This window comes from Sus scrofa, chromosome 2 (assembly GCF_000003025.6).
Source record: "Sus scrofa isolate TJ Tabasco breed Duroc chromosome 2, Sscrofa11.1, whole genome shotgun sequence".
NCBI classification, from domain to species: Eukaryota; Metazoa; Chordata; class Mammalia; order Artiodactyla; family Suidae; genus Sus; species Sus scrofa.
Window position 1 is genome coordinate 150,803,616 of NC_010444.4, and position 121,896 is coordinate 150,925,511.

Genomic DNA, 121,896 nt, shown 5'->3' on the forward strand with positions numbered 1-121,896 from the left:
AAAAGCAGTTCACGCCTCCCAACCAACACACAAACACATCCATGTGTATTTCAAATATCGGCTTGACTAAAGTACAATTTACATACAACAGAATGTACCAACTTAAGTATAGCGGTCGTGTAGTTTGACAAACAGAGCTGTGGAACCACCGCTACACCAGAGATGAAAACCCTTCCATCAGGCTCAAAAGTCTGCTTCTCCTGGGAGTTCCCGTTGCGGCTCAGCAGAAACGAATCTGACTGAGATCCATGAGGACGCAGGTTCAATCCCTGGCCTCGCTCGGTGGGCTAAGGATCCAGCGTTGACTTACCTGTGCTGTAGGTCATAGATGTGGCTCGGACCTGGTGCTGCTGTGGCTGTGGTGTCCGCCGGCAGCTGTAGCCTCGATTCACCTCCGAGCCTGGGAACCTCTACACGCTGCCAGTGCTGCACTAAAAAAGCAAACAAAACAAAACAAACCAAAAGGATTGCTCTCTGTCTTTTGCAGTCTGCGGGCTCTCCCCCTCTAGCCTCGACTTCCTGTCACTCTAATTTTGCCTTTTCTAGAAGTTCATTTAAATGCAGTTTTACACTCCTCAGTCTTTTGAGTCTGACGTCTTTCACTTAGCACATAACGCAGTTGAGAGCCGTCCACGGTACGGCAGCCATCAGGAATTTCTTCTTTCCATTGCTGAGCAGTGTTCCATTGGACGGCTAGTACCACGATTTGTTCGGTCCTTCAGTTTATTTAGTCAGCCTGCCCTTTGGATGTTTTCCTGGTTTTGGCTTTCGTCAGCAAATTGCTGAAAATCCACCTGTGCCTCCTGGGCGGACGTGGTTTAAAAAAATGTGTTTGTCTGGATACCTAGAAAGAGATTTCTAGGTCCTATGGAAGGTATATGTTTGACTTAAATAAAAACGAACCCACCAAACCCTGGCAAATCTCTTCCAAAGCGTTCTCTGTCTGTCTGTCTCTGTTTTATTCTGCATTCCTGTCAGCGCTGCAGGAGCGTTGCAGTTGCTCGGCATCGTCAGAAATGCTTGGTATGGCCAGTGGTTAAAATCTTAGTCTTCGAGGGGACGGAGTAGTGGTATTGCCTCGTGCTTGTCACCTGTGTCCCCTAATGCCCGGCAATGACCTGGAGTGCCTCTCCATGTGCTTATTTGCTCTTCAGAAAGATAGATTTTTTTTTTTCTTTTTAGGCCTGCCCTTACATCATATGGAGGTTTCCAGGCTAGGGGTTGAATTGGGGCTACAGCTGCCGGCCCACAGCCACAGCCACAGCCACATGGGATCTGAGCTGCGTCTGAGACCTACACCACAGGTCACGGCAATGCCGGATTCTTAACCCACTGATTGAGGCCAGGGATCGAACCTGCGTCCTCATGGATGCTAGTGAGATTCAAATCTGCTGAGCCACAATGGGAACTCCCAAAACAGATATAATTTTAAAGCGATACTTTCTGCGGTTAGAAATCTTTAAGCTCTCTGTGTTCAGGTCAGTTTAAGAAATATTTATTTACCCATTCTGTGTCATTTACTGTAAGGGCTGATGTATCTAAGATTAAGACTCAGTCCCTAAGGGAAAAAAAAAAACAAAAACGGAGTTCCCATGGTGGCTCAGTGGAAATGAATCTGACTAGTATCCATGAGGACACAGGTTGGATCCCTGGCCTCAGCGGGTTGAGGATCTGGTGTCGCCATGAGCTGTGGTGCAGGCTGCAGACTCGGCTCGGATCTAGTGTTGCTGTGGCTGGCGTAGGCTGGCAGCTGTAGCTCCGATTTGACCCCTAGCTTGGGAACCTCCATATGCCACAGGTGTGGCCCTAAAAAGCAAACAAACAAAACAGACTCAGTCCCTAGTCTTGATTTGCTCACGGTCTCCCGGGGGAAAATGGATGCTTAAAAGAGAAAAAAGTTCTCACTCAAGGGGTTGAGGCATTAACAGAGGGAAGCCCAGGCCAGGACATAGGGAGGCGAGCTCCCCAGCCTGCGTGATGGCGGAAGGGGTTGAGGGCACTGGGTGGGGCTGGGCGGCTCTTCCCCCTGGCTCAGAATTCCGTCATCAAGGAGATCCAGCCCGGAGTTCCCATCACGGCACAGTGGTTAACGAATCCGACTAGGAACCATGAGGTTGCAAGTTCAATCCCTGGTGTGCTCAGTGGGTTAAGGATCCGGTGTTGCCGTGAGCTGGGGTGTAGGTCACAGACACGGCTCGGATCCCGAGTTGCTGTGGCTGTGGTGTAGGCCGTTGGCTACAGCTCCTATCAGACCCCTAGCCTGGGAACCTCCATATGCCTCGGGAGTGGCCCTAGAAAAGGCAAAAAGACAAAAAAAAAGAGGAGATCCAGGTAGCTGTTCTGCATGTTATTTGATGTCTATGTCACATATACATGACATACGGATTCAAAATGTCTATGTACATATCAAAGAGCTGATAGGCGGTCAGAAAATTCAAAACAGATTTATGCTCATTTTGCGTTGCTGTCTGGTGCAGGTAGCTTTGGTTGAAGATCGATGTCACGCACATTACGGATAAGCTGACAGGATTTTATTCACTGAGCGCTTGGTTCCTCCACATCGGCCACCTGCCTGGGTCCCCGTGACCAGTGAGAGAGGGTGGGTTGCTGCTGTCCTTGAAACTGAGCTTCGGAGAGCTAGCACCCTGAGCCAGAGTCGCTCAAAAGTGGAGCCCGTCTTTGAAGCCAGATCTCGAGACCTTAAGTCCAAATACTGCTTAGAATAGTACCCGAGTACCAGGGGCATATTTTTAGCACCATGTAGGCCGAGTGTCCTAACGATAATCAGTTAAATCCAAGCGATTGCGGTTTGGATTATTGTCCAGTGTTTCCCCGCATCCCTCAGTTACCCTCGAGGCCGCCAGGGTCCAGAGGGAAGATTCCCGTCGTGAGTCAGAATCCGAGTCCAGGTCTCCTGGCTCCGGACCGCTACTCTGCGGGCGCCCAGGCGGCCTCATTTATCAGTCCCACCAACATTCGGAGCAGCTGCCCTGCTGTGGGCAGAGGAGCAGCGACGATGGCAAGATGCAGTCAAGGGCCGTGACCTGGAATCTCAGCTCTGCCCTTCCAGGCGGCAGGACTCTGGCAAGTAACTTAACCGAGCCTCAGTTTCCTCATCTGCGAAATGGGGGTAAGAACACCCCGGACCGCAGAGAGTGGCTGGAGGCTGGAAAGCCCTCCCCTGGGCTCTGGATTTCCCTGTTTGTTGAATAAACGAAGGAGTGTGAGCACTTAGCTCCCTGCTGGGCTCATGATAGTGCCGGATAAATTACACAGCCACCGGTTTTTCTATTTAATAATTGCACTAGAATTATTTTTTTATGCAGACTGAATCACAGGAAATTCAAGCAGAGAACATTTTCACTGCAGTCAAAACTCAGATTTGCAGTTTCCGTTTCTGCATGTTTTCTCCAAAACCTCTTCCCCATTCGGAAATTGCCTTCAAATGATTTATGATTAAGAAGCTGACAATCACACTAAAGAAATCTTTTTTTTCCTTTGCTTTTTTAGGGCTTCACCTGCGGCACATGGAGGTGCCCAGGCTAGAGGTCGAATCAGAGCTGTAGCTGCCAGCCTACACCACAGCCACAGTGATGCAGGATCCAAGCCGTGTCTGCCAGCTGCACTACAGCTCATGGCAATGCCGCATCCTTAACCACTGAGTGAGGCCAGGGATCGAACCCGCAACCACATGGTTCCTAGTTGGATTTGTTTCTGCTGCGCCACAATGCGAACTCCTAAAGAAATCTTAAAGGTACACTTTAAAACAAAATCGGAGTTCCCTTCGTGGCTCAGTGCTTAACGAACCCGACAAGGATCCATGAAGATGCAGGTTTGATCCCTGGCCTTGATCAGTGGGTTAAGGATCCAGTGTTGCCGTGAGCTGTGGTGTAGGTCATAGACTCGGCTCAGATCCTGAGTTGCTGTGGCTGTGGTGTAGGCTGGCAGCTGCAGCTCCGATTCTGCCCTTAGCCTGGGAACCTCCAAGTGCCACAGGTGTGGCCTGAAAAAGCAAAACCAAACAAACAAAACCAAACAGACAAATAAACCCGCCACCCAAATACACCACCAGCTTTCATGTCTTTGCTTTGACTTCCGACTTTTAATTCAGAAATTTTTTCTTCTTTGGAATCCGACAGGCTCTCTTTGTTTGCAAACTGGTACATTTAGAATACGGATAGACAGCAGAGCCCTACTGTGCAGCACAGGGAACTAGATCCAGTCTCCTGGGAGAGGCCCTGATGGAAAAGAATAGAAAAAAGGACGTGTGTGGGAGTTCCCATCATGCCTCAGAGGGTTAAGAACTCGACTAGGAGCCGTGAGGATGCAGGTGGGATCCCTGGCCTCGCTCAGTGGGTTAAGGATCCGGCGTTGCCAAGAGCCGTGGTGTAGGCTGTAGGCGTGGCTCAGATCTGGTGTTGCGGTGGCTGTGGTGTAGGCCGGCGGCTACAGCACCGATTTGACCCCTAGTCTGGGAACCTCCATATGCTGCACATATGGCCCTAAAAAAAAAAAGAAAATTCTAGTGGAGAATGTGTGTATGTGTTTGTGTGTGTATCTATATATAACTGAATCACTTTGCTATACAGCAGGAATTGGCATAACATTGTGAGTCAACTATCTCTAATTTAAAAAATGGCTCTCTGTGTCACTCTTTTTTTGCATTTCATTATTCAATTTCCATTCAGATTATTTAATAAATACATTTATTTATGAACTTAATGCTTATGATTTCTTTCTTTTTTTTAGGGCGGCACCCGTGGCGTATGGAGGTTCCCAGGCTAGGGGTCGAACTGGAGCTGCAGCTGCCGGCCTACGCCACAGCCACAGCAATGCAGGATCTGAGCCGCGTCTGCGATCTACACCACAGCTCACGACAACGCTGGACTGTTAAGCCACTGAGCAAGGCCAGGGATCAAACCTGCATCCTCATGGATGCCAACCAGATTCGTTAACTGCTGAGCCACAAGGGGAGTGCCTAGGCTTATGCTTTCTGATGATTCCATACTATTCTACCCAGTAGAGTCCTACCAAGAAGTTATGGCAACTCAACCCCTGCAGGCAATTACACCATATTATTGTACAGTATTGTATTACATTTCACAAAATCAGTAAATATTTACTCTGTAACATTTGAGCATCACCGCAGTCCCCTAAGGTAGGTATATTACCGCATTACAGATGAGGAATCAGAGACAGATTGCTTTAATAATGTCCCAGAATTTATGCAGCTAGCATTTGAGTTATCCACTGCTGTGTAACAAATGGCCCCCAAATGTGTGGCTTAAGGGAAGAAGCCCCGTTTACTTGCTCATGACTCTGCAGTGTGAACAGGGCGTGGTGGAGCTGGCCCTCCCTGCCCCACGTGGTACTGACTGAGGTGGCTTCCCAGGAGCCAGAGGACCCAAGACGGGTTTATTCACCTGCCAGGCGCCGCAGCCGGAGGGGCTGAAACGGCTCTAGGAACCTGCTGGTTTCCGCCTCTGTGGTCTTGTCGTCCGGGGCCTCTGTCCACCTGCATGGTCCAGGGTGTTAGCTGGCCTTCTTGACACCGTGGTGGCTTCCCGGAGAGCCAGAGTGGAAGCTCCATGGCCCTGACACCTGCGTCTGGCCCTGGCACTGCGTCCTCTCTGCCGCGTGCTCGTGGTCCAAGCAGGTCAACAGGCCAGTCCGACGTCAGGGGACCCACTTGACCCTGGGGGAGCAGTGAGGCTGCGGGGGACGGGCTGGCTGCCATCTGGGTAGCGGGAGAGGAGGGCAGCTCCCGGCCGCCTGGCTCCAGGCTCCAAACCCAGCCCCCGCCCCCAGTCCACCTCAGTGAATGCTTTGGCCTGGCCTGCTTCCTCTCGTTCTTTCTCTCATTTTTAGGGTGAACTCCCAGGAGCAGGGAGACCTAGTCAAAGGGCAGGCATATGGCTGGGTTCTGGGCTGAGACACTTGGCACCTGCTGAGCTAGGTGACTTCGGGAAACGCCTCAAGAGTGTTGCTTAGGGTCCGCCTTCTCTTCACGAAGGAGACCCCAGTTCCATTTTGGTCCTTCTGTCACTGCACCGACTTTGACCGAGGAAACCTTGGCTCCCGCTCTGGAGGAGCTCCTCATGACACGTGGGTGACAGTAGAGTCTGCGGAGTCGTGAGGACAAGCCGTGAGGACTTCGCGCTCCCGGGGGGGCAGAGGCACGTGGCTAAAGTACCCCCAGCTTTTCACAGATCTTGGCATGTAGCACAGAGACTACGGCTCACACCTGCCAGTTCAGTTCCCCTTCTGAGGTGTGGCCGGTGTCTTGGTTTGCCGTTTCTGTTTACTCCTATTGTCCCGTGTCCCGTCCAGCTTAGCACATGTTCAGGGTGAAAACCTCCCAGGGTGGACGATACGTCACCCTACCTGCCACCGAAACTTGAGCAGGTCATTTCTCATCCCAGAGCCTTAGATTCCTCTTCCGCACATGAGAAGAGAAGTGAATGGCTACTTCATTAAATAGCATCCTTGGAGTTCCCACGGTGGCAAGTGGGTTAAGGATCCAGCACTGCTGCAGCTGTCTCACAGGTCACAGCGGCTGTTGGGATTTGATCCTGGTCCAGGAACTTCCATATGCCGTGAGCGTGGCAGACCCCCCCTCCAAAAAAAGTAAATAGCATGTGATACAAACCGTCTTGTCCTGGGGGACACGGTGGGTAATAAGACGCTGCTCCCGCCTCGCTTCTCTTCTAAGATAACTTCAGAGGTTTCATATAGATCAGTCGGTCAGGGATGGCCTTCCTGAGAAGGTGAGATTTGGCTCAGGGATGAAGGGTGGGAGCAAACCACAAGGGCAGCTGAGGGCAGCGCGTCCCTGGTCACGGAAACAGCAAGTGCAAAGGCCCTGTGGCAGGAGACACCTCATTGCAAGGAGTGGAACGGCTGTGGGCCCGGTGGGGCTGTGCTCTGTAAGTCCCAACAGTGATTTTTCTCCCAGAGGGTTTTAAAATGCCCTCACATCCTCTGTCTTAAATGGTGCTAAAAATACTTCTAAAAGGATAGGAGAGTGACACAGAGAAGTATTATTAATCTTGGTTTAAGGAACAAAATACTCTTCAGAATGATCACTGCCTGTTTTAAAAAGGCGGCCCCACTGTGCTTCCACGCTTGAAGTTAATTCCGTGTGTCGCCACCGCCTCTCGTTGTTTGGATGATGAGACGCTTTTGGGAATGAGAGACATCTGTACACATCTCTTGCCATTATGCTATTTCATCCTGAGTTAAGGGCTCCTGAGAGCTGCCCTAGCACCTGCCTTCGGAAGATGGTAGCGGCCTGCCGTTGTCTTGCAATGTCCTTGTCTGGCTTTGGTGTCAGACGAACACCGCCCCATAAGGATGGGCTGAGGAGTGTTCGTTCCTCTTATTTTTAGGAAGCGTTTGTGAAGAATTAGCAAGAATCGTTATTTTATTTCATTTTATTTTTGTCTTTTGGGGGCTGCACTCACAGCGTATGGAGGTTCCCAGGCTAGGGGTCACATGGGAGCTACAGCGGCCGGTCTACACCGCAGCCACAGCCACGTGGGATCCGAGCCGCGTCTTCGACCTACACCACAGCTCGTGGCAACGCCGGATCCTTAACGCACTGAGCGAGGCCAGGGATCGAACCCGTGTCCCCATGGACACGAGTCGGGTTCCTGAATCGCTGGGCCACGACAGGCGCTCCAAGAATCTTTCTGTAACTGTTTGGTGGAACTCACCAGTGAGGTCACCTCGACCCGGGCTGTTCGTGGTGGGTAGTTATTCGATTACCAGTTCAGTCTCTACTCGCTTTTCTCTCCTCAGATGTTCTGTTTCCTATCGAATTAGTAGCCGTAGCCGTCCTTCTTTTCCATTCTGGCCACCCTGTGGCACATGGAGTTCCGGGGCCAGGGATCAGGTCCGAGCCAAAGGTGCAGCCTTAACCTATGGCACCAGCTGGAGGTTCGAACCTGCCCCCCAGCCTCTCCCAAGACGCCGCCATCCCATTGCCATTGCGCCTCAGTGGAAAGTCCTGAATTAGTTGTAATAGTTCGTATCTTTCCAGGGGTTTGAGCATTTGACCGGAGTTACCCAATTCATCGGCTTCCAGCTGTTCACAGCATTATCGTCTCATTCTTCCCGTCCCGTGGGGTTGGAGTAAGGTCCCCGCTTTCATTTCTGTAGGACTTGGAACCTCCTCTCTTTTTCTTGGGGTCAAGCTGAAGCTTTGTCACCGATGCCTGTCTTTTCAGAGAACCAGCTCTTGGTTTCGCTGATTTTCTCTGCTGTTCTCCTATGTCGTTACTTTGGGCTCTGAGTTTTATTATTTCTTTTCGTCTGCTTGTTTTAGGCTTAGTTTGTTCTTTTTCTCCATTTTTCCTAAAGTGGTGAGTTCGGTTATGATGTGAGATCTTTTTTTTTTTTGGCTGCACCTGCGTCGTGCCACAGTTCTCAGGCCAGAAGACGGACTCGTGCCACAACACTGACCTGAGCCACAGCAGTGACAACACAGGATCCTTTAACCACTAGGCCACCGGGGAACTCTGAGTTCGCTCTCTTTTATTTCTTTACTTTTTTCTACTTTTTTAGGACCGAACCCGTGGCCTATGGAAGTTCCCAGGTTAGGGGTCCAATCAGAGCTGCAGCTGCTGGCCTGCACCACAGCCACAGCAACACCAGATTCGAGCCACATTTGCAACTCACACCACAGCTCATGGCAACGCCAGATGCTTAACCCATTGAGCGAGGCCAGGGATCGAACCCACATCCACATGGATACTAGTTGGGTTTGTTTCCACTGTGCCACAGTGGGAACTCTGGAGCTCTCCTTTTTTAGATACAGGCAACTAGCACTATAAACACCCTCCTTGTGTGCCGTGTTTAACTTCAGGAGTTGGGGCTGCCTTGCACCGTCTTCCCATCTACCCTGCAGAGGTGGGACTAAGAGAGGAGGGCAAGAGTCCGGGAGCCTTTCTGGGTCCAATACTGCCCCTTCTAGGTGGCCTTGGCTAAGTCCGGCCCCTCTGAGGCTTCAGGTCTTCCTTATGTGTCAAAGGAAGGGGCTGGACCAGAGCCTCTCCAGGGGCTTGTAGTCTGACTTGCGGGCAGGCTCACATCTGCCTCATCTCTGCATCCCAGCCGACCTCAGTCATGGCAGCCTCCGCAGCTCCTCTTCCTCTCCCTCCAGCAGAGGCACCCAGTTTCCCTTTGGGGAGACCCCCCTCCCCCATATCATAGCTAGTCTTATTTTCATGCCATGGGCCCCTCGGCCGTCCCTAGAAGCCTCTGGATCCCTTCTCAGATGGATGGTTTTTAATGTTTAATGCCAACCACAAATGGTTTAAAAAGCCAGTTATACTGACATAGTTGCGAAATGATGAGAAAAACAGTTTTTTTTTTTTTTTTTTTTTTTTTTCCTGTCTTTTTTCCTTTTAGGGCTGCACCAGGGCATATGGAGATTCCCAGGCTAGAGGTCGAATCAGAGCTGTTGCCTGCTGGCCTACACCAGAGCCACAGCAACTCAGGATCCAAGCCACGTCTGGGACCTACACCACAGCTCATGGCCACGCCAGATCCTGAACCCCCGGAGCGAGGCCAGGGTTTGAACCCACAACTTCATGGTTCCTAGTCGGATTCGTTTCTGCTGTGCCACAACGGGAACTCCGAGAAAAACAGGTTTTTGATATAGTGCCATGTGTATGTATTAACACGTGAAATAACAAGACGGAATTGGTCCGACAGCCACCGTCATTTCACAGTGGGATGAGCATAGGTGACGTGGCGAGAGCTATGCAGCTGCCATGTGCCGTGAGACACCTGTGATTTCGGTTGGTGACAAGGTGGTGGGTACTTTTAATACAGCCGTGTGTCGTTTGCTGGGTTCATAATAAAGGGAAACACCAAAGTTCGGTTTGAAGTTAGAACAGGAGCGCTTTCCCGGAGGGGTGGTCCCGCTTTGAGAAGTCTTGCCTTGGGGGCATTTCCATGCGACAGCTTGACTCCGGATTCCGACTGACCTGTCCGAGAAGGGCCTGGCTTAGGCAGAGGCATCTGAGCCAAACTGATATATGAGCGAAGCCTCATCTTTTGCTGGACAACTGGGGCAGCTCCCTTGCTGGACGGCTAAGAGGATTGGGTTTAGGCCTGGCGCCTACCCCCTTGCCAGCGCCGGGAGAGCGCCCGTCTCGGAAGGAAGCCGACCCGGAGGAAAGCAGCTGAGAAATGAACATCCGTCTTCCCGGCAGCGTTGCTCCTTTGAAAGGGTTACTTATGGAAGCCAGTGCCTTATCTGCTAGAGTTTAAAGAGGAGTTTTGTTCACTGCAACCACAGCAGTCACAACTAATACCGCAGAGTCCTACCAAGCTTAGCAGAAAGCCTGGCACCACGTAGGCTGCTCCTGAGGAATGACGAATGAATTTCAAACCATGTAGCAACACGATTGCTGTTATTTGCTAAACGCGTATGTGCAGCTCTGGCTGCTCCTGTTTTAAAAGATGAAGCGTGTATACTCAAAGGAGGCGTTCCGTAGGTTTTTGTTGGTTGAATGACTAAAGGAACGGGCCCATTGTCATTATTTTCTATGCCCAGCTTTGCACGTTTATTTATTTTTTTTTAATTGCAAGTTTTATGTGTAAGTCTTTCATCCATTTCCTTTTTCTTTCTTTTTGTTTTTTTTAATGATTTTTATTTTTTTCCTTTGTAGCTGGTTGACAGCGTGCTGTCAATTTTCTACTGCACAGCAAGGTGACCCCGTCACACATACACCTGCTCATTCTCTTTTCCCACATTATCTGGCTCCATCGTAAATGACTAGACAGAGTTCCCAGGGCTACACAGCAGAATCGCACTGCTAATTTCTTTTTCTTTTTAAGGCTGCACCTGTGGTATATGGAGGTTCCCAGGTTAGGGGTTGAATCGGAGCTGCAGCTGCTGGCCTACACCACAGCCACAGCAACACAGGATCCAAGCCTCATCTCGGCCTATGCCGCGGTTTGTGGCGACACCGGATCCTTCAGCCACTGAGTGAAGCCAGGGATCAAACCTGCATCCTCATGGATACCAGTTGGGTTCTTGACCTGCTGAGCCCAACGGGAACTCCCATATTCTTTAGTGATATAACCAGGACCACACAAACACCTGGAGAGCATAAGTCCAGAAACATGATGCACCAAGAGTTGCAAACCAAGTCCGTGGCACACATACCCTGGGGATGCCGGGAAGCAAGTTGAAGGAATAGGCAGATCTGTACGTACTGATAACAAAAGATTTCTAAGAATCCCTATGAAGGAAATTTCAAAACAGGAATTATTAAGATTCCTTTATTTTTATTTTTTTTTTTTGCTGTGCCCATGGCATGCGAAAGTTCCCAGGCCAAGGGTCTAACCCACCCCACCGCAGAGACAAGGCCAGATCCTTAACCCACTGTGCCACAAGGGTACTCTGTAAGATTCCATTTTTTGTTTCAAAGTCTCAAATGAAACTTTGAGTGTTTGTACGTTTTTGGAGTTTTTTGGGCCATGCCCACCGCTGTTCCCAGGCCAGGGATCCAACCCATGTCACAGTAGTGACCTGAGCCACAGCAATGACAATGCTGGACCCTTAACCATAGGCCACCAGGGAGCTCTGAGAGTTTGTGGGTTTTATAATGAGTATATAAATCAAAGAAAACAACTTTTTCTTTCCTCCAGGCCATTGGTGGAACACTCACGCATGTGCGTGTGGGAGGGAGTGGTAGTTAGTTGGGCGCAGGTGCTTGGAGAGGCTTCTCCTTCTTTTGCATTTTTTCCCTTTTTCATACAAGGATAAATAATTATGTGTCACTTGTGTAATTTAAAATAATTTATAATGAAAAAATAACTCCGCAGAAGGTGGGCTATCCCCTTTCGATGTGTTTTTCTCCTTTCGCGGGGTCTGTCAGTATTTGTGGGGCAGTTGAAGAGAGTGGGGCTGCACCCGTGAGGCTGGGCCCACGGTCCGGGCCCTTTGCCTGGGACTCTGCAGTTTCTGCTGCTGCAGGAGCCAAGGAGATTCCAGCCCGTGTCAAGTGCTCCCGGGGTGCCCTGCTGACCCGGGTTCTCCTCTCGGTGTCCTGACGCCAGCCGCCTCTGCGGCCAGACTACGCAGGGCCCAGGTGCCGTCTCCTGGAAACGGGCGAGGGGACCAGAGCGTCACAGTCAGTGCGGAGGCCCCGAGGAGATGCCCATGCCAGGCCTGTCAGGGTGGCTGCTCCTGTGCAGGCCCTTCGTGGTGAGACCGGGAATCCGAGTCTCAGAGTGGAGAAGAGGTTTGGCCAAATCTGAGCTTAGTGCCCAGGTGGGACTCCAGCCGGACTTCCAGTTCACAGCTCATTTTAGGGAGGGTTCCCCAAACAATTCCATCGTAGCTACTCTTTTATACGGAGATCTTGAGTCTTTAAAATGTCCCTCTTCAGAGTTCCCATTGTGGCTCAGCTGGTTCAGGACCTGGCATAGCGTCAGTGAGGATGCAGGTTCGATCCCTGGCCTGCCCAGTGGGTTAAGGATCTGGCGTTGCTGCAACCTGCGGCGTAGGTCGCACATCTGCTCAGACCTGGTGTGGCAGTGGCAGTGGCTGTGGCGTGGGCCTCAGCTGCAGCTCAGGGACTTCCGTTTGCTGCACCTGCGGCTGTTAAGGAAGAACAAACTATCCCCGTTCCGTGCACATTTGTTACTTAAATGATACAGTTCACACCCAGCAACATAGTTTATCGGAGGCGCTGATTGTTAGTATAGAAAGCAGACAGAAACTTACATTTTACTCATTGTAAAAACAAAATCATAACACCGATGAAAATAGTAAAGGGATTGTTTCTGCCTTCCTAATCATGTTTCACTTGTTCACACTCCTTATGTCACACTCACAAACTACTTGACACGTCATTTATGTGTGGAACTGTAACAGTCTTGTAAACATTTTATCATCCTGTTTCATTTAATGTCATGCGTGCTTTTTACACATTTTCCATATAGCTTTCTGTCCTCTGCAGAGTATTTCAAGTAAAGAAGCCACTTTTTTATATAACTACACCTTTACTGTTTCTATATTATAAACGATTTCCAACATATAGAAAAGCACAAGGAACAATACACCACATCGATATAACACATATTGATAATTTAAAAAGAGTTTTGAGGGAGTTTCCCCTGTGGTGCAGTGGTTAACGAATCCGTCTAGGAACCATGAGGTTGCGGGTTCGATCCTGGCCTCACTCAGTGGGTTAAGGATCCGGCGCTGCCATGAGCTGCGGTGTAGGTCGCAGACGTGGCTCAGATCTGGCGTTGTTGTGGCCGTGGTGTAGGCCGGCAGCTACAGCTCCCATCGACCCCTAGCCTGGGAACCTCCATATGCTGTGGCTGTGGCCCTAAAAAGACAAAAACCCAAAACATTATGAATTTCAAGATGGCCCCAGCAAAGCATTCAGCCATGGCCAGGGCCCAGTATGACTGCCTGGGTGAGGGGCACAGCCATGAAGCCAGCCCTGGGTCCCCCTTTCCTAAAACGATGGCAGCCTTCAGTGTCCCATGTTTAAGCTTTTACTTCAACTCCGTGTATTTTGCAGATCTAAAATCTTACATAAACGGCCTAATGCTGTATGTATCCTTAGGCTGCTTGCTTGTCTCACTGCCTTGGTGATTCCTCCGGGTGGATTCGTGCAGATTTTGAGGATTTTCACTGTTGTCTAATATTCCATGTGGGATCTCATTTCCCAGCAACCTCTAATGACCAGTCCTGCAGGGGACACGCTTGGGCACGGTTCTCTTTGCAGTGGGTGAGCCTTGGTCTCCGGCTGTGACTAGGAATGCAGCTCAACTGTCTCTCTTACTTGATGTTGAGGTTCTTGCCAGTTTTCTGCTTGGCAACCGTGTGCTCCCCTGTGTGTCTCTCCTTGGACGTCACAGTCATCGGAGAGCCCTCCTTCGGAGACGTCCCCCTAAACTGCCCTCCTCAGGCCCCATCATCCATCCGTGGAGCCAGGACCTGGGGGTCCCGACCCTTCCCTCTAGTCCCCCACCAGTTCCTACCTAGGACCAAAGCCTGTTGATCACCGCTCTGCTAGGCCCAGGCTTCCAGATCTCTCCTGCACCTTCGCTGTCTCTGCTCGGGATGCCTCCTCTCCCCAGGGTGCTAATCCCAGCTTCACCTCGTCTTCAGCCCCCATCTTCCTCCATTAAAGAGCTTGCGACACGCTAGCAAACTGCACGTTGACTCGTCTCTCGCCTGCATGGTGTGGCGATCAGAGCTGCGAGTTACACGAGCGCAGAGGCTGGACCACAGGATCCATCTGAGGGCCTGTAGCACAGTGCCTGGCGCCCGGCACGTCCTAAAGGTCTTTATTGAGTCCAGCCGTCTGTCCATCTGTCCATCTACACCAACGTCCTACGTAGCAGTCTCATTTTTTGAATCAGACCCTCAGGATAAATTTCCAGAAGGAGCATTGTTGACTTCGGAGAGTGAATGCAACGTCCAAAGCCCTTTGTAAATGCACTTGATCCACCCAAACTCTAGGTCGGGTAGGAAGGAGAGGACGGTCCTTGGCAAGGTCCCCAAGCCAGAAAGGAAAGGAGCTAAGGGCTACTCCCCAGTGACAGGCAACCGCATTCTCGCCACCTGCTCGCCTTCCTGATGGGAAGGCTACGTTTAGATGTCGCTCTTTAATTCAGGCAACTGTCTGAATTAAATTTTATACATTTAATTTATAAACAGAAATTATACATATAGTAATAACCTGGTAAAATGCACATCTCTGAAAAAAAAAAAAAACCACGAAGAAGAATTCATATCCCTGGGCCTTTATTTCTCCATCTATCAAATGGGCATAAGGAGGGCCCGTTTCTCCGTCATGCTGGTCTGGCATCAGATTGCTCTGCGGGCAGGTGAGGAAAAGCCCAGGTTTCTCGTCCCACCCCCTCTCACTATGCCATTGTCAACGCTGAGGAGAGTGAATGAAACTCCGCCCTCAGTTGTACTCGCCATCGGAAACAGTCACAGCTGCCCACGCGGCTGTTTGATGCCCTCACCTGCCGGATCGGAAGCCCTTGCGTCACTGGGAGCACGTGAGCGGGAACGTGATCTGCCAAGTGCATCCCCCAGACTGAGCGGAGGGCTCATCTGTAGCCCTGCGGGAAAGAGGGCACTGGTTAACGCACAGAAATGCCTGGCTGCTGATGGAGGGTCGGGTGCCAGGAGTACCTGTCCCCAATTCTGAGACCCGCAACTGTCACAACCAAAAGATGTCTTCCTCAGGCTCAGCCCCGAGGAGACACCTGAGCCTGGCTTCTAGTCCTGGCTCTGCCGCCCAGGGGTTGCGGGACCGTGGCACATTCTTCGGCCTGTCCGGGGAAGCCGGGGGTGGGGGGCGGGTGGGGGGTGGCAGGCCCTCCACTGCCCCTCCCCTGTCCTGAGGGCTGCGGCTCAGGGGACGGTGGCGCTTGCCTTCTGAATTAACAATACAAAGCAGGTGATTTTTAGTTCCTCTTGGCTGGGGTCCCTGCCTCCGAGGCAGAGGTGGAAAACGGGTGTGTGTCTGACTCCCCGGCCTGGGTCAGACAGGGAGTCACCGTGCAGTGGGTGGCTGGCAGGAAACTGCAGTGAGGACAAGGCCCGAGTCCTGTCTCCCTCACCCAGTCAACAAAAACTCGCTAAGGATCTGTGCGGAGTAGGAGGCGGGCGGGGCCGCAGCTGTGGATCCAGGCATCCCATCACTAGTAGGTGCTCATTAAACAGCCAGCGAAGTGGGTAGTTTCTGGCAGCAGAGGCATGCAGGGGAGCCTACTAAATGCAGATTCCTTGGCCCACTGTAGACCTATGGACCTCTAGCGGCTACTGATGGGGCCCACGGGACCCTCCTCCCCTCCGGAGTTGGAGAGGCGCAGCTGCAGACTCTGACTAGAGCGTGTTCTCCCATCATCAGAGGGGAGAGGATGCTGACGGTTTTACTGCTGAGCATTTGTAAGCAGTGACTCAAAGTGTCCCAGCCCCCTGGGCTCCCGTTGCTGTAGCCATTTCCACGGAGCCCGGAGGGTTCTGGGCTTTGCCCAGAGTGTGTGCACAGCAAACTTTCACGAACCCAGGGAGAGGCAAGGCCCGTAAAAAGGCAAGGTAGGTAGGAGTTGAGCCACATGAGGTTCGGGTTTGGCGTGCCTGTTGCCCTTCGCTTGAAAGTCATAAAATGGGAAAGGTGCCACCGTTCCCACTGCCTGGAAGGGGTTGCGGCTGTGACGCGTTCCCTTCCAGGCTCTGGGGCTTCGACCCTGCCCAGGGCTCCTTCAGGTCTCAGCTCTGTCTCCACCTGCTTGGTCTTGGCCGAATCACTTTAACCCCTTTAAGCTTTAGTTTCCTCCGTCATCAAATGGACATCACACAGCGGCTGCTCGGGGTCGCTGAGGACAATCTGAGGTGACAGAAACGCAGGTGTCTGGGGCACGCGCATACAGAAAAGCTGTGCCATTTGCACCGATCCCTGTAGACTACCCTTGTAGCTGGATTGGAGGGTTCGGGAGGGGATGGTTCAGCCTGGCTCTTTCGTTTTTACAGGTCAGGACACGGCATCAGAGTGGGTAAGCTAATTGCACAAGATCATCTAGCCCGTTAGGCTTCTTGAGGGCTTTTATGGACCAGAGAAGGTGATGAGGCCGAGACTCTGTGGGCGGCCTGTGATAAAGGAATTCCTGCGATAACTGCTTTTGTATAAGAAGCTGGGGAGCTCAGATGAGGAGCCTTCTCACCGAGCTTCTTACCAGCCAGATGCCCATTCTGAGGACACAGAGATTAGTGAGAAAGACCTGAAGTTGGGCAGTTTGTGGCTTTTCTATCAACACCAGAGTTTTAAAGACAAAAGCCTTTTGGAGCTCCCGTCTCAGCAGGCAGAAGTGAATGCGACTGGGACCATGAGGTTGTGGGTTCGATCCCTGGCCTCGCTCCGTGGGTTAAGGATCTGTTGTTGTCGTGAGCTGTGGTGTTGGTCGCAGACGCGGCTCGGATCTGGCGTTGCTGTGGCTGTGGTGGAGGCCGGCGACTGTAGCTCTGATTCGACCCCTAGCTGGGGAACCTCCATATGCCATGGGAGTGGCCCTGAAAAAGCAAAAAGATAAAAAAGACAAAAGCCTTTGGATGAGGGCATGGAGCCCTTCCCCGGGAGGCTCTGTCCAGTACTGTAGCTCTGCCAGGCCCAGGCTGGAGATGGCCGGCCTTGGGGACCCTCCAAGAATGGCCCCTGGGCTGTAAGGGAGCATAACGCCAGTCGGAGGCCGGGTTGGATCTGGTAGGGCCAGTTCTGGAAACAGAGACCCACGGGGCTCAGACCCTCATGTCTACAGGCAGCAGCAGCAAGGCGCGGCCTTAGGAGAGCTTAGGTCCTTGGTGCTGGTGGTGACGAGGCTGGCGGTGAGGATGAGACTCAGGACTTCTCTGCGCCAAGCAGTTGGTTTCACAGGCATTGCTTCCTGCAGTCCCCTCTCAAGACCCCTGCGTGGAGGAAACAGCCGCAGAGAGGCCCGAGGGCACGAAGCCTGCGAGCATCCGTCAGAGTTCAAGGTGGTCGGCAGCCTCGAAGCCCTGGAAGAAAGTGAAGGGACATTGGCCTTGGCCCATGTTGTATTCAGGGGACATATATTTGATCCCTGTTTTTACAGATGGGGAGCCAGGGGACCAGAAAGGCCCGCCTTTTCCTGATGGAGTCAGGTACACACCTGACGGGTACCGCCTCCTCCATCACCCAGGCATCCCTGTGGTGTGAGTGATCTGCCATCCGCATCTGTGTAGATGAGCAAACGAGGCCTGAGCCTACGTGAGGATACACCTTGCAGGTGTTCGCAGCCGGGCCGTCTGGCTGCAGCGCCCGGGCTCTTACCTCCCTGGGTTGCCCAATATTGGAATGGATGTGCTAGACTGGCCAGAACCCAGGGCTGCCGACTCCCAGGTCATTGCTCCGAGGCTATGTGGAGGTGCTCCCTTGGGATGCCTTGTTCCTTTAAGGCACCCTCGTCTGAAGCCCAAAGACTGAAATTACACCCTGCCGGTTCTGGGAACCTCAGGCTGGAGAAGAAGGAAGCTCTCGATGGGGTGTTCAAGTCTGAGCAGGTGTTCTCTCGGGACGCTCCCTGCTTCCTCCTCTGGCTGGGAGGGAGCCCAGGCAGGGCAGGCAGGGTGGGGCAGCCCTGTGTGTGCAGGAGGCAGGAGGGCCCAATAAAACAGGCCGAAATCTTCCCGCCTTCCTGCCTTTACCCAGGCGGTGCCCTCATCTCCTGCCTGGCAAACAGCGAGGCATAACAATGAGAGTTCAAGGTTGGCGTCAGGAGGTCTGAGTTCTGGTCCTGGCTCTGGCACTCACTCCTGGTACAGTGTTGACCCTGGGCCGTTTCCTTATCTATACTGTGTGTGGTGGTGGTAACAGCAGGTAGATCAAAATCCTCTGGAATTTTTAGTTAACACCTTCTTTATTAAGCACCTACTATGTGCCAGGCACTGGAGACACAGCATGCGCAAAAGCAGGTTCAGGCCTTGCTTTCATGGGTCTTCGAGTGTAGTAGGAAGTTTAGTAGTGAAGATTAAATCTTTGCTGACACTAATGTAAAATGCCACCGTTACCAATGTTTTAAAGGCCTGCAGATCTGGAGTTCCCGCTGGGGTGCAACAGAATCAGAGGTGTCTCTGTAGTGTCAGGATGCGGGATCGAACCCAGTGGGTGAAGGGGTCCAGCGTTGCCGCAGGTCACGACTGAGGCTTAGATCTGATCCCTGGCCTGGGAACTCCATATGCTGGGGTAGCCAAAGGAAAAAAAAAAAAAAAAAAGAAGGAATTATTAGAAATTAGGAAAGGAAAAAAAAAAAAAAAAAAAAAGGCCTGCAGGTGTAAGGGAGCCCGGTGGGAGTAGGGGAGAGGCAATGGCCGACAGTCTGCGGGGCAGTGGGGAAGGACGCAGGGCAGATGTGGGCTACCACTCAGGGTGTGGAGGCCGCTTGTGAGATGGTTCAACCAGGGAGGAGGCCAGTGGGCCTGGGGAAGCAGGCAGTTTGGCTGCTTCAAGGCATTGTGGGCCATGGTTAGAGAAGTCAGTGAAGTTTTGGGGGTGTTTTTGAGGGGGAAGGGGAGGACTAGGGAATGAGAGGAGCCTTGAGAGCCAGAGATGGTTACATTTAGAATATTGGTCAGCGTATCTCCCATGGAAAGAGTTTTCAAAAGCCACCACCTCCGAGGAGCCTTCCCTGATTTCTCCGCCTTGGCCCTAGGGTGTTCCTCCCTTTCTGGCCGGCAGCCCTGCTGGGCAAACTCAAGCCTCCGGGGCCGTCAGACCGGGGCTTTGCCTGTCTGCCCTGCAATCTGCAACACACCGAGGCTGCAAAGTCCTCTGCCTTCTCGGGCCTCAGTTTTCCCAGCCGAGCAGAAGCAGGTTGGCTCCGGACCCGCCCAGCGCTAACGCAACGTGATTCGCTCCGGCCGGAGCGCTGGGCCGCCCGCATTGCTGCGCAGGCGGCAGGCCGCCGGCTGGGGCACAGCCGCCCGGCTGCCGGCGCCTTCCTCCCGGGCCGGGGCCCGCGGGAGCGGATCGCGGCGCCGGCCGCGGCGCAGCGCCGCGCCGGGGCGGGGAGGGGGGGCGAGACCCCCGCGGGCGCCCTCCGCGCGCGGCCCCGCCCCCGCCGCCAGCGGCCCTGCGGCAGCCGCGGCCTGGCTCCGCCCCCTCCCGCCGGCCGCGCTCGCTCCGCCCGCCTCCCTCGGCCGCTCGCGCCCGCCCCCCCACCCCCGCGGCCGGCTCGGCGCTGACTCCGCCGCACGCTGCAGCCGCGGCTGGAAGATGGCGGGGAACGACTGCGGCGCGCTCCTGGACGAAGAGCTCTCCTCCTTCTTCCTCAACTATCTCGCCGACGCGCAGGTACGGCCGGCGGGGCCGCGGGCCCGAGGCCAGCGGGGCTGAGCCGCGGGGGCTGCTGCCGCAGCCGCAGAGGCCGGCGGCAGCGGTGGGCGCACTGGGGGGCCGGGGCTCCGGGGTGCAGAAGCCCTGTTCGGCGCACCCCGCGATGCGCTTCGTGAGGGTCACGGGGAGCTGGGGGGCCGCCGAGCAGGCGGGAGCCTTGGGGGCGCCACGGCTGCTGGGGAGGGTCTAGCCTTGGTTGCTGGGCGTCCGGCCCCCCCCCGCCCCGGCCGTGCTGGAGGAGGGGGGGGTGTTTGCACGCTTCTTTGGGAGGTGGAGCCGCGCCAAGGTGTGCGGGACCCTCAGGCTGGCTCTGGGTGCGGGAGGCGCGCCCTCAGGCTCTCGGCACTTGCCGCCGTACTTTCACGTGGACTTGTGGCCCGGGCACAGGCGCCTGCCCCGGTCCCCGGAGTCCCCTGACCCCCCTCCCCAGTCTCCGATACCCCGCGTTCTGCTGCTGCCCCCCCGAGGCTCCCCAAAGCGGCCGCAGCGCGGAGTTTCCTGCCAGTTGCCCGCTGAGGGCGTAGGGGGTCTGTGGGGCACGTGGACGTGCGGGCGGGGATAGCACCTTCCTGCTTTCGCTACTCGGCGGAGCCTCCGGGGGCCAGAGCGCGGCGGGATGGGGGCGGAGGACGGTGTGGGGGCGCCTGGGTCCCCCTGCAGCGCGCGGCCCCGGTGCGCGCTCGGCGGTGCGGGGGGGAAGGGAAGGCGAGGCGGCGTCCCGGGCTCCGGCTGCGCCTGGGAGCCCCACCGGCGACACGCGCGTGACAGGAGAGGGTGCTTTGGTGTGCCGGGAGGGGGGAGCGAGGAAGCCGGGGACGTGGAGACGCGGGCGGGGGGGTGCTGCTGCCCCCCGCGGCACCGAACATGCCTGCGCGGGGCGTGCGCGCCCCCCGCCCCTTCCCCGCTGTCCCCCACCCCTGCCTGTTGCGAGCTTAAAGTTTGGCCCCATAGTTAGGGCTTTCCGCGCGGGCGCCCCGCTGCGGGCAGCCGGGCGGCGGGGGACGCGGCGGAGCCGAGCGGGAGACCCCGGATGCGGGCGCACGCCCGAGCGCCGAGAGGGGCCGCCGGGCGCAACCGGGCGCGGCTCGCGAGGGCCGGTTTGGTACCTGGGGCCGGAGCGCCGGTGCCGGCTTGCTTTGCATAACACTGGGAGGGAGGGGGAGGCGGGGGGCGGGCGAGTGGGAGGGGAGAGCGGGAGGGAGAAACTTTGCTTCTTGTTAGAATCCGCCTGTCTTTGGGCGGCAGCAGCTGTCATGGGACCCGGTGGGCGGGGAGAGGCTTGCGCGCTGACTCCGGGCGGCGAGACGCGCTCCGAGGGGATGCCGCAGCCGAGACGTTCCGCTCTGGGCGGACGCCGGCGGGCGAGTCCCCGCTGGCTGATGGGACGGCGCGGCACGGCGGGCTGTCGCCGGGAGGAAGCCCGCCACGCGCGGGAGGAGGCCAGCCCGTGCCCGCTGCGGACGTCCATGCGTCAGGGAGCCGCGGGGCCTCGTGGTCGGTGGCGGCGCGCTCGGGTGGGTTCCGGGCAGGGGCCGAGGGCGCCGGGGGCGTGTGATCGCGCTCGGCCAGGCCGGCGGGAGAGGGCGATGCGCGGTCCGCGCGCGCGAGGCTGTGTTTGTGTGCACACGCGGCGCGCGCCGGGCGCGTACCTTTACCTCTGACGAAACTGCGGTGGAGCTCCCGCGGCGGGCACCGGGGCCGTGGCTCGCCCCGCGGCCGTGTCAGCGCCCAAGGCGGTGCCCAGCCCCGGCACCGCCCCGCCCCCGCAGCCCCCCAGCCGGCAGGCGGGGGCCGGGGCACCGTTGCCGCTGGGACCGTTCTGTCCTCGGCCCTCGGGCTGGTCTGGGTGGGTGACTCCAAACCTCTCAGCCAAGACGCCGGTGAAGGAGACTTGGAAGAGTCCGGAGCCCCATAGCAAACACTTGTCCGCTTTGGCCCCGACCCCCGGTTCGCACTCCATCCTCGGTGTTCTTTGGCTCACCAGTACTTCATCACTGGCCCTCTCAGCCGCCCGGCGGGCCTACCCAGCAGGGATCTCTCACCCAAGGAACCTGGAAAATTGGGTAATGAGGTAGCGGCAGAAGCGGTGCAGTGAAAGTTAATCTGGGACGTTGGCTTTTTTTATGTAACCACGTGACGGGCCGCGGCGCTTCGGTGATCCTTGCCGGCCCAACTTGGGAAATGTAACTGAGAGGGGAGCTTTGCCGCCGCCCCTAGAAGGCTCAGCCAGCCGGCGGAAGGGGACCTGGGCGGGCCATCGCGGGCCTGCTCATTTTACAGCTGGGGAGAGAGGCTGTGAGAGCCCCGCGGCCGGTACAGGACCACGCAGCCAGTGGGTGACAGAGCCACCCAGGGCTCCTGACTCCAGGTCCTGTGTGTTGCCTGGAAATAGCACTGGACTTGGAGTCAGAAGGCCTGCGTGGAGTCGCCTTCGCCGCTCTCTGGCTGGGTGACCCCGGAGCCAGCCCTTTGGACTCTCCCAGCCTCCCTTCCGCCATCTGTCAAATGGGGCTGGTGGCGCCCGCAGTCGGAGCCCGTGGCCGCTGGGGGTGAGCTCTGTTTGCATGCGGGATGTCCGGTTGTTGCTGCCACTTCTCCCCCCCCTCCCCAGCCCCTCCTTGACCCTCGCCCCCCATCTCCCCCTCGGGAAGGGGTGGGAAGAGTGAGGAAAAAGGTCGTTGATCAGCTTTCTCCCCAAGTCCTGTCTTTGGCGGCTAATCCGGAGTAGCCAGAGGGAGAGCTTCTGTTGAGGAGACTTAACTTTCACCTCCTCAGGTCAGAGTTCCGAAATTCAGCAGGCCGAGGATTGCGAAAGCTTCTTGGAAGGGTTCGGGGCGTGTGTCCCAAAGGCCTCCGGGTGGGCCTCCCTCCGCTCGCCTTCGCCCCTGGCCTGCATCGCCCTCTCCTGCAGCCGGCAGGCCTCCCGACCCGGCTCACTCTGCTCCCTCCCCTCGGGTTTCCTTAGGCCGCGTTGCACAACCGAGCCCTTGGTGCGTGAGCCCCGTGTCCCAGGCAGATTCTGGAACCGGAGGAGTCGTGCCTGTCATCTCTTTGTGCCCTCGTGGCACCTGTTACCGTGCTGAGTGCCTTCGCTCGGCTTTCGGCTGGGCACAAGACCTGCAGGCGAGGGCAGCTCTTAGGCCGGCCAGGGGGGGACAGGGGACAGCTGGGCGGCGAGCTTGGGGAGAGAGGAATGCAGAGGGCTGCAGCTGTGGGCAGCGGCCGAGGCTCCGGAGGCCACACTAAATATGGGTTGTTTGAAGTCGCTTGGTTGCTTGGGACGACAATCATAGATGCCCAAAATGTCGAGTTGGCAGGAACCTGATGAATCATCGGGCCCAACCCCTTATCATTGAAAATATTTAATTACAGAATTGTTAGAAAACACTGGCCAGCGTCAAGGACAGAATGGAAAACACGTGAGCTTACCCGACGGAACCGCTGCTGCTTTTCATGTACACTTTCTTCGCCTATTGAGTCCTTTCGATTGTGTCTTTTGTACAAAGATGGAGCCGTCCTTTATCTGCTAATTGTAACGTGGAATCACACTGTTTTTTAAACTTGCCTTTTTTCCCTTCAAAGGATTATGCTGTGGCTATCTTTCTGTATCAATAATTCTTCTACTTAGTATCTTAACAGTTACATAGTATCATGGATTGAACCAAAATGCATTTAATTCATCCTTTATTGGTAGTCATTTAAGTAGTTTCTCTCTCTTTTTTTGCTGTTATGAGCCACGCGGAAATGACTGTCTTTGTATATATCTAAATTCCTAGAAATGAGATTACTCTGTCAAGGAGCTACACATGCATTTGGTCAGCAGCCTTTCTGGAGGGTGCCTTCCAGAAAGATGGAGCTCATTTGCACTCGGAGTGTGGGCTGGGTGGGAATGCCTGGTGCCCATACTCGATGACTCTCTGCAAGTTGTTTTTCATTTTTACGTCTGTTTATCAATAAACGGTGTCCCGCTGACTCTTTTATGTGCGATTCTTTGACGACTTGTGAGACGGAACCCTCTTTTCTTCTGATGAGGGGCCATGAGTGATTGAGTCCTGTGGAATGTCTTATTGGTGAACTTGGCCCATTTCTCAGTTGGAATCCTATCTCCTCCCCGTTCTAAAACAGGATCTGAGCGCCCACAAGGGGCCCCTGCCACCTGGAGAATCAGGGCGCGGGGCTCGAAGTGCTGGTGTTGACTTTTGCTAGTTCTGGAATGTTGCTGCCCGCACAGCCCCGGAGCCAGGGCTGGCTTCTTTTCCAAGTCAAAGTTCTGACCCTCCGTAGGGCAGGGCGAGTGCACCCTGGGCCGGGTGCCCTTCCCCACGGATCACCTGTGTGACACCCCGGGGGGGGCTTGTTCCCCTGCGTCCAGAGGGGGCTCGGTGGGCTGGCTGCATTCACTGGAGGTCCAGGGGTCCCTCACTGGGCTGTCCGGCTGCTGCTGCTGATCAGGATGCTGTGAAGCCCGGCAAAGGCGGGGACCGATCGCCTGTCTCCGTCACCCTGGGGCCCGCCCCTCCCCGCTGGGGCCAGAAGCTCCATCTTTGCCAGGATGTGCGTCACCCTCTTCCTTCTCTGGGACAATAGAAGGAACAGCGGCTTGAGTCAGAGGCAGCCTGGCCACTGGGGCCGTGGGCTGGGAGCAAGACTGGCGGTAGGAACGGCTGTCTCCTCCCGCATCCTCCATGCCACTCGGTGAGCAGCCCTGCGTGCTGAGCCTCTGGCGAGCCTTCTAGTGCGTGACTGTGGTTCATTCCCATAAAGACTATGAAGTGTAGATGTTATTCCGTTTCACGGATGAGGCGTTTATGCTCGCAGAAAACTCACTCACTGGCCAGAGGGGACCCCCTGTACAGCCTGGGAGTAGAAGGCAGAGCGAGGCAGTGGCCCCCAGACCTCGTGACTCCAAGCTCCATGCAGCCAGGGACCGCTCGCTTTCTGTTCCTCCTTGTTTGCCAGCAACTTGGGCAAACATGAAGGCTAATCGGAGCGAGAGAAGGCCGAACTCATGGTCCCTCTGTTTGTCCAGGCCCCTGTCCCTCCGTCTCTGCAGTGGGGGGGGATTGGGGGTTAAGATCCTGCTCTGCCCATAACATCTGCCTGCTGGTCACACAACTTGGAGCCCTTGTGTCTCGGCACCTGAGACGGGCGAGATCAGGCACAGTCTTTTCTAGGAAGAAAGGCCAGCATGCTGCCTGGGTGCAGGGTGGAGGGACCGCACAGTCCTTTGGGAGAGACCGAGGGGCTTTTCCCTTCCCCTGCTGCAGCCTGAGTGGGTGCCTGGCGTCCACCGTGTGGGCTGCGGGGGCGCAGTGGCACTGGGCTTTGCCCTTTCTGTCCCTCTGAAACTTCTGATCCAGGACCTTGGCCCTCCACAGTGGGACTCCTGCCTCGACTGCCCGTCTTCGCCACACCGGCCCCCGCCCCTCCTGCTTGTCCTCAGCCCTGCTGGCAGATAGTCTGCCCACAGGGCGCGTCTGGGGTCACCCCCTTGCTCATACGTCATCCCTGGACCCCAGTCCGTTTAACCTCAAGTTCAAGGGCCTTCAGATACTTGGCGTTGGCGAGTTAGGCCCCTGACACTCCCGAGTCGTGTGCTTTCTCTGGGGCCCTGGCCGCGAGTCTCTTCCTGGAAGCAGAGGCTCTGCTGTCTTCTGTCTCCGCGTCTCCATCGCCGCTGTGTCCAGTGTTCAGCTCCCCTGCTGTCATTTTGGTGACACCTTCTCCCCTCCGTTCCCCAGGGGCGGGGGGGGTGGCGAGCGCTCCCTTGGACGTCAGCCTCCCCGGGTTCGGGTCCGGGTTCTGTGATTCACGAGCTCGGAGCCCTTTGGTGGGTCACGTGACCTCTCTCAGCTTCCATTTCCCCCTGCGCAGAGGTGATGGTGATAGCACCTGCCCATAAAGTTCTTTGGAGGAGACAGTGAAAATCCAAGGCTGCATGGATTTAAAGCACCCACCGCAGCGCGCCAGTCTAAACACCAAATCACGGAAACGTTTTCTAAAGCGGGTCTTGTGAAGTGTTGACGAAGTCACTCCAGATCGTTAAGCTCCATGAGCGCAAGGATTTTGTTTGCTTCATTGACCCCCCCCCCCCGAATAGACAAGTGCCTGTAGCCTTTCCCAGTCCTCACTGAGGGAGCTCCCTGGTGGCCCAGCGGGTTAGGGATCCATTGTTATCACTCCTGTGCAATGGGCTTGGTCCCTGGCCCGGGGACTCCTGCAAGCCAAATTTTGGTTTGGCCCAAACCAAAATGAAATCCTCCCTGAGTGAAGGAATGTGCTAGAATATAAGCCTCCTCGGAGCAGATGCTGCGGCTCCTTATGTGTCTTTGGTGCACCTGTTCCTGAGAAGAGACAGGTGCAGAAATGCTTCTGGAATGACCTGGAGTCCCCTCCGCGGGCCCGCAGCATGCTAACGCAGTCACAGTCTGCCCGTGTTTCCAGCCCCTGCTCCTACCTGACTGCTCTGGAGAGCCCGTCAAGTGTCTGTTCTGCCCTGTCCCCTGACGGGGAGGGGCCTGCATGCTTTTATCCCTACAACTAGGATGACAGCCCAGGGAGGGCAAGAAAAAATGTTTATCCTGTCTGGCATTAAGTAGACGAGGTTTTGAGCAGAGTCTTTTTTATGTTTGGGTGTCAGGTTCTCTGCAAAGACCTTTGTATCTTAAGCATTTGACGGTGGAAGATGCCAGGCATAGCCAGCAGGAGCCAGTGGCAGAGAGAGAGTCATGCGTCCCTAGGCCCCCGACACCCAGCTTCAGCCAGTTTGGACCAGCGGCCACCGCTGCCCACAGACTACATCGTGTCACCCGGGACTCTTTGAGCGTGTGTCTGAGAGGAGGCTTCTGGGTACTGCTGCGTGGTTTCTTTCTGGATTGGTGAGGTGGGTTCTGTGTCACTCATTTAGTTAGGGATGAAGTTGAGGCACAGGGCTCAGGTGCGTCGTTCAGGGTCTTGGAGCTACTGAGTGTCTAGCCTGGGATGTGAACTTGGCCCGAGTGGCTCCCTCTCCTCGGCCCGGGGGGCCCTCGGAGTGCATCCCTCCTGCCCCCTCTTTCCCAGAAGAAGAGACACGGAGGCACCTGAGAAGCCACCTGGCTGGAGGAGGCTCAGCTCCCCGGCGCCCCGACTGCTTCTCTTCCAGTTTCAGGACTTGGGGGGAGGATGGGTCTCGGTTCTGGGGGAGGGACAGGTGGCTGGTCCTTGGAGAAATGCTGTTGCCCAGGGTGGCTGGGCTTGCGGTAGTCCCCAGGCCAGGGACCAAGCCCGTTGCACAGGAGTGATAACAATGGATCCCTAACCCGCTGAGCCACCAGGGAGCTCCCTCAGTGAGGACTGGGAAAGGCTACAGGCACTTGTCTATTGGGGGGGGGGTCAATGGCCCTGGGACCTGGGTGCAGGCCGCAGGTGCAGGCCACTCTCTTCCTGCTTGCTGGTTCCTGAACCCGGGAGGCCCCCCCACTCCCCTTGCAGGCTCCCTGGCCAGGTGCTCGGGACCACCCCTTGAGGGCGACCGCTCTGCAGGGTCAGAGCTGAGAGGTGGGGCCTGGCCTGAGGTCACGCAGCTACAGTGGCTGCAAGGCTCCTGGGCTCCCCAGCCCGCCCTGTCCTTAGGGCAGAGCCTGAGTTGCAGCCCCACGGAGAGACTTCTAAGTCCTTGGCAAAGCTGTGGATGAATTAGCCCCAAGGCCCTGTAGTTCCTACCCAGTCTTTTCTCCGGAGGAAAACAGCTATTGGTTCAGTGACTTAGAGGGCTTAGGAGCCTAGGCCAGGACTCTGCTTGGGACAAGCTTCGTGGCCTTTGGCAGATTTCTTTGTGCCTCTTGTGTTTTTATCTCGGAAGTGGGATTGATAGCAGCACATACCTTAGGGGATTTGGGAGGGGCTCCGTGGTGAGGCCTGTGGAGTGTTTGGAAACCCAGCCCAGTCATGGGGTGTTGTTGATATTAAAAACAGACAAGTCTAATGCCGGCCTTGCTGTTGGTCCTTGAGCCTGTCTAGACCCCGTGTTCCCAGTATTACAGTTTCCTTTCCCGGCTTCTGGGGTACCAGAGGGGAGCCCCAGGCAGCCTTAGCCAATGTTGCAGCACTGACTTTGAGGAAAGCCCATCCAGTTAGATGCCTCTTGAAGAAATAGTGATGAAGAGCTCTGGACTTTGGTGTTGAACTGTCAAGGGTTTAAATCAGTGTTCTTCCATTTATTAGCTGTGTGACCTTGAACAAGTGTCTTAACCTCTCTGATATTGCCTCGTGCAATATCAGGGATGATGATAGTATGCTCTTAGGCTAACTGCCGAAGATAAACATGCCTGCCACCGGTGTCTGACACAGTAAGCGCTCTCAGTAAACGGCAGCCACTTTGAAGATGACAGTGGTAATGAGGTCAACACACGCAGACAAACCTGCGCTTTCAGGCAGTGGGCAGTGCCCTCGAGACTGACTTGCTCAAGACCCTCTTGTTGCAGTGCAGAAGCAGACAGGAGGCAGACCAGGGGATGCCTTCAGATCACCCAGCAGAGGCAGGACCAGACTCCTGGCTGCTGTCTGCTTGGCCAGGGCTGGCTCTGCGTGGCAGGGACTCAGCTGTCTGGGACCCACTGTCTGGGAACTCAGCCGGGCGAGCCCTGCTTGGCTGAGATGGATGCTCCCCAGCAGCTCTGCAGCCGGGTTTTTTTCCTTGTGCTTGCCTGGCAGAACAGTCATTTAGCAGAGGGAGAGCGAGGAGACGTTAGGAACCAGGCCTGAGCAGTTGCAGCAGCCGGCCCACGAGTGGCTCCCTGATGTTGCCATGGCAAACAGCCTTGGCAACAGGGCTGCTTGAGCTTTTATTTTTGGTCTCAGGCTCCTCTAGGAGAAATGTGGTACCCAGGACACTGGAGAAGGTCCTGCCCTGGCTCTTTGGCGCCTGGGGAGGCCCAGCCTCCATGCTGCAAGTGATCCCAGGCCACAGCATCCCCTGCTCAAAACACCTGCAGACCCCCCCACCCCCACCCACGCTCCAGGATTTGCAGAAGCAAGCTCCTGGGTGTGGCATCAAATGCCTACCCATCATGCATCCATGCATCCATCCATGCATCCATGCATCCGTCTATTCCTCTGGCACAGTTGGCCTCGCAACAGTGTATCCAGTGCACAAAGCAGAACAGCATAGTATTCTGAACATAGACCCTGGTATTAGGTGTTCCTAGGCTGCCCTGCTCTTCAGCCACGATGGTGATGAAAGCAGTTGGCAAGTGCTAACCTTCAGTCAATAGCATTTAATCTCAGAGGAGCCCCATGAAGTGGCCCCCACTATTAGCCCATTTTACAGTTGGGTAAACGGAGGCCGTCTCCCCAGTGTGTGGTGCTGGTCCTATTCTGTAGTTCCTTCCCTAGTGGCTCCTGGGCAACCGCGGGGCTCCTCCCGTAAGCTGCTCCTGTCCCTCCCCACCTCCAGCTGCCCCCTTCAAGGCCAGCTTGAGCGCCACCTCCCCTGGATCCCCCTTGCAAAAGGGGTCCCTTTTTGTCTGTGATCCCACAGCTTGCAGACACTGTGTGCCCTGCCTTCAGTGTCCCGACGAGTTTCTGCCTGCCCTTCAGCCACTCCAAAACAAAACGGCCAGGGAAGCTGCCTAAGAGGGAGAGAGAGCTTTGAACGTTCTGGCGAGGAGTCCGCAGAGGTTTTTATTAGTCTTATGGCTGATGCTAAGAATAATAGTGTTATGGCTAATAGCCATCATCACGGAGCATAGCCACCACTGACTGACCACGTCCTGTGTGCCGGGTCCTAAGCTGACACCTTCAGCACCATGTCCTGTTTAATCCTCAGCCTCGTGCTGAGGTGGGTCCTGTGAGAAACCAGAAAACTAAGGTGCAAGAAGCTCAGCGACTTGTTCCCCGTCACCCAGACGTGGAAGGGCTGAGATTTGAACCTGGGTCGGCCTGGCTGAGGGTGTAGAAAGGACCGGAAAGGGGTGATGGCCGGCAGGAAGGAGGCGTCTGAACTTGGCCTCAGCGGGGGGGCGGGGGGGAGCGGATGTGGGAGGAAGGGACGGCGCGGAGGCTCCGAGGCGCCCCTGTAGCTGAGCTGGAGATGGAGGAGGAGCCGCGGGCGAGGTCCCCCCGGTCCTGACCTTCCCTGGCCCTCGCGAAACCCGCTCCCAGCCTGGGCTCGGCTCTGCTGCTGGTGTGTTTACTCCTTCCTCTCCGCTCTACCAGTCAGGACTGGAGCTCCCTGGGGCAAGGGGTCCCCTCTAGCTGCCTCCCCAGCAGATCGCCCAGTGCCCTGGCAGTGGCCGGCACACTCGAGGCCTCCCGGAAATGTTGGTCGAGGGACGAAATGAGGGAACGGATGCTGCTTGATCTTTCAGGAAAGTCGCCGACCGTTTGCCTGACCCCAGAAGGCCCTTCTCTGCTTTGAGCTGTAGGAGGATATGGGGGCGAGAGGGTGGGGGGATTGTCCAGCCCCCCACGGGTCCGCTGCCCCGTCTCCAGGATAAGCCTTGCACACACAGGAATCAAAAGCACACGGAACACACCTCCTCCTGTGGGCAGGTCTTTGTGGAATGTCAACCCGCTCTTAGGAATCCGGAATCCGACTGTCACTGGGCGGGGCCCAGAGCCTCGGGAGTCTGCAGGGAGGTGTTTGCTCAGATGGCCCTACACCCTCTACAGAGCACAGGGGCGGGAACCCTGGGCCTCTGGGCCTCGGGTCCATGTCCCAGGTGCGTATTCCAGAGGGACGGGGCGGCGGCCTGTGCCCTGGAGGAGCCCCTGGGGACCCGCGGACTCGCCCTGGCCTTTGCCATCACCCGGGCTGGACGCCTCCTCGAGACTCAGGGTGTCCCACGTGAGAGCGCACCTCGAGCTGCCTTCCCTGGGCTGGTTCGCTCTTCGTGGGCCCGCAGTTCTTCCAGGCTTGGCTGTCCTGTCCACACCGCAGGATGTTAGGAGCAGCCAGCCAGTTTTGTCAGTGTGTGTGTCCGTGCCAGCAGGCGGTGGGGCCCGCGTTTCCAGCAGAGGCTCGGGACGCGGCTCGGGGCCTTAGGAGGGGCCGAGGCGGCCCTGGTTCTGCACACGTTGCTGGGCAAAGTGGAACAGCCAGGGCGCGCGCGAGAGCGCCAGCCAGTGTCCCCGGGAGGAAGCGAGGAAGAGTGAAGCGAATGTTGGCGGTAGCGTCTCAGGCAGGGAGTCTGTCCGAAGCAGGAAGGGTTTCAGAGCTGTCCCTGCGCTCTGCATGTTGTGAGCACACGCCGTCTGTCCCCAGTGCCAGATGCAGAAGGAGCTTGTCCAGCCATGCAAGTTTGAGGAGTTCCCGCTGTGGCCCAGTGGGTTAAGAACCTGACTGCAGGGGCTCGGGTCTCTGGGGAGGTGCAGAGTTGATCCCGGCCTGCGTGGCCGTGGCTCGCAGCTACAGCACTGATTCAGCCCCTGGCCCGGGGACTTGCATGTGGCTGCCGCGAGTGCCACTGTAACACGAAAAAAACCCCAAAACCAGCGTGTTTGAAAGTCGATGCTGTCTCCTCGTGTGAGACGCTGTCTCCTGGGTTTCCGGGCTGCCTGGAAGCAGGAGGGCGAGCCTGTGGCCGACGCCGATGGGCCTCAGGAGCCGCGTGTGTCCTTGGGATGAATGAGAGCAGACTGTGTGGTTGAAACCTCCGCTGCGTGACTCTTAGCCGTGTGACCCGAAGAGTCAGCCGCTCCCAAGTGGGGTGACGACAGCTCCCACCTGCCAGAGTCGGTGGGATGCATCAGCCGTTCTCAGCCGGGGTGCGTGTCAGAATCATCAGTGTGGTTAAAAAAAATAATAATGATACGTCTGGGGCATCCCCGACGACCGGGTGCGCATCTTGGCGGCCGGCCCTTCGCTGTCCGGTGTCTGGAAGGCTCCCTGTCAGGACGCCCTCGGGTTGGTCCGAAACAGTCAGCCGCGATTTGTAGCAGCGTCTGCCGTTAACCCGGCCCCGCGGTGTCTGTCCGTCGGGCGCCGTGGTCCAGGGCGCAGGTCAGGAAGGACCGAGAAGCAGGGGGCAGCCCCCTGGGGAGGCCCGCGTCCCGCAGGGTGGTTCCTCATCTGGCCTGTCCTTCCCGAACGTCACGCCAATCTAGTGTCATCCGTCTGCACGTCCCATCACTTCCCTGTCGGGGGTGCAGTGGTCCCATCTTACAGAGGGGGAGACGGGCCCCAGAGGGCTCTTTGACGGACTCCTGCAGCGAGTCGGTTTTCTCACACTGGCCTCATCCCTCTGTCTGTCCGCCCCGTCCTCAGCCGTGCAGCCACTGCTGGGGCAGCTCAGGTGGTGGGGCCGTGGTTACTTGAGGAAGGGGCTGGGTTGGGAGAGGACGACCGGAGGGAGCCCAGGGAATGCAGGCCGGCTGCAGACCCGCGGAGACCCGCCGGTGCAGGTCGTGGGCCCAGGGCGTCTGGAAGTTTAGGCCTAGGACCCACTTCTGACGCCCAGAGACTGTGTGCTGCCTCTCTGGAGAGGCGGGGGTGGCTCCCTGGTGGTGGAAAGAATCTTGCCGCTGGTGTAGTGAGGCTTTGGCACATGCCGTTGCCTGTGCCCAGGAATGCTCTTCCAGGCACCACCGTGGCTCGCTGGCCCCTCACTGCCTCGCGGGAGGCGCCTCCCTGCCCTGCAGCTCGGTCCTCTTTCCGCGGGAGTGCCGCGTTCGCTTTTCTGGAAGCTCTCCGTACCCCGGGTGCCTGCGTGTGTCAGTGTGCACCTCGCTGATAGCCTTTGCCCCCGTGCGAAAGGAAGCTCCACCAGGACTAGACATTGCCTGTCTGGCTCCCGCTGTGCCCTCGGAGCCCAGCCTCGGGCCTGGCACATGGTTGGCATTCACCGAATATTTCTTGAGTGAATGAATTCATTTTTTGTTGAGCTCTTTATCTGTGCCAGCCACTGTACCGATTTCACCTAACCCTCCCGGCCAGCCCAGGGCACAAAGCCCCCGTCTGCAGAGGGATCTGAGGCTCAGAGGGTGAGTGTGGGGCTGGAGAATCAGCTGCTCTTGCCAACCAAGGCACGCACAGGCCCCCAGGGGCCCGGCAGCACCCTGCCCCCGAGGAGTCGTGCCCCAGTGCCCTGTGACCTCACACCACTTTCTTCCTAGGGTTGGGCAGCAGCTCCTCCCTGTGCCGTGGGTGTGGCCACGGGCACCTGCCCAGCAGCACTTGCTCTTTGTCCTGGTGGCCTGGGGAGTGGCTGCCTGCCTGTGCCTTGTGGACCAGCCCCCAGCAGGAATGTGGCGGTGGAGGTGGGGTGGTCTCTGCGTCAGGCCAGCCTAGAGGGCAGTGATCCTGTCTTACCAGAAGCTTCTCTCCCCAGAGCCCGTGTAGACCCCGTGTAGACCCCGTGTAGACCCAGATTGGTGGCTCGAGTCCTGGGGACAGCAGCCTGGGCTCGAGAATGAACCGAGGGGCTGTAGAATCCACCGCAGAAGGAGAAGAAAGACCCCCTTTGCTCAGGTGACCTCACAGTCAGTTTTCAAGACCCAGTCGTGGGACAGGCAGAGGAGCAGCAGGATCGGCTGGTGCCAGGGGCCGGCGCGGCCAGGGGTCCGGATTCTGAGGGTCCCTGGAAGACGGACTAGAACAGTGGTTAAGGCTGGAGCTCTAAGTCGGGGTGGAGTCCAGGGTCTGTCACTCGGCAGCCGAGTGGCTTAGTGCAGGTTACCAAGTGAAATGGGATCATAGCAAGTGTCTCAGCGGGGGTTGAAATGGTCTCGGGTCTGGAGAACTCGGTGGAGGGCCTGGGGGCGGTTAGTGTCGGGAGCAGTGACAGTCAGTGCCTGCTGGTTTTGATGACAGGTTGGTGGGGAACCTGGGAGACCCCGTGGGTTACAGACCATGGGTTCTCGTTGGCTGGCCTTCCTTTTCCTGTCCCTGCAGCAGTCCCTCTGCCAGAAGCTGGGATTACCAGTGGCCCCAAGCCCTGCTCCTCGTCCTGGGAGAAACGCGTCCACAGATGGCCGTGCAGGGCGGCCGGTGCAGAGGGACTGTCCAGACAGCTTGCGAAGCACAGAGGGATTGGGGGATGGGCTGTGTGACTCGGTGGGGACGGCTCGCCTGTGACAAGCCCTGCGTGTCCTGTGGCTGGTGACTGAGCTCGGAGCGACCTGGGGGGCGGGGAGGGGACGCACACGAGCTCCCTCCCCATCAGCGGAGGGTTTGAGCTGTGGCTGCAGGACTCCTGTGACGGGGCAGAGCGCGTAGGATGGATTAAGTGTCGGAGAGTCACGAGGAGGAGGAGGGCCGAGGTCTCCGTCCCGAGGAGCGAGCCGGAGGGCTTGGGGACGGTGACGAGGCTTTGCCCTCGAGCCTCGTGGCCGGGATGGAGTGAGCGACAGCCCGGGGTCCGGGCCGCTCCGCGCCAGCTCTGGGCGCACGGCGAGGGCGCAGCGCTTCCCCTGCGCCGGGGACCGAAGTCCTTTGCCTGCTGATGCGGGTGTCCGGGGCCCCGGTGGGGACGGGCCGGGGAGGGCTGGTAGCTTTCCAGAGGAAGCCTTCGCTTGGTCTCGGCATGGTCCGGGGGTTGTTGCCCCCGTGCTCCTGACTGGCATGGGGCACCCCCTCCCCGTCAGCGTGGGCAGCGTGGGCAGCGTGGGCGTGTGGCGTCCTCACAGCGTTTGGCTTCCACGTTTCACAGCCTCGTGAGGATTTTCCTTTTCCTTTTTCCGATGAAGACCCTCGGGCTCGGGGATGCTGGGAGGTCTTGCCCAGTGACGTCGCTGTTGCAGGAACTGGACAGGAATGTGGGATGTGCGGGTCCCCCCACGGCGCCTGGTTGAGAAGGGACGGGGCTTGAAAGGGCCCCGCAGCCGCTCGTGTCGGTGCCAGGTCTAGACGGGGTCCCCAGGACTGTCTTCCGTCCGCCCTGGAGCACTGTCTCCCTTCCGGCAGGTGCCCAGCCTTCTATGACGTGATTTTGCAGTTGTTGCACCCCCCAGAAAAGTGCGATTTCCATCGGTTTCTCTTTAAGTTCTGGTTAGGGAAGAGACACGCTTGCTTAGAGCGCATGGGGGCTGCCCTGAGATGAGGGGCTCGCTCTGCGTCCCTGGGGTCTGCCGGGAGGCCTGTGCCCTGGAGCCCTGGAGAAGTCTGCCCCTCTCCCGGCCACTCAGCCTTTTTCTGTTGTGGGGCAGAGCCGCCAGGTGCTGGCGAGAGAAAGGGGAGGCTTAGTTGCTGGAGAGGATGGAGCCAGGGAACTGGCACCTCTCAGAGGGCAGCGTGAGGTCCGTCTCTCCGGCAGGCAGAGCCCGGGCAGGTGCTCACTCCCCAGGTTGTGTCCCCTTTCCTGGTGACAAGCGCCGGCTTCTCTGACTGCCCGTTGGAAGACGTTTGTCATGGGATCATGTGCCTTAGATGTGTGGGTTCGGAGGAGAAGGTGGAGGAGGAACTCCGGGCGGGAGGAGCCCCGATTTCCAACCTCCCCAGTGAATCATGGAACATTTGGATAAAGTCACTCACGGGGGTGGAAAGACTGCGTGAAAATCAGGAACGTCGGGCCAGATTTTTTTTTTTAAAGGAGCACATTATTCAAAACCCTCTACCGGTAAGTTATGTCTAAAATGGGTTTCTCCCTTTTTCCACAGTGTTCCATCTCACGTCATTCTTTCATCTGTAAAACTGCCTTTTAGCTTTCCTCTCTGTTTCATTTATTTATTGATTGATTGTCTTTTTTTGCCGTTTCTAGGGCCGCACCCGCGGCATATGGAGGTTCCCAGGCCAGGGGTCCAGTCGGAGCTGTAGCCGCTGGCCTCCACCAGAGCCACAGCAATGCCAGGTCTGAGCCGCATCTGCGACCTACACCACAGCTCACGGCAACGCCGGATCCTTAACCCACGGAGCAAGGCCAGGGATTGAACCCGCAGCCTCATGGTTCCTAGTCGGATTTGTTAACCCCTGAGTCATGAGGGAAACTCCCTGTTTTATTTATTTATTTACTTTTTCTTTCTTTTTCTTCTGCTGCCCCACAGCATATGGAGTGCCCCGGCCAGGGATCTGATCGGAGTCTTTGCTGCCCTCTGAGCCCCAGCTGCAGCCCTGCAGATCCTTAAACCTCTGTGCCAGGCCTGGAATCGAACCAGCGTCCCAGTGCTCCCAGGGCGCCGCAGATCCCCTTGCGCCACAGTGGGGACTCCTCCTCTGTTTCAGTTAAAAACTTTTTTCAGCAGGGAGAGACGGTGTCAGCAAATTGTGTGATACCCGCGCCGGGGGTGGGGGGGGTGGGTGGGGGATGGTCTGTAGACTTGGCCGTGGGTGCTCTTTGAGGCTCAGGTGGCTCTGCTCAGGCCCCTGGTGCCCTTCAGGCGCAGCACCTACTGGCTCAACCACTAGGTTTGCAGTTATTTAAAGAAAGCTCACAGCAGGTGGAAAAAGAGCGACCACTCGTCACTGCGCCAGGCAGCCACTAGGCAATTCAGCACCGGCGCTGCCCAGCTGCCTGGGCCCGGATGAGCCGCTGGGTCTTGCAGGATGTGGATTAGGCCGTGTGCGCAGGCAGCCTGTCCCGTCTCGGTAGGGGATCTGCCTGCATCCCCCGGAAGCTCGGCTCTGAGCCCTGCAGAAAAAGTTAATTTAAAAGCACTTTCGTTAGGTCATAAAGGCAGCTGAAAATGATGGAACGTAAAACAAACATTTTATATCGCTGTAACTTAGACATTTGTGTAATTGCTCCCTAATCCACCCTTTTGAAGTGTTTTGGAGAAATAATTTATTGTGTTACATTTTTCTTTTCGATTTTATATTTTTATTGATTTTTCAACAAATGTTTTTTCACCTCATGACTGATCACCATTCTACCCCAGAATTTAATTTCTTTTCAACAAAGGTAATGTATGTTTTAAAATTAACATTTAAAGCATGTTTTAAGGAAGATTTTTGGAAACTATTCAAACGTTTTGAATATTAGGAGCTGACTTGTCAAAGAAGTGAAGCACCCCTCCTGTAACCTCTTTCCATCCACAGAGCCACTCCCAGCAGTTGGGTGTGTTCAGCTGCCTTGGCTTTCTGTCCTTTTTTATATACATTGTATTTTCTTGTTATAAAAGTGGCTGGCAGTCCTGTATTGACTTTTGGGAGAACACAAATAGGCAAAAGAGAAAAGAGGAATCCCACACCCAGAGGCAGCCAGTCGGAAACAGCACTTTCTTCTTACTTTCTTTTCTTTTTTTTAAAGTACCATTGCCTGTCCCACCTCCAGCCCAGCTTCCCTCTTTGGTACACTTCTGCCTCCCCGCATCCTTCAGGCGTCCTTCATGGACTGATTTCTGCCCATGACCTTGAGGCAGCGAACTTGGACTCTAGTCCTGGCTTAGCTGTTGCCCACCCCGTGACCTCTTGCAGATTCTGGCCGCCTTCAAACACCGGGATCAGCCCCTGCGTGGCTGTGAGATGCGTGTGTCCTGCTTTTCAGAGCTAATTGCAAGTTGTAGAGGCATCAGCAGATGTGAGGCAGTGTTTTCCACCAGCCTGTGCCTGCCGCAGTGACCGCTCTTGCTTTCCCGCAGACCGTGGCAAGCCCGGACCACAGCCGGTCCCCTCCAGGTATTTCACGTGACCATTACACCCCGAATTGAATCACACCAGAGGTTGGGCTTTTGCTCCGCTCGCTGTGCCTCCTGTCTTTCTGCAGAGCTTGATAAACACCCATGCTGCTACCAGAGGTACACGAACCCAGATTCCCCGATGGAGCGTCTTTGACTCAGCCAGGCCGTTTAAAGTGTTAACTGATTCGCCTTGTGACTGAGGCTGCAAGTGGAGCCGCCCCGAGGGGAAGCGGTGGTGGGGGTCTCGCGGAACAGGTCCAGGGACGCTCCAGCTACCTCGCAGCTTAGTTTTCTTACGGGTTTCACCCCACAGCATTGCTCCATGGGAAAGGCGCGAGACTTGCTTTTATGTTTATTTTGAAAGTGTAATACATGATCCTTCCTTGCCAAACACTGTAAAAGTAAAACGGAACTCATGTCTCCCTTCTTGTGCTCCCATCCCTGCACCACCCTGCCACCAATTTCCAAAATGTTCTTCCGGGAATCAAGTAAGTGCTGGCTCCCGCATGTTTGTGCTCTCATCACCACCTCCGTTGTTTGCACAAATGGTAGCAAGCCCAGTACGTTTGCTCTGCACCTTGCTTTTTGCCACTTAATAGTATGTCGGAAAGATCATTCCGTATCAGTATATAAAGAACGACTTCATTTTTTGGCTTGGCTGTAATTTGCTTCACCCGTTTTCTATGGGGCATGCGGGTTACTCCTCGTCCAGCGCTGTCTGCGGTGGATCTTTCTGTAGGAGCGTCGTTTTGCACACGGGCGAGTGGAGGTGGAGGGTAAATGCTGCACGTGGAGTTTCCTGGTCAAAGGGCGCGTGCATTTAAAATTTCCGTGAATGCGGCCACGTTGCCCTTCACGGGATCGTCTCAGTTGCGCGTTCCCGCAGACGCGAACTAGAAATGCTGGTTCGCCAGCACAGCACGTGCTGCTCAGCTTTCTTGATCTTTGTTACTCGGGCGTCTCTGAGGTTTGGATTTGCGGTCTCCCTCCTGCTGGAGAGTCACCTGTTTCCTCTCCAGTGACCTGCCTCTTGTGTTGCTGATTCTTGGCCTGTTGATGCGTATGAGACCCCCCCCCCCGCCCCCAGACTCTCTTGGGCCCCGCCCTCCTCTCCGGCACCCCCGTTGAAGGAGGCAGCCCGCCGCCCTCGGCTGGGATGCGGATCCCAGTCCTGCCCCGTCCTGCTGTGTGACTTGACCGGGCCCCTTAGACGCTGTTGCTTCCTCTGTAAAGCGAGGCCGGTGGGTGGACAGCAGGGCTGCTGGATACATAAGATGATCAGTGCAGAAAGGTTTTATAAACTGTGGAAAGCCATCAGAACGTAACATCACATTAATATTTATTCCGATGACTGAAGACATTTTAGATTTTTCACACAACCCAGCTGTGTCATCTGCTTAAATCGGTGGGGAAAGCGAAGCCCAGACAGAGCGGACCTGCCAGCCGCGAGTCCCAGGCTGGTTTGGCAGGCGACAGGCGACGGGGCCCCTGGTTGTCCTGAAACAGCAGAAGCCATGGATTACGTGCCGTTTCTTCGAGGGCATCCTGAGATTTGTAGTGAGTTATTCCAGCTTCCATGACAGCCTGTCTCCCTTGGGGGAGGCTGTGGGCTGCACCCCGAGAGCCTCTTGCTCAAAGCTGAGAAGGATCTGGGTTGGGATCCCAGTTGCCAGGCGGTGGCTGCAGCCCCCACACTCGGCGACGTCACCCTTTGGGGCAGCGATTGGCTGCTCCGTGGTGCGCAGGGGGCTATTGAGAGGCTTACTGGGACCGCAGTGGCTGAGCCCTGCCTGTCTGGCCTGGCAGGCGGTGTCATGATGACTGGCTTTGCGGGAGGCCCGGGGCCAGGTGTTGAGCGAGCTGGGTCAAGGCCTCGCTCTGCCCTCCCTGCCTGCCTGTCTCACTTCAGGAGTCCTGGCTGCCCAGGGTCGACTTTGCGTATAAAACGCTTACCACGCAGAAGGCACAGAATAAAACATAAAGTTATTTTAGAAACACTTACTGAGGTGCTGGTCCCGTGTCGGCACCGGTCCCGACGCTGGGGACTTAGGATCCCGGCCTGGGGCAGCTCGCGGCCTGGCTTCTTGTTCTTGGTCGCAGGAAGGGCTGTGGAGTCTGGCCGGCGTCAGGCCCTGTTGCCGATTCTGCCGGGCCGCTGCCTGGAACCTCTAGGATTTTTCCTGCTCCTGATTCAGTCGGTCGCTTCCCTGGAGGTGTTTTTCTCCTATAACCTCGGAGAGTTCGATGCCACCTGCCTCCCTCCTCTGCCTCCAGCGGCCGGTGAGCAGAGCTGTGAGCTTGACGGCGGCCGAGCCCTGAGGTCTCCCGTCCCCCGAGACCAGGTCTGGCCTCCCGACCCCCCGGGCCTGGGTCTCCCTGGTCGGTCGTTGTTCGTCTGGCCGCGGGGAGTCTCCCTCTCACCCCCGGCCCTGCGTTTAGTGTTCTCTTCCTGGGCTTGGACGGAGAAGCGAGCTAGACCCGGCCCCAGAGAAGCAGAAATCACACCTGGTTTTAGCCAGTAAGAAACCCTGAGAGGAGAGTGAATTCCACACGGGCTTGCGGTGGGGGCTCTGCGATGGGGGCGCTGCAACGCGGGTTGTGAGCTGCATCCAGAGGGGGGTCCAGAAGCCCCCCTCTGAGAGCGTAGTCCTGCCCAGGCCTGAAAAATCAGAAAGGAAGCAGGCTGGGAGGGGAGGCTGTTCTGGGCCTGGGGAGGGGGTGGGTGTTGTGGGCCGTGGGGCGCAGCCAGGGCCAGGCCTGGGGCAGCTGGGCTGGTCCCTCTTCTTGGGCATCCAGGAGCCCCAGGGGGCGCTGCCTAGAGACCCGGGGTGTCTGAGCATCTTTCCAGAGCAGGTGCTGTGCTAGTTATAAATCAGAGCAGGCCCCGGCTGGGGGCCCCGCCCCGAGAGCAGAGCCGGAGACGGCTTGTGCTGCAGTGTTTCTTTGGAAAGTCAGATGCACGAGGCAGGCCTTTCCCAGCGGCCAGAGGGAAGGCTTCTGTGATTGCGAGTAGCTCGGGCGGGCTGCCTAGCCGATGAGGGCTTCCTCCCGGCCTCTCCTTCTCACCGCGCCAGCGTCCTCAGGCCGCCTCTGCACAAGTCAGCTTCCACCCTGGGATCAGCGATTTAACGCCCCGCTGCTCGGAGAGCGGCAGAGATGGGTCGCGGGGGCTCATTGCTTAGTAAGAGGGGGATTCTTAGCCCTGGGGTAGCGCAGCCCAGGGTAGGGTCACGATGCAGAGAAGCCGGCAGGGCCAGACTAGGGGGCCAGGCCAGGAGGGGATAGGATTGGGCCAGCAGGGTCCGCTGGCCGCAGAGCCGGAGGGACACAGCTTGACATGCAGGCCTTGGACTCCCGGGGAGGAAGTCTTGTGGCCCCAGGAGTTTGTGTTCTAGAAGAAGACCAGGTGGCCCGCTGGGGCCTGTTTTTGGCCCGGGTTCGTGTCTCCTGGCAGCAGTCTGGGGGCAGGGACCTCCTCTCCTTCCCGGCCCCTCACACCGCGACCCTTGCCCGCATCCGGCTCGTAGCAAGATCTGCGGGCAGGGCCGGCTGGCCTTGGGGACACGTCTGCCGTGCGGTGGCCGTGGGAGGCACCGCTCACAATGGTAAGGTTACACACTCAGCCACCTCGGAGCCCCCCGCGGGGTGGACTCTGGCTGGGTGGCCTGCCCTGGGGACACACCTGCCTCTGCCTTGCTCCAGATCAAAGTTCCCTTGTGGGTTCCTTTGCTCGCGCGTCTCCTCGGACACGCGTCCTTTCTCGTGTCCGTGGATTCCGCAGGTGCTTCCGAGCCGTAGTCTGTGCCAGGCTCTGTGTTAGGTGCCAGGGGCACCGTCTCAACGGACAGACGGCCCCCCTGACCTCGAGCTTGGGGTCCTCTGGGAAGGGGGGGCGACACGGACCGGGGCATGTGCCTCACCCTCAGGACTACGCTTGTCCTTGAATCTGTCAGCTGCTGCGGGGGGACCTCGGAGGGCGAGTCCCCGCCCTTGGCGGGGTTTCTGCGTCGGGGTCTCCTGTGTGGCCCGATGCCACCTTCCGGGAGCAGGGGCCCCACGGGGGAGCTGCCTGCCTCGGGCCAGGAGGCGTCCCCAGGCCAGTTGTGCCTGTGGGTTTGAGCTTTGCCTTCCAGGCTCCAGGAGGTCTTGCGTCTGTCCCGGGCTCAGAGCCTGCTTTTCACTGTAATCCACCAAATATTTAAATCATTATAAACTTTTATAATGATATACTTCTCACATTCGTACTTCCAGTTTTAAAGCAGGTGGAATTAATTAAAGAATTGGCCATTGTCACTAGCTTTTGTTGGCTGCAAGCACAGCATGTGGCTTCCAGAGATGGAACCCGAGCCACAGCAGTGACCCGGGCGGCCACGGTGACAACTGCGGATCCTTAACCCGCTGCACCGTAAGGGAACTCCGGCCACTAATTTTATACGTTCACAGCTCCTCTGGTTCACACAAGAGTAACTTCTGCTTTGCTTTTGAAAGATAAAGGAAAAATGTATTAGCATTTTTAATTACGAAAGGATTAAGTCTGTTTTGGAAAAAATTAAAGAAATAAAAACCACCCCTCCTTTCACTCGCTGGAAGTGACCATCACGGACGTCCCTTTTTTCTGTCTTCCCCTACGTACATCTTTTTCCTCGGGTGGGGGCGGGGGGGACCAATCAGGTCTTATTGTCTTTGTGATTTTCCCTTTTTTTTGCTTTTTAGGGCCACAACCACGGCATATGGAGGTTCCCAGGCTAGGGGTCTAATCGGAGCTACAGCTGCTGGCCTACAGCACAGCCACAGCCACGCAGGATTCGAGCCGCGTCTGTGACCTGCACCACAGGCAATGCCAGATCCTTAACCCACTGAGCGAGGCCAGGGCTCGAACCCACAACCTCATGGTTCCTAGGAAGATTCGTTAACCACTGAGCCAGGACAGGAACTCCCGGCCCTACCTTTTTAAACTCACCGGCCCTACCTTTTTAAGCCACCGTTTTGATGCCAGAGGGTAACACTCCGAGTCAGGATGTAGTTGGAGATTTTGTGGTTCGTTCTGGAGAGTCCCGTAGCTTTTACTCACAACCTCAGGCAAGTCATTGACCGAGCCTTGTCTCTTTATTTATTTGTAAAAGTGACAGACGACTGTCCCGCCCTCTCAGGGAGGATGCCGCGTAAACCCGCAGATGGGCCTGGTGGCTGCAGGATGCCACGCCCACAGCTGCCACCGTGGGCAGGCCAGCGGGGGAGGGGCCACCAGCCCTGATTCAGTGGCCAGGAGCTGGGGACTCTGAGACCTAAGGCACCTGCCTGAAGCGGCTGCTGACCAGAGTTGAACTTGAGCAGCAAGCAGACAGGAGTGGGCTGCTGGGTTGTGCCCTGGGCAGGCGTGGCCTGGCTCATGGCGAGGCTGGAGCCCTCGCTCCTCTGTCCTCACCCCAGAGGAGTGACCCCCTTCCAGCGGCGGCCGTGGTAGCAACCAGGGCAGCTGCTGGGCTGCTGCTTGGGACTTGGTGGGGGGTCTGGCTTCTGAGCGCCCCCAAGCTGGGGGCACCCCACCTGCCCTGGGTGTGGGGGCTCGGAGAGCCCGCCAGCGGCCACCCTAGGTCGCGGGTCACCGGCAGAGCCATCTGCTCCCACATTTTCCATGACAGACTCTGACCCGGGGTCGGGAGCATCCCCCTGTTCTGTGCATGGAGCTGGGGTCTCAGGTGAGGAAGCGGTGCAGGGACCCTCCCTCCCTCCTGCACCCCGTGCAGCCCCAGGCACACGGCAGGCTCTGCGAGGGCATGGGCTCTGGGTGGCAGCTCCTGCGAGATGCTGGCATGGCCCTGGAAGGGCCCTGTGGCCATTGTCCCCGTGGCAGTGACGGGTGCAGGGGTCTGGGACACCTTGGGATTCCCAGGGCTTGTACGTGGAGCACTGAGGTGTCTGTGCTGTGACACGCTGCGCAGATGACAGACACAGCCCCAGCCATCTCCTGCACCGGCCACCCGGACCTGCTGTGCCTGGCTGCCCCTTGGGAGGCGGAGGAGCTATGGCACTTCTGGAATTTGCCCCGAGGTGTAGCAGACCCATCTGACCTCGTTCCACCCAGTCCCGTGGAGCAGTCAGGAGAGCCTGCCATCCCTGAAGAAGAGGGTCCTGCCCTGAGCCGAGGGCAGGGTCGGGGGATGCCGGGAGGCTCCTGGAATGGGGCACCTTTCCCACTGCCCGGGTTATTAAAACTGCACGAGGCGTCCGGGGTTTGGTTTTGTGACTGATGCTGGCTTGGCGTCCGGCCCCTTGTCACACTCTGCAAGGCTGTTTTGGTTTTTCGGCCCTGGAGGGATGGCTTGGGGTCTCATCCTGCCTCCGTGTCTTGTTAACAAGTCAGGCTGCCCGTCCCTGCTGTCCTCAGCCTCCTCGTCCAGACCCGGGGAGGCCAGCAGCACCACCTCGTCGTGGGACCGTGCGGGGAAACTGCCCTGCCACCTGTCACCAGGCGCACTCGGCTCGGCTCTCCTTTCCGCCTCTGCCTTGTCCCTCCTTGGCTCTGTGGACCCCTGTCCTGCTCTCGGGGGCCGGGCCCTCGTCCTCCCAGGGTCGCTGCGAGGACTGGTGGGAGGTGGCGGGTCAAGTGCCAGGGCAGCGACAGGCAGAGGGCCGGTGTGGTCAGGAGGCCCCGGGGCGGCCGCACGCCTCTCGCCGATCCCGGCCTGACTCCCCCACTGGGGCTGCTCCGTCCACGGCTCTGCCGCCCTCCCGGCCGCCGCCGTCTCTGTCCCCAGGGGCGCGCCAGGGCTCCCGGGGTGCGAGGTGTTGGAGGCCGCCTCCTCGAGCGTCCTCAGGGCAGGGCTGGCGTGGTGCGCGCTGCCTCCGGAGGCCCCCGGCTTTGCTTGGGGGACGGTGTTGGGGACAGGGGGGTCGCTGCGCCCCCGGCTCGCCCTGCCGGCCCTCCCTGGACCCCCGGGCCCTCCTCCCCCCCTTCCCGGGCCTCTTCATCTTCCTTGGGCCCTGGTCCCGGTTCCCAGTCTGGATTCTGGGGGGCGCCTCACGGGGCACTGAGCGCCCTCTGTGGCCCCAGGTCCCGGGGTGACCCTCGACCTCCTTTTGCTCCGATTAAAGCTGTAACTTGCTTGGGTCGGCTTCAGCCCTTGGTGTGTTTCTCTTTTCCTGTGGTCATGAAGGAAGCGTGGGTCTCAGGGAGGCGGGAGGTGGCTGAGGGCTTTTCCCGGACGTCCTGGGGGCTCGGGGTGGAAGCAGAGAGGCCTCGGGATCCGTCTCCTCCCCGGGCCTGGACCAGCGCAGGGCCGGGGCCCTGGAGCGGGACAGAGCCTGAGGACTCGCTTTAGGTCAGGCTGTGCACACGGAGGGGGCATGTGACTTCCTGGACCCCGACAGGCCGGCGCGGGCCCCAGGTCTGAAGTTCAGCTTGAGTCTCTCCCCCTCCCTTGGACAGACCGGGCAGCCGAGGTCCCGAGCAGCACCCCCGTCTCCTCAGGGAGTGCCGGGGGGCTGGGGTGGAAGGTGCTCAGAGCCCAGAGCACAGGCCAGGAGGTGATGGGGTGGCTCGGCCAGAGTCAGGGCTCGGGGGGGGGAGATGGGGGAGAGGGGGCGGGGGGGAGGGCCGGATCCAGTGGGGACAGGAGAGGGCTGGTGGGAGGGGGCTAAGGACGTGGAGCCCGCGCCTTCCCGGTGGCATCAGACCGGACTCCGGTACCGCGATGCCGTCATCCTTGGCCCGTGGAGGAGCAGGCGCGCGAGGCAGGTCTTGGCTTGAAAAGCCCTCCGACGCCACTCTCGGAATTTCCCAGGGCAGGGACCGAGGCCAGCACGGCAGGCGGCTGGGCTGAGTTGGGTGCGTGAGAACGAGTGAACCCCGCGTTGGCGGGGGCATGGGTGGTCTGCTGGGCGATTTGGGGTTATTTCGTGTGCAGAGCCAGGTGCTTATTTAAATGTGCATTTGGGAAAAGAGCTGTTGTGTGCTGTGTATAACTTAATGATAGGGTGAGGCTGAGAGGACCAGCAAGTGGATTTACAGAAAGACATTTGAGTCGGAGGGTACAGAGACAGGGGAAACTCAAGCATGGCCCTCAAATGACCGGTGACTGCTAGGTGGGACCCGGGCCGTCCCTGAGCCCCGGGCGCCTCTCAAGAGTGGCGCAGAGCAGGAGGGCCCGGGGGGCTGGAGCTTCTCAGGGTTTTACTCCAGGACCTGAGCGTCAACCCTTTCCAGGCTGATGGAGCTCAGAGCTGAAGCCCAAAGGCAGGGGATCTAGTCTAGTTGCTGCTTGCTCTGCGGCTGGGGGACAGTGCCATGTGCCCTGCCGACTTGGGAGGCATGGGGGCTGGAGGAGCTGCCTGGGGCTTGTCCAGCGATGGGCTTAGTCAGGCCTTGGCTGTCTCAGCGCACGGAGGCTGCGGGCAGGCTCAGTTAGGGGGTGGTGGGGCGGCCAGGGGTGCCAGCGTACAGCTGGCAGAACGCAAGAAAGGGAGTTTCCCCCAGGATTAGCTGGAAGGCAGCCGGCGGAGGTCTCTGTCAGAGAGGCCAGGAAGGGGTAAGGGGAAGCCCTGAGATACACACAACTTTTTGTTTTTTTTTTTCCTTTTTAGGGCCGCACCTGCAGCACCTGGAGGTTCCCAGGCTAGGGGTTGAATCAGCTACAGCTGCCGGCCACAGCCACAGCCACATGGGATCTGAGCCTCTTCTGTGACCCACACCACAGCTCACGGCAACACTGGATCCTTCCCGCACTGAGCGAGGCCAGGGATGGAACCCGTGTCCTCGTGGATCCTATCGGGTTCATTACTGCTGAGCCGCAACGGGAACTCCAGAACTTTGTTTTTAAGGAGACTCACCCGGGGACGGAAAGGAGGGAAGAGCCCCCTCCCCTGTGCTCAGTAAGGGAGGACACGCCCTTCAGGCTGGGGAGAGACAGACCCTGGAGGCCACCTGGCAGGTGCCACTTGCTTCCGGGCGGCCCCGAGGCGGTCGGTCACCTTGTGGTTTTGTTAAGGAACCTCCTGCCTGGGGCCCTTGGGATGGAGCCACCTGGAGCGGAGGGCACGTTTCGGGCTGGAAAGGGGAGAGGGCTCCCGGTTTCCAGAGTCCTCTTGCTTCCAAGAGATGCAGGCTGCGTGGCCTCGGGCACCCACAGCACCTCTCTGAGCCTTTAGTTCCTTGTTTGCAAAGTAATGCAAGCGTTTATGGGATTGTTTTTTAGCATGTGACAATACCTGGCACATTTTGCTCAATTATTTAAGGCTGTTGTTTTAATGAAAGCATTAAAAAATGAATACATGTAGAAATGTATTGATTCCCAGTCTGTGTCGTGTGAGCAGAGGTACTACTACCTCTGACTCATCAGGCAGAGTTTAAAAGAGACTTTGCCCCTCGGGGGACGTCTGCCACCTTGTGGCAGATTACCCAAATTGCAGGCTCAGGCCTGCTGTTTTTGGGGTAGGGGCACCCTCAGGGCACATGGAGGTTCCCTGGCCCAGCTCAGGGTGGACCTGCATCACCGTGGCTGCAACACCAGATCCTTAGCCCATTGCTCTGGGCCAGGATCGAGCCTTTGCTGCCCCAGAGACAACACCAGATCCCTAACCCGCTGCACCACAGTGGGAACTCCTCAAGGATTTAAAAAAATGAGAAATTTTTTTACCCCTTGCATGAGGTGGTCTGAAAGGAGATTGACCGGAAACATGAGGGCGTGTGGTTATGGGTAACCGGGAAAGGCAAGCTGGACTATCTTGACCAGGTTAACTACAGAATACTAGGCCTAGCAGGGCCTTGGTGACCCATACATCAGTGTATTTAGAGGGATCGCTTGTTTAGCTCTTTCTTGACAGCACTTCGTGTGCCTCCTTTGTGGGCCGTTCCCGTCGCAGGGTCGATGTCAGCAGCGCCCTGTTTGAGAGCAGGAGCTGCGGCTCGGAAACGCTGAACTTGCCTGGCAGCTCACACCTCGCCTCGCACCGTGGAGCTGGAGTTGAACCGTCTGATTCCAAAGCTTGCTTAACCCTTTTCCAAAAAGATTGTCTTCTAACCCTTCGAATGCGCCGTACAGGGTTATAAGCGGTCGTTACTGGCCTGCACGTGGTGTCCCCAGGACTGATTTTACAACTGGAGGTTTCCCTTTGACTCTTTCTTCCCTGATGCCACTCCTTCCAGCCTCTGGAAATCGCCAGTCTGTTCTCTGTATCGCTCGAGAGGGTTTTTTCAGATTCCATGTATAAAGGGGATCACAGGTCTTTGTCTTTCTCTGTCTCACTGACTTCACGTGGCCTGTACCTTCAGGTCCATTCGTCTTGTTGCCAGTGGTAGAGTTTCCTTCTTTTGTGGCTGACGACGTGGCCATAAATATACACCTCTCTTACGTCTTCCTCCGTTGGCCTGTTGATGGGCGCTCAGGTTGATTTCCTGCCTCGGCTGTTGTGAGTGGCGCCGCCAGGGTGGTGGCAGCACCGGTGAGCCTTTGCAGTCAGTGCTGTTGCCTTCGGATAAGTGCAGACGTAGTAACCCTCTCATGGCCTCTCAACCAAGGCCAGGCCAGGCTTGCCTCTCTTCCTGGATTGAAGAGGATTGAATGGCCCGTCCCCCCGAGGGCCTGCTGGCTTGGCCGGGAGGGCAGGCTGTGGGTTGGGTGTAAAGTGGCACGTGGGGACCGGAAGCGTGTTTGTTCAAGAGCCCACGAAGGCTCCAGCAGCCGTGGTCGGAGGGAGGCCGCTGGAGAGATGCCTTGGTGATAAAGTAATTGTCGGGAAAGGCAGGGTCCCCAGGGAACGTTTTCTTCCTGCTTTTTCCTCCGCCGGCACGGAGACCCCAGGAAGCTCGGCGGCGGGGGGGCGGCGGTGCTTAGCCGTCTCCCAAGCGCGGGGTCGCAGGCATCACTGCCCGGGTCTCTGGAGGCTCCTTCTCAATGGAGAGGCCATTCCAGAACCCTCTCAGGTCACGAATTTGTGCACCTCCTATGGTCTGACGTTGCAGAGCGGGAGAGGATGTACCCACTCAGCTGTCGCCTCCAGGGACGGAGCGTTCGTCCCCGCTGTGGGCAGCCTGTCCCCTTCGCTCATCTGACAGCTCAGGTGTTCCTTGCACTGAGGGGAGCTCTGCTCCCCTGGAACTTGCTCGCACTTGTTACATTCTGCGTAACGACTTAGGTTTCTTCCTTACACCTGGCAGCGGAGGTGGCCAGGTGACCTGCCGCAGGAGAGGCCGTCCGCTGGGACCAGCCCATCACGCTTACTGCCAGTGCCGCCCCTCCCTGGTCCTGCCCACGGTTCAGGGATCACTGGCCACTCCCTGTTCTCTGGGCTGCCGTTTCTAACTCAGAATCGGACGGTCGTTATATTAGCTTCCTGTTGCTGCTGTAACAAAGGACTGCAAGCTCAGAGGCGTGGAGCAATGCCAGTTTATTCTCACCAGTTCCGCAGGACACGTGTCCCAAATGGGTCCCACTGGGCTTGCGGCCGGCTGGGCCGAGTCCTTCCTGGAGGGTCCAGGACAGAATCGGTTTTCTTGCCTTGTCCGTCTTCTGGAGGCGGCCAACATTCCTTGGCGGGCGGTCCCCTTCATGGCCCTGACCTCTGCCTCGGTTGTCACATGTCCTTGGGTGACGCTCGGCTCCCCTGCCCGTCTCCTGTCGCACTTGCGTGGGGACCTGCCCGACAAGCCCCCCACCTTGGGACCCTTAACCGCAGCTGCAGAACCTCTCGTCAGAGCACCTGATCGCGGGCTTGGGGGTGAGGCTGTCTGCAGGGGACACATTCCATCTCCAGAGTCCCCTCAGCTGTGTGGCAGCTCGGCTCCCCCCTCACCTGCACCTGAGCCTCCGTCGGGCTTGCAGGAGCCCCCGCCTTCTTGCTGGCTCTGGTCTGTTGGGGAGAAATGCCGGGGTCCTCAAGCTGCCTTCTGCAGCTGTCAAATTCTGTTCAGTTCCTTATGAGTCAAGTTAAAAAAATAGACCTGGTTTTTATCCTTTTCCAGGAACTGTTTCTGTCGCTTGGTGGCCCCTCGAGGTCCCAAGACATGTAAGACCTTCTGTCTGTCCTCACCCGTGTTGTCCATCCCGTTAGGGAACAGCATAGGCCCCCATGCGAAATCCAGGCTTCCTCCCGCGAGGCGGTTCACGCCTGGGAGCCCTCAGCTGTTACCCAGCAGCTCCACGGCTCAGGCTCTGTAAGTGGACAGCACAGCACCTTCCCTTTCTCCCAGGGGTTGCGCTGAGAATAAAAACCAGAGACCCACGGCAGAAACGCTCAGGTTCCTCGGAACAGCGTGGGATCCGTGCGTTGCACTGGTGCGGCCCTGAGGATGTGATGAGATGGGGCACAGACTTGCTATAGGAGCAGGGCTGGCTGTGGCTTATGGTTCATCGCTTTAAAGGGTCGTCTTCGAAAGCAGATTTCATGTTCTAGAACCTGGGAGAAAGTGGGTGACTGGTTTATCAGGGCTGGGCCAAGAGGGCAAATGGGGTCCCCCGGCTTGTGTGCATGCGCGCACACACACACAGAGATACACACGAGGGTGCCCCGACGGCCGGTCTCAGCCCGGTCCACCACTGCCCCGCAGACGGCCGTGCTCCATGTGCCCGCGCTGTGCCCTCATCCCGTGATCCCGTGGTGGTGGGTCAGGGGCGGGGGGGCTCAGGCCTTTTAGGCAGAGCATTTGGGGACCTGGAGGCGGCTCCGGTTCCAGGTGGAAGGGAAAGTGCTGGAAGAGCCTGAGCCTCGTCCTCTAAGCTGCAGAGCCCGTGCGGGGCCCTGGCGGCCCAGGTCTGAGGGGCTCCAGGCCACCCTGCAGGGGCGGGGGGTGCCCTAGGCAGGTGCATGGGCGAAGGCGGGGAGCTGCGAACCAGCGGGCTGTGGTCTGGGAGCTGTGAGGTCAGGTTTTAGGAGTGGAGAAGAAGCAGGACAAAAGCTTCGGGCAACGGGCCCTGCTCTGTGGCCGCACATACATCGTAGCGAGACAGCGTCTTCCTTCCCTCTGCTGGTTTTTCGTGGGACGATACAGCAGGTGGCATCGTCTGTGGTTTTGCGTTGCCGGGCTGGCATGGAGCAGAAGGGCCTGTGTGCTACCTTCCGTTTAGGGCGTGTCGGTCAGCGTGGAACAGCGGGCTCTGGCTGGGGTCGGGGCCCTAGTTTTTAAGGCGTGCGGGTTTCCACCTTGTCAGTTTCCCGCCAGGCCAGTTTCCCGCGACTCAAGTCATGTCCCTGCCCAGTGTCTGCAGTGGCTCCAGCTTTCACCTGCTTTATAGTCTTGTTTTCATCCTCAGACGATGCCACCGTGACCTGGTTGCTGTGATGCCAGTTGACAGACAGGAAGGAGGCTCAGGGACGCGAAGTTTCTCACCCCGGCCGGCACCTCTCAGACCTGCGGGCGAGAAACCAAGCCTTTCCGTGGGTTTGGACTCGAGCGTGTCCCTCCCCAGATGCAAGGTGGAAGCCCTGAGCCTCCCCCGCTCCCCGGCCGTGCTGGAGGCAGGCCTGTAAGGGGGTCGTGGGGGTTAAATGAGCTCAGAGGGGGGCCCCTCATCCAGGAGGGCTGGTGCCCCCGTGGAGAGACACAGATCTCTGCACACGCAGAGACCAGAGCACGTGAGGACGCGGCCGGAAGGTGGCCGTCCGTGAGCCCAGGGGGGTCTCGCCAGCAGCGGGCCCTGCTGCCCCTTGGACCTGCAGCCCCCAGAGCCGTGAGCCAGTGGATGGTATTGCTTGCGCCCCCAGCGTGTGCTGTTTGTCATGCAGCCTTAGCTGACCTGGAGGCCCCGGGGCTCCAGCCGGCGCCCCGCCCGCGCTTTCGCAGGAGTCTTGGGCCTGCAGGGGGCACAGAGGAGCTTCTGTTCAGCAGGAACCAGTGGGCTCGGCCCCCGGGCGCGGATCCAGTGTCAGAGCCCCGGGGAACTGTTCAGCACGACACCCCCCTTCTGCTGTCCTAGGAGCTGCTCCCCGGCCACCCAGGTGGGGTGACGGGTGGGGGCGCGTGTCTGGAGACCATCACCTAGCACATGGGGGCGGGGGTTGGGGGGAGGCGGTTCCCCGAGGGGCCGAGAGGAGCGTTGGCTGGGAGACCGCTGTGGTGCGGCCCTGGTTCGCTGTGCGGGGTGCGTGGGCAGCGCGCGGCAGGCACTGCTGAAGCGGTGACGGTCTTCCGGGGGGCTGGCCCCCGTCTGCTCCGGATCAGAGTGGCCCCGGGACCCTTGGATACACAGGCAGTGTTGCATGTTGCTTCTCCGTGCGTTTCAGCAGCTCTGGGAGGGGAGGCTTTTGCTGGGCTGGCGATGGTGACGGGACGGGACGGGACCTCTCGTGTGCTCCGGTGGGACATGCTGGTGACATGTCGCGGGTGGGGTGGGGCGTGACAGTGGCGGCCTCCTGCTGGCTGGTGTGGGGCGTGGGGCTAGCGCTGCAGATGCGTCCGAGGGCGCCTGCTGCAGTGGACTTGGCTGTGGGCTGCGTGGTATCGCTGTGGCGAGCGGTGTCTTCGGCACCTGCTGAATGACTGGGTACACGGTTGGGTTGATGTGCCACTGCTTGTGACTGGGCGAGGCCTGGTATGGCCTGTGCACGTGGCATGACCGTGTTGGTGTGAGGGTTTCGGCCCGCTGCCGGGTGTGCTGCCGGCCAGCGTTTCCTACTGAGCGGGCAGCTCGACTTTCCGCCTCCAGAGACGGCTAGGCCGGGGCTTGCCCTCTGTACCTCCTTGGTGTTTGGGGGCAGGTGCCAGACAGGCTGTGGGGGCAGCCGGGGGCCGGGCGTTGCTGTGGTGGTGGCTTGTGCAGACCTCCAAGCCTCTGATGAATCAAAGCAGCTTCTAGAAGAAACGCAGTAGGGCCGGGGGCGGCACGAGTGGCAGAGCTGAGACCCCTGTCTGGGACCCTGGGCTCCAGGTCCGGCGCGCCTCCCGCTGGCCAGCGTGGCCTTGGGCGCGGTTCCTTCACCCCCGTCTTTTCCAGGATCCAGGTCGGCTCATCTGAGACTCGGGGCTGTGACCCGGCTGAGGGACGCCGTCCCAGGCAGGAGAGCGGCGGTCGGTGCTTGTGGCTGTAGCCGGGCACGGATGGGTGGCCCTGGGTACCCAGCCTCACCTGTGGGTGTGTCTGTGGGTGGCTGAGGCGTGTGTGAGGGTGTATGGGCAGCTCCCTGCTGCAGGGGCCCCCCGTGGCTGGCCTCTCACCCCTTCTCAGGGTTTCGCTGCAGAAGCCCTGCCTGCAGTCCGCAGGGCAGAGGGTGCCCTTCTGTGGGTCCCTGGAAAGCAGGGGTGTCGCGGGAACAAGCGGGGAGATGGCCCTGCCCTGTCCTCCCCCGTCGTCGCTGACCTTAGGCATCACTGGGACAGCTTCCTGGGCCCTGCGGGCCTGCGGTTTCCTCCCCTTCGAAGCAACTTGATCACTCGGGCCCCGCCTGCTGCCCAGGTTTCTCGGAGGAGGCACCAGGGTGAGGCTTCCACGAGAGGAGAAAGGTCATGACTGATGATCCTGGAGCTGCAACTCCCTTTCACGCCCATGCCAGACAGAACCAGTCACCGCCTCCCCCCGAACCCAGACGGGCCTGCGTCCTTAACAGAACCGAGCTTCAGGCCGGGCTTGAGACAGACATTCGCTCGGTCTGGAAGGGATGCTGAGTCTGCGGCTGGCTTGCGGGCTTCAGCCAGGATACCTGCCCCTCTCCTCTCCCTGGATGCGAGGTAGAGTCCTCGGGGCTCTGCATCTCTCGGCTCCTGTGACCCGCTTCTGTCTGGACCTCCTCCCGTTTCTCTGCCCGTCCATCTCCCCAGGCAGCCCCGAAGGGAGTTGTGGCCTTGGGTGCATGGGACAGTCCCCCAGGAAAGTCACTCACGTGGGACAGAGACGGGCTAGTAGAGCCCGCCCGGCCCTCCTCGGCCTCCTCCTAACGATCGTCCAGCTCAGCCCAGCCGCCGGGGCCGCCGCCCAGAGAGCCCAGGCCGTGCCCCGCGCCATCCTGCCTCCTAGTTTCTTCATTCAGGGCTGCTTCCCGGGGCCCCCTCTGCGCTCTGCTGGCTCTCACGGTGCCCCAGAAAAGACAGAGGAGGTGACGGAGGCGATGAAAGAGCCCTGCCCTCGGAGTAGCCTCGTCTCCATCGCTGGCTTTTCGAGTCACTCTGGATGCACCCCTTTTCCTCTGGGGCCTTGGTTTCCCTCTGTGCTGTGTTGAGTGTTTCTTAGGAAGGTACCAGAAACCTTCCAGCCTGGACAGCTCTCCCTGTGCAGGACACAGCGCACCCCAGGCCCTGAGTTGAGTTTGCATGCCAACCTGCGCCTCACAGATGCCCTGGCAGTGCCTCCACCCGGTTGGTGTCCACAGACCATGGGGCTCGAGGCCACGGGTGAGGTGGACGCTGGCTTGGGGAGACCCCGGTGGGCCTTGGCTGTTGCAAATTCATCCAGGGCCCTGGGGAGCCCACCCAGAGGCCAGCCGTGTAGACGAACAGCGCAGTGAGACCTGAGTTCATAGCCCTGCTTGGCCCTTTCTGACTCGGAGGCTTCCGGCGGGTTTGCACAGGACCGCGTGGTGCCCGGAGGAGGGTGGGAACAGCCCAGGAACCTTTTCTCTTTGGCAGCGGCCGCGAGGCTCTTGGCCCGCGCACGGGCTCCCTCGGTCCCGCGTCCCCCGGCCCTCCCCGCGGGCCACCCCTGCCCGTGCGGGCGCTTTTCGTTTGCCAGAGGGTCATTCTTACGTCCATTTTGCAGCCGCGGGGCCTACGGCTCAGAAGAGGCGACAGGACTCTTCTCAAAGAAGCGGCGGGGCCGGGCCGGCGTCACTGGCAACACGCGTGCTGGTCGCTGTCGTTCTTGCCAAGGCAGCGTGTGGTCTGTTTCGTCTCCTGTTAAGCGAGCCCATGTGCCCGGCGTCATGGTCTCAGTCGACTCTCACACGCACAGCCTGCCCACTTTACAGATGTGGAAACTTCTGGGCGAAATCCTCCAGCACCAGCCAGGACCGCCCTGGTTGGCACGGCCTGGCCCGAGGCTGCCCCTTGTTGGCAGAGCCTGTTTCCCTCGCCCCCAGCCTCTCCAGCTCCTTCCAAAAGCCCCCCGCTCCTGGCCTGCCCGCCCTGCTCAGGAGGGAGGCCGGGCCGCAGCTGTGCCGCCCGCCGGGAGGGGATGCTGGCTGGGCCTGTGCCCAGGCCCGGGCTGGGATGCTGGGATGCTGGGACATTCCGCTCCGTCCCCGCCTCCCCACGGGGGAGGGTGGGGGGGAGTGAAGTGTCTGCCCCCCCGGAGCCCTCTTCGCTCCTTTTACAGCCTGGGCTCCTCCGGAAGCTGCCTGTGGCCTGCCCCCGCCTGCATCCCAGCTTCTTGCCTTCTTTGGTCCTGAGGGCCGCACGGCCCCACTCGCCCCCCAGAGCCCGGGCTCCGCGGGAGGGAAGCGCCTGGAAGGAGAGATTTAAAACTGTCTTCCTCACACACGCGCGCGCGCGCGCACACACACACACACACACACACACAGAGCGTCCAGCCACTCACGTGCATGGACCCACAGCACTGGCTCTCAGCAGACGGATGTGCTTAGAGGACATGGCATCAGGGGGCAGCCCCTGAGCCAGAAGTGGGGAGACCCACGTTCCCGGCACGAAGAGGAAGAGCCGTCTGTCTCTCACCCTGGCCGGCAGCTTGGCGGGAGGGCGGCGGGCTCTGAGGCTTCCTGACTCCGCCTGGGCCTCTGGCGGCCGGAGAGGCCTGGAGGCGGTGAGAAGAGGCCCAGAGCCAGGCTCCCAGGCTCCCTGGGTCAAGGGGACGGCAAGGCCGTCGTGGAGCCCGCCCAGCAGGCAGTGCTGGCATCTGCTGCCCGCCTGCCACACAGCCCGCGCACCCACGCTCGGTCGTGAGCCTTGGTGTCTCCCAAGGCTGCCTGTGGCCGTCCTTGGGCAGGTCTGCTGGTCTCAAGCGCTTCCTGAGGGGCCGTGAGCTGCAGGCTCGGCTCCCCTGTGGCCGTGGCTGTGGCTTTGCCTCCTGAGGCCTCACTCCACCCGCAGGTCACTGCGTGTCTCCTCCTCCTTCCTCTCAGCTGCACACACCTCGGGCCAGACATCCAGCGCCTGCAGTGCCCGGCCTGCCCAGGTGGACGCAGGCCGTCCCCACGTCACGTGCCTTGTTAGTGAAAAGGGGGGTGTGACTGTGATCTCGGAACCGAGTTTCCGGAATTCCGTGGGAAGAGCTTATCCAGAAGGCTCTAGAAACAGCTCACAGGGGCGCTCGCCTGTGCTCACGGTTTGCACTTGACCAGCGGACTTGCAGACCGTCTTCGAGGAGGTGATTCCCTAGAGGTCAGTCCCCCTGAGACCGGGCGCTTGCGCGTGTCCCAGCCGGAGGGAGCCAGGCCAGCCCCTCCTCAGAAGCGCCCTCCCTGCTCTCCGCAGCCACCAGACCGAGGCCAGGCCAGGGCCCGTCCCCTTCTGACCCCAGCCAGGCCGCACGTCTGAGCACAGCCCGCGCCAGACGGCCTGGAGTCTGCCCCCTCCGAGCCGGAGTCTCCCCATCCTTCAGTGGGGCGGGGGGTGCCCGCGGGGACCCCGAGCTCCGAGACGGGAAAAGCAGGCACTCCCTTGCCTCCCTGCCTCCTCGGCCCTCCCTCCGAGTATCGCTGGACCGCCTCTGGCACCCCACAACACGCGTGCCCTCAGGTTTTTATTGAGCACCTACTGTACACGGGACACTGCAGCTGCCGGGCTGGCGCGGGCTGGCCGCTGCCCCCGCAGAGCTCGCAGAAGCACGGCGACAAGGACGCAGATCCAGAGACGGGGGCAGGGATGGGGCAGGAGAGGCAGGGACGCCGGGGAGGGTGGACGTGGTGAGGTCTCGTCCCAGGACTGACTGCTGAGACCTCCAGGGAAGAAAGAGCGCGGGCAGGCCTGGGGGGAGCCGAGAGGAGGGTGGGGTGGCGCGGGCAGGGCGAGCAGCGAGGGGGGCACGGTGGGGGGGATCCAGAGGCGGCGAGGTCGGGGGCCCCCAGGGCTCCGTGGTGTTTGCTGAGGGAGCCGCTCCGGGCGGAGGCTCCCCTTCCACTTGGCGTTCCCTGACCGCCCCTGGCCGGCAGCATGTGAGGGACCGGTTCCCTGTCCCCACAGCTGCAGGGGGGTCTGGGTGAAAGGGCCGTCGTCCCGGGTGGGGTTGGGGGCGAGGAGCCTGCGAGGACCTCCCAGGCCTGCAGGCGGAAAGCCTGCTCCCGCTGTAGGGTCTGGCGGGACGCGGAGCCGTGGGGGGTTGGAGCGTGGTCGGCCCACACTCTGGAGAGACGCCCCCCGCGCCGCAGGGGAGCAGTGGGGGCCAAGTGTGGCCCCAGGCGTGTCGCCTTCAGCCGCCCGTCCTGATCTCTGGACCGCGCTCAGTAAGAGCCAGCTTGGCTCGCCTGAGCCTGCGTCGGGCGCAGGGTTCCAGTCGGGCGTCACCGAGGGTTGGGGGCAGAGTCCCGGAGTGGGAGCAGGATTCCGGGTCCTGGTCGGTTCTCCACCGTCTCGCCCTTGAACCCGAGACAGGGCCCTTCCCCTCGTCTGTGCCGTGACAGGGTCTGTGCTCGGGGTCTCCGTGGCCCTCGCTCTGACAGTCTGTTCCCCGAGTTGGCTCTAGTTTCGTGGATCCTCGCTGGAGGGGGGTGTTTGGGGAAGGGGGTTGCGTACAGTGTGACGCTTGATGAATCTCAGGAAGTTGTCGCTGGTTGTGGGCATCTAGTTAGATCAGCAGAGACCTGGCATCTGGGGGGGGGGTTCTGTCAGCAGCGTAGGCAAACAGGTTTGTTCTAGAGAAAGAGGAACAAAAAGCAGGGCGGCTCTAAAACCAGGTGCTCTTCCACACGGCAGGTGCTGTAAAGCTGCCACCAGAGGGGACAGTTGGCGGCGGGGTGGGGCGGCGTAGGAGCTGCCTGCAAATATTTGACGTGGGAGGGGGCGGCGTTGGAGAAGGGAGTCGTGGGGAGAGGTTCCAGCTCAGGCCGAGAAGTCCAGCACGTCCCGGACAGCTTGGCTGTCCCTTGTCTCTGGGGCGCTAGGCTGGATGATTCCTGCTGGTTCTGGATGGCTGCCATTCTGTCACCTGGGTCCAGGTCTGACAGCTGTAGCCTGATCCTGAGACAGTCACTTCACCTGCACGAGCCTCTGTTTCTTTAGGGGAACAGGGGCGGGATCTGCCTCTCAGGCTTCTTGTCCAGAGTGGCTGAGGCGATGACTGTGGGGTCCTTTGGGTGCTGCCGCCACGGATGTGGGCGAGAGGTGGTTAGCCTTCTCTCCCCCCAACCCCCGCCTTGTCTGCCTCCCCCCCGCCTTGTCTGCTTTGTCCTGGTGCTGATATGTGGTGCTGGGCAGGGAGAGGAGTAGATACTAAAGGCAGAGCGGGCACCTGTGCTGACCCTGCTCTCACCTGGGCAGACATCACTAATCCATCACCTACCCCTTCCTGCTGCTCTTGGGTGGCCTCCTAACCCTCCCCACACCGTCACAGCCACCACCGACTTACATCTGGCTCGTGGGACAGGCTCTGTTAGCTGCCCCTAAACGAAGGCAAGGAGAGGCGAAGGCCACTCTTGGTCCCTCTTGGTCAGTGCCAGGCATGTGACTCAGTACACCCATCGAGGGCAGTGTTTGGCAGGTGGGGGCTGAACTCAGTGACTGGGCAGTGCCTCCTGGAGGTGGCATCAGGCTGTGTCCCAGATGGAGGGCAGCTTAAGGTGGGAACAGAGGAGCAGGAAGGGCCCCTGGCACCGTGTGGGCTGGAGGGGCCCGACTGCCCCGGGGCCGTGCTGAACGCTGGCTTGGGAGGCTGGGCCCTGCTCCGTTCACTCTGCGGCCTTTGCTGTGGCCCAGCCCAGCGCTTTTGGGGGAGGTGGGGGCCAAGGTTGGTCTGATGGCCTCGGAGCCATAAGGACGCTCTGGGAACGCAGGTGTCTGCCCAGAGCACGCGTGCCCTTCTCCCCGGGGAGGGCCTGGCCAGTGCCGTGGTGGCCGCAGGCTAAACTGTCGTCCCCGTGACCCAGACATGTGGGGCGGGGAGCAGCAAGCACCCCGGGATAGTCAGTGGGGCAAAAGCCGGGTGCGGGCTGAGTGGGGCCTGGGCTGACAGAGCCCGGGGTCGCTAGAGGAGGGAGGGGTGTCCCTGGGGTCAGTAGATGGTTTGGTCCAGAGCAGCTGAGCTGGGGATTGGGCCTCTGCACCACCTCAGGGCGCCCCTTCCTTCTTGTCAAGACGGAGGAGGCTGGGTAGGAGCAGGGGGCTGGCAGGTTCTCATCTGTTCGTAGGTGGGTTTGGGGTCATGCAGCCCTGGGTGCTGTGTTGGCCCCGATGTCCAGCCTTGCCCACCTGTCCCGGGGCGGCGTGGCCTCAGGGGCCTGTGCGTTAGCAGGTGCCCTCCTGTGACCCCCCGCAGGGCGGGCTGGGCCTGAGCTCTGGCCAGATGCTCAGCGGTTTTGAGCTTCCAGGGTGGACAGACGGTCGGGGTGCTTGGGGCAGAGGTTCTGGATGGGCCCCAGAACTCCTAGTGGCAGCATCAGTGTCACGCGGGAATTAGAGACTGTTGGCCACTCGGGCCTCCCCCTTGGGACCGTCTCTTTCCCTCCTGCCCCACGTGTCGCCCCAGGAGCGCATTTCATTACTTGGTGTCACCGAGATGCGAGTCATGGGCGGGACGGGGCGGGGGTGTCCTGGCCGATCCGCACGCGCCCGTTTGGCCACAAACAGCGGGTCCAGTGCATCCGCTGCTCTTCGTTTTACTTCCTCCCGCTCCGCACCCGCCGTGTCTCTCTGGCCCGTGGGACAGCCAGCCAGTTGGGCCTCCTGCTGCCGTGTGTCCCTGTGTCCACGTGGCAGCCGGAGCCCAGCACTGTCTTGCCACAGCCCTGCGGGGGACAGAACACTCCACCGTCACGTGGAGCCCGGTCTTGGGGCGGAGCCCAGCCTCCCGCTGCGGCCTCGAAGGGCTTCGTTTTCCTTCCTATCCCTGCCAGGGCCCCGGGCGCTCACTCCGGCTTCTCGGTTTCCCTTTCGTCTTCTGATCCCCTGGGCACTGGTCTGGGGGCTCCCCCATACGATCGGATGGCAGACTCCCTGTCTTTCTGCCACTGCTGTATCCCCCGGAAGCCTGGCTCACGGCAGCGCCGGATGATGGGTCGGGAGAGAGGAGAGCGCGTCTGTCTTCGTGACAGGGTTCCCTGTCCCGGCTCAGGCTTCAGGAGTCTAGAGAGACGCCTCAGCCAGGGTGGCAGGAGCTCCGCGTCCCAGGCAGGCCTCTTCCTTCGGGGCCTCCGTCTCCCACCTGTTCGACAGCCGTTGGACCGGACGCCCCGTCGGAGGGCTGGTCCGGTTCTGAGGGTCAGGCGGAAAAGAGACGAGGCGGGCAGGGTGGCCCTTGCCGCCAGATAGACCCAGATTTGGGTCTTGGCTTCATCTCCTGCTGACCCGGGGCGTCTCTGCCCCTCGGTTTCTTGGTCTGGGAGGAGGGCGAGGACGCGCCTTTCTGCTGTTGCCAACGAGACGGCACAGTGCCCGACACCTAGGAAGCACCCCCCTCCATTTTTGTAGTTTACAGTCTGACTGTGGTTCAAATGACTTATAAATCTTTACCACTAACCCCCCCCTATCTTTTAGTGCCATGTATTTATAGAAAGACTGCCCTGCACGTGGTCTCAGTTGGAGTGTGCTCTGGGTTAGAGACTGTCAGGGGCTCGTGGCACCCCAGCGCAGGTTGGCACTAAATGCAGCCAGAGCCTGGAATGGTTTGCAGACCCTCCCCCAGCGCTCCGAGCTTATGCGCTGCCCGAGAGGCTGGGCTCAAACCCGAGCCAAAGCCGAGGACCAAGCCTGACAGCCACTGCGGATGGAAAGATGCCCCAGGAGTAGCCACCAAGATCCAGAGGAGGTGTCCGTGCAGAGATGACTCCCCGACGACACCTTGTCACAGAGGCGGCCGCCTGTCACCCCGGCTGCGTGCGCGCTGCGGACGGTCTGCAGGAACTGAAATTCGAGGCGGTCGGGGAAAGAGAGTCTTAGGTTGTCGGAAATACGGAGACGATTTCAGAGGGTAGAGTGGAGACCATCAAACAGCGGGAAACGTCCGTGAAAGGAACAGAGAGAGTGAATGAGAAAATGAACGGACGGAGGTCTTCTGCCGGTAGAAACGAAATTCCCTCCCAGGCCAGAGCCTCAGCCCCCGTGGCTCACGCCTCACCCAGCTGATTAGGCGTCTAGAGTAGGAAAGAGCCAAGAGTAGAAAATCACAAAGTTAATGAGCTCAGTGGTTCTTAACCTTTAAAGGTTGACCCCAACATGCGTGCCCCAAGAACACAGGGTCCCTCCTCCGTGCACGCCCAGGTTATCAGCTGTGGCATGTGGGTAAGAGAAGCCGCAGGGGCCGAATGCTTGCTGGAATTTTTTCCACTCACATCAGAATGTGAGTATTTAACTGTCAGGTTTGTTTGGATTATAGATGAAAGAGAGCTGACTCAAAGTCACCTTCCTAAAAAGAACGGTTGGTGTCCCATAACGGAAAAAGTGGCGTTCAGGTCCAGTGGGATCCAGGAGCTCCATCTCTCAGCTCTACCTTCCTTTGTGGGGGCTCCATCTTCATGCAGGTTCTTCCCCGTCAATGGAAAAAATGGCCACAAGGCCTCTCATGGAGCAGCTTAGCAGCTGCAGCAGGAAAAGGGATTTTTCTTCTCACAGCACCAGCTGCCACGCAGGGGCTGACTCTGATCGTCTGGATGGGGCACTTGTTCTGCCCTGAGCCGGGAGAGGAGGTGTGTGTGGTGTGTGTGTGTGTGTGTGTGTGTGTGTGTGTGTGTTCAGCACTGCTGACTCAGGAGATCCAGAATGGGAAGGTACTTTTCTCCAGAGAGATGGTGGGCGGATTAAAAAGCCCCTGCGCCCATGGAACAGCTCCACTTTGCATAAAAGCCATTCTCCAGGTTGGGATTTTGTTTTTTTTCCTTTTTAGGGCCACACCCTCGGCATATGGAGGTTCCCAGGCTAGGGGTCAAATCAGAGCAGCTGCCAGCCTACACCGAAGCCACAGCTACGTCACATCTGAGCTGCAGCTGTGACCTACACCGCAGCTCACGGAAACGCCAGATCCTTAACTCAGCTGGGCCAGGGATCAAACCCGCATCCTCATGGATACTAGCGGGGTTTGTTACCATGAGCCACCACGGGAACTCCTGGGTTGGGAGTTTTAAATGTGTGATTCGTAACTAAATACCTACCATGCCTTTTACCAGTGTCCATAACAACACAGAGGACACCTGCTGACGTGTCGGGCCTGCCCTGTTGGTGATGTGGTCTCTGGTCACGATGGCAAGACCGGGGGGCCAGGGCTGCGCCAGGCGTTCTGTCGAGCAGTTTTTTGGTGCAGAGAAAGGTCAGTGCTCCTGTGACCGCACCCTCCCCAGAGCCACTCCTCTCGGGGGGCTGACACTCAGGCCGATGTGACGGGGCTGTGGGCACCCCGGTCTGCCAACCAGAACTAAATTGGAAGTCATCCGAGTTTGAATGAAGATTCTCTCGCTCCAGGGGAGGGTCGGGTTTGACCGTCTCCGTCCGTGATCTGTTGGTAAATGCCTGTCGGGGGCTCTGTGTTGCGGCGGCCGAAGCGGGCGCTCTGGCTCCGTGGCAAAGTGTCTGCTCTGGGCGAAGGCGCTGCGAGTGGGGCATGTCTCTTGTATGGGAGATACTCCTTTTTTTTCTTCTTAAACTCTCTCACTTTCGCTATGAATCAACAGAACAAGTGGAAGTCACCCTCCGGGCTCAAGAAAGAGACACAAGAAAGGCAGAACGGGGGCCTGCCTGGGGGGTACCTTGAGAATGCAGAGACTTTGGCCCCTGGCGGTGTGTCCTGGTGGGATTCCTCTTCCCTGGCGAAGCTCACGTGTCTCATCTGCAGGTGGGGTCAAAGGTTGGGACAGATGACCCAGCCCTGTGGGCCACGCAGGGCGGTTACGAGGATCAAGTGAAGTGAGAAAAGTGAGATCATTTTCTCATACTCGTCCTAACAGCAAGCAGTTAAACGCCGCTTTCTATGTGCCGGGCTGTGTTCTAAGTGCCTTCCTTATATCCTCATTAAATCCTTAAAATAACTCCACGAGGTAGTTAGCTATTGTTACCCTCTTTTAATAGAAAGTGATGGTTAGGTGCAGACCTTGCCACAAGCTCAAGATCCCATAAACATGAGAGCAGGGGTCAGACCCAGGCAGCCTGGTTCTGGTGTCACTGCTTTGAGCCCTTTCCCTATGGTGCTTCTCGCTGTAAACTGTAAAGTGCAGTGCACCTGAAAGCCATTGTCTAAAGTGAAACCTCTAAATCTCCTGCGCAGGAAGGGCTTCTGTAACCACCCACTCCCTCCGTGAGACCACGGAGGCTGCTGTGGCGTTGTGTCACCCCTCGGGGCTCGATGGTACCTTCCTGAGACCTCGTGGGAGGCAGGAAGGGGAAGCCTGGGAGTCGGAGGCTCTGCCCCTGACCTCCAGTCCGACTGCCTGGGCACACCTGGCTCTACCATTTCTTAGCTGGGTGACCTCAGGCAAGCTACCTAACCTCTCTGAGCCTCACTTTCCTCATCTGTAAACACAGGTGATAGGTATACCTGATGTCTAGGACTGCTGTAGGGAGTAAGAGAGATACTGTAAGGATCCGCCTGGTGAGGTGTTAACACTCCACGTGGTGATGGGAGGTCAGGGGTACAGAGGTTAAAGGGACCTGGAGCGGTGGCACGGGCTGCCCCCTCGGGACTGGCGAAGGACCTGCTTTCTCTCTGCAGCATCACTTACTGTGACGCCCTGGTGAGCTCTGAGCAGATAGATCTCCCTCTCAGGTGAAAGCTGCCCCATCCTCGCCCTCTGGCCTTTGCACTCAGCGACCCCTCGGGCTGCGGCCCTGGCCTCCGCCAGCTCTTCCTGCTGCTGCAGCCCCAAACCAGCCAAATCCAGAGTAAGCTGCTCTGCAGCCTGCGTTTCCTGGGGGCCCGTGAGGCTTAAAAATTAGAATAAAAGCAGCACGGCCGGAAGGGACTGTGCTTCTAGGCTGAGGCGTCTGCACGTGGACAGGTGCCCTTGTTGGGGGCTCATGAAATGAACAAAGAACTGAGAACAAAGCCTTCTGAGGATCTGCTTTCTGGTCCCTCTCTCTGGGGCGTCTTTGGGAGTAGGTCCCAGGGACCCCTCCCGCGCAGGGGGCCCTGGCGGGGATGGGAGCGACCCCTCCTGTGCAGGGGGCCCTGGAGGGCACGTGCAGCCTGTGACGTAACCAGATTCCCGGGCTGGGGCGGGCATCTGCACAGTGGACAGTGGGCTGCTCCGCCACTTGGAAGCTTGTTGAAAAGGTAGGTGCCCTGTGTCCCCGAGGTGATGAGAGCCTCTGGGGCAGGGCCCGGGAAAGAGCGTTTCTCCAAGCTCCCCCTGGAGATGCTGCAGCAGGTGGTCAGAGAGCCAAGCCTTGCCTTACCCTTCGTAAGGGTATCCTTTGATTCTGCCAGGTTGCCTTCTCCTTACCGCCCCTCTTGGAGCCACCCCAGCTTCCACTCTGGGGGCAGCTGGCAGCCCCAGTAAGACCCCTGAACTCCCACCTCAGAGCTTCCAGAGGTGGTCCCTCTGCTGCTTGGTGAGCCCCCAATCGCCGGAGGTGTGCATGGGGTGCAGGGCCGCCTGCTTGGGCGTGAACCCACCCAGGGGAGTCTCCCGGGCCGCAATCCTGGGCTTTCACCGCCAGGACGGGCTGGGCTTTTATAGCCGAGGCCAGTGTCTGCGGAGGGGGCGATGAGCGAATATTCGCGCTAGAAGGGAGTTGGTCCCCACTGTCGGACTGCTTCTTCCCTCCGTAGCTGCTCTTAGCCGCCGGCCCGGTGAGTAGAGGCGACAAGAAGAGCTGCTCTCATCAGCCTGCGTCCGGCGGCCCCTTCCCCTCGCCGTTCTGCAGCCTTCGGCTCCTTAAGAGCATGAGGAACCACGTCCCAGCGCCTCGGGGGTTTTGGTTTAAGTTTTATATTTAACATTTAAATGTAATTTAATTTTTTCAATTTTAATTTTACATTTCTTAACTTTAAAGATTGTAATTTTAACTTAATGTGTAGAATGTTATTTAGTTTATGTTGTTTCATTAATCAGGCCCTGTCTATAGATGGTTTCCTCACCCGCAGACTGGGCTGGGTGGGCACCTGCTGGTCCTGGGGCCCAGGGTGCAGCTCCTCCTGCTGTGGCCTTGGCTTCGAAGCCCCCGCACAGGGAGGTGATGGAAGCCACTGAGGACGGTGAGCGGGGCAGAGGCGCCCTCGGGCTTGGCTTGGGAGGGCAGGGCTTTGGGGACAGCGGAGCCCTGGGGAGGGTGGCAGCGGGTGGAACACCGTGTACGAAGGTGTGGCGGGGAGCGGCCGGCAGGAGGCTGTAAAAAGGGAATTAGCAAACAGGCCTGGCCTGGAGGGTCCTTCCAGGGCGCCCAGGGATGGGGTGGGGGCGGGGTGAGGTCCCCACCTGCCCTCCTCACTGCGCCCCCCCGGAGGGAAGGGTCAAAGAGAGGCCAGGACCGCCTCTCGGACTGAACGCCTTCCGCTTTGGGCTGGGGCGGCCGTGGGCCCGCGAGCCTGAGCGTCACTGAAGGCCTGGGGTTTTCTGTGCTGCGGGCACTAGGAAGCCCGGGGTCTCATCCGCGCTGGCTGCGCGACTTCTGTCTCTTACAACCTCTGTGACAGGGTTTTCCACCGGCAAGGGGGCCGTTAATCGCTCCTTGGAGGCCTGATGTGAGGCTTGAAGAGAGGGCTGGCGGCGAAGCAGCAGAGGGGACAGCGCTGGGACAGTCACACTCGCTGGTCCAAGCCGCCCGCGTTCCTGGGCGCCCCAGCCCCCTGGGCAGGTTGCGCTGCCAGCCTCTGGGAGAGGGAATCCCTGCCTCCACAGGACACTTTGCCTTGGCTTTTCACCCACGGGCATCTGGGGCCTGCCCTTGGGCCCCCCTCTAAGAAGTGGATGTGCCTTCGCCTTGACCTTCAGTGGCCACGCCACCTTGAGACCAGAGGTCGGGTCGAGGCGAGGCGGGGCCCAGGTCGCTGGCTGGGTAGGGGGCGTGCTGCCCAGCCCCCCGGCCTCCGCCTCCCGGCTGGGCATGGGGATTGGATGGCTCGCCCTCTGCGCCTGGAGCCACGGGGGCAGCTGTGGTTGCCCTGACCTGGGTCAGGCAGGCGGGGAGTGGTTTCTGTGGCCAGGAGGGACCCCTGACTCAGGAGGTGCTTTCCTGTCGGAGGGAGGCGTCCCAGGGGAAGGACAGAGGACGAGGTGCGCTGAGCACCGACGGGCCTCCAGCAACGCCACGCGCGGTTCTGTGGAGAGCACGGAGCCCCGAGAGAGCCCACGGCTCTGGAGAAGGCCCCTGGCAGTGCCCAGGCGCCAACTGTGCGTGGCAGGCACAGGCCACACCCCGGCTTCCTCATGCCTTCAGACCCCACTCAGCCACCTGTCCCCGCCTTCTGGAAGCCAAGATCCTTATGGCAGCGCCCAGGCACTGCTGTTCCCCGCACAGGCCTCCTTCCGAGCCCACGGATGCCCATTTAGCTGGGCCTTGGGCTTTGCGGTCTGGTCGAGCAGTCCCTGCAGAGAAGTGGTACCTGATCAGAGGGTGTGGAGCTGCTCCGGGCAGACTCCCGGCTGGAAGAGGTGTCTGCCAAGAGTGGTGACTGCACAGGGCAGCTCCGAAGACCCCAGAGCCCCGCCCAGGGAGTGGGAGGCAGCGCTGTGTTGGAGCAAAGGACCCCAGGGCGGGGTGATGAAACTGATGCTCCCTCGGTCAGCAAACTAAGGCCCCGAGGGCTGTGTCCAGCCGCTGCGGGTTTTTGTAAATAAAGGGATTTTTTTTTTTTGCTTTTTGCTGTAAATAAAGTTTTGGGATTGTTGTTGTTTTTTTTTGTTCTTGCTTTTTAGGGCCCTACCGGAGGCATGTAGAAGTTCCTAGGCCAGGGGTCAAGTCAGAGCCATAGCTGCCGGCCTATGCCACAGCCACAGCCACGCCAGATCTGAGCCGCATCCACAACCTACACCACAGCTCATGGCAATGCCAGATCCTTAACCCACTGAGCGAGGCCAGGAATCGAACCCACGTCCTCATGGATACTAGTTGGATTCGTTTCTGCTGCGCCACAGAGGGGACTCCCTATAAAGAAAGTTGTTTGGGAAACCAGCCCTGCCTGTTTGCTCTCACCTGCAACCCCAGTGCTGAGTAGTTCGTTTTTTTGGCTCCAAACCCTGAAATATTTACGCTCTGGCCTTTTGCAGAGGTTTGCCAGCCCCTGTGACCTGTGCTATCAGGGAGGGTAAAACCCGCGTGTGGGGACGCCTGACCGGGAGGACAGGGTGTGTCGGGGACGGCCTTGCAGACCGAGCGGCGGGTGGCGTCTCACACTCGTGTTGCTGCTTTGATGAGGGGAAAAGGTTTCGGGTGGCCTGTGTGTCGCAGGGTCAAAACGCGCCACGGCCAGGAAGGCCGGGGCGTGCGGCAGGGTTTAGTCTGACTCTTGTGGGGAGTCTTCTATCCTTAGGGGGAACCTGAGGCCTGGGAGGCAAGGGGACCTCCTCGGGGACACATGGGGGCAGCTGCCCGTGTCCCACCCCGGCCCGGCCGCCTTGTTCTGACGTGCCGTTTCGTGGTGTGCACACGCACGCGTGCACGCCCCATCCTCAAAGGGGTAAAATGGCAACGGGATATGTTTGCCTCCAAAGAGCAGTTGCCTGTTTATCTTTTCTGCGTCCACTGCCTTTGCATTGGGAGAAGGCGGGGCGGGGACCTGTGCGCTGCCCTATATAAGGAGGCCGGCAGCCGAGCCAGGGTCATGCCCTGGCAACAGGGCTGCGATGGCAACACGGGGCTCTGTTTGAGGCCGGCTTCCCCCGCCCCCGACAGCTGCCAAGCACCTGCCCTTCCTGCTGTAAGCAGATTGGAATCCAGTCTCCAGGGCGCAGCCTCCTGCCGGGGGTCCTTCATAGGGGCTGCGGCCCAGCCCCCGTCCCCCCGAGTGTGTGCTGCCTGTGCACCCTGCCCGCTGTCCAGGGCCATGCAGAGTGCATCGGGGGCCGCCTGCGGCCTCCCAGGAGCAGTCAGAGACTTTTCCGCTCTGAGCCTCAGTTTCCTCCCCTGGAAAATAGAATTAGAGGCAGGTCTGTCTAAGGGCCCCTTTCACTCTGTTTTATAATTCTGCCACCTGCACGCCCTTGGCCAGGCTCCGAAACAAAAAGGGGTTTGTTCTTCTTCTAGCCTGTCGGGTACGTGTCATGGCTTAGGGCGTCAGATGTCCTGGGTTCCCAGAGTGCTTAGCTGGATGTCTCAAGGGAAGCTGGCAAACCTCTCAGGGCCTCAAGGTTGCTCATCTGTGAGACGGAGCTGAGAGCGAGGCCATCGCCCGCAGGCCCCTGCAGCTGTGGTTTGGTTAGAGCGGAAGGAGGGCTGGACCGTTGGTTGTCCAGACCTTGCCTGCCGAGGTTCCAGGGCTCTGACCGCAGACCTCCGGCCTCAGGCAGCTCTAACACCTGCCCCGTGTTGGCTCACTGGGCAATTTCCTAAGCAGAGGCTCCCCAGCCCTGGAAACCTGATCTGAGGATAAGAGGCCTGGAAAAGGCAGTTGAGGAGGAAGGAGCCGTGGGGAGTTTCTGGGGTGCTGCAGGCAAGTGTGAGTCCAGGTGTGGGTGCCGCATCCCTGCCAGCCAGCTTCCCTGGGCCCAGCGGGGGAGCACTCTGAGCAAGATGAGGTCACAGCATCACGAGGCCTGGGCTGCCGTCGCTCCAGCCCCACCCCCTGCCTCTTCGGTAGAAGCAGCCCTCCCCTGTTCGGGGATGACTTGGGAGGGTGGGGAGAGGCGAGGGCTCATTTCTGCAGCAGTAGGATGCAGTGATTAGGAACCTGGCTCTGGGGAGTTCCCACTGTGGCTCAGCGGAAAGGAACCTGGCTGGCGTCCAAGAGGATGTGGGTTCAATCCCTGGCCTTGCTCAGGGGGTTAAGGATCCAGTGTTGCCATGAGCTGTGGTGTAGGTCACAGACACAGCTCGGATCTGGCGTTGCTGTGGGTGTGGTGTTGGGTCGGCAGCTGCAGCTCCCATTAGACCCCTAGCCTGGGAACCTCCATACGTCGCAGGTGTGGCCCTAAAAAGCCAAAAACAAAACAAAACAAAAACGAATCTGGCCTTGGAGTCAGGCAACCATCAACAAGCTGGGAAACCTCATGGGACCTCCTCGGGCTTCTCCCCTGTAGGAGGCAGATAACAGCAGCTGCCAGGATCGAACAACGTGCCATGTGTCAGCACCTCTGCCTGGTGCACCGTATGCGAAACAGGCCCACCCAGTGAAGCCTGGAGCGTGCCTTCTGTGGACCCCCGCGTAGCAGGAAGCAGGACGCACTCGTGCCCGGCAACTGGAGCTTCCATTCAGGTGGAGGTGGACAGAGAGCCAGCGCATGGGCAGAATGGACTAGTTCGTGTCAGTTTTGCGGGTCATGAGGAAATGAGATGCAGCCACGTGATGCAGAGTGTCCCGGAGCGGGGAGGGGTGGCCCCTTTGTCGTCAGTGGTCAGGGACCATCTCTCCGAAGAGCTGACCTTTGCTGGAGGTGTCAGGAAGAAGCCAGCCCGGCAAAAATAATGGCTTGTGCAAAGGCCCTGAGGCAGTGACTGGATTTTGTGCTCTGATGTTGCTGGGACTGGTGGGTGGGGCAGGAAAGGCCAGAGAGGATGCCTGCAAGGCGGCAGGGTCTTCTAAGCCGCGGATGTTTGGGTTTCACTCCAGGTGCGTTAGAAGACTCTTCGGAGGGGGTTGGTATCTCTTTACCTTTTGAAAACATTACCTTGGCCGCCGCGGGGAGGACAGCCAGGCGTAGGACGGGCAGGGATGGGCGGAGGACAGCGCAGGTCTAGGTGGGAGGTGGCGATAGCTGGGTTCACGTGGTGACAGCAGAGATGGAGAGAAGAACGCTGTATTTTGGGGGGAAGGGACTGGATGGATCGAATCGGGGGGGCGAGGGAAAGAGGAACCCCTAGGTTGGCTTCTGAGTAGCTGGCTAAGGGTTTGCCGTTTATTGGCACTGGGAGAACTGAAGAGAAAGGCTTGGGTGCAGACAGAATACAGCCCTACGTTTGGACACAAGGTTGAGATGCTGCTAGGCCAGCCAAGTGGGGCGCCGAGGAGGCAGCCCGTGAGAGGGCTCCTTTGCGGGTCGTCAGGGCACGGCTATTGCGTGGAAGGAGCCTAGGGAGCCGCGGGCCCATCTAGCCGGGGCTTAACCCTCTTTGGGCGCTAAGCTTCTGGATTAGCTTTCCGAGCTGCCCGCACTTACGGGACAGCTCGGCAGGACCCACGTTCCCCTGCGCCTGCCTCCTCTCCCCAGGGGACTCCTGGCGGCACGCAGGCGGACCCCGGCCCTGTTGTTTGAGGGCAGTTGAACCAGAACTTGGACAGAGCCTGCCAGGCACCACCGCGTAGGATGCTGCACACCTGAGCAGCTGAACCCTGGGTGCTCGAATTCAGAGCTGTGTGATCTTGGGGGAAAAATTCCATCTTTATCTTTGCCAACCTCCAAGTGACATTTGGCATTTCGTCTGTTCTGAGTGTAGGTGACAAACCGTGAAAGTAGTGGTACCTGTGACTTTGTCGTCAAGGGAAAGCAGATATTTTCCTGTCGCACTCGTTATTTCAGATCGGAGCATAAAATCCTACTCATCACTCCTTTGAAATCACTAGTAATTAGTCCACTTGCTGCTCGATCTTATTTAGTGTAGTAACAAGGAAGCACGTTCCATCACTGTAACATAGGATACTCTTTTTAATATTTTATAAATGTATTTTGATATTGTTGGTTTCCATTATAACCCTATGTTTTATGCATTCATATACATTTGGAGAAGAAGTTTCTAGGCTTCTCTAGTTTGCCACTGAGACCCAGGACTCAAAAAAGGTTAAGAACTCCTGCTTTGCAAGCATCGTCATATCATTCCCATTTTAGACGCTAAGGCTCAGAGAGGTTGAGTATCTTGGCCAGGGTCACACAGCTGATTGAGTGGCCGAGCCCAGATGATTGCACATCTTTCTCCAAAGTCAGTCTCGTCGGGCGCTGCCGCCTACCTTGTCAGCTAAACTTACGACCAATTCCATCAGAATCCATAGCACAGGAAACGTCCTTATTTTAAAAAAGAAAAAAAATACAGCTTTTATATTCTAGTTCCAGCATGCTTTTGTTTTTTGTCTGTTAGAAGAAGGGTTTCCTTGCCAGTGGAATTATGTAGCATTCTGTCAGGCTAGATCCTCGGAGGGAAGTGGGAGTTGCAAGGTGAGCCACCAGGCCTGACCTGGGCCTCGAGTGTATTTCTCAGCCCACTGCTGCACCCTCGGTGGGTCTGTGATCAGAGGCAGCAGGTCAACAGCTCCTTGGAACGTGGGAGAACCGAGGCCTCCAGGTGCTGAGTGGCTGTAGTCCCACAGCTCTAGCCCGGGGAGTTCTGGTTCTGGCCCTTCCCCAGCTGCGTCCTTGGTCCAGGGCCAGTATTGTCATTTGGCTGTGTGATCTCAAGCGTATTACTTACCCTCTCTGGGCCTCGCTTGCCTCATCTTCCCAGTAGACAGGACAGCGTCTCCCTGTCTTTGTCTGGTTGGTACTGATGCGTGATGAGATGCCTGAAAGGACAGGGCCCAGGAGAGAGACTCAGCAAAATGTCACGGTTGTGTGTCACAGGTACCGAGAGCTCGCCCAAGGCCTCAGGCCGGGGGGGTGGGTGCTGAGGCAGCCGGGAACCCCCTTGCTGCCTGGGAGGTGAGGCAGGGCCATCACCAGGCTCCCGCCAAGGCCAGGGCCACGTCGGAGCAAGTGGTCCAGCCTCAGGCACGGCCCAGCTGCCTAGGTGGTCCGTTGGGATGAGGGACGGAGGACAGAGCTCCTGCCTCTCGCCCCTGTCTCTGTCCCTTCCTTCGAGCCTGGCACCAGATGGGCGGCTTTAATCACTGGTGACCGCGGGGACCAAAGGGACGGTCTGCCGGCGTGAGCAGTGCTTGAGTCTCGTCCCAGGGACGCGCTGGGCGGGTCTCCAGAAGCCGAATTTGCCCTCGGACCCTCTGCGTCCCTCCCTGCCTGCCAAGCTCCCTTTCAGGGTTCACACCTTCCTTGGCTCAAGATGCAGAGCAAGGGAGTTGTTGGTTCCCCAGGCCCTGGGTGCCCCTGGCTCCGCAGAGGGTCCGCTCCCGCCCGGCTGGGGGCTCCTGTGTGTGCGGGGACACGGGGACGCGGGCCCAGGGACCTGCGTGCCCTGAGAGCAGCAGGCTGTGGACGGACGCGGAGTGGCTGCGGCGAGGCGCATTCAGGGCAGCCCCGCGGGGACTCGGCTGCGATGGGCCTCGGAGGGTGGGTCGAAGCGCATGTGACACCTGCAAGTCCTGCGGAGAGGAAGGGAGACGGAAAGGAAAGCTTCCCCCGACGTGCCGAGTTCCCGTCGGCTGCCTCTTCCCGTTCGCCCACCTCCCCCGAGCCCTCGCCCCTGTCCTTCTAGCAGTGACCTGGGACGTGCGAACTCGCCGTCTGTCTTTCTGTCCATCCGTCATTAAAAACAAACAGGCTCGTATGACGTTCGCGGCCCCTCTTCTTGCCACAGCCCAGCCTGGCGGCCTTTCTGTAGCGGAGTGGGCAGGATGGGCGGCCGGGCTCGTGGCCTGAGATCAGCTGGTCCTCTCGCCGGAGCGGCGGGGCGGGAGCGAGGGAGGCCGAGTGGCTGGGTGGTTGGGAGCCCAGTCTGACCTTTGGATGTGGAAGATGTGGGATTGAATCCCCTTTCCAGCCCTTTTTCTAATTTTTGTCTTTGGTCTTTTTAGGGCCACACCCACGTGGCATATGGAGGTTCCCAGGCTGGGGGTCTCTTGGGAGCTGCAGCCGCCGGCCTGCACCACAGCCACAGCCACGCCAGATCCGAGCCGTGCTGCGACCTCCACCACGGCTCACGGCACCACCAGAAACTTAACCCACTGAACGAGGCCAGGCATTGAACCTACAACCTCATGGTTCCTAGTCGGATTCATTTCCGCTGTGCCACGACGGGAACTCTAGTTCTAGCACTTTCTAGCTGTGTGACCCTGGGCCGGTGTCTTCACCTCTCTGAGTGTCAGTTGCCGCATCTTCTCAGTGGAGCTTGTGGACACACCTGTCACACTGTGTGGGGACTTGACTAAGCTGCCTGTTTTCGTTCTCATCACGGTCGCGTCTCCCAAGGCGCGGGGGCAGCCGATCCCTGACAGGTAGGGCCTATCAGGTGCATGTTGGGTGTTTCTGGAGGGACGTTGGAGAGGGGCGGGCTGTCGGATCGATCTAGAGCTTAAAATAGCGTGGACGTGCCAGAACAACCATAAATAAATGGATTCCGGATGCTTTTAAATCTTGGCCTGCCCTCATCTCTGCTCATCTGCCCCAGACAGCTTCATCAGCGTTGACTGCCGCGGCCCAGAGCCGCTTTCAAGAAGATCAGGTCTAGAAACGCTGGCTCTCTGGCGCGAGGCCTGCAGGTCAGGGATGGAGGTTGAGGACCAGGCAGTCCTGGTGTTTGTTGTGTGTGTGACGAGTTAAGCCGAGGGGATGAGGTGAGAGGGAAGGCGGGACTTCCTGGGACGGGTGAGATGCTGGCAGAGATTGGGGTATTCACTTACGCTCCACGTTTGTTAACCACCTACTGTGTGCCGGGTGCCGGGGAGTCCGTGGCGAGCACTGATAAAATGCCCCTACAAATACACGTGTGTGGAGTTCCCTTCGCCGTGCAGCAGAAACGAACCCACTAGGAACCATGAGGTTGCAGGTTCAATCCCCGGCCTCGCTCAGTGGGGTAAGGATCCGGCGTTGCCGTGAGCTGTGGTGTGGGTCAGAGATGCAGCTCGGATCCAGCATTGCTGTGGCTGTGGTGTAGGCTGTCGGCTACAGCTCTGATTTGACCCCTGGCCTGGGAACCTTCATAGGCCGCGGGTGCAGCCCTAAAAGAACAAAAAAAAGACACACACAAAAATAAACCCAAATACCGTGTAATTACCAACTGTGTTACGCTCGCTCTGATGGCCCAGGGCCTCCAGGAGGCTGCGAGAGGGTGCCTCTGGGCTCCGCGTGTGGGCTGCAGGGCTCACGGAAAGCTGCTTCAAGGTAAAGAGTGAAGGCTGGGCCTGCGGGTGAGGAGACCCGGCCTCTGTGTGGGATGAGGTTCCAGGCAGAAGGAACAGCCCCTGCGAAGGGAGAGATCCTGGCAGGTGCCAGAGGTGGAGAGGGGGCCAGTGGGGCTGAGAGTCTGGCGGGGTGGGTTAGTCCTAGGAAACAGTGCTGGCAGGCAGGCAGGAGCCCAAGGACGTGGAATCTGACAGGCCTCTTGCAGGGTTTCAGTCTTTACCTGGGAGGAATCGGGGGCAAGCAGGGTTAATTTTTTTTTTTTTTTTTGGTCTTTTTAGGGCCGCTCCCGCGGCATATGGAGCTTCCCAGGCTAGGGGTCTAATCAGAGCTGTAGCCACTGGCCTATGCCACAGCCACAGCAACAAGGGATCCGAGCCGCATCTGCGACCTACACCGAAGCTCATGGCAACACCAGATCCTTAACCCACTGAGGGAGGCTGGGGATCGAAGCTGCGTCCTCATGGATGCCAGTCAGATCCATTTCCACTGAGCTATGGCAGGATCGCCCCAAGCAGGATTTAAAATGGGTCTGGTAGGAGTTCCCGTTGTGGCTCAGCAGGTTCAGAAACCTGACTGGTATCCAGGAGGATGCAGGTTCAATCCCTGGCCTCACTCAGTGGGTTAAGGATCCAGCGTTGCCATGAGCTGTGGTGTTGGTTGCAGACGCAGCTTGGATCCCTTGTTGCTGTGGCTGTGGCCGTGGCCGGCAGCTGTAGCTCTCGTTTCAACCCATAGCCTGGGAACCTCCATATGCCTTGGATGCACCCCTAAAAAGCAAAAAAAAAAAAAAAAAAAAAAAAAAAAACCAACAAAAAAATAAACAGGATCCAGTAGGGTCCTGCCTGCATCTTAAAGACTTGGCTGTGGCTTCTCCGTGTCCAGCAGCCTGGAGAGGGCTGGAGTGGAAGCAGGAAGCTGTGGCCGCCAGCGGGGCGTGAGCTGATGGCGGTGTGGACTGGGTCAGTCTGAGCTTGAAGGGTTAACACAGTGGTTGGGTGTGAGCTCTACAAGCCCAGAGCGCTGGACCTTCTGCAGTTGCTTCAGGTCTGTGTAATCGTCTCAAGAATGGCCATTATCTTTTGAGCACTTCCTCTGTTCCAGACACAATGCAAGCCCTTCTCATTAAACCCTCCTAAGGCCCAGAAGGCTATTCTTATCCGCCATGTGACTGAGGCCCAGAGAGGTTAAATCATTCAGCCAAGATCACACAGCTCAGCGCCCCCATTGTCCAGCTCCTGGGTTGCCGGTCCCCTGGGTTGGTGTCTTCCAGTCCAGTTTGACCCGTCTCTTCCGGGCCCTCTGTGCCCGTGGCTCCAGTGATTCTTGGCGTTGTGTCTGCCGTGGTCACCAGAGTTGGATCAGAGCTGGGCTGGAAAGGCACTGTCTCGTGTGCTCCAAGGGGACACGGCCCGGTGGCTCCTGCTTCTCTCTCCCTCCCCGCCCCTGGCCTTGGACCTGAGCTGACACCGCTGTGTCTCTGGGTGTCGCCTGCCTCTTGGGGATTCGGACAGGCCTTGTGGCCTGTTTTTGTTTTGCTTCTTTATTTCCTCCGCTCCCCCCTCGTCCCCGTCCGTGGCTGTCCCGCGGGGCCCTTTTCCTTGCTTCCCAGATGTGCGGGCAGGGCCTGGGGTGGAAGCAGAGGCCTCTTCCTCTGGCCTTTCGGGAGAAACTGGCAGTTTGGTGGCTGTTAGCGGCCAGGCCCTGGGCGACCCGCGCCGTCCCGCGTCCGGCTGGCGGCCGTCCCGTGCCCCGTACGCCTTGCTGTCTGCGGAGGCGGACTCTGGAGCTCAGAGGACTGAGGCGCTGAAGCCAAGGTCACCTGCTGCGTTCGTCTTGTGCTTTAAAATTTTTTGCTTCCCAAACGTTACCGCGTGTCTGGGTCACCCAGGGATCTTCTTAACACGCAGGTTCCGGTTCGGGAGGTCTCGGGGTTCAGCGTGAGACCCGCAGGACTGAACGAGCTCAGGCCAGGCTGACGCTGCTGGTCCATGGGCAGCTCCTTGAGAAGCAGGAGCCAGCAGCCGCCCCCGACATCACTGCAGACACGCTGCCCCCGCCACCTGCCGTCTTTCCCTGTCCCCGAAGTTGCTGATGCGACGCCTGGGGCTTTCTCCCCACGTCCGGGGCGTCACGGGCTGACCCCACGCGTCCCAAAGCCCACGTGACAGACCATGGCCTCCAGGGCTGGCAGCCTGGGGGTATAGGACACTGAGGCTCCACCAAGGGGAGGCACCGGGGGCCGGCCCCGTGCTGGCAGCGCGGAGGGCTCACGCACTAGCTCCTCGTCGGTGCCCTCTGGCCTCCGCTCAGGCCGCGGTCTTGGGCTTGGGGCCCTGCTCCTCCCTTCCGCTTGCTCTGTGACTGCGGGCAGGTCACGTCCCCTCTCGGCCCCTCGGCTGCCCCGTCCGAGACATGGCTGAGCCTTGCCCTGCCGTGAGGATAAAACCGGAGGGCGTCTGGTGGGCTGCACGGAGGCTGTCTGTGAGCCCCAGGACCCCCGTGCTGGCAGGGGGAGACGGCTGGCAGGTCACAGGAGTGACGCTGACTCCCACGTACGGCGGCTCTTGGCTGCCCTGGCGCTCCCGCTTCCGGCCTGGGTGGACGCCGGGCCTTGCCAGGTGGCCCTGCTTTCCTCGCTCAGGTGCCTCTCCGTCCACTGTCAGGGCCAGGCCGGGGCCCCCGTGGCAGTGCCAGCCCGTGGACACATCCTCGTGAGAAGAAGGGGCCGATTTGTGTGACACGGGCTCACCTTAGACACCCGATGAACACGCTTCTGCAGGAGGCAGCTTCACCCGTAGCAGGAGGGAGCCAGGGGGCCCCTGGTGACCATGTGACCAGGGAGGGCCTGCTGGGGCCAGCGCACGTCCGCTTCCCACCAGCTTTATCTGGGGGCCCATGGGCCTGGCTTTCTCATCATCTGGCCACTGCGACCGATTTCCTTAAGGGGATCCGTGGATGCGGCAGGACAGCCCCGGGGGAGGGCAGCCTCGCAGGCCTAGAGCAGCGCGAGCCAGAGACGCCTAAACTGACCTGGGAAACCGGAGCTCTGCACCCCCCCCGACCCCCCGCAGAGATGTAGTGAGCGTCTCCTCGGTGCCAGACCCTGTGCCAGGCCCTGGATTCCACAGAGGGCAAGCCTGGACCACGGCCGCGGGCGGCTTGTCTTCTGCAGGGCAGACGTGCAGTCCCTGGGCTCATGCTGCGGATGGCACCCAGGGTGAGGACGTGACCCCCAGCGCCCTGAGGGCCTCGCTCACTGAGACGCACACTGGGGAAGGGGCCCAGCGCCTGGCGGGGCCATCGCCGGCCGAGAGCCCGAGCCGTCGGGGGCTCGTTGCAGAGGTGATGCCCTGGCCGGCGTCTGCAGCCTGGGGAGGCCGAGCCAGGAGAGGAGGGTTCGTGGGGACTTGGGGTGTTGTTAAGGGCGGTGACAAGTCAGGGAGGGCTTCTCCGAGAGTGAGCGGCACCCCTCGTCTCAGCTGTGGCCCCAGCTCCCTGGCAATGGTGGGCTGGCCCCAGCTCTGGCTCTCTCGGAGGCGGTCTACACCACAGCTTGTTGCCGAGGCATTCTGGGCCCGAGAGACTCTCCACATCCTGCTTAGTGAAGTCACGTGACTGCCCAAGTCTCAGCATCTTCGTCTGTAAAACGGGGGGCACCCCCTCTGCTGAGCTCTGAGTGGCGGGTAACACCTCTGCAGGAAGTGGATTCTTAATGGGTCAAATGAACCCTCTATGGCCTTCATTTTTTTATTTTTATCTTTTTTAAATCTTTTTGTCTTCTTAGGGCCGCATGGGTGGCATATGGAGGTTCCCAGGCTAGGGGTCTAATCGGAGCTGTAGCCACCGGCCTACACCACAGTCACAGCACCACGGGATCCGAGCTGCACCTGTGACCTACACCACAGCTCACGGCAACACCGGATCCTTAACCCACTGAGCAAGGCCAGGGTTTGAACTTGCAGCCTCATGGTTCCTAGTCGGAGTCGTTAACCACTGCGCCACGACAGGAACTCCGACATAGCCTTTAAATTGCCGGTGAAAGAGCGCGTTATGAGGAATAGCTTTGTGTGTGGGGGTTGGGGAATATATAGGATTCCTGTGCAAAATGCCATGTCCCTGTATTTCTGATATGTAAGAAGGAAACAGAATTTGGCTCTTTGTGTGCTTGGTCTTCGCCAAGCGCTCCATGTTGAAATCGCTCCGGTTTTAAAGAGGAGGGCGGTGGGGCCACTGCGTGGGTTTGGGTTAATAAAAAGGGAAAACCTAATTCATGAACTGCCTCGTAATCCCTCCTGCTTCCCAGCCCAGGGCGCTGGCGGCTTGGGGGTGGCGCGCCCGCAGGGGTTCCCCAGGGAGCCCAGCGTGGGAAGCTCAGGCCCAGATGGCCCGGGAGGCCCTCCCAGCTCCCACGCTGTGCAGCGGCCCCGGCGGGGCAGTCGTGGGCTGAGCTCAGCTGAGTCACCTGTCCCTTGGCGGGCGGTGAGCCTTGGCTGACAAGCCGAGGCTCGTGTGGTGGTGGCTGAGCCCCGGCCTGGCTTCTGGGGGGAGCCGGCCTCAGCTACCCTTGGCGCCCCCAGCGCCCCGGGGGCCCCTCTGCTCAGGACCCCCGGGAGCCTGCCCCCCTGGGGCTGCCCTTCCCGAGCGTGGGTGAGATGCTGCAGCTCCGCGGCACGTGGGCCCGGCTGCCCGCAGCCCAGGCGGCCTGGGCTGCAGACGTGAGTCTGCGCCTTGCTGGCCCGGCCCCTGTGACATTTCCTCAGATGCCACCAAGGGGCTCCCTGACCTTCGCTCGCCTGCCAGGAGCCCCGCTCGGCCTCTTTCTGGGTTATTTATAACAGTGTTAACAGGCAAAAGGGCTTCTCAGCCGAGCCCTGGCCCCGCTCCCTCGGGTCCCCTGCCAGCCTCGGCAGGAGTCACAGAAATCGAACCACAGGACGTGGCCGCTGGGGACCCCAGAGAACCTCCGGGGGTGCTGGGCGCTTTACTTTAGGTCCCTGGGACTCTTTAAAATTCAGTGTCACGTTATTGTGGGTGAAATACACGTACCGTAAAACCGGCCGTGTCGAAGTGCACCCGTTGCTGGTCTTGACCACATTCCCGGTTTCGTGCAGACGCCCCCCCCCCGCCCCCCGGCATCTCACACAGCACTGGCTGACCTGTGCCAGCCCTGCCGCCCCGGCCCTGGGCCTTTGGATTTTGAGGAAACCGCACGCATTGTAGCTGAAAGGAAAAGCGTGCCAGGTCAGGGTCCCACAGCAGGAGTGGGTTCAGCGTCCCCCCACCGCCCCCAGGGCTGCCTTCCTTTTTGCCCAGGACTGGCCTCAGAACAGGCCGACCATGAACCGGCTTGCAGCTGCAGCCGAATCTACTCACTTAGCACACGTCACTCCTTTCATTATAGACCAGGCCAGTGTGTTGCAGCTCACCTCAAAACTGAATGCCGGAGCTCCCGTTGTGGCCCAGCAGGTTAAGACCCAGACTGTATCCCTGAGGACACGGGTTCTATCCCTGGCCTCGCTCAGTGGCGTAAGGATCCGGCGTTGCAGTGAGAGCTGTGGCGTGGCTGCAGATGCGGCTCGGATCCGGCGTGGCCGTGGCTGTGGTGCAGGCCGGCAGCTGCAGCTCTGTTTTGACCCCTAGCCTGGGAACCTCCACATGCACAGGTGCAGACCTCAAAAGAAAGGAAAAAACAGCAAAACCAAACCCCACACTGACTGCTGCTCCCCCCTGGGTTGAACTTCTCTCCGGAAAAGAATACTAGCAGTCCCTCACCCGGAGAAAGCACTGGAGACTTCTCCAGACACGTCAGTGGCCAGGCCTGGGATTCTCCGCAGCAGCCAGAGGGTGATGGCTTCCACTGTAGAGGCGTGGACACTCAGGCTCCAGAGGGACGGGGTGGAGGATCGGGGCTGACCCTGCTTTGGTCACCTGCTCATTCGGCAACTCTTTCATCCTCATTCAGCCAGGCGGCGAGTAGAGTGAGGCAAAGGCCCTCGGCCCAGGCACGAAATTTAAGGAGATGCCAAAAACTCAGTCATCAAGATAAATCATATTAAATGCAACATTTAAAAGTTATGGTAGTAACCAGAGTTCTCGTCGAGGCTCAGCGGAAATGAATCTAAGATCATGAGGTTGCGGGTTCCATCCCTGGCCTCGCCCGTGGGTTCAGGATCCGGCGTTGCCGTGAGCTGAGGTGTAGGTCGCAGGTGCGGACTGGATCTGGCATTGCTGTGGCTGTGGGGTAGGCCGGCAGCTGCAGCTCCGATGAGACCCCTCGCCCGGGAGCCTCCATATGCCGCGGGTGTGGCCCTAAAAAGACGGGAAAACATCTGTACAAGTAACGGTAATAACCAGCGCCCAGACACCCCTTGAACACAGTTCCAGATCTGTAAGGCAGGGGGCAGGCCCCGCAGAGCCTGAGAGGCACCCGAAGCAAAAGGAAGAGTCCTTCCACTGACCCTGCCTTCATTTAGAATTTTGATGTTTTGTTCGTCATCGATTTGGGGCCATGAATTTTGATGGTTTCGGCAATATTGCGTTCAAAATGACCTGCCTTGATTGCTGAGTGTTTTGGTGCCCAAGGCCATGCCCCCCGGCCACGGCTTCCCCGTGTCTGCGCCCCACTGGAAGAGGACCCGTCCCGGGCCCCAGGCCTCGAGTTGTCATACACCAGGGCCCTTCAGCCACTGCAGAGGGTGGCATTTGATCCCCACAGTCTATTTTTGTACCTGCCCTTCAGCAGCTGATAAAATGTTGCTCTGGGTAGAGGTGATGTGTTGAAATAGTGAGTGTCAGTGCCAGGTGCTTTGGGTGCTGGGCTGTCTGCATGCTTGACCTCTCGCAGGGGCGCAGAACCAGGGAGGAAAGGCGCTCTCGATGCTGTTTCCTCCGCAGAGTCGGCCCGAACTTGTAATCCCGACGTGGTGACCGAGGCTGCCAGGCGACCTGGCTGCGCCTTAGGACCGCACGGAACAAAGGGGCCATGTTGCCGCTCCTGCCCTCGGGTGCTGCCCTTGACGGTGGACACGGTGCTACCTGCGCAGCCCATTGTGTTTATCGAGCAGCTACTTTGTGCCGGTTGCTGGGGGAACAGCAGGGAAGAAGACAGGTGGCCCGACGCCGCTTCTGCCCGCGTGGAACCCCAGCCAGGGGAGGTGACGGCACACAAGGAGATGAAACACATGGGAGGAGTTCTAGAAGGAGGTTGGGGATGGGTGCACAGCCGTGTGACGATGGTGGCTTCACGCCACTGAAATACAGTAGAAAGGGAAATTAGAATGGAAATTTTATATTAGGGGCACTTTAGCACAATTTAAAAAAAATGCTGGAAACACAGGGGCGGGGTATCACAGCGAAACTACTAACTGAGGGACTCAGAGTAGGTGATGGGGCCTGGGCACCGCTTTAGGACACAGCGGGCAGGAAGGCCCGTCCGAGAGGGACGCTTCGTCTGGGATGCGGCGGATGAGACAGGACCAGCCAGGCGCAGGGGACAGGCGGAGTGTTCTAGGCGGAGGAGCTGCTGGCACAGGAGCCCCAAGGTGGAAACTCAAGCTGGACAGTAGTTCCGTGAGGGCGGCTGCTCTCCGGAGATGGAGAGAGGCTGAGGGACCCCTGCCGCGAGCACATCCGGAGCCAGGCGGCCCTGCCTCCGCCGTCTTGACACCTGGGTACCTGCTCGGCTCCGCAGTTTACGGAGCACTCTTCCAGCCACTCTCCTTTGAATTCAAGAGGCCCTTGAGTTCAAGTGCATAAAATTGACTGCACTTGCCGGCGGTCACAGTGTGCATGTGACACGCCCCCGAGCCACCTTCACTCACTGGATCGCTTGCTCTTGTCGAATTATGTTCCACCCTTTTATTGTTGTAAAATCAAAGAGGACACAGTACCGTCTTCCGGGGCCTGGGCAGCCTGTGTCCGCTGCACGACAGCCCGACAGGTGCCAGGTCTCTGTCGCTGCAGTGGGGAGGGGGGTTTGCTGACGGCGCCCTGCACAGCCACCTGCCAGGACAGCCAGGAGCTCCGCCGCCCCACCCCAGGCGACCTCACCGGGACACAGCTCGAGCCTTTGGGGATCTCTGTTGCAAACGGGGTTGCTTGGGGGCAACAGGGAAGAGAAACGGAGGTGCTGAGGGTAACACCTCTCCCAGGAGACCTTCCGCTTCAATTTCCTCATCTGCAAACACAAGAGTCTTCTCTAGAAGCATCTCTACAGGCTCTTCCAGCGCCTAAAGCCCTCTTCGTGCCCTGGGAGTCCATCGTCAGGCTCACTTGCTGCCCACAGTCCTTTCAGCTGATGAAGCGGGTGGGGGAGGGGAATTCCTTGGAAAACGTCAGTGGCAGCAGAGAATCGGAAAACGCAACACCGATCGTTGTTTTTGTTTGTTTGTTTGGCTGTGCTCTCAGGGATTGAGCCCATGGGTGCTCAGCAATGCCAGATCCTCAACCCCCTGTGCCGCAGGGGAACTCCCCGACATATTTATTTATATATATATATATTTTTTTTAAATGCAGCCATATGGCACGCGTGTTCATTATTGCCAGTCTTTGCGGCAGGACTGCTTGTGTAGCCAGCACTGAAATCCCAAACTCTCCTCCCGCCTGGTCCACACCCACGGCTCCTATTTCCAGACTGGGGACACTTTCAATTGGATTAAGCATTTAGGTTCTTGTCAGGCAATCTAAGTGCAGGCTTCTGCAGATGCTTTGCCAGCTTCTCCTCATCTTTTACTGTGAGCACACTCACACGTGATCTGACAGCAGAGCGTGCGTGTGTGTGTGTGTGAGAGAGAGAGAGAGAGAGAGAAACAGCTCTGCTTCAGGGAAGCCTTGCACCGCCTGCAGCTTCATTTCCATTGCAGTGTCTTCTTTTGGACCCAGTTTTCTGTGGCTGAACCATTTCATTAAAGTGTATAATTATAGTAACACATGGGTTTGGGAAGAAGCAGAATTGACGGCGAACAAACAAGCCAGCTGCTGGAAGCAGATGTGTAGGTGACTGGAGGGTCGCCTCTGAGCCTCTGGGGCACGGTGGGCCGTGGGAATGGGCCTTGTTACCTGGGTGGTTGCTTAGGGGAGCGTCTCTTGCACCAAAGGCTGGGGGGCCTGGTTGGGATTAGGTTTGATGGCAGGTGGCAGGAATCCTCCCCAACATCAACACGCTCCAGGTCGAGCCCCCCTCGCGCCAAGGCGGATGTCCGGGTGTCGGTCCGGATGCTGCAGGCGTAGGGACCCGACTTTGGCCGGCCTCTTGCCCGGCCATGCAGAGCGGGCTTCCCAAGGTCGCTGGTCGTCCTGGCTGGGTCTGGCCTGACCCGGGGGCCCAGTTCTGAGCACCCGGCGCGCTTTGCTCTCCGAGCTGGAGGAGCCCTCTCCCCAGACCTGGTGACCTTCTGCTGGATCTCCTTATGCCGCCCTGAGCGGGCAGCTGCGTGGCCGGGGCTTGGAGCCGCAGCGAAGAGGGCTGAGCTGCTATCACGCAGCCGATGCGTGGCGGGCCTGGGGCTGGGTGCTTCTGCGAGGAAGGGGCCTCCGTGATGCTTCGAGATGCTCGGCCCTGAGTGTTTTGGTGGGAGATCCTTTCAATGGTCTGCCTTTTCTCTGAGCTCAGTGTGTTTTGTTCTTTGAGGCTGAGCGCAGAGCCCCTGCGTTTTCTACTGATTCTTCCTGGAGCTGAATTTTGTGTCTCTGGCTCGTGAGTCTAACTTCAGAGGATGCTGTAGTATTTTTTTGAGGACTGAACTCATTTACTCTTCCTGCTGTTCTCCTGGAAGCCTCTTTAGGAGTTTTGTACTCATTTGGAAGACAGTGGAAAGATTAGACTGTTTTTGGATGTAGGAGAGAGAAATCAGTCACGACTTTTTCATTGATAGGTGACAAACTCCAGCTGGCAGTGTAATCTGGAAAGGAAACTTAAGAGAATAATGGAGCACGAGGTCTGTTGGGTGGCTTCAGGCACAGCTGGATCCAGGTGTTTAAATTATTTTATCAGGGGTGCATCTGTCTTTGCTTCTTGACTCTGCATTCCCTGTGCTGGCTTCCTTCCCAGGCAGAAGCCGGGAGGCCTGTCGGCCTTTCCAGAATTAAATTCAGCCACCCGAGCGCCTTTGCCCAAACGCTCCAGCACAGCTGCGGTGTGCACCCTGACCCACCCCTGCACCAGTTGCTGGGCGAAGTCACTGGATGAAGCCTTTTGACTGGCCAGACTGTGCCTGCCTGGACCGCCTGGGTGGAGGGCGGCTGCCTTGCCCGGGGCAAATGAGTGGGTGGGAGGACCGGTGGGAGGAAGCCAGATGACAGGCCTGGAAGGAGCAAAAGGAAGACATCCCTTCAGTGAAATGGCTTTGGGGGCCTCCGTGGATGCCTGTCTCACGACCTTCCGAGGAGGCGAGGAGACACTCAGGGTCATAGGTCTGGGCCGGGCAGGGTCTCATGAAGTGGCAGCGGCTGCGCAGGACCCGTGTTGCGAGGGCCCGGAGCTCAGCGGGAGATAGAGCCATGGGTGGTTTGGGGGTGTCTGCCAGGGTGGGGGGGACCCCCCTGCCGGTGCCTGCCACTCTAGCAGATCTCACGGCCAGTGTGGCCGTTCCTGACCGTAACGGAAAAGGGAGCTTTCACCCCAGCCCATCAAATACAGATTCTTGCCAGGGAGCAGCCTCCAGGCTGGCGGAAGGGCGGCGTTCGGGTGTCCGAGCTGGTGGCGGAAGGTGCGAGGCCGGAGTGGGCAGGCCCGGGGAGGGCCAGCAGCCAGCGCGGTCTGGCTGTGAGGGCAGGTACGTCCGTCCAGGAGGAGCCATGGGCGATGATGCCGCCGGACCCGGGGCTGGTGGAGGGCGAAGGGGCCCCATGGAGCGAGCAGGAGCTTCGGGACTGTGGGGATGGGTCGGAGGACGAGCTCACGAAGCACTGACCTCACGCTGGGCCTTCCCAGCGCCCTGCCCCTCGAGACGGTGCCCTGAGGCCGGAGCTCTGGGGTCGCTTGGGCGTCACCTGTCAACGCCGGGTCTGGGGCCCCATTCAGGGGTGACCGTCTGTGTGCCAGGTGCCTGGCCTGCGCCGTGGGACCTGTCCCGGGACACCGCGGGGGAGGATTCCTTTCACTGTCCCGCTCGGTCCAGAGACGGTGAGGCGGCAAAAGTTGGGTCCCGACTCAGAGGAGCGGTGTTGGTCGCCGAGCCAGGCCCAGACCCGGGCCCCAGTCTAGGCCTCGTTCTCTCTGTCCCCATCTTCGGCTTCCCCTCTGAGAACGCATCTGTCCGTGCTGTCTAGATTCTCCCCGAAGCCTCGTGGGTCTCAGACGCTGGATGAAGACAGAATCGGGTCAGGTGCTTAAGCAAGAGGGTCGAGGGGCCGCCTGCTGGACACCGTCTTTTCTTCTGTCTTTTTGCCATTTCTTGGGCCGCTCCCGCGGCATCTGGAGGTTCCCAGGCTAGGGGTCGAATTGGAGCTGTAGCAGCCAGCCTACACCAGAGCCACAGCCACGCGGGATCCGAGCTGCGTCTGCAACGCACACCACAGCTCACAGCCACGCCGGATCCTTAACCCACAGAGCAAGGGCAGGGACTGAACCCGCAACCTCATGGTTCCTCGTCGGATTCGTCAACCACTGCACCACGACGGGAACTCCAACATTGTGTTTTCTGGAGGGGTCGGCGGTGACCCACGAAGGACGAGCAGGGCCGGAGCCCAGGTCCTCAGAGTGTGGCCACCCCTCCCCTCCGGCTTCCTTCCGGTGACTCCGAGGATGTGCTCTGGGCAGCTGCTGTGTGAGGCCACGTGCTGATTGTTGTCAGGAAAGCGGAGCCACCGATTTTTCTGGAAGGTGTCTTCTTTCTTAAGCAGGGAATCGAGTTCCAGCAAGTGAGTTGGCCGAAGCACCGAGCCTCTGCGAGCAGGGCTGTGGTGTCGCGGTTCAGATCAGGGCTGTGTCTGGCTGGAGGTGGAGGCACGGGAGGCTCAGCAGCCGGTGGGGAGCCCCCGGCCAAAGGGGAACGGACCTGGGGGGCCTGGGGGGCTGTGCACACGCCCCGCCCGTCGCCGTTCAGCTGCAGACTAGTTCAGCTGCAGACTAGCCCGTGCCGGGGCCTTTCTCATGCAAAGCGCCGTCTCCCCACCTGTAAATGGGAGGAAGTGGGTTTGAAGCTTTCAGAATCAAGGGGTTTGGCTGCGGAGCGAAGAGTGTGGATTCAGCCTTACGTTTTGCTGGGGCCCTGGGTCCTTCCAGGGGAAACAGAAAGAGGGGGGTCGGGGTCCTCGCCCCGGTACCTCGGGAGGCCGTATTGGAGAGAGGGTCTTTGCAGAGGCCGTCGAGGTAACACGAGGCCGTTCGCGTGGGCCCTCATCTCGGGGGAAATGCGACACAGAGCCAGGCACGCATGGAGAGAAAACCGTGGGAAGCCAGCCCTCCGCCAGCTCCAGAGAGGCCTGGAAGGAGCCAGCCCTGCCAGCATCTTTTTTTTTTCTTCTCATCTTTTTGGGGCTGCACCTGCAGCATCTGAAGTTCCTAGGCTAGGGGTCGAATTGGAGCTGTGGCCACGCCAGAAATGAGCTGCGACTGTACCCTACACCACAGCTCACAGCAACACCTGAACCTGAACGCATTGAGCAAGGCCAGGGATCAAACCTGCGTCCTCATGGATACCAGTGGGATTTGTTTCTGCTGAGCCATGATGGGAGCTCCCCTGCCAGCGTCTTGATTCAGACATCCAGCCTCCAGAGCCAGGAGGCAAAATATTTCTGCTGTTTAAGCCACACAGTCTGTGGTGCTTCGCAACGGCAGCCCCGGCCAACTGGGCAAGGGACTGCGTCTCTAAGTGGGGACAGTGATGGCCGCCCTGCAGGTTGTTGTCGCAACCTGCTGCGGGATACAGACAAGGCCCTCAGCGTGTGGGAGGTGACCAGTCTGCTCTGGCGTGGATTCAGTCCCTGCCTGGCCTGGGAACCTGCTGCAGGCACGGTCCCACCAAAAAAAGCGCCTGGTAATAGCGGGGCTTATCCTGTGCCAACCCCCCCATCCACGGATGGGGCCTGCGGGGAGCAGCGGAGAAGAACAAGAAGCCCAAGTCGGGCCTTTCAGAGAGAACTGGGTCAGGGGGCACCGCCTTCAAGGCCTCTCTCAACACGGAGCAGGCCAGGGAAGGACTCCCGGTGCGGTGCTTAGTGGCTTTTCGCTACAGTAGCCTCGGCCCTGGTGACAAGGCCGCGAAGCTGAGGTTTCTCTTTTGATGTCCTGGGGACACACTGAGCAGAGCTGCCCCGGGAGGTCGGTACGTGTAGTGGTCCTGGCCACTCAGTGGCCTTTCACAAAGGAGGTGACGTGGCTTTGGCCAGAAGGACGCTCACCGGATGACCCTGGCCCATCCGTCCGACGTCCTTCCTGGGCCTGCGTGTCCACATGTGCAGGGGAAGGAGGTGGACCTTCCGGACTTCTTGGCGGGGTTTCTGAAGGCCTAGAGGTTAAGTCTGAATTCCTTGTGCACACGTTTCCAGAAACTTGCTCTGGCCCTTCACGGGGCCTCTGTGTCCCACGCTGTCCTCAGTGACGTGGCTGGAAAACCTCTCGGGGCCGCTGGTTCCTGCTGGTCTGGGATTCTGCAGCTCTGAGTTTAAGTTGTGTCAGGCTGTGCGTCTTGCAGAGTGGGCTGCTCCGAGTTACATGGGCGAGCGGGATCCAGAAGCCGAGAGAGCTGGGGGCTTCGCTGGCCAGAGAGGCCCAGCTGCTCGGCGTCCTTGTGTCTCTGCTTTGGCTCTGCCTCCTGCCGCCGCACAGGCGCTCGGCGGGGGCCTCCCAGTCCCGCCGTCTGCTCCCCCCCGGGATGCGGCACCGGCCTGGGCCTCACCGTCTGCCGGCTTCTACGCCGGCCCCACCCCCGTCACCCGTGGTGTGACACCCGAACCCCTCCAGTCTCCACCAGGTCCAGCCTCCCCCTGCCTCTGCGGGTGTCCTTCCCTCCCCCGCCCTGCTGATGAGCTGCAGCCTTGCCGGCCTGTGGTCCGAGCCCGAGCTCTAGGCTTGGTCCGAGCCTGGATCTTTGCCTGGGCGGATCCTCTGCCGGGAACGGCTTCGCCACATCCTCCGCTGCCCGGCGTCACGTCTCACACCCGACGCTGCTCCTCCACGACGCCTTTCAGGGCCCCGCTGACGTCCATTCCCTGCCTTTTCTTTTTGGGCTGTGATGCAGGATCTCAGTTCCCAGACCAGGGATTGAACCCAGGCCTCAGCAGTGCCGATTCCTAACCAGTAGACCGCCGGGGGGAGTCCCGTCGTGGCTCGGTGGTGATAAGTCGACAGGTGTCCATGGGGTTGCGGGTCTGATCCCTGGCCTCGCTCGGTGGGTTAAGGCCCCGTCGTTGCTGTGGCTCTGGCGTCGGCCGGCAGCGGTAGCTCCGATTCCACCTCTAGCCTGGAACCTCCGTGTGCTGCGGGTGCGGCCCTGAACAGAAAAGAAAAGGAGCAGGACACGAGCCCCCGGGAAGGTGCTGGCTCTCCCCCTTCTCTCGTTCTCCCGCCGCGCGCCGAGTTGCTTCTTTTGTGGCACTAACACTAGTGTCACGAATTCTTTGTTTCTTTTCCCCACTGAGCTGTCAGTTGCGAGGGGAAGGGCTGAGTCTTAGCCGCCACTGTGCCCGGCCCACGTAGCATTTGTGATTGTCTGCGGGCACCTGCTCCCAGACAGGGCTCCCATCTGCATGACCAGCCGTCCACGTGCCAGGGAGGCCGCGGAGCAGCAGCCCCAGCCGGACCGCTGACGGGGCGGCCCCCGGCACCCCCGCTCCGGAGGGACAGCGGGGGAGGTCGTGTCAGGTGACACCTGCGCTTACGCGGGACCCAGCCGTTCCAGTTCCCCTGCTTGGGAGTCGAGAGAAATGGTGTTTCGGAAACACAGGTCTGCACAGAGACTTGTGGACACACGTTGCAGGCCGTTCAGCACAGGCTGTGAACAAACCAGGCGACTCTGCAGAGCTGCCAGGCCCGCTGCGTCCGGAGTCCTGCTGGCGGGGGAGGGGAGGCCGCCTCGGGGACGGCCGAGTGACGCGTGCTCGCTCACTCCTGGAGGAGAAGGCCGGGGCGCGAGGGCAGGCCTGGTCCGGGAGGTCCCAGATGTCTCTGGGCATCACGTGGCCCAGCCCGTGAGCAGGGACCGGCGGCTGCTTTGGGGAACCAGGCCCGGTGCCGGCCGCGTGTGCAGGATTCTTGCAAAACGGAGTTAAGACATTCGACCCAAATTCAGATAAAAGCCTCTTTCCTGTGTCCACTTGAGCTAATAATGCACATGTATCCATCATTTATGAGGCCGAGTAAGTGGGAACAATTAGGGCAAAGGCCTGGGTAAAGCCTGTTTCTCTTCAATGTCACACGGGCCTGTCTCTGTCCTCTCCACCAGCCAGGGAACACTCTTGTTTTCATTATTAGTACTTTTATTATTATGATTTTACTTCTTAGGGCCGCACCCGCGGCATGTGAAGGTTCCCAGGCTAGTGGTGGCATCAGAGCTGCACCTGCCGGCCTACACCACGGCCACAGCAGCGCTGGGTCCTTAACCCACAGAGCGAGGCCAGGGATCGAACCTGCAACTTCATAGTTCCTAATTGGATTTGTTTCCGCTGCGCCCTGATGGGAACTCCCATTATTATTTCTTATTTGGTGTCATTATTGCCCACTCCTGTTCATTGAGTACCTACCGAGCCAGGCTTAGCACTGCCTCATTTCATATCATGAGGCGGGTGGTGACCCATTTTACAGATGAGGCTGCCAAGGTTCAGAGAGGCGAAGGGGCTTGCCCAGGGTTTCACAGTGCCCGAGCGGTCCTGTCTCTGTGTTAGCCTCCCACTCAGGCTGTTTCTGCACCTGCAAGGCAGCCCGTCTTTAGGTAACTGTTACGCTCAGGAGCCCGGGGTGAGAAGGCGATGGCCGTCTGAGCCGGTGGGTGTGGGGTTGGGCCTGAGAATCTGCATGATTTCCAGCAGGGTCCCAGGTGGTGCTGACTCTGCCGGCCCTGGGGCCACACTCTGAGAAGCACTTGGTCGGCCCTGTTCCCAGGGTTCTCCGTGACTCCCCCACCCCTGCTCCCCCACCAGCAGGGGGTCGTGGCCTCCTGGACCTTTCCCTGCGTGTTTGCACAGTGTTCTGGGCAGCCGTTATCCTGAGAAATGTGTGGCTCACGTCCGTCTCCGTCTTCGCACCTGTAGGCCAATCGCATCTGCTGAGCTTCCTCGGTTTCGTGTTGTTCATCGTGTCGTGTTCTTGTCCCCAGCGCCGTGGCACATTCCGTAATCCAGGTGCTTACGGTCTTATTTCCCTGTTGTCCGCTGGCAGGTGGCCATGCACACTTTAGACGTGACACGTATTCCTCGGAACATGGGTGGGTGTTTTCCAGAACGTAGCAATCACTCAGTGATGTCAGCCCTCATTACGGCCTTTTGTTTTTCACTATTCATAGAGAGGGATTGTGGCCTTCAGAAACCTCCTTTCGTGGGAGCAGTTAGATAAAGAGTAGATCTCTAGTTACAGGTTGTAGTAAAGTTTTCAACAAAACATCTTTGGTGAGAGAAAAGAGGTGCTCCCTGGGCAAGGCTTTGAGGGATGTATAGGAGTGTGTGGGGGGAATTTGCACTGCCAGGGCCTGACTCAGCTCCTGTAGATTCAACAGTTGCGAGAGGGTGAGGCCCGCCTTTGCATTTCTTGGGCGTTCTTCGCAGAATCGGGCGTCGGAAAAGGCAGCCAAGGGCCCAGACTGGCTGCGATGAGCGCGAGGGTCCCTGCATGAGTCTGGCCGCGCTCAGCTCTGACCACCTCCTTCCTTCCTGTCTCCTCAGAGTGGGGTGTCCGGGGAGGAGCAACTCTGCGCTGATTTTCCGGAGCTCGACCTCTCCCAGCTGGACGTCGGCGACTTGGACTCGGCCACCTGCTTCGAGGAGCTGCAGTGGTGCCCAGAGAGCGCCGAGGCGGACCCCAGCCAGTACAGCCCCCGCGACGCCGAGCTCTTTCAGGTGTGCCCTCCGAGCCTCGCCCCCGCGCCTCCGCCCTGAGCCACCTTCTGCACTGGCTCCCCCGCCAGGGCTCCTGGGCCCCTGTCCCTGGTCCTGGAAATGCACTTGATCTTGGCAGCTCTTGCTTCCCCTCCAGGCGGTGTCACCCTCTCGGAAAGTGAGGGCTGGGCAGGGCCGCTCTCTGGGAGCCCCCGTCAGAACCCCCCCCTTGGCCAGGTGCCAAGGCCCATGCGGTTCCCTGACGTCTCCTTGCCACCCTGGGAAGCAGACGTGGCCATTCCCCCGTTTCACAGATGGGGAGGCTGAGGCTTGAGGGTCACGTGCCTAAGTGATGAAGCTCAGGGCAGCTGACCCGGCCTCCAACCCGGCTCGCCCGCCCCCTGAGCAGGGGCTTCCTAACCAGGCCGACGGCGCGGTCGGAGTGACTCGCCTTCCCTGTGGCAGGACCATCCCTGTCTGTGTGGCTCAGCTCCTTTAATGTTCTTCGCAACGCACATTCGTATAGTTTGCTCCATTTTTCCGGTGGAGCCGAGAGGTTCTTTAAGAAGCGTCGTGCGTTTCCACGCCTCTCCCTCTGTGCGCCCCGATCGCAGCCTCAGCCTCACATGGGACAGCGGGGCGTCTGGGACTCGCTCCGGAGGACAGCGGTGCCTGCGTGCCTTTGCACGTGTCGGGTGATGGAGGAAATAAGATCGGCTGTGTTGAAGCTGGTGGGTACATTCGGTCTCATTATTCTTTCCTTGAAATGTGCTCCCCCGTAAGGACTGGGGAGAAGCCACGGCTCCCTGCGCCTGCCTGGCGAGGTGAGAACGATGGTGATGAGAACAACACCAGCGACCGTAACAGTAACACACTGTCTACCGAGCCAGTGCCGTGAGCATCCTCGCAGACAGTGCTGGTGGATGGTATGGTTCCTTCTAGAAATGTTTCTGGAGCTCCCCCTGTGTCAGACACTGTGTGCATCAGTGGACTCTGGGGTCTACAGGGAAGATTGACCCTTGATCCGTTAACCCACAAACAGACAGAGGTCCCCTGTGGCCTGGGCATAGTAGGAGGAAAGCTGGAATGAGAAGAGCATCTAAAGACTGGATGGTCGCGGAGTTCCCGTTGTGGCTCAGTGGGTTAAGAACCTGACTAGCATCCCTCAGGATGCAGGTTTGATCCCTGGCCTTGCTCAGGGGGTTCAGGATCTAGTGTTGGCGTGAGCTGTGGTGTAGGTCACAGACATGGCTTGGATCTGGCATTGCTGCGGCTGTGGTGTGGGCTGGCAGCCGTAGCTCCAATTTGACCCCTCGCCTGGGAACCTCCACATGCCGCAGGTGTGGCCCTCAGAAAATAAAAAAGAGCGAGACAGGGTGGTCAGGAAGGCCCTTCCTGGGGAGGAGAGGGAGGAGCCGTGTGAAGATGAGCCAGGAAGCAGGAAAGCTTGCTGGGCGAGGGAACGGGAGGGCGGTAGGGCGTAGCTAAGGGGACAGTGGCAGGAAATGGTTGGGGGAGGAGGGCTGGGCGGGGGCCAGATCCTGCACAGTCTGCTGGGCCATCTTAAGGAGCTGGATTTTCCCCAAGGTCATTCTAACCTATAAATAAGAGACAGCACCAGCCCACATACAGGTGAGGAAAGCCACACTTGGGTTGTGTATGTTAAGAGGGGAAGTGACGTGCCCGAGGCGGCGGTGCTGGGAAGGGTCAGAGTGTAGACTCTAAGCCAGGAACCTAAACCCCTCGTCGCTCCACACCGTCTCTGGTGACCCTGCGAGGATCGAGGGGCTGGGCTCTGCTTCCGGCTCAGCAGTGGGATTAGCTGCGCTGTGCTGCTCCCCCTGCAGAGGGACCAGCTTCCGGGGGACTCAGATGCTGTGTGGACGCCTCCCCCTACTCAGAGACTGGCCACATGCGCTGGTCGGCTCCTGCTGAGGTCCTACTATGTGCAGGAGATGGTCTGACACGGCCTGGGGTGGCCCCCGGGCTCTTGGCAAGCGAGGAAGGCAGAGGCGTCTTCCCAGACGGGGCGGGGGGGCTGTGGCAGAAGCCTGGCGCTCGGCCCCTCTGCGCCTGCGCCCCCCACCTGCTCTCGCGGGCCGGGTCGGCTCCGCCCATTGCACACCTGTGCCCCTGCGGGTCGTGATGGGCGTCGCATCGCCCCCATCGTGGCCCCTGCGCGGGGCGACACAGCGTCGCGATGACTGCGTTCTCTTCCCGGGGCTCCATGCAGAGCGACACCTTCTCGAGGCTTATTCATCAGGCGAAGCCCTCCTTCGACCCCCGGCTCTCCTGTTGGCCCGTCCGGAGGCCGGCGCTCAGTCCCCGCTGCCCCCAACTCCCACCCTGGGTGCCGGCCTGGGGCCCTCAGGCTCGGAGCTCCTTGAGGACAAACCGCGTTTAGTTCTTCGGTGGGGCCCTTGCACGTGGAAAGGCCTCCACCCTGTGAGTGGAGACACTGACTATGCACTGTCCCTGCTGCCGAGGACCGGACGGGACCGGCCAAAGTCCCGGCCAGTGGGCTCGTGTCGGAACCGTGCTCTTCTCGCGGTCGGCTGGCACCACGGCTGCGGAGACAGACGGAGAGTGGAGGGTGCCTTCCGTTTCTCGGGGGCCGCCGTCCTAGGGCCCGGGGCCTCCGCTGGCTAAACTTAGAAGGTGCTTTTGGAGGAAGCGGGCGTTTGGCGGTTCCGTCGCCCTGGACCGCGTGGCTGTGGCCGGGCCTCCGTTGCCCCCGTGAGGAAGGAGGAGGGAGGGGCCCGGATCAGCGTGGTGGGTCTTAGTCAGTGGGTCCTTCAGGCGCCGACGACATCTCGGGACTCACCCCCAGAAGAAAGGAAGGGAAACGGATGTCCTGGGTGTCCTGCACCCCCAGTTCCAGCCCGGACCGGCCGGGGGTTCGGAGTAGCCGGGGTCCGTTGTGTGTTCGTCCTTCAGCCCCGCAGGCTCTGAGGAGGAGGCGGGCCCTCGGTTCGCGGAGGCGCCCGGGCAGCTCGGGGAGGGCACGGCCGGGCCGCGTCTATTAATAGCCCTTCTGCAGCTGATTAACTCTCCGTTAATTTGCGCTCCGTTTCCAAGCAGAGCGGAGGGGCCCGGGAAGAGGAGGGGGCCGCATGGCTCCCTGGCACGTGTTATCCGGGGTGCCGCTGGCACGCAGGGCCTTTCTTCCCAGCCAGGGGCAGGACCCCGGCCCTGCCTGGCTGTCCAGAGCTGGACCCGCCCCGGGAAGGCTGCAGAGCCTCGGGAGGCCTCCCCTTAGTCCTGTTGTTTTTACCCAACCTCTCCGGGCTCCTTGGGGTCCCTGCCGACTTGAGTTCCTTTCAGCTCCGCGCCTGGCACCCAGTAAGCCCTTGCGCACCCTCGCCACCCCTCCAGACTTGCCACGTGACTGTGACAAGTCTCTTTCCTGCACCTTCATTGCCCCCACCCCAAAACAAGGGGCAGGAGGGCTTCCTCCTGAGCTCCGACTGAGCAGGTCTCCGGTGCCGCCAGGAGGGCTGTGTTAAGAAATATGCTGGCGGAGGAGTTCCCGTTGTGGTGCAGTGCAAAGGAGCCTGACTACAACCCATGAGGACGCAGGGTCCATCCCTGACCTCGCTCAGTGGGTCAGAGATCCGGTGTTGCCGTGAGCTGTGGCGTAGGTCGCAGACGTGGCTCAGATCCCGCGTGGCTGTGGCTGTGGCTGTGACGTAGGCCGGCGGCCGCAGCCCTGATTCCACTCCTAGCCTGGGAACCTCCATGGGCCGCGGGTTTGGCCCTACCCAGGGGAGCAGTTGCACCCAGGCTGCATGTCTGGCGCCCCTGGGCACTCCGTGATCGCCACAGGCCCTTCCAGCTCTGGTACTTGCTGTAACTGAGAATATCCCCGTCCGGGCCCCGCTCCTCTTCCGTGAAAGCGGGAACCTTCCTTCCACCCAGTGCAGCTGATGTTTCTGAGTAACTCATACCTTCCCGCTGGAATCTGTTGAGACACCCATCTCCGCCTCTGCCCAGCGGTAGGGGTGCATTGTTCACTCATTCTCCTCGGTGGTCTGCCTCAGGCCTCCCACGCTCGGCCACTGAGCTGGGTGCGCTTCCAGGAGCACTTGCCCCACTGCCTCCGGCCGGCCTTCCTGAGAAGCCTTAGAGGAACGGCTCGAGCTTGGAGGGAAAGGACTCCCCAGGGTCACCCCGTCAGGGGCAGAGCCCCGCCCCGCCCCGCCCCAGGAGGAGCCCTTGACCCCCAGGTCCCGAGAGCTTAACTCCCCACCAGGCCGGAGAAGTTGCTCTGGGAACGTGGGTTGGGGGCCATCTGAGGGGGAGGATGGCGGCTGCCACTCGAGTCCCTTTGCAGCCCTGACCCCCTGGACCCGGGTCAGGCCCACCTGAAGCTTTCTTTTGACCTTCCTTTTATCCTTAGCTCTGGTCCAAACTCACAACTGCGTTTGCTCCCTTTTCCCCGTGTTCCTGCTTCGGTTCTCAGCCGCTGCTGCGGCCGAAGGGTCTGGCTCAGATTGGGTGCAGCCAGAGGGCCGACACGGGGCGTGTTGCAGTCGAACTTGCTGCAGAGAAGGATAAACGTCCTAAGCTGGGATGGGAAGGAGGCCGGGGACGGCGTCCCACGCGGACCCGCCTCCTGCCCGCACAGGCCCGGCACGCCTGGACTCCTCGCAGGACTGTGACTGCCGCGCCCAGGGCGGTGGGCTGGTGTCTGGGGGCGCGCGCTGCCCCTCGTGTCCCAGGGCTGAGACGTCGGGGAGGGCGCTCCGGGCTCCCTGTGAGCCCTCCCGGATCTGCTGTGTGAATAAGTGGCACACGCCCAGGACAGGTGGTCAGCCCCGGTGAGCCCCTTTCCTCACATGGCAAGCGGCGATAGGATAGTGCCCCCCCAGGAGGGTACGGAGGGGTTACCCGAGGCGGTGTATCTGCCTCTCATCAGCCGAGTTCCTGTTCCTCAGCTCTGAGCCCGCCTGGCACCTCTCATCCCGCAGCCCGGGCAGTGCTGGCTGCTCAGAGCATCCTTTTGCCACGGCTGCAAGAGCCTGGGCGGCGGCGCCGTCGTCTTCCTGGCGTTTGTTTCCCAGGCTCTCTCATCTCCGTCTCTGAAATGTCCTTGTTTAACTCTTCGCTCCGCGGGAGGGTACGCTCCCTGAGGGCAGGGGCCGCATCCCCAGTGCCCAGACAGCAGCGGGCACAGAGCAGCGTTCAGGATGTGTGTGCTGGCGGGGGGGGGGGGAGGAACTGCCCACGGCCACCATCAGCCACCCCCACTGTCGTCCCCATCGTCGTCACTGTCACCCTGGGAGGAGTCGCAGACGTGGTGGCAACACGGGTGGTACTGGTGGTACTGGTGGTAGTAACAGCAGTGTTGGGGTGGCCACCATCGTCCCAGGAGCAGTAAGAGCAGTCAGAGCCGTGGTGATAACCGCGGCGACACGTGCTGCTGGCGCCAGGCCCTGTTTCCTGCACGTCGTACTGTGTAACCTCGCTCCGTCCTCTCGGGAAGCAGGTCCTGTTGTCGCAGTGGGTAAGCGTGGACTCAGGCCTGGCTGTGGCCACCGCCCCAGATGCCCATCCGTGAGTGACCGAGGTGCAAGCCCTGGGAGTGGCAGGGGGACGCCAGCTGTTCTGCAGCTGCCCCCTGGCTGCCCCTGTCACGCTCGAACCTCGAAGCATCCAGACTTTGTACCACCTGCTGGGCCCCAGGGTCGGAGAGGCTGGCGGGGGCTGCCAGTGGCAGCAGAGACCAGCCTCGGGCCCTGTCCAGGGTTTGGACGCGGGAGGCTGTGGAGTGAAGTGGCTGACCTTGGAGGAGGGGACCGGTGTCCCTCACGTGGCCAGCCCCGGGCCTGGGGTGACATGCCGATGAGCCCAGAGCCCAGCCTGGGAGCCCGTCACCACCGGCTGCCTGCTCGCGCACTTGCGTGGTGCTCAGAGCGCCCCGCTCCGTCCCGCGGCGTCTGCTGTCCCTGCGCCCCGAGGGACCTGAGCGGGCTGGCGGGGGTGTGCAGAGCAGGCTCCACGCCGAGGCTCTGCCCCGGCGCTGAGCAGCCGCGTCCTCTGCTCCCCGCAGATCATCGACAGCGAGAACGAGGCGCTGCTGGCGGCCCTCACGGAGAGCCTGGGTGACATCCCCGAAGATGACGTGGGTCTGGCCGCCTTCCCAGCCCTGGACGATGGAGACTCACCCTCCTGCGCGTCCGCGTCGCCCGCCCCCTCCTCTGCGCCCCCCAGCCCCGCCCCGGAGGGGGCCCCCGGCCCGGCCCCTGAGGCGGAGGAGCTCTCGCTGGTGAGAACCGGTTTCAGCGGAAGGGATGGCGGTGGCCTGGGATGTGGTGTCTGGTGGCAGGGGCGGCGGGTGCAGGGAACCAGGTCCAGCCCCTGCAGGGGTGAGGGTTCGCGGCAGACACCCAGACGGCCCTGGGAGGCCTCCGTGGGCCTGTCCTGGATCGACCCCGAGTGTGTGTAAACCTGTTGCAATTAAATGCAAGCATTTTCCTAAAGATCACACACACACACGCAGTAAACACTCGGGCGCGAGGTAATCGTAAAAAGCAAAACCTCCTTTCCCAACTCAAAATTGTTTCTCCTTCCCTGGAGGTAACCATGGTTACCGACCCATCTCTTGCGTGGCGGTCCCTTCCACCTGGGGTTTTTAACCGCTAAAGGGAGCCTCCGTCACCTACTGCTCTGGCCTTGCTTTGCTCGGTGAACGGGCCTGTCTTGGAAACTCCCAGATGAGCAGAGATGGTGCTATTTTATCCTTTTTGTCGGCTACATAATGTTCCTTCGTAAGGACGCACCGTATCTGGCTTAACCGCTCTGCCGGTTAGAAACCCTCCCTGTTCCAGCTCCTTCGCTGTTTCGTCGTCGTAGTTGGGTCCTCGTTCAGGCCTGTCCTGTGTCCTAGACCAGGAATTCCTGGGTCTCAGGCCATGGGGTGTTTCATCAGTTTGGACGAATCCTTCCAGCTCGTCCTCCAAAGAGCTCGGACCGGCTCCAACTCCAGCCGGAGCGAGGGGCTCCCGAGGGCATGTGGAATGTGGAGCCCCATACGTGGAGCCGCGGGTTTCTGGGGAGAGGTCTCGGCTTCTCCCAGATTCCGAAGGGGTCGGCTGCCCTTGACTCGGGCTGAAGGTACCGAAAGCCTAGCTGTCCTGGCCTCTGACGTCCAGCTCAGCCCGCCTGTCGTGGGCTCCTCACCTCAGCGCTGTAGCAGCGGGGGGGGGGGGGGGGCTGCCAAGATGCCCCAGAGCCCACTGGAGCTGGAAGGGGTCTCAGCGGGTGGAGCGTTAGAGCTGGGTAGGCCCTTGGGGGTGTCAGGTGCATCTTGGGAAAATGAGGCCAGCAAGGGAGGGGGACCCTCCCAGGGTCACACAGCAGCCAGAACCCTGGTGTTGGGACTCTGGGGCCAGGCCCTCCTCCTTCTTTGCTGCCTTCCTGTTCCCCAGAGCAGAAGGGGCCGCTGGCTCAGGCCCTGTCTGTGCTGGACACAAGAGTGGGCTTGTTCCCGCCTCCGTTTGGCCAGTGAGGGTCGTGCTTCCTCTCAGAGTAGAATCCCACCGCCTGGTTTGGATGTGGACGCGTCCGTAGGCACCTGGCTTCTCTCTGCCTCGCTTCCTGGCCTGCGAGGCAGGGTGTGGGTCGTGCTGCTTCTTACCGGCGGGCGGGAGGCCCACAGCCGCTAATACACGGACGCACTTAGAGCAGGGCCTGGCACAACGCGGTGGCTCAGTAAATGCCACTGAAGCAGCAGTCCCAGCACGACCGGGAGTAAGGAGCAGAATTCCGTGTGGGACTCTAGAGGTCGCACCTCACAGCAGCAGACGGCAGCCCCTGATGTCACCAGTGGTCCCCTCTCTGCCTTAGACGGCACTCGCTTCAGGCACTGGGCTGGGCGCTCGGGGAGACTCACCGTCCAGACTCCCAGCACACCCTAGTGCTATAAAAGGCCCTGAGAAGAGTTCCCTGGCGGCTCAGTGGGTCCAGGATCTGTTGTTGCCCCTGCTGTGACTCAGGTTGCTCTTGTGGCACAGGTTTGATCCCTGGCCTGGGGAATTCCGTATGTTGTGGGCGTGGCCAAAAAAACCCCTTGCATTTTCATATTTTCATTTCCTTGTGTTCCAGTCGACTTACTTATCCCTTGTGACAACTTGTAGTAAGTGGCTTTCGCAGTGAGCATCCCGCCTGGCGCTGCACTTCCGCATGCCATGGGGGTGGCCAGAGGAAGGAAAAAGCAAGGCCCTGAGAATCTGTGCGCTCTGTCACTTGTTTAATGTAAGAAACTAATTGTTAAACCAATGTGAATGAGCAAAAACAACAGAAGGAAGTAGCTGCAGTCCCGTACCAGAGAGCCATCGTGGGGCCCGAGTGCAGAGCTTTCGTGTGAGTCCGTCTGTCTGTCTGTACGGCGAGCGCATGCAGGGTCCGAATCAAGTGGACACATCCTACTTCAGCAGTAGAATGGGCCGACGTTGCTCAAAATCAGGGACTCCGCTTGGGTCATTAACTGGTTCGTGGCAGAGAGGGTGGCACTTTCTGGGAATACTCTGTGTGTTCGAGGTAGTCGCACAGCCTGCTCTCTGTGCCCCACACACCGGGAGCACAGTCTAGGTGGTTAAATGCCACCCCCCACCCTGCTCTTCCCTGGTCCCGGCCGATGGGGTCGGGGCCTGGGTGGCGCCGAGGGCGTCTCGCCGCCACACGCGTCTCCGCGTCTCTGGCTGCAGCTCAGCCCCCGCCCCCCCACTTCTCCCACAGCTGCAGAAACTCCTCCTCGCCGCGTCCTCCCCGACCTTGACCTCCGACTCCCAGAAGGAGGGGACCGCCTGGCGCCAGGCAGGCCTCCGGTCCCGAAGCCAGCGGCCTGGTGTCAAGGTATTTCTGCGCGTGCCTCCAGACCCACCCGCGCCTCCAGGGCTCTCGGGGTTCAGCCCACTTCCCGCCCCCCCCTTCGCTCCTCCTACAACCCTTGTTACCGACGTGCTGGGCACGGCTTGAGATCCAGGCCAGTCTGGGGTTCTAGAAGGAGCCCTGGACTTTCCATGCACAGTGGACCCTTGAACACCCTGGCTTTGACCTGCACGGGTCGGCTTCCTCGGGGCTTTTGTCCGTGGTGCACGCTGGGCACACGCAGCCTGCGGTGGCCTGAATCGCAGATGCAGAGGACGCGCAGAGAGCGAGCGAGGGCTGCCCACTCGGTATAAGCGGGTTCTCTGCCTGGCCGGTCTCCCCCTCCCTCAACCCCACATTGTCCAAGGGTCCCCTGTACCTCGGGGTCAGGCACCTGTTGATGCTGAGTTAGAGCTACCCAGGAGGAGGTGTCCTGCCCTCAGGAAGTTTATTTTTTGCCTTTGTAGGGCCGCACCCGCAGCATACGGAGGTTCCCAGGCTAAGAGTCCCATCGGAGCGTCAGCTGCCGGCCTGCATGCACCACAGCCACGGCAACACAGGATCCGAGCCGCATCTGCAGCCTACGCCGCAGCTCACAGCAGTGCCAGATCCTTAACCCACCAAGTGAGGCCAGGGATCAAACCCACGTCCTCATGGCTACTTGTGGGGCTTGTTATCCCTGAGCCACAGCGGGGACTCCTGGACGTTTCTTGTAATGAGCTGACAGACTGAAGCTTCAGATCCCTGCCGGCGCCGTGGAGATGACACCAAGGAGTCTGGCTGCTCCTGGGGCAGCTGCCAGAGAGCTGGCCGCTCTTGCGTGAACACCCAGGAAGGAAGCGGGTCCCTCCTTCCTCCTTGAGCTTCGTGACTTGCCAGCATCCCTGTAGCTCCAAGCCTGCACCCAGCCCCTGCCTCTTGTCCCCGGACGCGGCTGCAGGGGACTGCCGGGTCCAGGCTCACATCCCGGGGCGGAATCGGGATGCCGTCTTTCTCAGCGGCCTGTGCCCCTTTCCCACGTGTCCCGCTGACCTCCCCAAACAGAGGCCCGCCCCTCGTGTCCTGTCCTATCGGGGGTGGCCGCTAAGCTGCTCCGTGAGCCAGCCTGCCCTGGAAGCCGAGGAGGCACCCAGGGGCGTGTGACACCCTGGAATCCAGTCTGGCCCCAGCCGAGATGTTTGCAGGGGCAGCGAGGCCCCGGGGGGCAGACGAGGCTGGAAAGGGTGGTTGGCTGTGGCCTGATCACCAGACCCCCTGGACGCCTGGCCACCCCTTCACCCCGTGGGCACTGGGACGTGACAGACTTTTTAACAGCTTTATGCAGGTGTCATGTACCTGTTTCAGAAGCGTGGCCCGGTGGTTTTTAGTGATGTACAGAGTCGTGCAGCCGTGACCACAGTCCAGTTTTAGAACAGTTCCATGGCCCCAGGAGCATTCCCCAGGGCCCCTGTTTACGGTTCATCGCTGTTCCCACGCCCGTTCCCAGGCCACCGCGAACGTGCTTCCTGGCGCTCGCTGAGGCACGTTAGTCAGAGCGGGGCTTTCAGTCTGGAGAGCGCGAGACCCAGAGCTGGGGGACCTGTTAAAGGCTGCCCGGCCCTTGGTCCCTCAGCGCCTGAGCCCTGCCCGGGGCCAGGCCCTGTGCTGGAAACTGGGGATGGAGTAGGGCAGCCTGGCCACCTCGACGATGCTGGTGAGACAGGCCGGGCCTGGCCAGAGGCTGCAGGGTGGGCAGTGGGGAGAAGCAGTGTGGCCGCCCTTCTCACTCTGGCCTCTTTGCCCCTCCAGACGGACAGCACCCAAGACAGGAAGGCCCCCACGTCGCAGCCTCAGAGCCGGGCCTGCACGGAGCTGCATAAGCACCTCACCTCGGCGCCCTCCTGCCCCCGGGCTAAAGCCCACTCCCCCGATAGGGGCCCGCCACCGCCACCCGCCCCGAGTCCCCGGCTGCCGGCCAAGGAGGACGAGGAGGCAGGCGAGGACTGCCCGAGCCCCCGCCCGGCTCCAGCCTCTCCCCGGGACTCTGTAGCGCCAGGCAAGGCCGGCCCCGGCGCCCAGGTTCCCCAGGAGGACGCGCAGGCCATGGTGCAGCTCATTCGCTACATGCATGCCTACTGCCTCCCGCAGAGGAAGCTGCCCGCTCGGGCCCCAGAGCCAGCCCCCCAGGCCTGCCGCAGCCTCTCCAAGGCGGCCAGGCCCGGGCCGCGGCCCCCGCACCCGCCCAAGGCCGCCTGGCCCGAGTTCTCCATCCTGAGGGAACTGCTGGCCCAAGATGTCCTCTGTGATGTCAGCAAGCCCTACCGCCTGGCCACGCCTGTCTACGCCTCCCTCGCGCCCCGGCCCCGAGACAGCCCGGCCTCCGCAGGCCACCCGTCCCCCGTGGAGGAGGTGAGGGTCGCGGCTTCACCCAGGAGCTCCGGGCCCAGACCCAGCCTGCGTCCGCTGCGGCTGGAAGTGAGAGGGCACCTTGGCCGGGCGGCCAGGCCGCAGCCAGAGGAGGAAGAGGAGGACGAAGAGGAGGAGGAGGAGGAGGAAGACGAGAAGGAGGACGAGGAGGACGAGGACGAGGACGAGGAGGAGTGGGGCCGGAGAAGGCCGGGCCGAGGCCTGCCGTGGGCCAAGCTGGGGAGGAAGCGCGAGGGCTCCGTGCGCCCCGTGCGGCGCTCCAGGAGACTGAACCCTGAGCTGGGCCCCTGGCTGACCTTCACTGATGAGCCGCCGGCTCCCGAGCAGCCCCGAGGGGCTCTGTCCTCGCTGCGCCTGGCCCCCGATGCCTGCGACGTGGAGGGGGCGCTGGGCACCCCCACGCACGAGGACAGTGGCCAAGACCGGCAGCTCCCACGGGGACCCCAGATCCCGGCCCTGGAGAGCCCCTGTGAGAGCGGGTGTGGGGACACGGAGGAGGACCCCAGCTGCCCGCAGCTCCCTTCCAGAGGTAGTCGGAGTCGGTTGCAAGGACGGGTTGTGGCGGATGCGGCTGCACAGGCCCCAGGGGCCCGGGGCTGGGCAGGGCCTTCCCTCTCTGGCTCTCAGCTTCCCTTCCTGTGTGGTGGGCTCGTTGGGCAGAGCTTCAGCCCTCACCCACTCGCCTGGGTCTCTCGCCACGCGTGGGCCAGGCACCCCTCGGGGACCAGGGGCGGCAGCGCCCTCCCGCTTGGGCTTGTGTTTCAGTGGGGAGACAGGCAATGGAAGAGGAAGCAGAACAGGGCACCAACTACAGCTTGTGATGAGGGCTCTCAGTAGGCTTCCTAGGGGGAGTTTCCTGGTAGCGCAGCAGCTTAAGAATCCAGTGGCGTCCCTGCTGCGGCCTGGGTTTGATGCCTGGCCCGGGAGCGTCCGCATGCTGCAGGTGCGGCCAAGTAGACACACAGATGCGTTCTGAAAAATAAAGACGTCCTGGGTGGCGATGTGACAGAAGGCATGTGGGTAGAGTCAGCTCCACGGCGGGGTTGAACTTTAAGTGGCAAGGGTAGTGGCCGTCACTAACAGAGCAGTGATGGATTCCGTGCTTGGCCTCGGGCTGGGACCCCTCGGATCGTCCCCTGTAACCTCACAGGAAGCCCATGTGGCAGGGAGCCCTGGCATCCCTGTTTTCAGACACAGAAACGGAGGCCAGTTGAGCTAGTGAGTGAGCCGTGCACCTGCCGGGCAGAGCCCTGCGCTGTGGCCGCGGGCTTCACAGCACTACCCGGGTTGGCCAGAAGGGGTCGCCCTGGCACCCGTAGAGCCGCCGCCGCGATGAGCGTGGATTGCAGTTGCTCCTGCCCTCCCCCCAAAGGGCAGAGGCTTTTGGGTCACATGCCTGAAGGCAGCGGCTCAAGGCTGTGAAGTGCAGGGGCTCCTCCAGAGAGAAACATCTGCTGGCAGTGCCATGTTGGGGAATCTTACTTGCTTCTTTTTCTTCTTTTCAGACTCTCCGAGGTGCCTCATGCTGGCCTTGTCGCAAAGGTAGACTTTTAGAAATCGTTGGTTTGTTTTTCCTTATCTTGTCAGGTGTTAGGCGCTCATCAGCCCGCGCGCCTGGCCGGGTCCCCACCCCTGCCCGCATGGCCACGCGGGGCTTCCTTGGAAGGGATTCTGTCTTGAGAAGCTGGTCTCTGCGGGCTCGGGGGAAGCTGAGAGCCCGCGTGGCTTTGGGCAAGTCTCTTCTCGGTGGGTCTCAGGTGTTCCGCTGTCAGATGAGGCGGGCCGCGCGTGTCCCCTGAAAGAGCTCTGTGGCTTTGACGTCCTCTGACAGCTGGTGTGGGGGATCCCTGCCCCTCTCTCATGGGCAGCAGAGCAGAGTCTGTCCCCATGTCCCCTTGTCGTCTCGGGAGGCGGAACGTGCCGCCAACTGGCTTCTCCCTTCCTGTCCTCCCCAGCCCCACCAGTGACCCTCCTTTTGGCAAGAAGAACTGCGAGCAGACCTTGGCAGTGGAGCTGTGTGGCACGGCAGGTGAGCCGGGGCCTCGGCTGCTGGGTTGCCCCATCGAGCCGGCCTTGCCGCCACTGCACAGGCTGCACTGGGTCCTGAGATACACACCGAGGGCGTTACAAGGGGAGTCGGGGCCTGGGCTCAGCCGCTCGCTCAGCTGCCAGCAGTTGGCACGTGACCTGGTGCAAAAAGAGAGAGACATGAGTCTTTCCCGAAGGAGCCCCAACGGACCCTCCCCACGACAAGTGCTGTTTGATACACGCTCTTTCCAAAGGCTGTGCAGAAACACGGCCGAAGGGCAGGCGGGGGCCAGGCTGTGGCCTGGGAGGAAGCTCAGGGTACCAGAGCAGCAGGCATCTGAGCTGGGCGTGCGGGGTCAAGTCGGAGAGACGGACGGGAGGAGCACGAGCACACGCGGGGCCCAGAGGAGCAAGAGGTGTGCCCGGGGTGGGTCTGCGGCAGACCCGGGGGTCGGGCAAGAGCAGAGGCCCAGAGGGACGCCAGGCTGGTGGGTTCCAGCCGGATCCTGTGGGCTTCGGGAGCCCCAGAGAGGAAGAGGTTTCGGGCACTGGGCAGGTGCCCTCTGGTGCCTGGGAGGTTGGAGGCCAAGGTCAGGAGCAGGACCACGAGGTCCCTGGGGTGGTCAAATCCAGATGGGAGGTTTTCCCTGCACCGCCTGCCCCCCCGCCACCCGCACACGGGGTGGGGGGACCTCAGCCATCGGGGAGGGCTTGTGGAGGACGGAGCAGGAAGACAGGTCTTGGGAGACCTGAGGGCTTCGGCTCCCACTGCCGGGCTGCAGGAGGAATGGCAGGTGGGTTCTCCCTCGTGCCCGCTCCGAGTCGCTGCCGATGGACTGTGAGGAGCCCCAGGCCACGTCTAGGCTGGGTCGGCAGCGCGCTGATTGATCAGTGATGCCTGCCCTCCTTTGGGCTGGGGGAGTGGGGACACAGAAGCTGCTGCTCCGCCGTCCCAGGCTAGGGTCTCGGGGTCCCTCGGGAAGGCCGTCTGTCCCTGCCTCACGTGTCGTTCCTTTTGCTTGAGCAGGACTCACCCCGCCCACCACGCCTCCGTACAAGCCCGCGGATGAGGAGCTCTTCAAGCCGGACGTCAAGCACAGCCCGGGCCGAGACGCGGCTCCTCGCCTCCCCCCGGAGGGCCTCCCGCTCGGGGCCGCCGCGGGCGCTGCCCACACGCTGCCAAAGAAGCACCCAGAGCGGCGCGAGCTCCTGTCCCACCTGCGGCACGTCACCGCCCCGCCAGCCTCCCAGGCTGGTCACAAGCGCCCCTTCTCCTGCTCGTTTGGTGACCACGACTACTGCCAGGTGCTCAAGCCCGAAGGCGCCCTTCAGAGGAAGGTGCTGCGGTCTTGGGAGCCGTCTGGGGCTCCCCCCGAGGACTGGCCCCAGCAAGGCGCCCCGCGGGCTGAGGCGCAAGCCTCCGGCAGGGAGGAAGGCAGCGGCTGCGACATCGGGGCCGCCAGCAAGGACAGTGCGCTGCTGAGAGACCACGAGATCCGCGCCAGCCTCACCAAGCACTTTGGGGTCCTGGAGGCGGCCCTGGAGGACGAGGACCGGGCCTCCTGCAAGAGCCCCGAGTACGACGCGGTCTTCGAGGACGGCAGCAGCAGCAGCGGCGGCGAGAGCGGCTTCCTCCTGGAAGAGGAGGAGGAGGACGATGAAGAAGAGGACTCGGGGGTCAGCCCCCCTCGCTCCGACCACTGCCCCTACCAGAGCCCCCCGGGCAAGGCCGGTCGGCAGCCCTGCTCCCGCAGCCGCTCCAGCTCCAGCTCGTCATCCTGCCGCTCCCGGTCACCGGCCACACGAAGGACCTTCAGGTATGGAGGGTGGTGGCCTCCGGACCCCCGGTTCCAAGGTGTCAGGGGACAGGGAGGCCCTGGGAGCAGGGCTGCGTCTCCCAAGTGGCCTGTGTCCTGGTCAGAGCCCGCGAGGTGGCCTCCGGGGGCGCCGTGGGCCCCTCCGGAGCCCAGCAAAGCCTGCTGTGTGGCAGTCCCGGGGCCCATCTCCGGGCCCCGAGGAAGAAGAAAACCCACTTTCTGGCCTTTGGGGGCCTTAGAGCTCAATGCATTTGACCCGTGATTCCTCCGTTTCTGCTTTTCTGCTTGTAAACAGATGGGGTTTGGGTAAACACACACCACGGACCCTTGAACAACCCTTGAGCATTAGGGCTCCAGCCGTCCCCACGGTCAAAAATCGCGTCAGAAACTTAGCGTCTGCCCTCCTCGTCCGAGGTTCCTCCGCACCTGCAGGTTCAGCAGCTGCTGGCCGTGCAGGACTGTAGTGTCTACTGTCGGAAAAATCCCGGGATTAAAAGACAACAGCCCGTGGAGTCCAAACCCACGCTGTCCAGGGCTCCGCACAACGCCAGATGCAGGACCTGTGTGACATTCACACGTAGGGAAAGATGAGCATAAGCTGCCCTCTAAGAAAAGACCCGGATGTCACCAGCCAGCAGGTTTATCTGCATGTCTCGGGCTGCGCCTTTTGCCTTCAGCCGCCCCCTCGGAGCTCTTTCACCTTGGCGCTGGGAGCCTATGGGAGGAGCCAGGCCTGAAGTCCGTGGGGAGCTGGGCAGAAACCCTGGCGGTCTGGCATATTTTGGTGGACAGGTTGCTTCTGTCTCTGATCACAGCCGGTCCTGGCTCTCCCCTGGGAAGGGTGGGTGGAAGTTCGAAGCCCTGTGCCCGCGGTGCACCTGGGGACCACTAGATGGTGCTCTTGGGTGCAGAGCGCTGCAGCTGTGTCACCGGGAGGGCTTTGTCACCCTCCCCCCCAGGCTGGCCCCCGCCTCCTGAGGGTCTGGCTTTGTGGGTCTGGGGGTCGCAGTGGAGAATTTCCATTTCTCACCAGTTTGCAGGTAATAACGCCACGGCCAGAGTGCCGTGCTCCGGAGAAACAGAATTCAGGTGATCGGAACAGACTTTAGGGAAAATTCAGCTTTGTATTTGCTACTCTGTGCCAGTAGCTCTTAACTGAAAATCTAATGGAAGCAGACCGCATCTAGCTGGGCGTTCAGTTTTGGGGGCTCTCTGGGCTTCGCAGACACTGATGCGCCAAAGCCCTGAGCTGTCTGTTCCTCAACGCAAACTCGTTTTGACCAGTTTCTCTAAAAGCCCTTCCAGGTCGTAAGCCAGGATGAGTGGTCAGGGCGCCTTCGGCCGGGCCCCTCTGAGCGTTCTTTCCCGGGGTCGCTCTGAGCGTCCACCTGCAGCACGGCTCACAAGCGACGGGGCGTCTCTGCCCCTCCGTGCCCCAAACCCCTGATCTGTTTAGGGCCTGTACCCATGGGCTCGCCTGCAAAGAGTTGGGGGCTCCCTGCAGCCCCCCTTGGAGCCTCACTTTCCTCTTCTCACTCTGGGGCCAAGTGCAGGGCTGGCTGGCTTTGCCACTGGAGAAAGCCAGCTGGTTCCCTGGGTTCCTGCTCTCAGCGGCCCGGCACAGCCTGGTGGCCAGAAGCTTGTGAAACCAGTCATCAGCCTCTTCTCCAGATCAGCATTTCTTTACCTGTGATGCCACCACCAGACCTCAGTCGGTAGGAAGCACCTGAGGCGGGTTTAATAGCAAACCTCCAGCCCTGCGGTGTCTTCCAGCCACTCTCAGCTCTTCCGGGGGGGACGGCCAGCCCTGTTGCAGATGGATGCTGCTGCTCCCACTTAATAGCATTTTAAAGTTTGCACGTCCGTCCCTTTCTGTTGCCCCATTTGAACTTCAGAGTGCACCTGGAGGGGAGTCTGCTGCGTCTCCCCATTTAATGGATGAGAAAGCTGAGGCTCACAGGGCTTCCGTAGAGAAATATAGTCAGCAGTTGGTGAGCTGTTCTGGGCCACGCATCTGTGGCCTGTTCTGATTCGATCCTCCCGCATGGCCGAAGAGGGGGTGCCATGGATTCCCGCTGTTTTACAGGTGACGGACTGGAGAGGCAAGCAGCACCCAGCCCAAGGTCACCCAGCAGGGGGGTGGCAGAGCCAGAATTGAAGGCAGAGCCTGCTTCCGTCCCTGCTCATGGGATCCCTTACCCCCAGGGAGCAGGCAGTGTGTGTCGGAGTCGGGCCGGCCGCTGTGCTCCTTCCCCTCCAGCCTGGCCCTTGGAAGCAGAGCCCCGTGTGCAGGGGCAGCAGGGTGCTGGCCTGTGGCTCTCAGAAACCTCCTTGCGCCCGGCAACCGGGCAGATTAGCTCACGGGCCGCCCTGGCTGTGGCGGTAGCAGTTGCTTCTTGGCCGGACACTGGCCGCTGGAGGGAGAGCAGAGTCCAGCATCTGCAGAGCGCCCACTAGCTCTAGCTTCCCCACCGTTTAGCTTTGGGCAAGTTTCTTATTGAACCCGGGCCTCGGAGTTTTCATCTGGAAAATGAGGAAGCCTAAGACCTCATGGTTGTTTGGTTTTTTTGGCCGTAGTGAGCAGCGGCTTGGTGCGGGATCTCAGTTCCCGGACTGGGGATTGAACCCGGGCCGCAGCGGTGAAAACCCAAGTCCTAACCACTAGGCCAGCAGAGAGCTCCCCTGGGGGATTTTTTTCATCGGGTCAAATACCACGAGCAAGAGAAAGGGCCCCTCTGCCCTAGTGGCACAGAAAGGTCCCCCAGGGTCATGACGAGCCCTGCAGTGGGCCAGCCCCTCTCGTCCCAGGAGCCGGCAGAGGGCACGAGTCAGGCCCAGCACTCAGCGGCACATGCAGCCCTGAGGCCGCGCCGCGGGGGAAGCCGGGCTCCCGCAGGACCGAGTCCCAAGGAAGCCAGAGAAGCGCCCCTTGGCTCCTGGAGCTCGCATGCCCCGCCCGTGCCCTGGTCCCCGCCGAGTGTGAGAGCTTGTGCTTTGCTTGTCCACTGACAGATGTGAGAGCAGAGGGCCGTGTTCAGACGGAACGCCAGGCGGCCGGCACGCCAGGAAGCGGCGGGAAAAGGCCATTGTAAGTGACCTGGGGTCCCGGAGCGAGCGAATGGGGGTGAGCAGGGGCGGCAGGAAATGCCAGGCCTTCGAGGGCCCAAGCCCGCTGAGGGTCTCCAGGCCTGCAGAGCACACTTCGATCTCGCGTTTAGCAGAGCACAGCGTCGCCAACAGGCAGCAGCAAAGGGCCCTGGCAACATGCAGCCGTGGGCGAGGTGAGGGCTCAGATCGGAGGCTTGGCAGGGCCGGGGCGGGGGGCAGAGCCAGCCCCGAGCGGCCCTCAGACCAGCCCTGGTCCACGTCTCTGCGACCGCGGGCCGCTCCCCGCTTCCCTGAGAATCGGTTTACTCGCGTGTGCACAGAGAGTTGAGCCTTGTAGCTCTGAGGGTCCCCCCGGCTTGATCGGGGCTGCGGCACTACGAGAGCCGGTCCGTTCGTCCCCACCCGTCTCCCTCGTCCTCCCCGGAGTTGGCCGCAAAAGCGCCCGTCGTCGGGGCCCTGCAACCAGCGCTGCCCGGAGCTAAAGCCCGCCCCTCGCTGGCAGGAGGAAGGAAGGGAAAGGCAGCCACCCTTGACCCCACCCCGCCCCACGTCGCCTCCGGGCAGGGGCGGGGCCCAGGGTCCCACCGCTTTCCGCAGGCAGGTGCTGTGCTGCAGGCCGCTTGGAATCCGTGCGCGGCCGTCCCGCAGTGGTGACATGCCTGGCACTGCTCCAGGCCCTGGGTGACACAGCAAACAGGCAGACGGGTACCCCCTCGCGTGGCTGGGCCGGAAGGGAGCCAGCAGACTTGTCACCTGAGCCGTAAACACTGTGATTACAGGTGTGGGGCCCGCTGTGGCGCTAATCGCATCACCACTAAATCTCCAGCGGTCCTGTTTTGACTGGAAGGAGGCTGTGTGTCTGTGGTCGTCTGGAGGGAGCTGGGCTAACGGAGCCACCGCGGGGGATTTGGGAGGGCAGTGGCCGCCGGAGGGCGGGGGGCGTTGCTGCAGCCGTCGTAGCTGCGCCTTGGCGGTCCTGGGCTGGGGTGCGCAGCCCCCGCGAGTGGACGCAGGCCCTCCATGGTACAGGAGGGGCGCTGGAGAAGCACTGCCGTTAGCCTCTCTGGAGAAGGCCTGTCCGGACCAGCCACAGGAACAGAGCTGGAGGTTCTCTAGCAAATCAGAGTGTCTTCGGGTGGCGGTGGCTTTAACTGGATCCAGTCATAGGTGGTAGAGTAGTTGTGGGGGGGCTTCTACCGCTCCCTCTCCTGGCGGCTCCAGGGGCCTGGCATCATGCAGGTGCCCTCTTAGTTACAGTGTCTACACAGCATCCTGGCAAAACCAAGGACAGTGGGGGCTCCAAGCCCTCTGCCCCTGTCACATGGCTTTCCTCCCAGAGGGGCCGGCCCTCGTCTCGCCTGTTCCCATCCCCCCCCCCACTACCAGAAAAAGTCAGGCCCAGAGCAAATCCAGAAGCTGCATGAATGGCGCTGTTCTCCTGCCTGCTGTCCTCCAGGCCCTCATCATCCCTCTAAGCAGAGCAGTCGCTTCCTTTGGGGCCACGTCCCCCGCTAACCCTCAAGGCAGGTCCCTTGGGATGCTGGCACTGTCTTTTCTCGGACTCCAGCCCCAGCTGGTGTCACTCGTTCAGCCGGGTGACCTGGACTGGGGACCGTCCCTGAGGGGCTCCAGGAAGCCAGGCGGTGATAACCAGTCCCTCTCTGTCCCCCTCGGGCAGGGCGAAGGCCGCGTGGTGTACATTCGCAATCTCGCCAGCGACATGAGCTCCCGCGAACTGAAGAGGCGCTTCGAGGTGTTTGGCGAGGTCGTGGAGTGCCAGGTGCTCACCAGGAGCACGAGGTGAGGCAGGCGCTCGCGGGGCTGGGGTGGGGGGCAAAGATGATGGGGGCTGGAGGCCGTCTGCAGAACAGACCTCCCGCGGGCTCAGGAGCAGAAAGGGGCTGCTGCAGCCGTGCCACCGAGGAGCGGCGGCGACCTGTACTGCCAGTTGGCTCAGCGAGGAGGCGGTCCCCGTACGCTCTCTCCCTGTCACATGGGTGTGCCTACTCTGGCCACCGCTGTCCTTTGGGGAGCACAGACAGGTTAACCGAGCAGCTAGTTAGTGGCAGAGCCAGATCTGCAGCCCACGTGTCGGTGTTCGGTTTTCCGCCCTAGACCTGGTTCAGGGCTGCCGACCGGCCCTGGGGCCTGAAGGGACGCCTGCGTGGCGGTCTCTTCCCTGAAGCCACGTTGCTCCATCCCTCCATCCCTCTGCACCTGCCGGCCTGGCGGTCCAGTGGTCCGGCCTTCCGTTGTGCCAGGCAGCCAGGTTTTTCCTCACTCACCCGGGGCAGCGGTGCTCCAGCTGTCGAGGTCAGCCGGAGTAGGTTGGTGTAAATGCGCAACTGAGGTAGCAAAGCTTTGCTGGTTTCGCACCCGTCCTAAAGGACCTCCCGTTATGTTTGCAATTTTGCAGTCATCCCAAAGGATCTCCTGTTATGTTTGCAAACAAGTTATTCAGGTTTTAAGATTCTAATGTAATAATATTTCAGAGCTTCAGTGAGAGAAGAGTTTGCCCATGAGAATCCTTACATGTCTCATGTCCTTCAGGGCGGTTCCAGAAAATAGCGAAACAGGAGAAACAGGAGCCCTTGTGCACTGGCGGTGGGCATGCAAAGTGGTGTGGCCGCTGTGCAGAGCAGCATGGAGGGCCCACCAACCAGGAAACGTAGATTTTCACCATTTGGTCCACAATCCCGCTTCTGGGTATTCAGGCAAAAGAATTTACAGCCAGATCTTTTGCTTTGTCTTTTTAGGGCTGCACCCATGGCATGTGGAGGTTCCCAGGCTGGGGGCTGAATCAGAGCTGCAGCTGCCAGCCTAGGCCACAGCCACAGCCACACCAGATCCGAGCCGCATCTTTGACCTACACCGCGGCTCATGGCAACACTGGATCCTTAACCCACTGAGAGGCCAAGGATCGAGCCCGCTGAGCCACAGCGGGAGCCTCCGAAGTCAGGTCCGGAGGAGATTCACGCACATCTATGTTCCTAGCGGTGTGATTCACAGCAGCCGAGGGGTGGGAACAAGCCGGGGTCCTGTGACAGGAAGGGTGAGGACAACATGTGCACACGCGGTCGAACATGAGTCATTCTTCAAAAGGCAGGGGATCAGGAGCTCCCGTCGTGGCTCAGAGGAGACGCCCGACTAGGATCCATGAGGTCTCGGGTTCGAGCGATCCCTGGCCTTGCTCAGTGGTTAAGGATCCGGCGCTGCCATGAGTCTGGGTAGGTTGCAGACGCAGCTTGGATCTGGCACTGATGTGACTGTGGTATAGACTGGCAGCTGCAGCTTGGAACCCCTAGCCTGGGAACCCCCATGTGCTGCATGGGTGGCCCTAAAAAGCAAAAATAAATAAATTAAAAATAAGGAGTCTTTACACAAATAGAACTATTTAAATTTCTCTGCAGTTCAGGATATCAAGTGAGATAACATGTAAAAACAGGTAAGGAAATTAATCTCTAAGATTAATTCATTTGTGACGATTTAAAAAGCATTCATAAAGCTCAGACATTGAAAGAGGCAGAAGGATTCCACCTCTGACCGGTTCCGAGGTGACAGGAGATGTGACAGCTGAGTGTGTGTCAGGCCTGACTTTCCACTCCCTTCTTCACCTTGGCACCTCCTTGGGCGGGCCTCCCTCGTGGTAGCAAAGTGGCTGCCTGCGGCTCGCAGCTCATCTCCTACCCAGGGAAGGAGGAGTCCCCCCACCATGGTTCCAGCAAACACATGGGGTGGAATCTTTGGGGTTCTGCCTTGGGTGACGGGTTCATCCCTGAAAAAATCACTGTGGCCCAGGAGGTCCTCCATCAGGGGACTTAGCTGGCACCCTGAGCCCACCTGAGCACAGGGCTCTGTCATCAGAGGAAGGGGAGCGCATGCTGAGCGGGCATCCGCATCTGCCGTCCTCGGGAGGTGACGGCCGCATGGGCGGCCAAGGAAGTGGTGGCCGAGGCTGCCTTTGAAGGGAGTGGGAGTGGTAGGATGGAGCGGGGGTGGGGCGAATCCCAGAAAATGGGAAGCGTGATGAGAGGAGGGTGGGGGGCGAGGCGCATCCGCTTTCGTGGCGGGAGGCCTGAGTTGGGCTCCCCGCTCTGCCACCTGCCTTTGGGCCAATTCTGAGCTCGCAGAGCTGTTTTCTCCCCTGGGGGGTCGGGGGTGGGATGACCGTGGTCCCCCCTCTCGGGGGTCTGAAGACCGTGGGAGACGATGCGTGGCGACCGGCCCCTGCAGACCGCGGCACCCCGCCTGCTCCCGCTGTCGCTCTCTCGCGTGGGTCAGCCTAGAGCCCTTCCCCGGGACCAGGTGACAGACAGGGTTGCCGAGTCCTGGTGCTTTTCTGGGTGCGCCCAGTGACAGGGGTCCTGCTGACCCTCTGCCCTGGTCCTCTCCCCGCAGAGGCGAGAAGTGCGGCTTCGTCACCTACCGGCGCTCCGAGCACGCGGCGCTGTCCCTGCGGAAGGGCGCGGCCCTGCGGGGGCGCAGCGAGCCCTCCTTCCCGCTGAGCTCCGGGGGCCTCCGGCGCTTCTGCTGGCCCCGCTACGCCGACTTCGGTGAGTTTGTGGGGCGCACATCCCAGTGGAGCCCCGGGCGCAGGGGCCGTGGCCTCCGGCATTGACACCTGGAGCCCCCTCTGGGCGCGGCCCCCGCCCGGGGGGGTCCCTGTGCTGATGGAGGCCGCCGTCCCCACCTTCCTCCGGCCTCTGGTCTGTCTCGTCCTGGGCCAGGACTGGTGCCAAAGAGATGAGGCCTGTGGGGGCCTCTGGGAAGGGCCAGTCTTGTGCTCCCAGCGCCCTGGCGCAACCATGGCCCCTGCCCCCCTGGCCGCTCGGGATCCTGCGGGACCCTGCCCCGGGTCCTTTCATGGGCTGCAGTGCAGCGGCCTTGTCCCCGCGCCTTCTCCTCTTGTGGGGACAAGTCGGCGAAGAAGGCGAAGCACCCTTTTGGAACGAGCTCTCTGTGGGAGGGGTCTGATGTCACGTCCGTAGCACAGGCCTGAGTGTCGGGAGTCCTGGGGGCTCCAGCCAGGCCTGGCTCCCCCTGACCGCGTGTCCGCCCCGGGGACCCAGTTCCACAGCCACGCGACAGGGCATCTCAGCTTCATGGGGGGCGGGGGCTGCCTTCTGTGTCCTCCGAGGCGTTTTGCCAATGGGCAGGAAGGGGGGGGGGGTGCGGAGGATATCGGGCCGGAGAGGAGCTCTGTGGGCCCTGGTGCGGCCTCTCTCCATCCTGCCAGCGGGGCGGCCGCGGCCCTGACTCGCCCGTGACACGGCGCAGGGCCCCCGGCAGGATGGCGGAGTCCGCACCCGCTGCCAGGTGCCCCGAGTTCCCTGGCCGCGTCCGCTCCGTGAGGCTGGCCCTGGTGGCAGGTGTTGCCGGCCACTCTCTGTCGCTCACCGGCTCCTCCACCCCCGCCCAGATGCCAACTCGGAAGAGGCCCCGCCTGCATCCGTGAAAACCAAGTACGAAGCCATGGATTTCGACAGCTTGCTGAGGGAGGCCCAGCAGAGCCTGCACTGACAACAGCCTTAACCTCGAGGAAAACCTCAATACCTCAGATGGGCCCTTCCAACCTGTTTACGCTTTCAGAGAAATTAAGGACATGAGACGGAGCGAGAGCGAGCGAGAGAGCGAGCGAGCGAGAGAGAGAGAGAGAGAGACACGGGGAACTGCTGTCCTTTTAAAAGAATAATCAATGTTTACATTGAACAAAGCTGCTTCTGTGTGAGTTTCCACGGTGTGCACGCTCCACTGCCACATCAGCGTCCTCGCTTCCCACGGGCTGTCCGGGATGCCCTCGCCTCCTGACCGACGGCCCCTCCTAGACGTGCAGCTGTGTCCGCCATGCGTTTCCGTCTGTAGTGCGTGACGAAGTCGTTACTCGTGAATAGAATCAGGATTATAAACTCATTTTTAATTGAAGAAAACAAAAGTATATCCTTTAAGTGATGTGTTTATGGCTCAGGTGTCCTGTGCCTGGGATCGTCCTGTTGCTTCCTTGATTTTTAACTACGCACTGTCGTGAGATGTTTGCCACTCAGCTGCCCTGCTCCCTTGGCCAGAGGGCCCCAGAGGTGCTGGGGGGCCGGAGGGCTGGTCGCCGGGGAGTGTGGCGTGCAGCCAGCCCAGGAGCCCGGGAGGGGTTTCAGGGCCTCTCCTGCGGGCCCTGCCTCGCGTCTCGTTGAGCGAGCCCGGGTCCGCGTAGAATCAGAGCCCTCGTCTGGTGCCCGGCTCTCGCTGAGAACTTGTGCCTGGCCCTGAGGGCTCGGATCCTCGGGATCTTAGGGAAGAGGGGGGTGAGGCAGGAGGCTGGTGACTTTTGCCCCGGGGTCCCCCGACCAGTGAGATTACAGAGCACTGGCCCGGCCCAGGAGCCCAGGCCTCCCGATCGCTGGTCCCAGCCTCCCTCAGTAGCTGGAGTGAAGAAGCGGGGTTGCAGGGCCTGGCAGAGCTGGGGCGGCCAAAGAGGACCACAGGCGAGACGCCTGCAGGCTCACCCTGGGGCGTCCGTCAACGGCGGTCTCGTCAGCACGGGGCGAGTTCAGGCTCCGGCACCAGCCTTGATCCAAAGGGTCCTGCCGTCCGCCTCCAGCTGTGGACCCGCCACCAGGGCTTCAGTGACGCCGTGGGCGTGACGCGGACAGATCTGGGAGCAAGCCTGGCTTCACCCCTGCTCACACGGGTCGTTGTTTGGGGGCAGGGGGCACGGGGTGGGTGATAAGACAGTCTCCAAGCTGATTCCCGGACGGTCTGTTGGGCTTGACTGAAGGTTCGTGTTCTTGAGTGACGTCGAAGCCGCGTCCGGGGTGTCCCGTGGGTGCCTTGGGGGTCGCCTTGGGGCAGGCCAAGCGAGCGTGTTTCTCTGCTTCAGACAGAGCGGCTCCAGGTGCATCTCTTTCACGCCCAGCTTCCTCGGGAAGCTTTTGTGTGTCCAAGAAAGAAGCAGAACGGTCCTGCCGCTTTTCTTTAGAGTTTGAACTGACTCATTAAACAAAAACTAGCTGATTTAATCCATTATTAATACCGGGCCTCGTTCTTTGAGAATTGGTCGTTATGGGGCTTTTTTGGTTGCTTTTTAAGATTATAAAATACCTCAGTAGCTTCACTGGGCTGATACGCCAGGCCCCCCGAGGAGGTGGAGGAGACCGGCCTGGAAGGGGAGTTTGAGTTCCTGTGCATCAAACCACAGCCCCTCTGGGCCCCAGTTTTCTTTGCTGTGCGATGCGCGGAGGCGGGGACAACTAGCCCTGCCGGCTCTGACAGCTGAGCGTCCCACGTGGCACACGTACCTCCACTCCCACATCCTTGCCAGTGGCAGACATAACCAGTCGGCCCCAGGCCTCGCGTTCTTTGAGCTTGCTCATGCTGTTGGGACCTCGGCTCTGTGCTCTGAGCAGCCGTCCCTGATTGGTCTGCAGTTCCGCCTCTTTCACGTCCTGGTCTGATCTTTGAAAGGTGCCTGTCTTACAGAGCCATACGGTGGCCGGGTGTCATGCTGGCCCATTCCTCTCTGTCACATCCTGATCTGTGGGAGAAAGTTCCTTTGAAGCCATTCCTTGGCCCAGGACTCCCAGCACTACTCTGCCACGTAACCCCACCCGGGGATGGGAGCCAGGTGGGAGAGTGGCCATAAGCAAGTTTGGGAAGGCAGCGTTTGTCAGTTTGTCGGGATGGACCAGAGGGGGCTTTCCACGGCACGGGCTGAGCACTCTCAATTCCTGTTCCAGCTGCTCACTGCCTAGCATCCAGTAGGCGTACAATAAATGGCTGTGGACTAGAACTTCAGTCCACCCGATGCCCCCTTAAGGTCTGCTCTGCATCGGCAGTAAACTGAGTCTTTGTCGCGTGGAAGCTCATGGGGACGCAGTTACACGCAGGGTCTGGAGAGCTGGGTTGAGTCCTGGCTCCACCAAGAGCTGCCTCTGTGACGTTGTGGCTCGCGGTGTCCCTTCCGCTCGTGGAGCCTCTGTGTGTCACAAGGAGACGGAGCGCATGACCTCTGCCCCGCGCTGGCTCGTCCTGATGGCAGCGCGGCTAGATGGCAGTGGAGGGTGAAGGATGCGGATTTTCAGGGAGGGACGAGCATCGCAGGTAGTTAGACTTTGGCCTTGAGCAGAGCAGAGATCTGAGGTCGCGCTGGGATGGGAGGAGCCCAAGGTCACGGCCGGCCGGGGCCGCTGCTAGGGGAGGGCGCCGGCCGCGGGCACAGAGCGGCTTCTTCCCGTCGTCTGTGCATGAAAGGCTCTGCCACGGCCCGGGCCTGCGGCCAGCCTCCATCTGGAAGACTTACTCGGTGCTGAGTCTCCCTCACCAAGGAGACTCCAAGGAAAGCTCGGCAACCATGGCCTTTGTCCCCAGACGAAGGGGTGGCCCGAGGGAGCAGCTGCCACTGGCAGCCGTCTCGGTGTGGCTGTCTGTGCTAGCGTTTGCTCGCCGTCATGTGTACCTGTGACTTGCCCTGAAAGCCTGCAGTAGACTGTGTGGGTAGCGCCCCCACGAGGAAGCCTGTACCGTCGTCCTGGGCCGGGCAGTATTTTCAGCTGCTGAGTGGAATTCTTCCATCTCCTTCCTCAGCCGCCACGAGGCTGGATCGGATCCCTCTCCAGGGCTCTGGTTACCCAAGGAAAATGCATCACGGCGGTGGAGCGTGAGCGGCTGGAGAGCAGCTGAGGCCCCCGCTCCCTGACCCCGTCACCCCATGTCCCCCCAGCACAGCTTTGCGACATAGCAGCAGTCAGGTGTCTGCATCGGCTGGGCGCCCTCGAAGCCTTGGGTGTGGAGCGCACCCCGCAGAGAGCCGGGCCTTTCCGGGGGCAGGAAGGGAGGGTGCCTCCGGGCCGCACAGGCTGCGTCCCCAGGTCCGATGCAGGGAGAGGGGCGGGATAGGAAATCTTTCTCACCTCAAGCCTGTGCTTGTGGCTGCTGTGGTTTCTTCGAGCTGATGCCGTCTGCGTGCTGAGGGCGGGGGAGGCGTGACAGCGCGGTCCCTCTGCGTGGACACCCGGGAGCCCCACCCCCGGCCTCGGGTTCAGCTGAATCCCAGCCGAGCCTGCAGCCTGAGAGCTGGGGCATCCACACCATGAAGCAGAATCAACCCCAGAGGACTTGTGGGTCTGACTCGCTGGCGTCAAAACCGCGGTGTTTCCTCAGCCCTGAGGTTCAGCAGTTCTCCTCTTAGGCGACCAAGAGCGAAACTGGGCGGATGGTAGCGCCTCAAGAGCACCTGATGGCTTCAGTGGCCGGAGGAGGGGACCCTTCCCACCGGGGCGGACGGGAGCCGGCTGCTGCTTACGTGCAATTTGCTTAACGCTGGTCGCCAGGTCCCCGAGTCGTTTGCACGTGGAGATGAGCTGCTGGTCCGGGGGTGCAGAGGAGGGGGAGGGCTCAGGAGCTGGGGGCCCTCGTACACGGAGATGCTCTTGGCCCCAAACAGACACGGGCTGGGGAGCCTTCTGGGAGCCAGCCCTGGAAGGTCCTAGGAAGCAGGCGGAGGCCAATAAAAGCACTTTGAGAAAAACCGCAAGCCTTCAGCCTGGCTCCACGTTTCCACACTGGCAAACCCGGATCTCCTGGAGCTCTGAAGTGTGCTCTCCTAGGGGTTGGCAAGGGGCCTCAGGACAGGGGGCTCCTGGCGTCAGCAGCAGGAGGGCCCATCCCAGGGCCAGCCTTTTGCTGGCTTCTTTATTGGAGGCCCTACAAATGGGACGGTGCTTTCAGATCTTGGTACCTATTTTTGTATTCTAAACACACCGCAGCAGCGCAGCCAGTTGACACGGGTGTGCAAAGCAAGTCCTTTATCTCTAAGCCGTCTCCAAGCGAGAAGTCCTAGGTTTCTGACTTGCCCTGTGATCCTGGGCCTCCGTTTCCTCATCCAGCAAATGGGAATGTCGGATGGGCCGGCCGCCTCCGACAGGCTCCATTCCCATCCTGGAGCATCGGGAGTCTGTCCCCAGGCTCTCAGACCAGGTGCAGCCTGTGTGCTGCGGTCACAGTGACCGTTCTCTGCACGGTGTAACCCAACGGCAGTGGATTCAAACCCACATGGTCCTGGCCGAGGTACCCTCCCCAAGGAGGCCGGCTCTCCAGGACAGACCTAAGCCATAGCTACAGGTGGGGACGGTGAGACGACCAGCCCCGGCCTGAGGAGGTGGCCGTGGTGGCAGTGGCAGGTCTCACCCTGGCCTTTCCTCGCCCCCCCCCCACTGCCCCCTGATGCTCTCGGTCCAAGCCTCGTGGTCTCCTTGGCTGTTTTTCTCTCGCTCAGACAGTACTAGCAATACACTTTTTCCCCCCAAAAGCAGCTTAACTTAGGCACTTTTCACACCCTTCATTCACGTGGTTGTGAAGCACACGGGCTGACAGCAGGCAGGGATCGCCCTGCGTATGTTAGGGCAGCTTTGGTGTCTGGTTTCTCTGACGGTGTGGCAGCGGTGGCTGAGCTTCGAGCTGGGGGGCTGGATTCCCAGACAGGCCATTTCGTCAGAACGCTCGCCCGTTCGGAAACAGCGGCCCCCACGGGGGCTCGGCCCATAGGGCTTTGTAGGGGGTCAGACCCTGAGCTGTGCAGCAGCGCCTCCGAGAGGGGTCTGTGTAGCTCGAACCCTCTGCGCTGTCTGGTTTGTCGAAGGGCCTCCAGGGAGGCCGAGGAGAGCCCCCTTTTCTCCTGGCCAGCCTTGCCCTTGGGTGACTTTTGAAGGGATAGGTCCGCGTCCCCTCAGCGCTTTGCCTTATCAACGTCTCGTCCTCGCCGTCTAGGGGCCAAAGACTGTGTCCACCAGCTCCCCAGACGGAAGGCAGAGTCTTCCCACCGCCTGCCGTCCAGCAGGGACACGAGCGAGCCGTGCGTGTGCTTAGAGCCCAGCGTAGCACCCGTCAAGCCCCAAACAGCCTCTCGTTGGGCCCTCAGGCCAACCGAGAAGTGGGACTCGAGCCGTCCTGTCCTGCGGCAGTGGAGACGGGAGTGGCCCCGGGGCCCGGAGCCTGGGAGGGGTTTACTGTAACCGCAATACTGGCAGCCCAGCTGCTGACCTTGAGTGAACCTCTGCTAGGCGGCCCCCCCGGACCCTCGGGACGAGCACAGAGGTGGAGTGAGGATTCCGTGGGGGCCTGGCCATGGCCTTTGATGGGGTCCACCGAATAACCAAACCGATTCTGTTTGTTTCTGTGTTTTGTATTTTAAAATCTTGTCAAGTGTTTTTTTGTGTTAGGAAAAAAAAGTCATAAACTCCTCCCAGCTTTGTTTCCTGAGGGATGCCCCGACTCCCATGGAGGGGTTGGGAAGGCCAGGGAGTGGGCGTCAGGGTGGTCCGGGGGCCCGGGGAGTGGACACTTGGGTTTCCAGGCGGCTTCTGGGGGAGACGACCCCCCGGAGCCGGGCTCGGTGCGCCCGGCTCCGGAGGGCACAGCCACCCCGCACCTCCTTGTGCTGCGGTGTTCGCCTTGGCTTGGAGCACCTGCTTCTCCCAGGGGCAGCTGCTGCCGTGGACACCAACACGAGGCGCGCCTGCCCAGCCCCCGGGCTCTCAAGGAACGGTGTCTGTAGCGAGCCTTAACCGCCTGGGCAAGGCGGTCCCTGTCGTCCTTCCAGCATTTCCAAATCTCGGACTCGATTCCTTTTCTCTTGGTGAGACCATGCAGCCTCGAGAATTCTGAGCAATAGGGAGCCAGGGTTTCCCCTGGCTCTGTGACAGGGGCACGCCAGGGCACGACTGACTGCGTGAGGTGTGGGCTTGCCCAGGGTCCCACCGCAGGGGCATTATTTATTAGGAGGCTCAGCAAGGTAACTGCAGCCTGGGGTGCATGAGCGCAAGGCTGTGTGTGTGTGTGCGCGCGCCCGCGTGTGTGTGTGTGTCTGCACGTGTGCACGCCTGTGTGTGTGTGTGTGTGTGTGTGTGGAATTACATTGATGCATTTCTTGAGAAAGGTGCAAGAATTTCACCCACACAGAGGGACACATCTGCTTTGTTATTTATAATAGAAAGCTAAATTTTAATTTTTTAAAGGACACTGCTAATGATTGAGAATCGAGTTTTTAGTTTTGCTATTTTTTTTAATTGGTAGAGGATTTTTATATATTTTTTCCATTTTGTTGGGTTGTGTCCTTATTTATATAAATACTTTATCTGTGAGAGGCAAGGAGGAAAACCTTCTTTGCTTTTAATTACTGTGGTTGTCATCCTCCCTATTTTATTTCCGGTGTGATTTCTCCGTCTTACCTTCTAAATGAGAAAACGTTTTCCTGTATTTGTACATTGTCAGATTCTATAGTTTCATAGATAATTTAACCAAACTGCTCTATGTATTATTATTCCGTTGAGTACAAAGTTCTATTTTAACGTCTGTAAATACTTCGGAACTGGCTTCTTTTCTCCGACTCCCCCCGTGGAGCTACTGTTTACATCACAGAAACTGTAGAATCTCTGCCCATGTCCTGTAAGTAGTGATCTGCTTATTACACATGAACCTGACAAGGACACTATGGAGATTAAAAGAAAATACCGCCCACAGCCCCGCCCGCCTGTGTCTGTCTTTATTGGTGCTCCGTGCTGGCCGAGGGGCACGGGTGCGCCGGTCACTAGCCGGGGAGGATTCCAGCTTCGCGGTCATCTCTGGGTGACGCCCCTCCCCCCAGACTCTCCACGTCCATGGTCCTCTCTGCCCGGCGCCTGTCGTGGGTCACCGTGAGCCAGAGTGAGGCTGGCCTCCCGTAACTTAATTGTTTCCTGACAGCCTTTTGCCACTATGTTGACTTTTTTTTCCGCTGTGCCCATGGCATGCAGAAATTTCCAGGCCAGGGATCAAACCCGTGCCACAGCAGTGACAACCCTGGATCCTTAACCACTAGGCCACCAGCGAGCTCCACCAGCATGACTTATAGAGCTAGATCTTCTGAACAAGGACTCCTTGTTTGGGTATCTCGGCTCCTTTTTTTTCTTTTTCCCTTTTTAGGGCCGCACCCACGGCATATGGGAATTTCCAGGCGAGGGGTCGAATCAGAGCTGCAGCTGCCGGCCACAGCCACAACCACAGCAACGCTGGATCCGAGCTGCATCTGCCACCTACGCCACCGCTTGCAGCAGCGCCAGATTCTTAACCCAGTGAGCCAGGCTGGGGAGCAAACACGCATCCTCGCAGACACCGTCTGGGTTCTT

The 121,896-nt window shown here is 59.9% G+C and overlaps 1 protein-coding gene and 1 non-coding gene across 3 annotated transcripts; both read left to right on the top strand.

Annotated features, from left to right (window-relative positions):
• PPARGC1B (PPARG coactivator 1 beta) lies at positions 19,723–121,256 on the top strand. 2 transcript variants are annotated; one of them, XM_021085008.1, is made up of 12 exons: positions 19,723–19,862; positions 90,363–90,536; positions 96,568–96,783; positions 99,255–99,371; positions 101,175–102,321; positions 103,298–103,334; positions 103,748–103,821; positions 104,848–105,637; positions 108,650–108,725; positions 110,424–110,545; positions 113,144–113,298; positions 114,165–121,256. In XM_021085008.1, the coding sequence occupies exons 1-12, from the start codon at positions 19,785–19,787 to the stop codon at positions 114,263–114,265; spliced, it is 3,087 nt and encodes a 1,028-aa protein (XP_020940667.1). In that variant the 5' UTR covers positions 19,723–19,784; the 3' UTR covers positions 114,266–121,256. The 2 variants fall into 2 exon arrangements, 1 of the variants encoding a protein (XP_020940667.1); XR_002342022.1 differs by lacking the exon at positions 108,650–108,725.
• Positions 22,250–22,329, top strand: MIR378-1 (microRNA 378-1). Its single transcript, NR_038523.1, has one exon. It is a non-coding gene; the product is annotated as a microRNA 378-1 (primary transcript).

Bases quoted from the DNA above. Each gene is read 5' to 3' on its own strand.
- PPARGC1B (XM_021085008.1), top strand. From the start codon at position 19,785: ATGGCGGGGAACGACTGCGGCGCGCTCCTGGACGAAGAGCTCTCCTCC. The intron at 90,537-96,567 runs GTGTGCCCTCCG...TGCTCCCCGCAG, and splicing joins GCGACGCCGAGCTCTTTCAG to ATCATCGACAGCGAGAACGA. The intron at 113,299-114,164 runs GTGAGTTTGTGG...ACCCCCGCCCAG, and splicing joins GCCCCGCTACGCCGACTTCG to ATGCCAACTCGGAAGAGGCC.